The sequence below is a fragment of the Falco peregrinus genome, chromosome 2, assembly GCF_023634155.1.
Source record: "Falco peregrinus isolate bFalPer1 chromosome 2, bFalPer1.pri, whole genome shotgun sequence".
Lineage (NCBI taxonomy): Eukaryota > Metazoa > Chordata > Aves > Falconiformes > Falconidae > Falco > Falco peregrinus.
Genome location: NC_073722.1, coordinates 48371171 through 48493154, shown reverse-complemented (window position 1 = coordinate 48493154; position 121984 = coordinate 48371171). Strand labels below are relative to the sequence as shown.

Genomic DNA, 121984 nt, shown 5'->3' with positions numbered 1-121984 from the left:
AGGAAAGTTACATCTTGTGGCACCACAGAGTGGTATAAGCTGATGTCATTGCAATGAATGGCAGCAAAATCTCATACCTCTGTATCTGTCCCTTTCCCACAGAAGCATAGAACAAATGGGCCAGATGCAACAGGAGAACTGGCATTCTCCAGGAGACTGAGGCACTGCAAGACTGATCGAGCATGCACAGCCATCCAGCACCTTCCAACGGGAAGATGAACATCCGCCTGCTTTGCGCCTTCATCCTCTCGCAGGGAGTAAAGTTGCGGTGGGGACTGCTCTCGATTTTCTGATACACACCCATACGTGTTGTACTCAATGCTCAAATGAGCAAGGACGAGATCAAAGATACGTGCCCACCATAACTGATTATCTCCTTGTTGCAAACAAGTTTCAGCTAACTGCTTTGCTTGCATACAGAGAGCTGATGAGATGCTCAGCTGTGCACTGCTTCATCCTGGCCATAGTATTGACTCCAGAAACTTTCAAAGTGTGGAACAGGTTGAAGTTACGTAGATGCTGTTGGAATTTGAGTTCATGTTGTGGGTATACTGGTAAATACTGGCAAACAGTTACTGAAAAGGATGCTTGTGCAAGTCTGTAAATGAGGGAGAATAGTAATTAAAGGGTAGTTTCCCCTTATCACATAGTTTCATCTTTCCAGGAAAGACTCTAAATCATTAAAAAAGACCTTAGTTACCTCTCACAGGAAAAGGGGGAGGCATTAGCTTCATTTTTGTGCCCTGATCTAAGATTATGTCACTCCAAGCTTTAATTAGATAACTTCTAGCTGGCCTTTCCCTTCTTTATCAGCCTGCTCTGGAATTAAGGCTTGAAGCTGCACAGTAATTAAGTTATATATACAATTTTGAGGTTGCAGCAGATCTTTGCAAGCAGAGGATGCAAAGGAGGTACAGGTTGCTGTGTCCTGGCAAAGCAGACACAAGGTACTTCAGAATACACTTTCCAAACTTGGACTTCAGGGCCTTCTCCGGTGAGGCAAGTGAGCCGTCTTTCCAGTACCTGCCCCACCACCTGCTGCAGGCCATGGGGCTTGGAAACACTCGAGTGCCTTTGCAGCTCTCTGCGTACCTGCAGGGGTGGGACTCAGCATCATCACTGGAAACTGGTACAAGATTATCATGGGGAGCAATACAGCCTTGGCATGGACTTGGAAGAAGTTACATTTCACCCCATTCCAACAGTTGCTATTTTCTGCTGTTGATACTCAGACTTCTGTATTCCCCCTTGCTCTGGCACAGAGCATTCAAAGCACAAATGGAGAGGATGGTGAACAAGAAGGGAACCATCTAAAGAAGGTTGTGTCACTAATTCAGGTTAGTGGACACAGACACAACCACTGGGTCCCTCACTTTTCGCCACTCTTGCTCTCTGATAGATAGAGCACTGGTGTATTTTAGCAGTGCCTGCTGCAAGGGTGGAGAAGTTCTGACACATTTGTCCCCTGAGAAACCATAGAGCTAGACATCCCACCAAGACTGTGCAGAAGGGAAGCCAGAGGAGGATTACACTGTACCTGGAAAACATTCCTCTACTGCTTTACCTCAGGTTTGCAATCTCTATTGCTGGAATAGAGCAAGAGGAATTAATTAAAGGCTAAAAACCTAAACCACTATTATAAAATTCCAGAAAAAAGCTTTTTTTAAGGTATATAAATATTTGGCAGAAATTCTTAACAATTCTCTTTTAGAGAAACTTCTATAGGTAACCTAGGTTTAAGAAGACATCTTTGCAGAATCTAATAAAATGCAGGCTAGTTTCACACTGTCTCATACTTCTAATGAAGCTGTGATATCCGAATGGCAGCAGGTCCCAGAATAACTAAAAAAAACTTTTTTCACCTCTTTTCCCTAAACTGAAATTAGGTATCAATGAAATATTATCAGTTCCAGTAGTATAAATAATTTACTTAATACATACACAATTAACATTTTAAACAAGTTTGACACACTGAAGTTTCTATAAACATTACTGTGTGGTACAGGATTTCTCAGTATTTTGGGGAGATACAGCATGAGAAATGTATCCAGTGTGCATTTTCCTATTAAAAAGTCATTATATAGACATTTAAAGACAAAACAACAAATAAAACAAGAATACAAATAAAATTCTTCACAACATTTTAGACTGTACAACAGAACGATCGCTTGGGATGAAAAAATATAAACAATTTTCTTTCCTTCCACGCAAACAATTCGGAAAACATGTTGGTTCACGTGTAACGTACTGGGTTTGCTAACATTTTGAGTAATGCAGGCAAGATCTGCAGGCACCTGATCATCCAGCACTTCTCAGCAGATAAAAGTCTTCTGAACGAAATCAAGAGTAACCCAGCTAAAAGTGACAGTTGGGCTACAGCAGCGAATATTTCAGCAAGATCAACGAAAGCTCTTCCTGTGTTATAACAGGTTCTGGATTTGGGTTCAGAAAATCTCCCGGTCGTTCAGTAGTCTATGCCACTAGGCTTGGGATGCTGCTCCAAGAGCACAGGCAGGGAGAAATACTTGGATGCGCCACTTGTTTTGCTGCAGGGCAAACACCCACACTACCCACAGAGCAACACTGTTGTCACACGGGTTTGCTACAATCCCACCACGCTTGGAAATCTGCCTGTTGATGCAGAAAATATGGTCATTTCTAAATGCAACACAATGAGCTGCGATAGAGAGTTAGGAGGAGTGCCTTGGAGCTGCAGTGGTTTTGGCTTCTCACACCTTTTGGTAAGGACCTGCTGCTGGGCCTTTGAGGCTTTGAAAACTTCTCAAAACCTTTGAGAAATTGTGAAAAGATGCCTCCAGGCATCTCCATCACAGATGCCATGGTGCAGTACCACACACCCACTGGGTCTCCCCGTTACCGAGTACCTTAGGAGAGACCATTTTAAATGACAACATTCACTGCCTATACTGTGTTGGAGAGGTCTGGCATGAGCAGTAGCACCACTACTGAGAAACAACTACTGGCAAGGATTTCAGTTATGTGGCAAAAATCAGGCTACTTCCAAAAAATCAAAATAAGCTCTTAAGGCCTGATTATCTCTGTTATGGGGTAAGGAGGCTACCAGCTGAGCTATGTCTTTTAGCAGTTTTCCAGCGCCAGAGAAGAAGGAGGAATAAAGCAATGCATTCTACAGCGAAGCTAAGAAAAGAGGCCCAAACTTTCAGGCAAAGTAGGGCACAAAGGACCTGGAATCCTTGAATGACGTTATATAGCCCCCAGAAGACCTTCAGGGGCACAAGAAAGGACATGGCACAGACAGGTATTGGCTCCTTCTCACTGAGCAGTGAATCTCTTCAAAGTCTCTTTGCAAAGCCTATTCATGTACCTTCAAAAAACATCAGTTATTGGTCGTGCAGTCCCCCAGACCTAAATTGCACAGCGGTTTATTTTGCATGTGTGTTACATCACAAATTTGTTGGCAAGGCATACTGCTATAGTAAACCTAAAGGGGCAAGTCCCTTTGCAAGTTTGCCTATACATGTATTTTTGCTTCTTCACAGAGCCTTTAGAACAAAAAAACAACAAAACTGTGGCTGTTGTGGAGCCTATGAGGCCGAAACCACTACCATCTAATCAGATACCATGACAACAAGTGAAATACAAGACAACTGTTATATTAAATAAGATTCAGAATGCCGCAGGATCTTCTAAGCATTGGGATTGGGTTTTTTATATCACTGGTTGGTACAGTCTCACGTTTGAGTACTGATAAATGTCAGTGGATCTCCCTCTTCCACTTGAGAGGGTGGGGAGATCAAATCCCCCTTTAATTTATCATCATGAGAATAAGGAGTCATAAGAGTAACTCTGTACAAGCAAAGTTTCAACAGGGGAAAACTGGGAAAAGTAAAAGAGAAATAAAGCTACAAAAAATCTGATTATCTTTAGAAACTAGCTGGCAAAACAAAGGATTAAGCTATCAAGCAGTGCTTCAATTTGGCTGCTTTTTTAATTCCAAGTAGATTTCATTAGTAGTGGAAATCACAGTATAATGAGGCAACTTATATTATAATGCTGAAGTTACACAGTAATTAAAGCTGAACATCCTTAGTATAATCTTGGGAAATATCAGCCAGACACAGGCTGTCCACATTCATTTTTATTAACTCCATGATCTGTGGCAACTGATTCCAGCAGGTTTAATTTTTATATTCTGCCAGATATTGAATAGAAGAGCTAGAATTGTGAATTATTTCTAAGTCTAAGGAATTAATTTCCCTGAGTCCTAGTTAAGAAGTCATTCTTCTAACAACGTGCCAATAACTGGCATGACAGTGCAGCGTGGGGAGGAATGGTTTTTCCATGCCCCTTTGTTGACAGGATTTCCAGGCATTGTGCCAAGATTTTTCCCTACGCTAAAGAAAACTCTATTCTTTCACATCCTTCATTTTCCAGCACACAGCTTGACTCTCCCATGCTTTCAAATTCCCTTTAAATTGCTGATACACTCAAATCCAGGTTGCTGCACTCAGAATTTAAAAACAGCGCGTTTGTTTTTCCTTTTCCCTTTTCCTTTTCCCTGAGCGCAGCAGATTGTGGAAAGAAAACAGAAGATGAAGAACCAGCTCCTTGATTTGAACCTTCTACTTATAGCTTCATCTGATGGCCCCTAATTCTTGTTGATAGTCCATCCCCATCAACCCTTTCTATGGCATTCAAGGTTTTTCAGACTTTATTATATCTCCTCCCAGATGTCTTTTTCCAACTGAAGAATTCTGTATTGCTCACTATAAGTCACTCATTATAAGTCACTCACACAATAAGATAAGCAACCTTGCTCCATCTCAAATACTGATCCGAGATTAATAAAGACTGTAATGATTGTATTTTAATTTTAATCTTTTACCTTTATGATGTTAGGATTTTATTTTCCAAGACATATGGAAAGTGCCAAGCGTATCACACATCAAAAAGCCCTCTCCTGAGTTTGACTGATGTCATGTTGGTCTCAATCAGAACAAGGCTATTAATTTTCTGGAAGATAGGAAAAAATTGTGGCCATTTATCTGTGCAAAGAAATATCCTCTCATGGGCAATTATTAGCAAAATACTACAAAAAAGAAAGAAAAAAGAAAAAAGAAAAAAAAATAGAAACAGGAAAAATACTTTAAAATAGATATTTGAATATTTTCACATTGTTGGGCTATGACTGTTTTGTTATGTTGTGTCCCACACAGATGCTATATAGTATGATACAAAACAACATATCTTATGGATCAGTATAGAAATTGTCCCCTTTATCCTCTGCATAGGTAAAGTCAGACTGCTTGCAAGGTCAGACTACATTCAGTATGCTATGGTCGTATTTTAACAGCACAGCCCATTCCAGTGTGGTACCCAGTTCCATTTGCCTCCAGGCCTGTTTGCTCACTCCCAGCTCTGCCCACCATGTTTCCCCAAGTATCTGGTATCAGTAAACCATTAAGATTTTAGCATGACTCTTGAATTAGTTTTACTCTTGAAAAATTTTAAAAGAACGGCTGTTTTCATAGTATATATCCTCATTCAGTCACACGCAGAGCTGAGCCTAATGTTAGCAAGGGTTTTCCTCAACATTAAGAGCAAAATCATTAATCAGTAGAAAAGAATTAAAGTAATGGCTGTTGTGTCCACTTATATCACTGTAGTATTTTATGTATAATGCTTAAGCTTTAGGAATCTTACTTTACTGTTATAAAATCCCACGTATCTCTTCCTCATCTTACAGATTTGAGTTTAAGAAAATAAGTGACTGCCTCCAGTATTGCTGGCTATTCAGAAAATTCATGAGTCTTGGTATGCTTTAGGAGCAAAGAAAGAGAAGTTAATGAAATATTTATTGCGATGCTTTAGACTTACTGCCTGTGTGGATCTGCATTCTTGGAGCTGTGCAACAGGGCTTAAGTCTCACAATAACTTCAAAGCAGTGAACCACCAGCAGGTCTCAATACACACACTCATCATTGTCTCACACTGATGAACAGAGATCCAGCGCTTTCACTTCTTTGCATTTCCTTCTGCATGTCCAGACTCACAACCTCTTCTGTAGAAACGGGAAAGGAGGAAAAGGAGTGGGTGGCAAAAGCAACATGTTCAGTAGTCTTTCTCAAAACTCCAGGAAAGCCAGAAGATTAACTGAAACTAGAATTAACAACAAGAAGAACAGGGGGCACTTAACCACTTCCTGAAAGAGCAGTAACAAAATCCACCTTCCCCTGAAGCTGAAAGAGTGGTGATGAGGAGGGACCCAAATGACCCTCCTGCCACTATGTGATTAGTACATACATTTCTGGTATGAAAACGTCACCAGTTTTGCCTATGAGAGCAGCTATTATTCCCAGCACGGGAAATTCACAGCTTGTTTTTTTGCTTCTTACTGCTTGTGTAACAATGGTCCTATTGCCTATATCCATCCAGACAACACATTGAACAAGACTGAGTTCCACCTGGATTTCTTCCCAAACATTACAAGTCAGATAGAAAGATATTAAGAAAATAATCCTCATCTTTTTACACCAGTAACTGATTCTACTTCCACTTCAAAAGTCTACCAGCACTCAAGGAATCCTGCAGACCAGGAAGAAACATTATAAGATTCAAGTGAAATTATCTGAAATAAAAAGTTTGGATAGGGTATTTAAAGTGAATTTGTCTTCAATAAAGACAAGAAAGGTAGGGGTGGAAATAATAATTTTAATTGCACTGTGCAATGGAATCATCCCAGGGAAAATGATACAGAAATGGTAAGAGAACAAAACCAAATAGCTCGATACTTCCATTGAATTTCTATTTATTTTTTTTCATTCTACAAGTTCTAACTCATATCAGAAAAGACAGTCTGGCAGGCTCGTTGAAGGCAACTGAGTACTGAAAACAACTTATAACTTGCAGAAACATGTCTCTAAGGCATATCTCCATTGCTGCTGATGCCAAGCAAAAATACCAGAACTCTTAATTACAAACAGAGATTTAAACAAAAGTAGCTTTATACTGATTCTCAGTGCCCTTATTCTTCTCACTCTTGACAGTAATCAGAAATGGAAGGTCTGATGTCCCATAAACCCCAGTTCTCATCCTCCCTTGGCAAGATCTCAGTTCAGAGATGTAACCTTCAAAGCTGAGGTTCCCTTCAGAATCATCACAGGAGCGTGTGCCTGTGTCTTCCAGTTTGACTCCATCCACGTCGATTATCCTGTTCACAGGGAGCTCCGTTCCAGGGTTCTCTCTCACACCAGGAAGATTAAAGCTTCTGCTGGTCTTCATTTTGTGAGAGCTCTGCTCACAAGAGTTGCCTGAAGTCCCTTGTGAATCTCTTTTCTTTCTGTGGTTTGCACCTAACAGAACAATTAAAAACAAAAAAAACCATAAGCAGAGTTACGTATCTTCCGGCTTCAGCAGTTTGCAACATTGCAACCTTCTCTGAGGTCCTAACCGTAGATACTCAGCTGGGATATTCCTCTGCCTCCATCAGGGAGACTTATCAATCTACCAAGGAGGCAACTACACAGTAGATCTCAAAGATGAATATAAAATGTTATTAATTTAGCATTTTTTAGAATTTTTAGAAAGACTGCATTAAAAATCACTACTTAGTATGAATTTGTACACCTCTAGAACAAAAACTCTCATACCAGCCAACTCGAAGGTGAAGGAGGAGTAACACGGAGCTTCCACTGGGGCAGAACAGATGCTCCTTGACTTGAACTAGCCTCCAATACCAGATCCCTGCTGAGATATTATTTTCACTTGACTAGAGATTAATTCTCTAGCAAACTAAGAAAGGATGACTTGAAGTTGCAGTTCACTGTCCGGAACTGCAATGAGCAATCACAGCCCACGGTTTACAGGACAAGAAGAAAAGAAATAACTGAATCCACTGAAGGGCTTTAAAAATTCAAGAAACACTCGAGTTATGTCTGATTTTTTTAACCTCAAAGTTTCTTTCTGGTACAGCGCTTCTAAAATCACAAAGGTTAGGTTCTAGGCCTGTTCTCTAGCACTGCTCATACAAAGTCACTACAATCCCAGGCTAACCCTGGATTAAAATTCAGGCCCCAAAAAGCTCATTTTGCATTAGGTGTGACACGGCAAGCTGCTAGGCACTTGTTACAGCAAACGCAGATGAAGCTGGTCTGCCCCTTTCAACAAGCAACAAGAAAGGAAGGATGAAGAATTGGCTGATGTCCTGATTTGCACCACCAGTTACCAACATGATTTCTGCAGCTGAGGTGTGCTGCTGCCCAAGCCCCCCCCCCCCCCCCACCCCAATGTTTAAAGGTACAAAGGCAGACCTGAGTAAAGGCTTCCACTTCATATTTATTTCCTTTTTTCCATGTATACCAGCCGGCTTTTTGAAAGAAACAGTCTTATCCAACATGCCTTACCTAAAACATTTCTAAATTTTTTGCCACTGTACACACAAGTGCCTGACGAGCACATTTAGCCACACAATCCCAGGAGACTTAGTGGTTAAATCCCACAGCTGCCTTTGAAACCTTTTATTTGTGTTTGTTCCACAAAGTGGTATGTACAGTTCTGTGCAAGAAAATTAAGTATCAACGTATAATCGCAATCCGGAACTTTTTGATATGGAAAAGGGGGCAAACGCTAACAAAAGGACAAAAAAACCCCCAATTTCATACTGTTTCCATCAAATTGCTCCAGGGTCTTCTCAAGGGTTAACGTCTTTTCATTAAATAGAAAGCTTTAAATTCTAAGTAATGCAATGTTATTTTAGTGCTTTAGCTACAGTGCAGCCTCACATTAATAATGCAGATATTCCACATCAGTAATACTTGCCTTTTTTTTTTCCCACATCCAGAGGAATTAGATCAAACTCCAAACAAATCAGCTGAGCAATAGCTGAGAAAGGGCAGAAAGCTTCCTCAGCCCTGCTAGCCCAGCACGACTCCAGCCTACTAAATTACAGCTAACATTTAATGGGATTATATTATGCTTCATGTTTACATCTTCCTACTGCAGCCGAACATTGGCTTAATTTTAACTGCTGTTTGCATGGCTGTGGTGTAAAATGCTATTCTTCTTCTCCAAAATGTTTATTTTAACATTAATTGACTTAATTGTACTCTTGATCTCTTTAATCTATTATTCTATGCCCTTTGAGGAAGATCTCCGATTCTTCTTTCAAGCTGGTTTAAGAGATACTAATTTCTAAATATATCGTACTAATTATCATACTAATGACAAATTACAACAAGTCGTTTGCATTGACAGAACATGAGTCATCCAGTTGTCCTAATATTGAGAATACATCCTTCTACTAGATGCAGTGTAAAGAAATAACTTTGATCATGGTGTAAGGTCTCGTAGCTCTGCTGACTTGAACTGTGCCCAAACACTTTCCACGTTTAAAAGACGCAGCCTGCACTAACAGGATACAACAGATGAAAAGAGCTGGCAACAGCTACTGAGGAACACTATGGAAGGTGTAAGTATTGCTGGATTTATTTGGTTGCTAAGTCCTTCAACAGCTAAATGTAAGAAATGCCATTAAGTTTTGGAATTATGGTGTTACTGAGTCACTACACAAAGCAACTGGGCTTGCAAGCTGTGTAATAGGAACAAAGCAAAAATAAGGTCAATGTTAGCTTTTGGGCTTCACAAGACATAAGCCCATCTGAGGAGGAATAAATTTGTATTATGGACATTTTTTTCTATTATGCTTCTATTTTCAGAAGCAATCCCTCTGAAGCATCTAACAAATTACTACTACTAGAGGCAGGACAGTAACAGAGGTCTTATCTAAAATACTGGTTCAAAAGAATATGGAATTACTAAGGGATGATACTGTGAAGATGATTTCTCTTTTCCTGGCAGGGCAGAAAAGATCTTGGCTCATCTACACCAAAGCAAGATGATGATTTCAGGAGTAGCACTGCACTGAAAAGATATCTTAATATGGTTTTTTTTCCCCCCTCATTTTTAAAAACAAAGCATTTATGTAGCAAGGCTATTTCGCACAAATAATAGGAGAGATTCCCAAAACCAGCTTGAGTATAAACGCATTCCACATGTTTTAAAATAGACTTCAAAATCTGCACGTACTCACTGGAACTTTATAATGAGGTTTAAATGACACCTACACCACTTCTGCACTGGTCTCCTTCTCATATTCCCTTTCTGAGTAACAAATACCCGAGCCATGCAGGGTACCAGCTAAGGTGCAGAGAGCTCACAGATAACATTTCTCTTCACATATTCTTGCGCTGAAGCGATGAAAACCTCCATGGCTATCTCTGCGGATCACTTCGCCTTGCATAAAGCATGTCAGGAATGATACTACATCTTCCCAAACCTAATCTGTCAAATGTCCCACCTAACTTCAGAAGGGAAAGGAAGCCAGTGCTTACAGCGGTAGCTGCACAGATTAATTTCCAGACTGGAATAGCACGATCAGGCCTATTGGTAATCTTCACCTCCCCTGCTAGGCATTCCACGCGGCTCTAAGGGAATTTTCTTGTGCATCTGATGCCATTAATATGTTCCAGCTGGTTTAAAGATGGGATGATGCATGTCATCTTCTGGCTTTAAACTGGACATCTGCTTTTTTACAGACTCACAGCTAAATGACTGCTTAGAAGACTAAGTGCACCAGCCTGCATTTTTCATGGAGCTGACAATCAGGCACTGTTTTGGCTGATCTTCTGACTCCCTTTACCAATATTTCTCTTTTTCTGATATTTTCATTTTGTGTATTCTCAAGCTCTCTGAATTTGACAGTATGATTACAGAAAAGCATCTTCACAGAGGAAGAAAAAGAGGATTTTTCTTCTTCTGGATAAAATATTCCTCAAGCACCCATTAAGATCTAAGCAAGATATGAGAAGACATTGTCTTCCAAATAGTTTAGGACCATGGGAACATTGGGCCAAATTCCAAAGACAAGGTCACAAAACCCCTGGAAATTTCAGGAACAACATTAACTGTCAAATGTAGATGGATAGGATCAAATAACCATACATCTAATGCAGATGCTTGGGATTTAAAGGTCCACCCGTAACATTTTGCAATGATACTGTTTCTATACCGTAATTACTTGACCCATTTATTTTCAATGTGCCAAATTTTATTTACTTCTTAAAGCATAATTTAGATCTAATCTGAAATTCAGCACCTACAGTTTTAAGTGATCAATACTTAATATAGTTCCATTCACACCATAATTATCTTTTTTTATAAAAGATGAGCTCTGTATTTGAAAGTCCATACTTAATAGATTTCATATATGACAATGTTAAAATCTGTTCCACAATTTTCCCAACACCATATCCATATAGACTGAAACCTCTCCCTGCTGGTTTAACGTTTCACTTAGCATTCTGCCTTGGCTAAAATCCCGCTGTTCTTGTCACGACCATTTGACTATTCAGATGGGTCTCAGTTCTACTGAAAGATAACAAGAACACTCTGCTGACTTCTGTACCATCGATCCCAGGCATTCAGCTTCGAACGTCACAGGGAGAATGAGCTCCGGTTTGATTTTGTGCTGACTTCAAGCAGATAAGGTTCTGTTTGAAGTATTTCATAATACTTCAACGCAGCTCTCGTGAAAAGAAACCACCAAAGTTTTCAGGAACAGTCCTGGATTGGTTATTTACTGGCATATATGACCCCCAAACGTAATCTGGCATTTTCAGTCTCTAAATTAATAAGACTCCAGTGTGTTCTGTAATGTGGGAGATTGGGCAAATACTGTTCTCATCTCTAATCCTGTAAAACAACCTGTCCTAAGGTAATAACACGCTGCCTGAGAGAGAATTTTTTTACATGAGACTTAAAAACTTTACATGAGACTTTGTGATAGCCACTTCTGCAGTGGGTTTCACTTCACCTCAATGTCCTGGAAAAATTTCACTACAAGTAATTATTTTCCTTAAGATACATGTAATCCAGCAGTTTCCCTTTGGGAAAGACACTTCCCCCTTCCTGTCCTAAATTGTTGGGAAATGGTACTCCAAAATTTTAGCCTTCCCAGATGTGGATTCTTTTAAGCTGTGGATAAATTACTTCCACACTGGCTGCCTTACTGTTAGTAAGCTTTTTTTTTTTTTTTTTTTTTTTTTTAAGTTTCCTGAAGTGATTTATGCTTCTGGAGGGAAAAGGATACTTTACATAGAAGATTTCAAATTCTGCAGGTTAAATTTCCTTTAACAGTTGCCTTCGTTTTATCTCTTAACTGATACAACACCGAGGAGAAAGAGGATTTAATAATAGATTCCTACCTACAGTTTATGCCAAATCTTTTCAAAGGAAATTTGATTTTATATGATGTATTTCACTTGCATGACAAAACACCAACTGCAGCATATGCTCCGTGCCTTGAAATCTGACTCAATAGCAACGAAGGCATCAAGCTAGGAAACTGATTATTCTACAAAGCAGCAATATTCTGCATTACCAGTGCATTTACTTTCATCCTGGAAATTTCCGGAATACATTTGCAGTATTAAGTTTAGAAAGACAGGGTGGCTAGAAATTCTTTTTCACTGCACTCATCTCAAAAGCAATCGCAAGCAGAACAAAGCACAGAAAGACAAATTCTGAATATTCTATAGAAGAGGGAGCTGGTATGACTCCTAGTGCTCACCTGTGGCATATATAATCAAAAAAGCACTGTAAACTGGGTTTGCTGAGGGCAGTGACTTCTTACATACACGGCCACCCCAGCTGCTGAAGGGAACTGCACACAACGTCATTCTAAAGCCAGGAACGGTCCAGGAACAAATAAAATGAAAACTTCTGAATTTTGATCCAGACTGACATACATGCCTTCCATAACACTAGCCAATTTGCTTAAACTTTATTTCTCCACTGCTAAAGCTGAAATCATTTTTTAAAACTTTCAAGCAGTAGCCATGACAAAACATATCTGCAACGGTCTACCAGTATTCAGCCCTCAGTCTGACCTTCCAGCATTTATTGCTAACATTAATTTTGCTTTTCTGTTAGTAGTCGGTAACAGCAGGTTTAATTCTTGCGGAGAGTAGTATGTTGGGAAATTGTCGATTGAATTACTTGAATCAGTTTTAACTCAATTTGCCATTCATTATGTCATTCTGCTATTAAGAAATTCTAAACCATGGTTTAGTAGGGCCACCAGTTATATTTCAACTAATAATCCAACTAAATTTATTTCATCATCCAAATCTAAGTCATGCGTTTGAGCAGATCTGGTTTTAGCTTGTGCACGTTTGGTTCAAAAAGCAGTTGTAGTTTTTCTAACATTTTATCTAGTCAGTGATAAAATGTGAAATTCTTTCTAAAATGCGTATCTTGCTGTTTGACTGAAATAAGCTTACATTTCAACCATCCCTCAAGGCCTTCCTTGCTTCCCAGTTGTCTACTCTCACCATAACTCTCCTTCTCAGTTGTTTACTGTTGATCTCAGTCATGTACTACATGTAATTCTCCCATTTAATCATGCTCTGATTAGAAGAGGATTAACAGATTCTGGCCTTAGTATTACTGAATCCCCATGAGTACTTCTTTATATTGATCCAGAATCCAATTATCTTCTATAAAATTACACAGAGAGCCAGTAAGGACATAATTAACTGCAGGACAACAACCTTTGTTAAAATTAATGATTTACATTACTTTTACATCTTTTAAGTCATAATCCCTTCCTTTCCCTAAATTTTTATTTGTTTTCATTTATGGGGTTATCTTCATTTACAAAGGAAACACCACTGGATTGTCTCTAAAATGTGTCACATGAATTAAGGGATTATGTAAAAATATTAATTACGTAAAATATTATAGATTTTATTACCAAAAAAGGGTTGTTTTTTTATTTTTGAAGATATATGCATTATCATTTCTGAACTCTGTAACTATCACAAAGTTTATTGTACTTGGAACTCATTACCCTTTTAACTGAAAAGTTTAGTAGCCAAAAAGCAAAAAGTGAAAGTCACAGAAATCCTGCTGATACTATCTGATCTCTATTCCTTGGTTGTAGCATACTGCATCCTCTCTGTGAATAATAAAAAAGAGCAATTGGGAAACTTTTTTTTGTCTTTGGTAACAATAGCCAACGCCAGGCTCTGAGAATCCACCCTGCATTTTATTTCTGCACAATTTATCTTTCAAAGCAAAACCATCCTGGCACTGGTACCAACTATCCAATTTCTGAAATAATTCTTTCCAATAAGAAAGGAAGCAAGTTTATTTTGAGAATGTGATTGCACATCTGTTTCAGAAACAAAGCAGTGTCTTCAGAAAAAGTTAAGCAATTTTACATAGTCAAAATTCACCCTTTATCTTCCATAGTCATATTATCAAAGTATAATTCCAGAGAGTTCACCATGCTTTTAATTTTCTCTAGCTGGCGCTCTCTGTTAACCAATTGCGCTGTACACCTATTAAAAGGGAGTTCTGAATAAACTCTTTATTCGACTGAATTGCTGGATCCAGTCTATACATCTACTGGGAAAAATAACTTCTCACTTGGTAGGCAATAATTCCATTGACTGTAATTGTAATTTTTTTTTTTTTTTTTTGCTTTTAGGATAAGAAATATTTTTAAAATTGAATTTTTTTTAATAACAGAAGGAAGAACAATTTGCTGGAATCAAGCCTCCAGTCTGTGTACCTCCAGTCTCAACTGCTGCAAATTGCCCTGAGGATGAGATGCTACTCCCTGAAGAAGCACAACTGCTGCCAAGACTAAATCCCCACCTACTTTGTAACAGCAGCAGCAATCACAGCGAACAACTCACAGGCCCCAGTGGAATATCACTGAATAAATGATCTAGTGCAACGTCTCCAGCTTCATAGTTACAGCTCTTGAGGGGACTAAAGGTTTGAAAGACTGCCTCTCCCCATGGCATCTGTTTCTCACTTGGGTAATCAACATGTCTAAGCCCCTGGGGAAAAAATGGACAACATTCAAAGTACCAAGACAATACCATACAATAAAACCCGAACCAAACCAAAAGAGAAAAGAAACCCAAAAAACAACCCCAAAGAGATTAAATCAGTACTTTAACACTCGCAAAAATTAATGCATCACTTCCAGACAACTACACCACACAGTAATTAAGGTATTTCTTCCACAGATGGGTACCACCACCATTATAGGTAGAGACAAGAAGCACATTTCAGAATTAGACTTCAGATTCCGGAACCACCCGATTTTTAAAGTGGGAAATTTGCCAGAATTAGCAGGCTTATTCAAAAATAAAGACACTTTCTCTTCATGAGTAACGCAGCTAGAATCAGTAATGATTCCTGTGTGGCAAACCCATTTGATATTTACTTCATAGCTGAATATTACTACAGCATACACACATTTCACTTAAGAAAGCTAAGATCAGTGCTTGAAAAATTGTTCTCAAAAGCTCCGAGCGATGCAGACCTCATTTTGCTGCTTATCACTATTCATATTTGCTTTCTAGACCTTCAGATTAAAAAAAGTTACCCGTGACAGGGATGGATATTGGCCTGGCTTTGTTACACCAGCTGCCATTAGCAAACTGCCCCCTGTAGAACACGAGTGACTACTTCTCCCCTGTCCAGCCCTTTTCCCAACATACATAAACCCAATGTATAAAAGCCCAAGGCACAGTGTAAGCATACATGTCATTTGCCTTTATGAAACCAAGATGCTAGATCTTTAAATTATGCAGTCACCATTTTTCCTTTTATCCCAACATTTTAATTCAATAAACCAATCAGAAATACGTTTTCCATTGATAGGGGATTATGAATGGAGAACCATTAAAGCACTTAAAAAAGCAACCATAATTAGTCCTTTGAAATATCGATTCTTGACTGGATATATTTTCCAGAAGTCTTCATCATAATTACTGCACATCACTGAATAGCCTTTCCATGCAAACTCCATGAAATCATGAAAATAGAAACGCTGTGTTTCAAGCCCACACTTTTTCCATAAAATCACCGTTCTTTTGTAGAATACAGTTCCCATAAAATAGTAGTGTACTGTGAGAAATGCATAGAATAGAGTTAGTGTATGCAATAAGGTTGTAGCAAAAAAGGTAGTTTACATCTTTCTTTTAGATTTTTGTTATTCCTAGAAAAAAAAAACCCCAAACATCAACAAACTAGCTTTGTGACAAACCAAATTCTAATAGAAACAAAGAATTTCAGTTTTGCAAAACTATTTTGATTACTTAAAGGTGTCTCAAAGGTGATTATGGCAGAAAAATAAAACATAATCACCACTGAAAGTACAACAGACCAGTTGAAATACATGAAAATGGAAGTCTGTAAAAAAAAAATCCACTTTGTAGGATCTTAATTATTTCTTGTGGAAAAGTCTGAATAATTTTAAAAGGCGAACTGCTACAGGACTTTGAACTGCCTCATTGTCTTTCATGGAGGCTCCTGACTACATGGGAACACAGTGACTTTTGGAAAAACTACATTTTCAGCCCCCAGAATACAATGAGACCTAGGTAACAGCACGACAAGCCTCTCTGCAGTTTGTTTTTGTTTTTGTTTTTTTTCAATTAGGCTACAGCGTACTGTTATGTAGGACCCATCTTTAAGAATGAAAAGCATAGCGCAGTCTCCAACACCCATCCAACCCTTAATTTCCTACCCAAGACTACCAAATAAAGAGCTTGTTATATTGGTTACTCCACATCAAATGAACTGAGATCGCCAGCTCATTTCTTCAAGACCAGGGAAGAATGTCTTTAGATTAAAACAAGAAGGAAAGTAATGAATATAAAGTTTAGCCCAACAACCCAAAGACAGAAGAGACTCTCCTTTCAGGAGTTCCCGTTATGACCAATTTAAAAGAAATCTCCGGTCTTATCTGCCTTCTGGTACACATGTCAATGCTATGGATTTCACATGTGACCCATCAGCATCTCAAGACAGCATCTGCCCTTTGATATCTAATTATTAACAAATAAGTTTGTCACCTTTGTCTCAAGACAATTCCGAGTTCGTATCTATTAATCTGTTTGTTATCAGAAGAAAATTTCAATCAGAATTCTTAGTCCAGGACTGAAAGAACTGTTTTTAAATAATGAAGAAAATCAAAGCTTAAAACCAGTTTGCGTAACTATGTCTAGAATTTATTACTCCTGAGAGAACAAAGATACAAAATACACATGAAAACTACACAAAGATTTCTACAAAGTAAAAAGTAGAAAGTGGGAAAAGGGAAAGCTACAGTTCAGTGGTTACACAGAAATGTATGGCATGCATTAAAATACTGTAAATTCATGAAGTTTTTTTAAGTGCAAATGGTTTTTTTTAACAGTTCTCACTGAAAAATATGCAAATTGATACCCATGTTGTACACTTGTCATATCAGAAAGACACCAACACAAATCTATGCATATACACATCAACACATCTGAAGTACATTTTGTGGTTGTGTTATTCGTAGGCACTGGTTACAAGTCTGTTCAATACTCAGTTTCAGAAATTAAGTGGTAGCGCTTATAGAACATTTCTCAAATACTACGAATAAAGGAATTTGTTTTTAAAATACCAAGAGGATGAAATAACTTGCATTGCCATTTATAAGCATCCAACAACCAAAGAAGTATTTACAAATCATCAACCATACAGATAAAGAACAGTATCAAATACTCTGTGTAAAAAGATAAATAATTAAAATGTATATTCCCACATCACAAAGAAATGTGATCATACAAATTATGGCACCATATGTTTGTGAAACATCAAAAATAAATGTAGCACATAGATACCTCTTCTTATATTTTACATTAAAATGTACAGTACAATGACTGTAAAATGTCAATGTTGCAACACCCATTGTCTTCAAACTCTTGTTTCTGGTAATAGCAATTATTATTAGAGTCCGTGTTTATAAAGAAATTCCATACTTCAGCCTTGGGCTAATATTGCTCTGTGATATTGCTAGACCATGAAACTTACAGCCTAAAAAAAGATTACATATTTTCTTTAAAATTATCTAATAGAAAGAGCTATTTCACATGTGAATACTCTGGGAGATGCAATCTATTTCTCTGTGTAGCAAAGTATGGGTTAAAAAAACACTGTAACATGTTTTAATCACAAATATCTAATTTATTAGAGAAATACTTTTTAAATTAAGGTCTATCCATTTCAAATTTTAAACCTAAATGGTACTGCAATTTTCAATACATAATTAGGGTTCCTGCTAAAGCACTGAAAACTTCCAAACCCTAATCGCATATCTCATTATGACAAATGGATCAGAAAATCTGGAACGCAACAGTGCTATGGAGCTCAAAATGCTGATACCCTGTTTTGTACCCTACTTTGTAGGGTAAAGAATGAGATAATTACAGCACATGGATGTATTTTAAAGGTTTGTCTGCATGTGTCCATTTCTGGCCACATGCCAAATCCAAACAAAAGTACATTGCTAAAGGCAACCAGAATTATTACAGTTAGCACAGACTAAGGCAATGAAAATATTTTATTTCTTTTTTTGGTAAAAAAATTAAGGTGCAGAGCGAATTTTCTTTCTTGTTTTAATGGGTGCCAAACACTGATTAACAGTGTCAAGGAAAAGTAGTTTTACATAAAAGGAAAGACTATTAAAATCTAGAAATACCTGAATTGGATCTTTGATATCCAGATTTTTCCTGATTACCTGCAAAAGGAGTTGGGGGTGGATAGTTGGCTTCTGTGAGTTTACTGATGTCTGATGGTGGTGTTGGCGGCGGCGGCGGCAGCAAAGTGCTGTTAGGGCTACTAATATCTCCTTCAGCCACAAGAGTCAAGTCTCCCACATTCTCGTCGTCTACCATCTGTATGCCTTCAGCTTGTAACTCTCTTGACTGCCTTTTCCATATTGTTGCATTGTTGTCCTGTGCATGCGGAATTGGAGACAATGCAGTATTAAAAGGAACACTGAAAGTCTTCTGACTGTGGAGTGCTGTCAAAGCAGATTTATGTTTACTTTCTGAGTAACCCACTTTCTTCACCAAATTTTCATTAAAGTTTTGTATGGACTCCTGTTTTCCACTTGGGGACGTACATCCATCCTTGCCATCATTTTTTGAAACTTGCTTGTTGAAGCCTTTAGGGCCTGCAGAAGTAGATGAAGATGGTTCTGGTCCAGAGGGCGGTAAACGAAGGAAGTCAGGAAGAATAAGGTCTTCTTTCCTTAGCAGTCCACGCTGGTCATCTGCTCTGTTACTTTGAGCTTTGGATATGAGTTCAAAAAATTCTATTGGGAAAAAACCCAAAATTGACAAGTTTTTGTCAGAAAGTGTAATGCCATTAAAACGTAAATTTTCAGCACATTTATTTTCCATGAAGATCTTCAATTCTTTCAATGCTGCCTTGAAATAAGATCCCACGTTAATTAGGAACTTTTTCAATTGCAGCAATGTTCACTAGCATCACTATAATTAAGACCATCAGGATTGCTATTGTAAGAGTTTTGCAGTTTAGAACAGCTGCAATTCACTGAGCCTTGAACACAACTTCTATTTTATGCAGTTAATAAATCCGTACACACATACACAGGATTTAATTCTTTATACAAAACAAGGCTCTGGTCTTACTGACAATGGGTGAACTTTTTTATATTCTGGTTGGGTTTTACCCGTCTTAACTCAAAAGTACTCATGCCATTTGAAAGTTCAAAATGTTGCAAACTTTCTTGTTATACTGAATTTCTCTCACTTTAATATTTTATCAACAGTTTAAATTCAATTAATGGTGTAGTTTTAATCCCAGGTTTTATCATCACAGGGCATGATCAGATAATGATTTAAGGAACCCCATTTTATTTTGCGCTGCAATGAATCACTAGCATATAGGTAGTCAATAACCATCAAAAGAGCCATTACTAAAAGCGATGGGGCAGCTTTCTTACAGTTTTCAACACAATTAGAATTGATTTTCTAATCACATCCTTAATCACGTCAAACAGTTTAATATCTTTCTATATAAAAATAATACTCATAGTAAATCACCACTGTTCTAGAAAGTCTCAAAACTTGGCAACAAGAAACTGATCAATTATAAGCCAAGAATTATACCACTCCTCAAAAAAGAAGCATCACAACAATAAACAAACTCTTTAGTACAAAACATATAGATATAAAAATATGTAATTTTTAATACAGGGTCTCTGCATGTCCTAATTTTTCAAGAAGAGAGCATTAAAACTATGGAATATTAAAGATGCTTAAAAAGGCTATCTCCAACAGATCAGTTAAAAACAACAGTTCCAACCCAGCTTATAAATACTGTTTGAAGCAAAAGCCATTACAAAATAAAGCATAGAATGTTAGTATCAGTTTTAACTTAGCATAAAACGAAGTCATACACTTGTACTTGTACGACCTTATTTCTAATCCTCATTCATATTTGGCAGGCTTTGCAATGCAGTTGTAAAAATTACTTTTTAACATGCTTTGTCAAATGCCATAAAATTTGAATGTAGCCAAGATGGAAGCTTCAAAATGCTTCTTATTGCCAAAGTTTTGCAAAATAGCAATATGTATATTAAAACATGCAACATTTCTAATATACGTCATACAAAAATGTTCCTTTCTGAAAATTCAAACTTCATAGAACAGTTGTTTTTTCATTAAAAAACAGTCTACAACATTTGGTACGTATTTTCCAAACTTGGACAAATTTCACAAAATTCAATATAAAATGTGAAAGCCTCGAATTCTGAAGTTTTCAAATTATGTTAATGTTTTACTCAGCCCTAGGAAGAAAAATGAAAATATTAAAATATGGAAAACAACAAAATAGTAAGCAACAGAAAATAATTTAAAATGCACTAATATGTTGTAATAACACTTATATTAACAAACATATATTTTGCAATAAAAGTTTTAGCCACAGCATTTTTTTCAATTCCAGGCAGTGGACATTTATTCACAGATAAACATTCATTTGCTGTATAACTGCGCATAACCAGGTTTGGATACGCATATTAAATAACATCAGCAGTAAATTTTCATCTGTGGGTAAAATATGTCCTCTGATTTTTTTTCTGCTTGGGAAAATAGGGAGGAGTGTGTAGGGCTGACAAGACAGGTCATTGCTGCCATTAATGCCACAGGGCAGAGGGTGGTATGTCAATACTTCTACTGCTATGTTGTTCTTATCCCTCTTTCTCCCATGGACATCTTTCTGCAAGAATGCAAATTCTCTTAAGAGTTCTTTTCCAATGGTATCACCAAAACTATTAAAATGTAACTGAAGGTGAAAATAGGACTCAATAGACAAGATGATCAATAACTTCTTTGCTTATTTTGATTTCTATCCACCTTTTCAGAGCAGCTACTGAATGTAAACGAAGCTTTTACTCTTGCCCATCACAGCTCCTCTAGAGTCATCAGACTGTACTACCTTGACTGTTACAGACTTTAGGAAAAAATTTTCAAAAGTTCTTACCTGAGTAAGTTCGGGTCTACATCATTGTACAGAATGCCTTTCATGAGTTGAAGACTCTTACATAAAGGTGAATAGAAAGGCAAGCTTCTACATGGCTCGCAAAGGGTATCGAATGGGATATTCAACTGCAACTGAGTAACTAATTCCTTGCTATTTTACCAGAATTAGGTACATTTCAGTTTTGAAAATCCCACTAGGCACCTACCATCTATCTATAGGCAATGTTAAAAATTTTACCTTCAGCTTCAAAAACTTCACAATTCAAACACAGTATCAAACAAACATGTAAGGATTATGACTATGATTTTCACAATACAGTATTAAACACACAGTAACTTTTCCTACACAGACACAAAATTCTCATTTTTCTAAGACTACTTATGTTAATACGTCAACTATAAAGTTCACATACCCTCTGCTTCATCCAAATTTATTTTCTGACATTTTTTTTTCCCAATCTTTGCAATAGAGTCTTCTCTCTTTGACAGCCGGACTTCCCTAGCATTTTTTCCATTTTCGCCTTTCATTTTGATAGAATTAGACTTTCCTAGAGTTCTTCCCTCTCCCTGCATTAGAAGGAAAGTTAAGGTACTACTTACATTTAGGCTATATCATTGTGTACATTATACCATCTAAGTGAATCAAAAAGTTATTTTGAAAATACATTTCTCTAACACCACCACAACAAATGTTTTAGTTTAATCTTGATTATTGGCAAAGAACATTTGCCATAGTAGTTCCCAAAAGTGTATAAACAAATATAATACTGTTTACTCTGAAGAACTCACTTAACAGAAAGGGCCGTTGAGTAATCTAATAATTTTCAAATACAGATAAGCCAATGAGACATGAAACAAATACAACACAGCGAAAGAGCTATTTGATTCATCATGATGACAAACTTGTCACAAAAAAATGCTGTTGGCAGTGGAAATATATCAGATTAATTATAGCTATACCCATTCTAGTTACACCATTTGGCTGATTCAAAACCATGGATGAATGCAGCTTTTAGTACAGAATTCCAGAAGGAAACAAAAGATGATCTAAAGGACAAAAATCATTACAGAAGACTTACAGTAGATACTTGATTTCTTGAAGTAGTTACAGTTGCACTCTGTTTTACTGATGCACCTTTTTGTTTATCTGTAAACACTGAACATAAACATACACCTTCTATAACTACAGATGCATAATTTCCCAAAGGAGTAATACTTAAGTGACAGTGATGCACAAAGCAGATTTTTTTTACTTTAAAATTTCTCAAAGATATACTCAGAAAATAAGAAGGGTTCACAGTTGACATCCCTGACACTTTTCAGTCAGGACCTACTAGAACCCCCCTCTTATCCCCAAGTTTTCCTGATACTGGCAATACTTTCAAAGTTTAAAGATGCTGAAGTTTCACCTAATTCTAAATTTTCAGTTAATTTATATCCAATAGCTTTTAAAATCTCAGCTAATAATTCAGTTCGTAATTCTCAAATTTAGAATTTAAACAAGAAAAAAAATTCAGCAGAAAAGACCATTGAAAGGTCATGTTGAATCTTTTCCAACCTGTTCCATGCATCAATTGTTTTCTAAATATTGCCATACCCTCCTTGTCTACTTCGAAGTAACTAAATGGCTCATTCAAACTACATCTGGCTATAGTAAATAGACTAATCAAAGATGGAGCTGCAAACATGGAATCATGGCCCTCTTTCACTGGTATATTGCCACCAAACCAGCCTACTGCTAGAATGATCCTCTATGATTTAGGCTTTTGTAGCAGCTGGCAGCACATAGGATTAGTTGTACTTGTAGTCTTTCATCTGACTATCTGTGACAATATTTAGATCTATATCCTTTTCAAAATGACTACTGGTTGTTTCCTAGAAAAAAATGGCAAATCTGATTCTCCTCAATAAATCCCTCCACCTTTATTCTCCTAGTTCTTTCTCAAAGATGATCTCTGCTCTACTTTATTTTATACACACACACACATATATATAAAAATATATAATTTAACCACATCTACTTTCAATTTTAAAACAAAGTGTTCTGTATCTATAAAAAGGTCTCCTAGTTATACCAGATATGTACTCTCAAGGCTGCTCACATTAATCTAGCATGTTAATTGTGCCAAAAGATTGTCAGCTGTTCAGTTGATCAATTTCTATTTTTCAAATTATTTTGTCTAGGGAAATCACAAATTACATCCTTTTTAGTATTATTTCCAGAAATCACCACTTAAAACTGGAGATGTAGGCTCTGCTGATTTCTCATGTTAAAAGGGGGTTATCATAGCAGTATATATAGCTGCTGCACAAACTGCATCTGTTTTACTTATACAGAATGTCTCCTATGAATTAATTGCCAAATTCACAGAGGTTATTTGGCATTTTATTCTCATTATTGTTACTAGGCACTATGTCCCTATATGTGCATGGGTATTTACAGCTGACTGCAAGTAAAATATTCAGATATTACTAGTGCAAAATTTCTTACAGCTACAGAAAAGTACTTGCTATCAACAGATCAAATTAATCTCCAATCTTGAGAAATGGCATGCCTTTTTAGGTAAAAAGAATATATGCTACGTATGACATATCTAAATTTAATCACATTTACCTCACCTTTTCATCAACAGAAGAAACCAATCGAAGTCAGGGTTTATGAAACTGACTTGACATCATAAATAAAAGCTTTTATGCCAACTCACCTCTACCCTTCGTTGGCTCTTTTTCATCTAGAACAACCCGCTGACCGTCCAGATTAGATATGGGGACACCAAGATCAAGTGGTTCTTGCTCACCACTCTAAAGTCGGACCACAGTTTGTATATAATAGAGAAAAAGCTGTTTTCAGAACAAATTTAAGCAGTCTGACATTTTTAGAAAGAAAATGAGCAAAGCATTTTTGTTTCAGTGTAGTCTCAATATATCTTCCCTCTAAAAAAAAATGTTTATTCCATTTGTGTAAAACTACCTTGACTACAATGAGTGTAACCCATTTATGTGATAAGAACAGTATTTGGGGGAAAGATGATATAAGGAGATAAAATAATCCAATTTGCAAGCATTCACAAATATTCCAGGACCATTAGAGTGTATGTTCAGCAAATCATATTTTTCAGACAAAACCTGAAATTATTTTGCATCCTAAACTGGTTGTAATTTGTTAATTTTGTAATTTCATTAAATGAAGTTATCTTTATACCAATAGTTATTCTAAAAACATGGACTGGTTCAGCCAAGATGGTATACATTCTAGAAATACCACAAAAGTAACCTTCCATTCCTTGATATTCCATTGCAATAGAATACAGAAAATGCTAGCCAAGTGTTTAGTAGTAGAGAAGTTAAATCAGTCTGCTTCCACATAAATTTTCTGTAAGGGGATTTGAAGTAACTTTAATGATTCCCAGGGTACTGGAACAATAATAGCTTTACCTAATCCAAATCAACTTTCCGTGGGTAATAATGGGAAAAGTTGAGCTCTGGAAGAAGCTAAGTTCAGGCTCTATTATTTAGGATGTTGGATTTATTCTGAAGGAGAATATGAAACAGATGTCAACTAAAGCTTTCAAGTACTTACAATTAAGTGTAATGGTTATGAATACTATGCATTTCAATCTCGACACATAGTCTATAAATACAGATTTTAATGCCTAATTATAATAATAAGAATAATTTCATGGACTATCACATGATCTTCTCCAGACAAAAAATATTGCAGTTTGAATTACATCAAAAGATACTTACTAGTCTTGCCACAAGTTCGTTAAGATTTAAACCATATTTTGCAACCACAGGCCTTAAGACCTCTGTTACTGGTTTGGTGGGTTTAGCCTTCAAACCAACTGATCGATTGATTGGAACAAGATCCAGCCTGAAATATATCAATTGTAACATTAAGTATGAAATATTCCAATAAAAAAAATGTACAAAATATATAACATCGAATCTAGAGCAAAGTTATACTAGATTACTAGTATTGTAGTTATACTAGCTAGTGACCTTGAAACTTCACTAGCACCAATGCATCCTAACCTGAATATATACAGCACTTCTAATACAAATATAACTTCCACTGTTTCACATGCAACGTAATTGCATGGTGATCCTCAGACCAGTTAGATATGTTCCATAGCACTTTCACCTTTGCAGTGAGATTGCTCTGACCATTTTGGTCCAGGGGTGCTTCCAAAGTGACTTCATGTCTGTACTATAGCCTTGGATGCAGGAAAAGTATTTCTTCCCACATCCACAGGAGAGACTTACAATGTCCTATTCAATTACTTGAGATGGGCTTGGACAGGAATTTTTATTTTTAAGCATAGGAACAAAGACAATGGAATTCCAGATGAGGGTAACTTCTAGCTAGATGCCACCATATCACAAAAAATTGCTGTAAGAGAAGCTTATATGCAAAAGCTGTTAAAGTAATTCAGCTGGAATTTAAAGACAGCTCTCTTCACAGTATATTATGCAATTTTATATAATTTCATCACAGCAAAAAAATAATGAAATAAGAAAAAAAAATATAAACCCCAAAGAACTATTGTATGTATGCCTACTTCCCTGCACAGAACTGTGCCTAGTTTTGGGGTTTTTTTTAAATGCTCTTCATCTATGCATGGATTCCTCCGTAACAGCCACGTTTGACTATAATGGCACTATAGTATGATAACAACAGCAGGCTTATTACTAACAAAGCTATAGAAGAAATGCACAATATAAAAAAAATAAATTAAAATTATTAGTGATTTTGCCAGTCACAATCAAATGTCAACACCACCTTCTCTCTCACACAAAAGTCATAGAATCATAGAATGATTTGGGTTGCAAAGGACCTTAAATACGATCTAGTTCCAACCCCCCTGCCATGGGGTATTACTCGCATTGCTTAAAAGATGTTTAGTCTTACTGACTTTTCCCTTTCTCAAGAAACCTGAATAACTGAAACTTTGCCTTCCTATTTTCTTTGAACACAACAGCTACTAAATAGAAATGATCAGTTTTACTCATTAACCAGTATTTGACACAAAGTGGCAGACATTCAGGTAACCAAGTATATCAACATAGTATTTGCCTTATGTCTAAAAATATTACAAATATTTCAGTGATTTTGCTTACACAGGGTCTACCCACAGCAGGAAATAGTGTAGAACATTTCTACATTTTAATTAACACACAACTAACATATGGTACTGCCTGCTTAAAGTTCCTTCTTGATTTGGAAACTCTACAAACTCACACCTAATAAAAGACTGCTGAACCTCAATTTAAAAATTGAATATGCTATACCATATTCATTAAAGTACCCCTTAAATAGAAACTAGCCCTGCTTCCTAAAGAAAAGTAATATAAAGCCAAAACGAAGCATGCCTGACAAAAGTTTTATTCACTTCAAAAGCGCAACTCAATAATGTAACGCAAGCATTCTAATTCATGACTTTTCCCTGAAATAACTATTTCAGGAGTTTTCATAGCACTAGTTTGGATTTTTAGAATCCAACATTTTTACATTAAACATTAAAACATTTTCTGGCATTTTGGAAAAAATAGAAGCAGGCTATTCTGAAAAAAACTGTATACTATACAATAATATTATGTAATACTGAATATATAATATACCGATTTATATTGTACCCATATTAATAATAATATAACATTGACTCATTTAAGATTCAGAGTTATAAATCTATACTCACATGAATTTATATTTATACTATTAGTCTTACTGTAATCTGCCAGTTAGGCACACAATTACAGATGTAACTGAATGGGAACATTTAATCAATAAATACATCATTTAATCTTTAATTTAAGTAACAACGAATAGGAACCTTAGATCCCCTTATGTTGGATTCTGGATTACATACTATGATGTTGCATTGCATGGCTAACTGGATTTTTTACTGGATTCAGACAAGTTCGTTTCTGCATTAACTACTGTTTTGCTGCACAGGTAACTGACAATATACTTTAGTGCACTTACAAAAAGTAAAATAGAAAATGGGGTGCAGAATGCCAGAGGAAGATAGTATTTTTGACTCTTACCGAAATAAAGTGCGTTTTTCTAAACGTAGGTCCCGAGACTCCAGGATGCTACTGTCTTGGTGCAATACAAGTGGCTGCAGAACATGTCAGGAACAAAAGAACAGAGAGCAAATTAATTTAAAATATGTAAAAAAGAATGGCTTCATGGTTAAAAAAGATTCTCAGATACTTCAGAAAATTATTCATTAGGTTTTATGCATCCTACTGGATATCCATTTGCATTATTCAACATTATTAAAGTATATTTTATTTTGGCTAGTTGTGAGACAATGACCGAACTTCAGCTTCCACTGGAGTCAGCAGGTATTCAGAAACTCAGTGTTTTAAAACAAGTCTAGGTCCTTCAACTTAAAATAAATTATTACATACAATGATGCATTAGAAAATACGGCAAGTTAACAATCTTTAAAATATGTAAAAAAACAGGCACATAACTATGCAAATGTGTTAATTTTTGTCACTGTATTTATCTAGATTGATAATAAGCACAAGTTTATGACAATAAATGTTTCACATCCACAGTATCTCCTTGAATAAGTTGAGTTCCAACTCCTGCTGGAATAAGAGCCATCAGCACCACCACCACCCGCCTACACAGACTGCTGTCTTGGGAATTTTCCTCAATATTAAAACATGTACCTCCATTCTAACATGAATCAATCTCATTCATCTTTGAAGAACTGAATGTCATTATGTTTGTTTACTTTAATGAAGTACCACCTGCTACAACACATTTGTTTTCATTGTGGATACTTACCATTAAGCACAAGCTAACCATTGCCCTGGAAAAACTACATGGACTAGACACCTAAATTAACTTATTTTATAAGAAAATCCTTGTCATAAGCTCTCTTCTACTTTCTGTAATGTAGATACCACAACCACCCACAGTAGTGTACCAGTTCTAGTTTCACTAAAATACTCCTTCAATTAACTATACTGCCAATGTGAAACTACAGATAGAACTAGGAGATATGTACTACTATTGAGAGAACGCAACTTCTTATTAGTAAAATAAGTAAGAAAAGGCTTTAAAAAAGGCACAGGAATATGCAATACCTTATCACCTCCAACTAAAAAAAGGTCCACTGCAGCTATGTTAATGCCATGTTTCTCGCAGAGCCCTGATAGCACCTCTTTGATAGAGAATCCAGATTTAACAGCCATTTTGCTGGATGAACCATCCGGAAGGTTTATACAGCAATATTTGGAGGATTTCTCTTTATCTGGTACAAATGCAGGTAATCTTGAGGCTTCCGACTTGACAGGAAAAAGAAAGAAAAGTCAGTATCCAACGGGGGAATCAGGAATACGCATAAAATTTCAGACTCTGTACAAATCAAACCAAGCCAAGAAGCATACTTTCTACCATCTTTACATTTTAGAAATACTTCCAAATATAAAAATATCAGATACATTTAAATCCTGGAAAAAAATAAAGATAACAGCACTGCACAAATCTAAATTTACTTCAATAACAGATGAAGTTTTAGACAAGTGAGTGTGTAAAACAAGTTACAAGATTCTCACTGTAGAACAGAACTCCTAATCAAAAAGTGTAAAGTAGTAAATCTTACTAAATTTCCAAATAGTTGTCTATACTCAATAATGACCTGCTGATGTAAAAATTACCATTGACACATTATGAATCAACACTTATGTGATAAGGAACACCTTTAACCATCAAGTCCCTCAACAAAATTCCCTCTTTTAACATATTCTGAATGCTACATATACAAATACACCACAGCATTAACTTTTATCCTAAAGTAACAACAGAATAGTAACACTACTACGAAATATCAAAAATTTAACAAAAAGCTCACTTATAACTTTGAAGGACCCTACAAAAATACTGTTTGCAACAGCCTTTCAGGGTATTTGTTGTGCTTTTTCTCTTTTAACTTGTTGGTTCTCACAGCAACTTTCTGACTTAATCATTTGGAATGGGAGAGAAACAGAAATAAACACCACTTTGCCAAGCTTGTTTCCCTACCCAATATTTGTAGTGTAGGCAAAATTCCATAGTTGCTAGAAATCTAGCCCACTCAAGGGATATCAAGACTACAAAAAACTTTTAAAAATTTCTTTTTTTATAATATACCTCCATATCAACATAGTTAAAATAAATTTAAAGAATTGCATTTATATTCAATTATTAATACTGTTTTAGTTTTGCATTTCATTAATTTTACACTGAAGGTAGAACTTGATGGTTAGAAATCAGTGTCTTCACTGACTATTTTCCTACACACTATGACAAAATCACAGTGTTCACAATGAAATTCTCTACCTCTCTTTTCTCAGTTTTTTAGGAGCAGAGTTAAATCATAATGACAAGAAGAAAAACTCACAACTTTAAAAAGAAACGAAGAGGAAAGCATGACAAGACAGTAGTACCACAGAAATCAGCCTAACGCAACATGCATACAGGTCAAGCAGAGGGAAAGCTTTAACATGTCATTGTTCAGAACAGAATCTCCAAGCACTGGTAAGTGGAAAAGGCTGTTTATGAAGAGCTACAGTAGCTCCCTTTGAAAGGCAAACTTTTATTCTGGAAGTTTACTGGTGCCTGAAATTAAGACAGACAAGATGCAAAGGATATCCTTCTGTTACAAGGACAAAATAAGGAGCAACATATGAACACAACCACTACTATATTTCTAGTATTCTAAAATTGCTTAACATTACATCTTGCCTGCTAACCGTATCACCTAAAGATCCTTTCTTAAACTGTTACTTTGAACAGGTTACTTCACACTACTTCAAAAATTAGTAACTCAGTTTTCACTCCTTCCCCACTTCTTCGTTATGAAGAGCTGGCCATTACCAAGTCAAGACTAGCGGTTGATGACATGGAGCCTTGTGATTCCCGTCTGTATGATAATCCATTGGACTGAATAGAATCTGTTTGTGCAAAGAATCAGCAATCAGTAAAAAGGCTTATTTTGATTATTTATTATGATACAGAAAGCTTTCAAGTATTAGCTCCTCTAGTCAGAAAAATAATTTCTTTCATTAAAGGAAAAAACACCAAATTTTCATCTGTGCACTGAAGCATGGAAATCAAAACAATATTTGTCAAGTTATTCTTGGTTATGTAACCACTGAATAACCCCACTTGCTTGTATATTTAAAAAAAATGAACCTAACCCCCTTTTTTTAACATTAAAATGTTTTTAAAAATTTAAAAATATTCTACATCTTTTGATATTTTGAAGGGAGTTAAGTATTTTTAAAAGTGCAAGTATGGTGTTAACTAAAATCTAGAGTCATTACTAGTCACTTTTCAGAAGTCTAAGTCTATAATCTTAGCAAATGCCTCTGATGTCTTTTCACATATGACTATAATGAGAACACGTAAACTATTCATATGATCAAAGATACTGTGTGGGTCTGGGCCTTTACTAGAAAATAGAGAAGAGGAAACCACAGTAAGAATAAGGTCCAAATTTCGCACTTCAGTGGAATTTCTCTATTATTTTTAACTCAATGGAATGAGTTAATACAAAACTTTCATCTCCTCCTTTACAGACCATGTACAGCTGCTTTCATAGGGGAACTCGGAACTCTCAAAACTAGTTAACAAAACAGCAGATTACAAGGGTTTTCACAGCTCTGACTTTTTTTAACTTTAGTTAGGAAAGGTGGAAACAGGTAGTGAGTGTGTTCAAAAGTGAACATACCTGTATGGTACTAATAAAAGAAAGAAAGCTAGGATAATGCAGATGAAGGAATCTTTAAATAACTGTAACCATAGCACTACTTGCATGTACAGCTCCTGAACTTTTCGTAAAGAGTTGAAAGTATCTTACTGTAAAAATAGTAGTGCTCTGCTTGAGAAAGCAATTGCCAGCACAAAGAAATGCATAGTCTACTGAAAAGCAGCAAAAAAACCTCTTGGAAGTCAATAAAACCAAATTTAATTTTTTTCATACTTTTATCTATCTATTTGTACATCTTCTTCCACAAAACTTCCAGTAACACTAGCCATGCTATGGCCTTCTGACTTGACAGTTTCATCTCCCTCTGTCACACCTAAGGATGCACTTAGATACAAACTAAACATAATGAGATTAGTCACATCTATTGCTGAAACAACTTGGAAACAAAGTGGAATGTGATTACTCACCGTTTGGATAATCACCATTTTCTCTTCTCTTCTGTGATTTTCCCAAACTCTTACTTCTTGACCATGAGAAAAATGTTCCCCTTTTCTTTTTCTCAGTGTCCTCCTCTCCTGACTCTTCATTTAAAGATCTTCCTGACTTTGATTTACCACTTAACTATCACCAAAACACAATTAAATCTTTGGTTGGATCACAGTTGTAAATATATTACCTAAAATAACCCCACACACATTTCTTCCCACCACCCCACCACCCCCTCCCTCCCTCCCCCCCCCCCCCCCCCCCCCAAAAAAAAAAGTGTGACGGCCAGGTTAGCTCTCTTCCTTACCCAACTCATAAGTGTATATGACAGCATCCCCCTCAGTAACAGTCAAAACCAAAAAAAAACCCGCCCCAACCCAGTTGAAACCAAAACAATATACATGGATGGAAATGTGCTGCTTGGTAGGGCATACAAAACAGTAGCTGGAAACAAGCCACGCAGAGCTCCTGCAAATATGAACGAACTCTCGACAGCTCGCCAGTAATGCATAAGTTAATGTGGAAAGGTCATTTGCCTTGCTTTTAAAACACAGAATTTCATTTCGGTATTTCAGGTATTTTTCCTAGGCTAGTCTTGAACATAAACTGCATTTAAAAGACAATGACAAAGTATTGCTTAACATTTACAAGTATAATCAATTTATTAGTGCTGAAGAATACAAACATCGGGAATGTTTGGCATTAAACTAAACTTGCTTTTAACAAGCTAGTATTCACGTTAGATTATTAGAATATTCCTTAAAATAGTTCCTAGTCATAAAAATACATAATAGCATATAGGCTAATGTGTAGTGATTGACAAGAAAAATGCAAAGTTATAATTTACCCATACAGTTACATAATACTATGGTGGTATTATCTACATGAAGAAAAAAATAAACTCTAAATAATGTTAGAAGATCAGTAAGACTACTGGTCTAATATTTAAGCAATTGTTATCTGTTTTACAAAGAATTATCTTAGCTCAGAAGCAGATAAGAAATTTAAAAAAACATCCTCTGCAAAGATGAGTTAAATTAGATTAAGCCTTCTCCAATAACTTTTGATAAAATTTCTGTTCTCAACAGTCATTAGAAGTATCACAACTTAATTCCAATATTAAATCAAAACAAATTTCTGAGCTGATGCATTGAAATTATCCTCATTTTTTATTTTTACACATATATTGAATAACAAATATTTAAAATTATATTCAGGAAGTCAATAGCTAGAAATCTGACTCAAAGGTATGGATTAAAAAAATTATTATTTTCCTAAGTACAGAAAGATTTGGTAATTATATTTGTCAGCATCACAAAATATACATTCTAACTGGTTTTTATGTATTATCTTTGATCTTCTAAAGAACTTGAAAAACACTGTTTAAGAACACAGTTTTAAGATAACTTTAGTTTAGTTAGTTTTAAAACTAACCTTTTTCGGTGTTGAGATATTGGACTTCTCTGAACTGATACTGTGTTTAGAAGTGGGGCTGCTGGGAACACGCTGAGGATCAGGAAGAGGACGACCTTCTACTTCAGCTAAGATGCATTCTTGGTAAAGGGGGGACTTGAGAAAGCGAGTATAGCTATCAAACTTCATCAAGTTAAATATCTGAAATTAAAATGCAACAGATAATGGTTACGTAAGCTTAAATAACACATTAAGAGAATGAAGCTATTTTGCAACAGCCAACTCCCACAGCATTTAGGATATTAACCTGTAAACAGCAGTATGTGTGAGTTCATTTAGACCTGGTTAAATATACTGCACCAATTTAAAGTGAAACCTAATTTGATTTATTCCCTTTGTACAGGTATAGAAAAATGCTATGATTTGTGCAAAGCACATGAGAAGCCGAGATGCTGTGGGGTCTTACACCACCATCCTCATAGCCATCTTTTATTGCATTTATGCCTTTGTACATTCTATGCAAAGAGCATAGCAAGCTAGACATTTTAAACATTTTTTTTAAAGATTAGTACATCAGCACTGTATGTGACAGGATTAAGTTACACAAGGGGGTTGTGAGGTAGCCATGTACAAGAGATGTTTGTCATCTAAAGCTCAGGAATATGATATAATCACAATATGCAAGAGTATATAATGATACAAGATACACAAGGTTAATTACTGATGCATGCAGGAGCAGAGTCCTTTACAATATTATGCAATGTTCACAAGCCCAATCATACAGAAAAAGCAGAGCAGTATCTTTGGAAGACTCAATAACTAAGGTGCTGTAAAATCAAGACCTCGAAAAAGAACAGTTTACGTAAAATGGTTGCTCTAGGCAAGACCAACATTTATCTTCAGCTACATAGGAAGGAACCACCTCTATACCAGTCCTGAAGCAAATGTCTGCAGCTAAGTTAGCCAAAGCAAAATTTATGAAAGGAAGAGAAGTTCTTTCTTAAATGCTAAAAAACGTTTGAATTTCTTATTCCATTTTTGCAAACCTGTAGTTTTAAGTGAATCCATACTTCTACCTTTTTATCTTCTCCAGTGATTCACTTGACCTGAAAAAACAGTGAGTTCCTTCTTCTTTGGACATGACAAACTCCCTACGAGTGAAGGAAGATATGCACTACCCAACCCGTTATGGCATTCCCAATAGTCTTCAGGGAAGTGTGTTACTAAGCCACAGTGGCCCAGCTGCAGGTGGAAATAATCTTTCAGATTGTGCAGAGACACCCTCTCAACAAGTATTAGTCCAAAACTTTTCTGACAGCAAGATAATACAGAGAGAACTTGATCCTGCAGTGTCACACAGAAACCTAATTCAAACTGAGAGCTGCCTTCACATTCTTGCCTTCCCCCCATATATTTCCATTCTCGCTCAGATGCTACCTGGCGTGTTTGCTGGGCCTTCTAATGCACTGTTTTCTGCATAGTAAAATATGGGGAAAAAAAACACGTTGTAGGGTTAGTTTTGCCAGACTAATGTGCTGAAACAGCTCAGCACAAAATCTGAGGTGCCCTTAAAGCAGTGTCAAAGAGACAATCAAGTGTCAAAGATTTCCCACTTGAAAAACTGCTCACAAAGGGAAATATCTCAGGCTATGCAAAATAAATCCTTCTCTGACTACAGGTACGCTGTCAAAATTCAAAAAGGCAACTAGTTTCAGAACACACTTAAGTCTTCAGGTCAAGGTTTAACAAATTGAGTACATACAACGCACATAGCTGTGAAACATTTTTTGAGTTCTGTTGAGCCCAAAGAATAATACTGTGGTGTATGGCCAAGACAGCATAAAATATGGAGAAGCAATTGCAAGAAATCAAAGTGCCTCAATCTCAAGGACTCACAGATGCACTGCTGATACAAGGTTATTGGGGGAAAATGGTTAAGCACAGTCTGCAAACACCAACACAGATGCAAAACTCAAGCTAACTGAAAACCACAAAATACTTCACCAGTCCTTGAAGTTTTTAAGAAAAAGAAACTTACAGAGGTTACACACCTCAAATAATCACGGTATTTTAAACTAAATGCAATTTGTGCCCTCAAAATACAAAACACAATTCTACACCACAGCTAACACTAATACCTTAAATTTACTACAGTTTCAGGATGAAAAACAAAGCTTTCAGAGTTGTCTCCTCTCACAGAATCTAAGACCAAAAGAAGCTAAAATTGTTATTCTATGCTAGGTAGGAAGAATAAAGGAAAATATTGCAGAGAACTAAAAGACATAAGAAGAGTTACTGCAGACATGAAGCCTGTAGATTAAATGTACTTAATATAGCAAAAACATTCCAAACTCTTAACTTTGCTGGACAGAGTGATGATAGCTTAACTAATTTACCTTGAGCTGATCATCATCTGCCCTACTATGCTGCTAGCCCACACAACATCCCCGATTTCCTATATTTAGCATTATTATCATATTAATTTACAAATGTTAATGCCTTCTGCTTATTTGGAAAAAAACTAGCCGATGCTATTTCTCATTCTTAAAAATGAGAAAGAAACACCTCTTATAAAAACATAATTTGAACTTTACACATAAACAAGGGTAGAAAACCTTTCATCTATTTACACAACTCTACATGAAGTAGATGCTATTTTGTTCTTGTTTTAGTATCTTCAAGTGACCTACACTGCCTTGCATCCAGAAACACTCAAAATGCTTGTTCCTATTCTACTGTAAGAAACAGTGAAATCCTAACTAGGTATTTTGGCTGCATCCACACTGTCACATTACAACACCTCTAACACCAGGCTCAAGGACAAATTTTTGAGCCCACGGACAGAAAGCAACTTCCAGCAGCATTCCCAACAGGCAGTGCTTGAGAGATAACAGCCTCAGCAATGCTTTCCAAGATACTTGACCTTGGGTACACACACTTCTGCAACTCCACTGCAGCCTTACAGCAACACTCCCTATTCCCCAGCAACATATAACACTTATCTGATGACCACCAGAGATCAGCACCCATGCACTCTTATGTTCAGCACTGAAATCTAAAAGACCTTGTGAAAGACCACAAATGCAGAGCCTTCACAATATTAACATGGTGTCACCAGCATGAGCTGAAGTTTGAAAGTCTATGGGTGTGCTGCAGTAACTATACACACCTACAGCTCTCTGTTCTCAAGGTCATGCCACCCATCAGGGCCACAAACGCACCTACTGCAGAACCACCACTCGGTGAAACCAAGATATTAAGGGCCATCATGACAGCTGATAACCCGGCAGTGACTTCAGCCAGGCAATACACCACTGGCACCTCAGCTGGCACACCCAGCTCCAAGGCCTCTTACTTTGGCAGAAGTAACTCTCATGCAGCTTCACCTAACTTTTCAGTGGGAGGAACGGGCCTGTGGATCTGACAGGAGAACTACAGAGGCACTAACAATTTGAGACTGGTCAGGTCCAGACAGGGTCCAGTCTCAGATTAGACCCACAGCAGCACTTCACATCAGCATTTTCACTCACCTTATCAGCCCTCCAACTGAAGCACACAGCATTTTCAAAGGAGGAAGAAACCTGCATAAGCCCAGACACCAGACTCATAAGAACATCATTTACTCCACCAAACAACTGGGGGAGGATGAAGAGGAATTCAGGCATGGTCTCCACAAAGCCCAGATGAGGAATGCATGAAAAAATGTCTGGGAAGGTCGTGGCTGCTAATTCCCACAGAGACTCAGGCTTCTGTGCATGGGGGATAGCTGTAATGCTAGGAGCTACCAGACCAGAGAGTTAGACCTAACTTTCTGTCTCCACTTTGCAGATGGAGGAAGATGCTACGTCCACCTGCTCAGACTGTGCCAAAAGCACGCAATCTGATGTTGCACAAAGATTATGATGGTGAACTGCTTCATTTATGCAGTTAAAGCTATATTCCTAAATAACACGATCTCAAAATTAATTCTACTAATAAATTGTTAGGGTGGGAGAGCTACCAGAGAGATTACTTAGAAGTAAAAAAGAGGAAACTCAAATTCTACAGAAAATATGAAGTGTATTCTGTTGTTACATAACTATGCTGTTCTGAACATCAGTAATTATTTATAATATATCCACTTCAGGTCTTCAGACACCAACAGTTTTAACAAGCTTTCTCTGACAGCTCTATTAAAGGATAAGGGAAGGACTCCTTTAAGACAACAGGCATATTTTACAAACCACTTTAACCAAAATTAGACACTATTTCTGTACAGAATTGTCCACTACAGAAAAGAATAAGCAACCATATGCAAGCACCATATGCAATGGTGTTGCAACACATGGAATTATTTACTGGCACTAAACCTTCTTTTCAGTAATAGTATTTTTCAGGTTATTTTGCAGGTAATGGCAATTTTCTACATACATGCAAATGTACAGAAAAACAGCCAAGCAGCCTTCCGTTATATAACTTTTGCTGTTCTGCTAACAGAATATATATGATCTTGACTTCAATGTCTTTTTATACATATTGAAATATACAGCATGTGAAACTTGAAAATTTTCTAGATTTTAAAGTACTTCAAAGGAAAAGATAATACACATAAATGTACAGCAGTCATGTTTTCTACGGTTACCTGAAGTTGCTGTTCCTTGAACATATCTGGATGTGGAGAATTGAGAATATCATCTGCCAGCTGTGCCTGACTATCAATATTAACTGGGGTTGTAGCTTTGCTGCACAAGAACTTAGTGAAGATCTCCCGAGCTCTGTAAGAAAGCTACAGAAAAGAAATGCTAAATGTATGTTTGCTTTAGATGGGCTTTTCTTACATCGATATATTCTACCAAAAAATACACAGTCATTCCAGTTTCCTATTAAGGGAAATATAAGCATTTTTCAAATGACAACTTTTGTTAGTTTAGGCATATAAATAGGGTTTTTCCTTTAAAATTGCAAATATTCATCAAATATTTCTTAAGCAGTAAAAGTCATCATCAAAATAAAACCTAAATATTCAGACTATGAAAGTAACAGAAAGGAAGCACATCATGTTGTCTTACAAAGCAGAACAGATTTTTTAGCTTTTGCACCTTCTATATAACAGTTACTATTTAAAGAAAACCTCTAAGCTTCAATTTCTAGAAGTTAGAGAAAGGTAAGCATATACATGAATATTTACCGACAAAGCCATTCATGCTCTATTTTTAACTTATTCACTTTGAACCACCCACACTCTTGAAATAATGAAAATAACACCAAACTGAGCTCAAGAGTCCTTAGGGGTAGTGTTCAGAAAATACACTGTTCGAAGACAGAAGTAAGTGGCGGGAAAAAACCTGAGTGGTCCACAAGAGAGCAAGGAGAGACTTTCAAGATTAAATAATTTCCACATCTTAAACCTGACTATATTTGGCTGTGGCGTAGGCAGAATTGCTGCCAACCTGCACAAAATTCAAAATTCACCAAAACTGCCTGAACAACGTAGGACTATCTTAAAATGATGAAAAGGAGATTCTCATAATTTGTGAACAAACATGACTACGCTTCTGGCAGAAGATAGAACTAAATTAGTTACAAACACATTACCTTGGTTAGTGAAGGCAGTCTACCTGAAATAGCTTGAGGCTTATGCTCGCATCTCCTTGACATGTTAAAATTAACTTGCTCTGCACTCTCTTGTGCTGGGCTACTGCAGTCAGCTGTTTTCCAATATCCAGTATACTTTAGCTCATTTTTACAGAGCTACCTCTGCACTTCACTGCAGCCTAAATATATCAAATGTATTCAACTTAGGACAGTACTCTCAGGAGACTGAGAAGATTAGACTGAGGCTCCAACCCTATACTAGTGAAGTCATACTACAAAGACCAAGTGCAGCTCCAATAATTACAACCATCTTGAAAAGTAACAATTTTTGAAGAAGCAACACCATGTATTGAAATACAACATCGACTTACCTCTTTTTTATCATGTGCAGGTACATGGTTAAAATATTCACAGGCCTGCCAAAATAAAATATTTTCTTCACTGAATTCTTTACGTAGAAATTCCTAGGGGAAAAATAAACAAATAAATGTCTCCAAGAAAAGAAGTTACTTGCCATTCAAGTAACATATTTATAATGTTGGTAAGTTTGAAAAATGGTAACATTTCGATCAGCCTCACAGTCCAGTTTTCATCTCAAGTAAAAATCAACTCATGTCCAAGATATACCTAGTGCTTCTCCTCTTTCTCATCTTTTTAAATGTATACAATTGAGAACAATCTATCAAGTTACAATCAAATAATTTGCACATACAAAGATGAGATTTGAAACTTCATGTTAAGTAGTGTATAAACTAGTGAATAAACTTTTAATAAAAATTTAAATAATTTAAAACTAAATTTAAAAATTACATTGTAAACCAGCTGTCTTTAATTGCAGTCCTACTAGTACAATAGCTGTTATCAAGCAGTGCCCATAATCAGTTCTGTATTCATTACAGCATCTTTCTGCATCACATTGCAACTACCAAAAATCTTTTGTCACTGCTTGCTGATGTGGTCACATGGGTTCTCCTTGGAAAATACATTTTTAGAGGGGGAAAAAAAAAATCTCCCACTACAACACACAATAATCAGGATATTTATATTACAGCATCCAAAAGTCCAAATAAAGACTGGGACCCCATTCAAACCCGTGGTTTGTACAACGACAAATTGTCCCAGATTGAAATCTATAATTCAATATTCTCTCAGCATATGTTTCTTGAACGCATTTTAACCATTAGAAGCGGGAAGCGGGAAAAAATAGGTATTAAAAAAATTAACTTGGTCCTCTAAAAAAATTATCTAGACACTCATGTAATTGGAACAATGCCTGTTTATACTTTAGAGCTTTAGGTAGCACTGTTTAATTGGAAATTTTATTTTAAGTCAGATGACAAGCCACAACATTCACTCAAGTGTCACACTGGTATCGCTCAAGCTTCCTTAACACACAAGGCAGTCTCAAAAAGCAGTATAAGAGGAATCTTCACAGAGATCCTTAAAAATTTAATTCTAGTTGTGCTCTTAAGATGTACGTAGAGTTTAGGGAGTCCAACTGTAAGAAAGCAACTGAGAAACTACAATACAGGGAGTCTAAATCCACTAGCAAGCTCTCAATTTAAATCAAAAAATTTTCAGAACTTTTCAGACACACTTCAGAACCTGAGATACTTAATGTATAAAAGACAATCCAGAGGGTAGTCAGGGGGCATTTCTGCATTTTACATGTAATTACAGATTAAAAAAGAATCAAATTAGTCAGCAGGAACTGGAACCCAACTGCCTACTTCCCCACTCAGTGCCTTCACCGCGAATCCACAGGCAATCTCCTTCTGGCCACATGATTTGGGCACAGCTGGCTGTACAACAATTCAGCTTCATCAGGAAGACTGAGTGATGCCCCAGTTGGAACACTATGTAGCCTAGCAATTGTCACACATGGCTGGGAAGCTGGAGATGTTGGTTTGAACCACTTGAGGAGGGAACTTGCAATCAGGTCTGTCACTTCCTGGATGACTGCTCTAATCAGCAGACTATTATGCAAAATTGAGTATTTGCAAAACATGCAAAACCTCCTCTTCTTAGAAAGAAATTCCTGCTCTGTGACAAAGCTGTCCTCAGGAAAGGCCTACGCATGCTGAATCCCAAATGTACCAAGATGCTTACTATGTAGTCCTGAACTAAATGCTCATGCTTCAATGTTCTTGAATACTGGGCAGAAATCTTTAACTGCACAGTGTTACGATAGCCAGGTTGCAAGTAAATCTAAGCAACAGCTCTGGATCTCCCCTGGGCTTCATGAAAATGGTGGTGCACACAAATTTAAATATTCCCTATTTGTTCTTTATATTGGGTATTTCTTTAACACAAGCAATTCTGAGGTGTTTATAAAAATAATTTCCAATTAGAATAAAATGAGGGGGAAAAGTAAAACTTCCTGAATACCTGAGGTTGCCTTCTGCTGAAATGAAATGTCACTTTAACATTTTAATCTGAAAATTAAATAAAATTACATTAGCAACTTCCTAAGTTTTTTATGTAAGTTTTGAACTTTCACAGTAGTGAAAAATTACTAGAGCAATTTCCTAAGTGTACATTACTGATGGCTTACAAGTAATTAGAAAAGACGACTAAACTTTCTGTAGCACCCCCACAAACCACATCATTTTTCAGGTGGACTCAAACATCTGATCAGAATTGTAATTTCTCTTTCAGTCTGACAAGAAGTCTCAGTATCTAAGCAGAAATGCTGATAACTCTTAGACTATTCTGCTAAGAAAAATACAAAGACAGAGAACACAATACCCAGGATATACTATTTTGCTTTCATCTTCTCTGTTTCCTCAAACAGGTGTTCACTGTTAACGTATTTTTGGGTCCCTACACCAGTTAAGATGGAAGTCTGCTTATTAATCCTTCTGATACTTCAGTATTTTTGTATCGAGGAAAGGAGTCTGCACGAGTTCCTGCAAATTCCAATAATCTACTTCTCTTATGCCACAGGTTTCTTTATTCTCCTTGTGAAAATTATTTGGGCAGCACAAACCATCCTTGTGCAACATATTCAGAAGTGCAACAATGCAAAAGCATATACACCTCAATTTCCTTACATGTACATCTCTGTTTACATGTAAGGAAATTGAGATGTATACGCTTTTGCATTGTTGCACTTCTGAATATGTTGCACAAGGATGGTTTGTGCTGCCCAAATAATTTCATAAACGTGCTATAAAGAAGCTTAATTTATGCTTTGCAAATACTCAACACTATTCCTGCAGGCTATTGCTTTAAACAGTGCTCTTAGCTACCTTAATTACTTCCAAAAAAAAAATTGCTAAAAACCTTTTGCAGGAAGATAAACCACTACAGCATTGAAAAAGTCCTCTACATGGCTTCCAACATTTCAGCAGGTAAACATGAATAGATTACCAATTCTTAGGAAACTACTGAAGCTAGTGCCTTTTCTTGTAAAAAGGCTACAGATGCAAATATAACAACATATAATTATTTCACAAAATGATAAAGCTTTCCAAAAGTTCAGATACAAAGCAAAAGATAGCTTCCGTTTTTATGTGAACCTTTTGCTATCCAGAAGTGCACAACAATGTGTACTACTATGAACCTTACTCAACTGTGAACCAGTTTAGACTTAGAAAGATGCTCAGATTAACTGTGTAAGAAGGAACTCCTGTCTCTTGTCCTATGTAAGAATACTGTCAAGAAAGAAAAATACAGGAAAATCATTGCAGCATTATCAGGTATTTGGAAAGGTCTCTCACCATCCCTCAAAACTTACTGAAAAATATTTAACACCAACAGGATCCTGAAGAAGACGCTCAAATGAAACAGCCCAGCTTGCAACTCTTCTTTCTCTAAGTCGTCGACAGCTCTGTACACTGGGAAGACTAGCATTGCTACTGAGGCTGTTTTCACTGATGCAGTCTTTTAAATCAGTACTATTCAGCTCTGTTAAAATAAAAATAACACATCTGTCAATAAAGTATTATTCACTTTCACCCTTCAGCATTGTTTACTTGATTTATCACACCTCCTGCTCAAGCTCACAGTAGTGCAGGCTTCAAAAACATCCCTTCCCATTTTTATTAGAAGCATCTGCATAGAAAAAGCAGCCCCAAACATCTCTCAGTTTTTTCTGTTCCACTGCAAAGAAAATTAAATGTGTTTCTTAAAAGCAATCCCCTGCCAGAAGTAAAAGTGCAGGTACAAAAGGAAATCTTTTTTCTTGCTTCACAAAATAAAACATTTTGGACAAAATTTTCTGCTTACGTTCCTCACCCTATGGACTGCACTCCTTCATAAGATTATCCAAGGAAGGTAGACCTTCAAGAACCCACAGTTGACCAGAAAGTGGACAAAAACCTATTTGGTGATAGGAAATAGCAAAATTTCATATGTGTTTAAAACAGTTGAGACAGGCTCTGAAGTTTTTCATGGAAATGAAAGATTCCTGTTAAATACTGAAAATTTAGGAAAGAAGTCAACTGAGGAAGAGACTACTAATGAAAATGAGCTAGTAATAAATGCCTTCATCATCCATAGCAAGTAGAGGTATCAAACCATATATCCTCAAGGTTTCTGATAAAAACAGGGAATCCTGACTCCCTTCCAGACTCGAGATGACTTATTGCAATACTCTGGGGACCCCAAGCTGAGGAATGACCAGGTTCTTTAGATCTTTAAAAAACAAGTGCATTTTGTATTCTGAAAAACAAATGAACAAGAACCCATACAGAATTTAAGAAAACATAACCTTGTGTAGCAGCCTCATAATTTCAAGTATCAACCCCACATTATCTTTGTCAGGTATCAGTAAACAGAGTAAGCACAAAGAAATCCTTAAAGTGACAACTTATCCATAGAAGTGGAAACGTGAAAGAAATGGCTGCTCTAAGTAAAAGAGGGAACTGTATACAACGGGCTCCTGTTCACAAATTTGTCATTTCTTTGTTGCATGCCCTTTTACAAACCACTGCTCTCTTCATCTCTTAGTTTACACAAACGTAAAACTGGCATAGTTATACTCACAGCTACACACTCCACAGAGGTGACCTAAGGTATAATTAATTGTGAAGACATAACTGAATAAAGCCTTGAGATTCGTAACAGACCCTGCTTTGAGCAAGAGAGGTTGCACTAGAGAGATGCCAAACTGAGTAAGATTCTGTGAGGAAGGGACTAAAAAAAAGCAGACATTTCAATTCTTTGAAAAATTAGCAGTTACAGATGTGAGAAAATAATGTCTTCAAATAAAATAGATGAAATCTTCAATGCCAAATGGAAAAGCAAATATATAGCTCTTTATGAATGTTAACTGATTGAGAAAGCTGAACCCACCACCAGTAAGAAATGGCCTGTTCTTCACAGGGACATTTTTACTGTTGTTAATTTTCCTCAGTTAATCACCTGGACTAACTAAAGCAAGGAGTAATTTCACCAAAGCGCTTCCAAGTTCAATGTTACAAAACATTACTGTTCCTCCCTGGAAGTAGGAACTTTGAAAGAAAAGGACTATTCAAAGATAGTTATAAGTATTTCAAAAACTTATTAAGATAGTGGTAAAGATAGCAGAAAAAATAGTTTTGAAACTTCATTTTTAAGTGTATTCCATATCTCAGAAGTATTTACTAAGATGTAGCTGTTAACTGGTGCAAATTTCTGTAAGCAAAGCTATTGTTTAAGACAAAAATAAGACAAAATAAGACAAAGATACAGAATTAGATTAGGGAAGAATAAATATATATATATATTCAGCAAGGATAATATTTAAGAACCATTGCAACATACTAGGTATATAAATATTTTTCTTTACCTTATCATCAGATTAATCAAAGCTAATTAAAAACACTCTGCAAATAATGCCAAATTTTCTTAAAATATTTATTCACTTTTTCCTTTCAGATATACGAAAGAGCATAACAAAGTCAACTGTTAGATTTGTTAGAGAATACCTGTCACCAAAGTGAAACTATTGTGAAAGAAGGTGATGTGAATCTGAAGAGAATTATATCTAAATTTATTATCTGAAGTATTTTGCTTTAACTCTGCAGGTGGATACGTTTTCTTTTACAGTCCAGGATATAAATAGACACCCACTTCTTGATAGATCTGGAACAGTTTCAGATACTGCCTTACTCCTAGAGGGTTCAATCCCCAGCTTTCCCCTGTGATGAATGATAAAAATTTCCTAGTTCCTTTCGGGCAAAATTAGAAAGGTAAACTCATCCCACATACCAAACCCTTTAAACCTACTTGGCTGACACAGGGAAATTAGGCAGTAACCACACAAAGTGCACAACTCTCAATCCACTAGTTGCAGTGCCTTAGGACTCAAGGGATTGCAAAACGCTTGGCACAGCAATCATTAATACAGGTCAGCTTCGCCTTCCTCCCCCCAAGTGGTGGCTCTTCAGTCTCCCTATGGCAGGCAGGAAGACCAAACTGCAATTACAGTCCCTGAGTGTTTACACCAGTGGGTGACTGCTAACTACCTTTAATTGCTAGCAGCTGCTCAGTCTCTTCAGCTTGTCAGAGTTACACTTGCTCTAAACTACACTGGGTTCTTGTTCCTCTGACATGCTCCCGACTCTGGAGGTCCCATGAAAACAAATGAACCAAAATACGACTGCATTTTCAACAGCTTTGAGAGCTACTGGCATAGGTCCTCCAATGTGTTAAAAGCAGCATTAAGGGATTACTCATTCACAGTAAACTGTCTCTGTTCTGGTGGATTTTATTTAGCTAAATCAGATTTTTTTTTTAGAAAGAACTATTTGAATTCATACTTAACTGACACTGCTTTGCTCTCCCTTAAAGCAAAAGTGCAGTCAGTTTGCTTTTAAAAATCTGTACAGATTTCTGCGGGGGTACTTGGCAACCTGAAAACAATACAGAACAACATTGTTTCCCAGAAAAGGCTTGGTTATTCCAGTTTCTCTTACCACATACATCAACGTTGCAATTAAAACAGTTACAACCTAGTGCAGGTACACAGAATCAGAGAAAGGTCAGATGGGAAGAAAAAAACTCACCTATAACACTAGTACACAACTTATCCAAATCACGCTTAAATGAAGACAATATAAGACGTAACTCCTGCTCCCCCTACTCCTCTTGCAGAGGAATGTTTCCAAGGTAAGACTTCAGTGTCAGATTTCCTCATTCTCACACCTTGCGCATTCCTACGTACACGCAGCCCACCTTGGAAAGCAGGAATAGAGGAACTTTCCAACCAAGTCACGCATTTTGTCTAATGAGTACTCTGTGATGATCACTAGAGGAAATGTAGAGCCCCAGTTCCCACTCTCAAATGTTCTAACCACAAGGCTGTTATGCAAAGTGGCCTCCTCCTCGTGTTTAAAAAAAAAGCACAAGAGAAGTAGCTATTGGGAAGCTCAGGATGCCAGAGTTCACTGTGAAAAACCCAACTCAGGTGTACAGACAACTTAGCAGTGTCGTGAAGTTTCCTAATGCCTGGCCTTCCTTTCTCCTTACTCTGTGGAAGCACTGACTCATCTTGCATTACCTGTAAAAGGAGGCTCGCTACTCAGGCATCCTGAATCCCAGGAAATCAAATTTATTTCTGTTCTGTTCAAGAGCCACCATACCTAGCAAGGAAGTACTACTTTCTATGCAAACTCATTCAGTTTCATTTATTACATTCTTCAAATACAGAATTGACACAGAATGCTTTCTAAAACTCCTCAAAATTCAGTATTTTAGATCTTTTGTGTTTACGCATTCTGTGGAGGGTCTTAGTTTTATTTATCTTACCAAAAATAGCATTATGTAAGAAAATCCAGGCATTTAATCAACTAAAATCTTGAAAGTGTTCAGGATAAGATGGCTCTGGAAGTCTTGATTTAAATCATATAAAGCAGTTCTGAATACAATTAATTAAGGATATTTAATTGTATGCATTTGTTTATAAAATCCATATACATTTTTCAACCTACAAATACTTTTTATTATTGTGAAAAGCCATATGTACTCCTTGTAATCATCAGAATGCATACACTCATATAATTAAGATACTCCAGATAATCACTAAATACATTACCTGGATAAAGCTGATAAGAACCACTGTGGTGCCACTTAATCAAATACTTCAAGCCATTCACTGAAAGCCATCCTTCTGAATCCATACCAAGTTCAGTTGTAACATCCCAGAACCCATTGGGTGCAGATTAATCTTACTGTACGGCACATTGCTCCTCTGCAACTTTGGGCTAAGGGAAGCTAACGCATTTCCCCCCAGCAATTCCTGGCAGCTTCTAACACCATTCTAAACAAATTGATTCTTTACCCTCATGGCTTCAAGCAGAGGAAAGCAATAGTATACTTACCACAAAGCATTATAAAATGCTACATAAATTATTTAAAGAAAAGACCTTTTGCCACTGCTGCTAAAGGAACTTGAATTATTTATATTACAGTGGAACACAGCTACAGCAAGCATGCACTGCCAATGTAGCTGACAAATAAGTCATATACCCGTTAGAAGGTAATAATGCATCTTTCTTACAGTGCAAAAAGTGTAAACAGTGTTTTGTTTTATTTTAGGCTTCACTGAAGTTTTTTTGCTCTACCTTCTTTAGTTACTTTTCAAAATACAGTTTTACATTATTTATTATTGTAAACACCAGGTTCCTTTCAAGAAAAAGTCTTTTAAAATGCCTTTCCTTATGAAGATTCTTTCCAGGTCATGAACACTAAAAAGAAAAAACAGCAGAAACTACAGCCAAGTAGTATCTGAAAAGAAAAAAAGACATGTATAGTATCTGCTATGCTTAAGTATTTGGAAATAACAGACTTCAGCTTTGTGGAACTGATCTGTGTAGGGAATAAGTACCAGGTAAGAACTAACATACCTTCTCAATAGTCCAGATACCTCACCACCTGTCTGTTGGAAGATGAATGATGATGTACTTCTATTATATGTTCTTTGACCTTAAGGTCTGCCCTTTGTAAAGTGCCGTCTAGGTGTCAACAGCCAAAATCAGACAGTAGCTGGGGACTACTGATATCTCTGTGATGATTTAGATGGCACAGCGCTCAAAACATCAGCTACAGCCTGCATGCTGTGTACACATTCTCACTATCCTACAGTCAGCAGAAATGGACAGGTTTTGAGATTTCTGTTAGTTACAGGTTGCTGCAGTAACATAAAATCATTTCTGCTACTCCTAGAGCATAGGTGCTGCAGATTAATTGATCTATAGCAGTGATCTTGCATCTAAACATTATTACAGTTTGCATTCTGATTGTCTGCAATTCATTCACCAGCATTTCTGGAAACAACACTAATTCAGGTACCTGTATCTTCTACATGTTACCTATCTTGCAAAGCCCAAGCGCACAGTTTTGGCTGATGAGAACAAGCTGAGTTACCATGTTTAATAAACACAACAAGGGGTAGATGATTTGCAGTGCCTGGCTCTAACCTAATAAAAGCTGTATTACATGAGGCTTCATTGATCTTGGAAAGAAAATGTACAGAGAGCTGTCGTGCCTCCTATTATACTGAAGGGATGTATATAAACACATAATGATTAGTATTTACACATAAATTTCCCTTCCCAGACTAAAGCTTAACAACAGTATTTATAATATCTAGTTGTATGTACCAGTACTAATATTAAGATTTAGTCTAGGAAGGAAAGTATGCACCGCTATGCTAATAGTTACGCTAGTGAAAACTTCTCTAGACATGCCCTAAAATGTGTAAATCTGTGGATCTATTAATGAATTAGTGAGGTTAGAGAAGATTAGAAAAATTTCAGTGCTGTGACATATTCAATAAAAGTGAAAGCCTGAAAATGTAATTCAGACGTGAATCGGAGCTTTTTACTCAATGCAGCTCTAAAGGAAATGAATTAGGATTTTATTTCATTTCACTTTTTCTGGTTAAAGTCTCTCTGGTTCTCACTTTTCGAAGCCATTTTCTAGGTATTTAAGCATTGATTCAATATTACTCAGTATAATTCGACTACCACTTTTAACCACTTTTAAATTACCCCTCCCTTAAGCAGCATTTAACAATTAAGAGAGTCCATGTTAAATCTTCAGCACTATCTGAAAAAACAGGTCATAGAACTCTGCAGAAAAATACATGCAACTTATGCCCCTTAGATTCACGACTTCACAAAAATGTATAGAATTAATTGTGAAAACACAATTATTATCTATGGAATTGGAATGAAATATAAAAGTCACATTGGAAAGCCAAAACTAAGTCAGATCTTTAAAATAAATTTTCAGCTGAAAGCATAAAAAGCTTGAAATGACTATCTTATTAGTACTATCACAGAGATCTCCAAGTCTGGATAGGCAATAGAAAAAAAATAATTTTCATTAACATGGAACAAGAACATTCACGGAGACAAAACACAAGTAGATTCCATTTTAGCTTAAAAAGATCAAATTTTTTGCCTATCAGCACCTGGAATATAATTAAACTACATATACATACCAAAAAAAAAAAAAAAAAAGTGTGCTTTGTCTTGATTTTTATATCAAACAGGTAACATATTTGGGAGGAAAAACCCCACAATTTTCCCCACAAAAACACAGGCTACATTTTAGAACTAGAAAGTAGAACAGACATATTTTCTGTTCCTGTCTTTTGACACTTTGCAGACAAGACATACAATATAGAGTCTTTCTCTCCTAGACAGAAGTACTGTTGCAGTAGTAAAGAAATACCTGGCGAAGTCAGCCAGCCATTGGAAAATGGCTCTGTCAAAAGGACCAAAACATTAATGTTTCTCTCAGCTGTAGTTTTTGTTTTCCAAGGCATCAGAACATTAGGACATGATGGAGTTCTGTGAACAGCACTGCTAATTTTGCATTTATATTTGCATGTAATATAAAAAATTACCCTTACCATTCAAAATATTTCTTCAGTTTCACTGAGCTAATCATGGCAACACAGTTTGCCCCCTTTTTATTTAATAAAATTGTCTTGTACTGTCGTCAAAGAATAGCAAACATAGTAATAAGTACGTAAGTGAACTTCTCTACAGGATCAAGTGAGCCAACTCCTGCCCAGCAAGACAAATGACAAAAGCCATCTCTTGTATACCCTAAACTATATAAATCCCTTTATTCCATTAAAGATGTATACTTAAACTGTTTCAATTAATTTCAAGGGTTCAGAGAAATCATCTTCTAATGTTTAACAAAGAGTGCATGTCCTTTAAAACATTAAAGCCATGGTAAAATCAAAACAAATAAACTTAGATGACATAAAGAGGAGTTTACTTAAAAGTACTCCAGAACTGCAAAAGCTCCACAGTGGGATTTTGCAAATATCAAATTACTTATCGTCTTCTCAAAATGCATCACACTGTAAAGAAATTTCAACCTCAAACAACGCACCAACACAGCTTACAACTCACGAGCTAGAGTATGGCTCTTCAAAAGCAAACAGTGTATGTAAAGGACAATAAAACAGAAAACAAGATTTTACCTACCGTCCAATTATACAAAAGTCTACCAGCTCTGCTTCTTTATTATGAATGAAGAAGCCTAGTTACAATAACGTGCATAGAGAGAGATGTGGCACACAAAAAAAATTTGCAAATAAATCAGTGAAAGTATGTGAACATAATCCTGCAGTATTTTCATTGGCACAGTTCCCAAAGAAGTCACAGAGTTCTGCTCCACTTTGGACTCACGTCTTGTAATATATCACCTTATTTACCACATATTATGTTGCTTAATGTGGAAAATTGATTCTTTTTCATCATAAAAGTAAAAACAAGCTTCAGCTTACCTCCATCAGAAACAGTTGCTGACTGCAATAAGAAAGAGAAAAATAAGTGTTACTTAAGTTTCATGGTAAGTATTAGAAATCTCTGAGCTTCATATAATATTTTAAGTGTTAGCTACTTTATCACCTTATTAGGAATAGATAACATGAGAGAAGAAAATGTAAAGAAACCAGCTGTTCTTGTAGGTGTTTCCTCCCCACCATGAAGTTCAGCCCAGGCCTTTTAACCACTGTCCTGGAACTCGATCCCACTAGTATTTACTGGACGAAGTACTTCTTGCTGTGTACTTGGAGTAGCTACACTGCTTCCAACACTCCTTTTTAGATTAATAAAGTCAATTGGTTGGTATATGTGAGAAAGCAGATACCTTAAAACTGACCTGCAAAGACTGAAAACTTAAACAACACCTTGCGTACTTCATTTTGCTGCAATATGTGGAGATATGTGGCATTAAAATTTGGTATTTTGTCAGTCAGATGACTCCGAAAACTTCCCCTGCCAACCACTTCTGACTTCCACAGAGCCAAAAGGGTGTGAGAAGTGTTTCCAAGAAGCTAGGTAAAAACTCCTCACCATCTCTACTAGTATTTCACATGGAATTTTCAAGGACAGTCAGTCTTCTAGCGAAATGTTGATGTTTCTGTGCTTATCTACACTAAACTTTTCACCTCTGATCACAAACTACCTCAAGGCAGCTAACATTTCTGTAAAACCAAGTAACTGACCATTTCCCAGACATACTCCAGGGCTTGGTCCTTGGCACTCGGTTTAGGTAAGACTGGAAGGACAGCTGATATTTAGATCCAAGTTTGCACTGATTTTTAATGGCTATTAAGAATTAGTATTATTTTAGCTTGGGGAATCTTTTCTTTGTCATTTAAAGTGTCCTTGAATCCTTGAACCTTTAAGTAATTATCTGAACAGTTAAAAAGAAACTCTCTTATTTTATACTGCTCTTTTAAAAGGTAGGAAAGAATGCCCTATACTATCTACAATTTCTTCAAGACAGAAAACACACTCAAGAAAAAAATCAATCCATACATACACAGATCAAGAAAAAAGCTCTCTCTCCATAGTTCGTCTGTATTTTCCAGCCTTGGCAACAAACATTTCCTCTGCCCTTCAAAATCCACAAAAACTTTCAGTAACTCTTAACAAAATAATATCTTTTCCCCTCCTTCTCTTTTCTATTTCACTGCATGATCTCATGCTGCTGTTAACACTATCTAAAGAACATAACCTGTTAAAAATTGTTGCGGCCTCACCACTCACATCATCATCAGAGGATCTGATTTGTTTTTTCATACAAGTATTCTGAACTTTCAAAGTCTAAAGTAGCCTCTATTGACATCATTCCTCTGGTGCTAGTTCAGATAAACACCTTTCATGGAAAAGATAAAAAAAAATAATAATAAAAAAAAAGATATGGCACTTGTTTAATTACACAAAAATAAATGCTTCTGAATCTGTGAAGCATAATAATATAATCAAAAATGTATCCAGACCTCTCACTTTTTTTTAATAGCACTGTTTCAGGTATCAAAAAAGTACTCCTGTTTTGGGTACAGTTCTCCAGTGAGGCTTGGGACACTTTTTCTACTTCTATTTTGCACTTAAGTCTAGCAAGCATATTAAGCATTCAGAAGCCGTAACTTAATTCATGTTTGTAATTTAGAAAATCTAATTTCTATTACTGAAACCTGTTTTATAAATATATTGCTTCTCATTCCTTATTCACATACTGTACAGAACAGCTGATGAATTAACGATTCCAATTCATTTATCAAAGAATGAAGAAAACATGACTCAAAATAAAATTATAGTATCTGTTTACACATTAGACAGAGGAAAAATAAAAATACCTTCAAAATATATGTATATATATATACATTTTAGGAATGGTAATTTACTTTGGCAGCTTGCATGAATCCAGATTCAAACACCAAGTACAATTCTCCTTCATGTTTTTGAAAGGTATCCAGTAAAAATAAATAGGGTGCTCATAATAATAAAAAGTATATTTACACTACTTTTTTCAAAAACTGGGAAGTTAACAATTGTAAAATATCATTTTAAAGTAAAAATTGTGTGCATTCACAGAAAAGCTCAAACATTATGGTAATAGTACCACTTAATTAAGTTCTGTGGACAATGAGATAATTTTACCTCAATCCTTCCAGCCTAAGTTAATGCAGTGAGCTTTCTATACACCATGGGTGGGTTTTATATGTTTATTTTAAATACTTCGGCTAATGCATGTTATATTACATGTATCAACATCTTAAAATCTCTCAAGCAAGGCCTTAGTAATTACTATGTTTAAGCATTAAAAAAAAAAAAAAAAAAAGTACCCATAGGAAGAATGGAATTTCTTATCTAAATATCAACCTCCTACTTCTGTGCTATTAAGATATTTCAAATTTCTCTTTGGTTTTGATATATTCCAACTATATGGTATTTTTTCTACATTACAGTGTGCCACTAAAACTACCCAGCATGTTCCAAACATTACCAGGTTAATTCGGTAGAACACAGAATAAAATTTATTTTAAAAATATTTCTTTAAATTCATGTATGTAACTGAACTAAATCCACTTAATTCAACAAAACCAGCTGGAAACTAAAGGTTGAAATTATTGTGTAAGAATTCACAGTTCAAAATATGTTTGTGAGTACTTAGAATCTTAATATAAACCTGTCAGAAACCACATGCAGTCCACATTTCGACAAAGCAGTTTCTTGTCTAAACTGTTCAGTTGAAACTTGTCTAGATTTGTCCAAAGGTATAAGTTGCGAGACCAGATTTTTTTAAACACTATGATGATCTCATTTTAAAAACTCACTATATGTTGGGGGTTGTTTTTCATCCTTCAGCGCCCATGCTTACCACCACTGGAGTCTCTTCAGGACAAAAATCTGATCTACTACACACATAAAGTTTGATTATTTGACGGAATTTAACACTTCACACATGTGTATTAAGAATGACCTATTAAAAAACATATGTATTAAAGAGCTATAAAATTGAACAGCTTCTGTATGTAGCCATTTCTGAAAGATGAGGAAGAAGGATAGGGTATAACCCCGTGACAGCTAGAGCTAATGCGGGGGAAAAAAAAAAAAAGTATTTAGGTATTTTATTCCAAATGACAGGACATAAATGTATTAATTTTGTGAATGTCCATATGAACTATCACCCAGAGATAAAATCTAATTGCATTCAACCCTCAAACCTTTCACAACCAGATAAGAACCAAATTCAGTTCTTTGAATTACCCTGACTTCCAAATTCATTTAGGAAAAAGCCCACAGTATATGGCAGGAGTCTGATTACCAAAAATTAAAAAATAAATCTAGCTTAGGAAAACTAAAATGTCTTCCAGTATATCTCCTTCATAGGAACTCTGCTTGCTCATCTAGCTGGATTATCAGCTGAGGTATACAGACACACACTCCACAAAGGTGGAGGATGCAACTCTCTTCCTCTAGACTTCAGGGCAAGCTCTTGATCCCTGTGATCCAAGTGAGGAGCTCAATGCCAGAGCTAGCAAGCTGAACAGTGGCTTCCCCATTATCATACACCATAAAAGGTGTTCTAGGTCTCTGTAAACTGGAAAATACTCCATCATATACTAAATAGCATAAAGTTCTGATTAAGAGAAAACATGTAAAATGTCTCTTTGTATCACCTGTCTTTGCTAGGCGGAAAAACCAGAAGGGCCCATGAGTTTTTTGATGTTGTGTTCAGGATCTACTTGCAAGAAATCTAAAAGAGTATTAGCTTACAATAATTATCAGGGAGAAAACTATTTTGTGAGTACTTCTCCCCCCTAAATAGAAATAAGACAACCTAGTATCTTGCACCAACAACAGGGTACACGGGGAGAGAGGGCATAAAGGAGTATAATTCATAAGCCTGAAACAGCCTGTATCTTCTAGCTTTCATGGTCCATAACCTGCTAGACGTGTGCTCCACTGCATGAAACTAGTCTCGTGGCATCTTTCAGTTAACAGAAACTCTTATCCAGAAAATCCACTTAGTTCCATTTTACATGTTCCATTTTAGATGGACCAGGTCCCAGCAACCAAAGTAAGTATTGCCAAAGTCTCCCAAACACCACCATGCAGAAAACCCCAAAATACCCCACCCATATCCCAAACATTACATTGTGCAAATAAATCCATGTGTACAGACTACCCAGACAACACAATAGAAAAATGTCCTTTTTCTCCACCTCAAGATTTGTCATTCAAGTCGAAGTCATGCTCAAGTACTTCAGTAGAACAAAGGGAAAGAAGGGGATACCAGGAGCCGTGACACACACTAGGAAATGCCAGGCCTTAGCAACAAAATAGAGCAACGTGAAATCATCTATGCTAAAAGAATGTGGGTGAGTGCCTTCCTGAGTCAAAAAAGCCTTGTCCATTTCCAGCTCCTTCTGAGATGCAGAGGGATAAAATCTATAATGAGAGTGAAGACTTATTCCTCTCTCCTACCCTAACAATGACAAAACCCCAGACTAAACAGAAACATTTTCTTCCTGGGCATCCAGAAAGGTTCAGAGAAAAAGGGATTAAAAATGACCTCTCTATGAGTCCTTTCTAAAGCACACTTTCTTCCAATACCAGCATCGACTTTTGCATCCAAGGAACTCTCTGACCACCATCTTCAGAATCTTACCGAAGTTAGACTTACCAAGCACAGTATCATACCACACACTATTGTACAAAAGCCCCTCTAATTAAGCCTTTCAGCTTGGAATAGCATACCTACTAGCTCCACCAACCTTCTAAACTGATTTTCTCATATGATTTCAATATACAAAATAAGTTTGGGAGACTTCTTGTGTTCTTTAAGAGATGAAGCACTGCAGATTTATAGACTGGATACAAATTGCCAACTTTCAAACATTCTGTCACTTAGCTCAGGGAAAGCCTATCACTCATTCGACTGTCTCCTTGCATCTAGCTTTGTTCAAACACCTTATTAAATCACCTGAAGCAACTTCTCCTTTTGCCAAGGTATGAATTACGAGCAGGTCCCTAGATCTTCAGTCACATTACTCCAGGACTTACATTACATACACATATTTTTATCCTTTTAAATTCATTACAGCATTAACATTGTACAAATGCCTTGAACTCCAGTGATCTCTGGGAGGAAGATCATATCTCAAAACATAGTATACACTGGTCTAACAATTTAAATAAAAAAAATAAAGCCATATTACTCAAATTATTGCTAGATTTTCCTTCTAATAAATAATCTCAAATGTACTTCCCACCTAAACACTAGAGTAGTATTAGAGTGTTTTTATCTTCATTTCAAAATATTATTGCAATTAATTTCATGATTTAGGATTTTATTGAGAAGCATGCACCTTCAGGATGCCACTTAAAGGAAAACTATTACATAATTTGTCTTTTCAGTTCTTTACCACCAAGGAAGTTCGTTTATAATAGCTATTACAAAAGTATTATAGATGTAAGCATTCCCAAGGAAAAGAAATACAGGACAAACACTGTACAATAATTTTACCAAACATATTCTTCTCTGAAGGTTAAATATTTTTGACAAAAATTTGAATCTATAAAAACAACACATGAACAGTAAATGATGTGACATTTGGAATTCCTTTAAGAAATAAATGTTCAACTTTTTACCCCAAACAAAACCAATCTTATCACACATAAACACGGTGCCTTAAATGCCAAATCCATGCCTAATATTTTTTTGATAAAGATATACACAAAATACATACAGTTTTACCTAAAGATGTAATATTGATATAGTGGTACAGAAAGCATATACAAAACACATTGCACAGAATTAAAAAATAGGCACATATTATAAGCATACTGATTTTTTTAGCTTTATGCATATTGGGCACTGCTCATAAATACATCTCAAAATCTGAATGTTAGTTGGTACAATAAGATTCCCCTTTCTCTGATAATAAAACCCAATTTTGCATTTACAAAGGAATTTTAACTCAAATACTTTAAAAGTAAAAAAGCTTAAAGGCTAAGCAAAAAGCATTCTGAAAATCTTAACATTCTTCTCTAATTTCTTGCCAATAACAATAGCCTCTTTAATTTCCCACTGCAACGATGCCTTGCCTTAGCTAAATATAATTCTTATCACTTACCCGCTCTTCGTAAGAAACAGCAGTTATTTTTCCTAACAGTACTCTTCCTAAATTCATCTTCACTTAATATGGAAAAAGCATTTCCTTAACACATCAGCTCCTCAAAGATTAAACTAAAAAAATCAACCCTGCTCCATGCCTGTACATGCCAGTAAAGTTTAAAGGCATTTCGTATGAAGTTCTATTTTACTCCCTTTATGTTACCCATAGCAACAGGCCAATGCAGGAAGCAGTGGCTCGTCAGGGATTCAGATTAGATCTCAATTATCTCTCACCAGAAAAGCTAGATCATTTTATATAAATCATGCTGATTGTATTTTAAAATGTTTCCTATAACAAATCAGGAAAATAAAATAACACTGAACTGTGTGACAGTCCTGTATTCAATAAAATAATTTCCAAGACAGTTTTCAGAAAAACACTAGTTAATCACCTAACATTAGTTATAGAAACATTCACATAGTAAACCACTATTTTCAGAGGTTTACATAATGCAAGCCAGAATACAGTAGGACCTCTAACGGTCTATTCTGCTTAACTTTTCAGTGGTTAATACTATAAATTGTATGTAAATATCTTCAGTATAAGGAAACCTGGCATATTTGGTTAAACCTAGAAGCAGCCCTTTGTCACTAAAGACAAAATTCTCCTTTCAGAAACCAGCTGGTATTCTGCCCTTCCTTCCTCACTACCCGAGCCTGTACTCAACTGATGTCAAGACAGTTCTGTGCACAGCACCTTAGGAACAGAGAGCAAAATAGGCTACTTGTAATGTAAGAGGGAAGTGCTATTAACTTGCCTGTGACAGCACTGTCTTCAAGAGACTGTATATGGCAAGTATAGGATTTCATGAAGTTTGCTGCTATTCACAAGTAAACAGCGATAGTACCTAAACCATTCACTGCTGTTATTTTTTAAGCAATCAGAATACAATTTTCTGCTAAAAATAAACACCATAAATGCAAACTGGGAATTATTAGTGGGCATTTTTATGCTAGTGAGATGTCTTTAAAGCCAAGGTGGACTTACTAGTAGTAGTAGTTTAGGAAAAAGTAATCTTCTCCCTTGTTCAGTGCAGCATGTATTCCGCACCTCCATACAGTTCCTACATTGAGCCCCTAATACAAAAACAACCCTATGAAGAAGGCAAATATTACTCTGAAGTTATATAGAGAGAAAATGAGGCAAAAAGAAGTTAAGAGCCTTTACTCAAGATCTCATGGTCAGACTGCCTTGCAAAAGACAGTCCAAGTCTGCACATCTTACCATTTTTGGATTTAGGATGAAGAGACTTGGTTAACAGAAAAATTCAATCTTCAATTTAGAGTGATCAGAGAAGAAATTTTAAGCTAATTACAGGTGAAAATGGAGGAGGTATACTTTAACAAGCATTCCAGAGACATAAGAAAATTGGTGCAATGGACAAAGTTCCTTTTATGGTTGGTTATCTGTTTGAATAGGCACACCACTGCACTTTTGAACGCTGTCTTCTATAAGTACTTAACACCATAAAGAAATGCAATGGAAACAAACGGGTGCGTAGACAGGAAGGAATGTGTTTTAGAAATTACACCCTCTATTATTTTAGGACTTAAGAAGCAAATGCCCTACAATACTTGCACAGAAGAACAGTTTTACTATCTGTGGGTAAGCATTAAAAACTTACAATTTAATAAAGCAAAAATACCAGAGGTGTTTAAATACAGCGTTTTGCTTGATGCTAAACCAAGTGGGATGCAGAATGTATTTTCACTGTCAATAGTTTAACCTAACAGCAACACCATTACAAATATGCAGGTGACCAGGTACATAATAATCCTTACATTGTATAAGTAAAAGCGCAAATGGATCAGAAATGCCTGGAGAACTTTCCTGTGTTACCTCTTAGGGGTAACACAAAAAAGGACTTTTATCAATAGTATTTACTTAACCCTTAACCCAAGTCCTTCAGGAATCACCTAGAAAGACCCAATGTACTAGCAGAGTTTTAGCACATAAGCATGTTACTTGCAAGAACACACGAATGATCAAGAGAAAAATAACCCCACATGCAATGGGATGTAGCTGCAAGACTAGCAGCTCAACAGAGCAACTGTAGTGAACGTTGTTAGGAACACTGTGTGTGGGCAATGTTTTATACATTCTAGGCACTCGTATTTGGCATTATAAACCCAATAATCCCTTAGTTTAAACAGACCTTTAGAGTTGTTGATTTTATTTCATTGAACTAAGCACTGCACGTTCACATTTTTTCCATACAGTGACTCTACCAGCACTGCAAATGAGCTCTACCAATTAGACAGTACCAGTTAATAATAATAATGGCTACGAAATATCACGTGACTCTGCAAGCCCTTTAAAAAATTCATATCCCTCCACATTTTCACAGGTTATTTCTAGCAGCTGCCAGATTCAAAATCTTGTGATTTTGTATACCATATTTGTAAACCAGGCAGGCAACTCAAAGTTCAAAGGTCAAAAACAGAAGGAATGTTAATTTGCAAAGCTATTAATGGAAAGTGTTAAAATACGGCACAACAGCTTTAAAAACCTTTTTCAGATATACCAAAGACAACATTTGTAAACCCACATCCATCTGCTCAGAAGCCAAACTGTGGGAAGGGGTAGAGACCCCAGATATGGTTGATCTGTTTTTCTCTTCTACCCTTCCTCCACTTCCTGCTCATATTTTCTTTTGTACGTTTGCAGAGCAGAAAAAGCTGAAGAGAAAGACAGAATGACAGGAAGTCTGGGTAAGTTTTAACTTGTCAAAAGATGAATAGGATTTAATATATCCTTGATTCCTAAAAGAAGGAGACACACACAAAAAACGCCAGGCAACTAGAAAGAGACAATCCCCTGGACCAGCTCCGTCACACAAATTCCTTAAGTAAATTTGACATTGGCAGAATACACCATTAAAAATCTTACATATCAAGTACTTATTTATCTCATATTAAAGAAATTAAAAACTACTTGCATGAAAGCCAGGGAAAAAATATCTGTAAGAATACGATTTAGCTCACTGACCCTAGTTACTGAAATAAAAAGACAGAGTATCAAAAAGCCTACACACAAATTAAGGGAACTTTGCTAGAAAATATGAGGGGTTTTCCTAATTCTCCAAATTTTCTATAACCGGTCTAGATATATCTTTTGTCAATGATCTGTCAGCTAGTCAACAATAAACAGCCCCCATATTTGCTACTGACTAAAAGAGGGAAGAGTCTCTAAAATTTACAACATTGTGGTTTACCGATTTTAAAGATAAAAGTCCTTCCTATTCCAAGGCAATATTAACAAAAAAATATTTTCAAGCCAAACTATTTGGAATTTTTTCGTGTATAAATAACTGAAATACAAGCTGCCTTGTCAAATACGAAGAGTTCCCATACAGTAAATTCAGGGAAGGGAAGGGAAGGGAAAGGACGCAAACTGCTGTTCTGAGTGCCCCCTGCTGTCTGCTGACACTTCTCAGACTCGTGTACAAGTTTCAAAGTGTTAAGTTCAGGAAGATCTGCCATCCAGAAAGCTACTCTAAAAACAAATATTTGGTTTTGAAAGCTGTATTGTAAACTTCGAAAAATACTTCTTTAGAGCCCGACTCCAAACTGCTAACAAAACCCACACTTTTTCAAAAATGTTTTTCAATAGTTACTATTTTTTCCCTTCTGTTCATAGGCATTTTAAGACAACTGAATTCTCTCCACTAATCAAAACAAGCAGAAACAGCATAACTTGCACATCCAGATGGAAGGTGACTTGCAACCCAATTGTAAATTAAAATTAAATTACATATTAAGGAGGATATGATTAAGTGACAGATCACTGAAACACATTAAGTCGCTTCTGAATTTCCTATACTGCAAATGGAGCCTCTAAGAACCAATAGATTTTGATGAAATCAGTATAAATCTGAGCATGAAAGCTACTAATTTTTAAGGAAACAATGCATACACATCTTCCTAAGCCTTACAATTGTTTCTTTCCTCTTTCATATTAAAAACTGATACTTTTGCTGCGATACTTTTAGCATTTAAGACAATTAAACTCTGGAACATATAAAGAATAAGACTATAATGTCAAAATTGGATAATACAGCTAGGACGACCTTTACTTATAAAATATGTGTTTTCTGAGCAACAAGAAACTAGAACTGATCTGAAGTCTCTACACCTCAAAAATTCTGTATTCTAGAAATACTTCTCATTTATTTTCAGTTATTTTAATAACTCATACCATCTGGATTCTGCTTTATTGGATAAAAATCCAGCTGGAAGAAAAAAAAACAATTTAGCTGCACAACTTAAACACTGTAACAATTACAAGATAACTTGTAACTATAACATGATATTCTTACTTTACGGAAATACACGTGCAAGTTTAGAGAAAATTAAGTGAAAGAAAACTTAATTAGAGAAGTATCTGTATATCTACTATACTCACTCCACATTTTAAAAACAATGCAATGCTAAAGAGAGATTTGAAACATGTCTTTAAAAAGGTGTATTCTTAATTTCATTACAGAGCTTATACAGAAAGTCAACTGAAATACTTATACTTACAAACTTTGTCTCTTTAAAAACCTCATTGAATCCTTAGAAGCATTATTTACCATATTTCACTGCAAGGTTTCTTAGCTCGGATGACTACTCATTAAACTATATTCCTGTTTTCTGTTCACTTTAGACAAATAAAACTTCATACTTACAGACACTTGACTATCAGTAAAAGTTTTCTCCATGTATAAATAGTTTAATAGCTCATTGTTAAGAAACAGTGCCTTCAACTTTATGATTATGCTCTTTCTGAACACATATTTACTTCTTCCAGAGTCCAGTAAAAAAATGAGGCTTCTCTGCCTGTTGCCCTATCAACACCTCTCCCATTCTCCTCCCTCCCCAGCACATTCTCCGCCCTCAATACTGGTTCTGTATCTTCTCATCAAAAGGAACAGGCAGCTTTTAAAATGGTGTTTAGGCAGGTCCTGTGTAACAATAAAGCTTCTGTAAAGACAACAGCATGCTGCTGAGGAATCTGCTAATGTAAAATGCATTTGGTAAGGGCCTACAGGACTCAGTCTTAAACATTTGTCCAAACTTGTTTAAGCATTGAGTCAACATTGTTTTCTCCTCCAAAGTATTGTATTTTTTAGTACATTCCCCTTTGATGAGTACACTATCTGAATGAAGCAGGTCACCAATCCCTATTAAAAATACTTAAAATATAATCTATAAATACTTTAAAAAAATATTGTTAAAACTTGTAAGACTCACGGCAAATTTCTTTTGGTTCCTGGCATGTAGGTACGTGTCTCAGTATGACTACAATCACATGTATGCATATTATGCAATGTATCTCATCCTACCAAAATGCTCTGTGTTCTTTTGAGTAAGCAGGGCATTGGCATTTACAAGGATTGTGTTCCAAGTGAAACATGATTCTCATAATTTTCAATACCACACCTACTCTCCAGATAAACCAGCAATATTTGTGTATTTTCAGAAAGAAATGCACACTTTCTGCCCAACAAATAATGCTTAAATACCATCCTTCTGCAGTTTCTCAGTCCAAAGAGAAGCAGAGGATGGGATCTTTACTGTCTTTTTTAAGTATTAGAAGAACAGATTAAATGTTTTGATGATTTAATACTGAATAAAAAGCAGTAGCTCAACTAATAGAAGCTCCACAGGTGATTTTTTTTTTTTTTTTTAACTTCACTAGCCTGAAGAAGCCATGAGGACAGTGAAAATTAAATGGTGCCAATTCCTAGCCAAAATCCCAGCAGTTTAAACATGAAGACAGGGTCAGAAACCATTCACAAACAGCTACAGTGCTATATTTGTATCATATGTATTCCGTGATTATACTCTAGAAATAGCAATTCAGTTCATTCAATAAGGCCTTAGTACATTTCCTAACATTGACCAAGTCTCACTCACAGAGGAAAAAATCCCTCCTTACCCCCATTAGCTAGCATGTCACATGACAAAAAGACATACCAGGTAACAAGAAGAGCAGCCAAGGGAGAGCAGGAACAGGGAGGCATGAAACCAGTTACCCTGTTCCTCGTTCCCACCCAGGAATTGCATGGGCAATAGGTTTTGCAGCAGAACCACTAACCAGGCAACCTGCAGGTACCCTCTCCCTCAGACAGCTGCAGGACAGACAGTAAAAACTCCCAGAGCCACAGCAGTTACACCACGCTAGGAGACACTATGGTCAGCCAGCCCTTTACTGCACAAATAAACAAGCTTACACCAAGTGAATGGTAACACCGTTTCCTGTACTGAGAGCACAATCCATAACCCCACAGTTAAGGAGAAGCAATGACCATCACTATGTCTAAGGACATAGGTTTATCAAACCCAGTATTGTGTTTTCAGTAGTGGCCATACATGGATGTCTACCAACGAGTAGCACTGGGCAACACTTAGGATATTTCCCTGATTACATTCTCCCAGACCCCAGATAGTTTTAGTTCAGGACATTTCCTGAACCTGGTGTGGCTTGTGTCCTTAATAATCCCCAGTGGCTCTCTTTTCCCAATACTTGTCCACTTTCCCCCTAGGACATGCAAATTTTTTGCATCTACAACACTCAGTGGTGAGGCATCCCACAGACAGACTCACCTCCTGCATGAACAATTGTGTTCCTCTGTTTGTTTTGCTCCTGGCTTCAGCTGCCTTTAATTAATGGTGCTGTCTTCTTGTCCCGAAGGAGAAGGTGAGCAGTCAATCCCAACTACTTTTCTATGCCACCCATGATTTTGTACTCTTTCTTATGCCTTTCTGAACTTCTACTTTTCTTTTTCCTTTTCTACTTCTAATATAACATATTTGAAATAAAGAGAGCAGGCGCAGGCAAATCACAGATATGTGTAATGGAATCCTTAGGGGGTTTTTTCCTCTATTCCTTCCCCAGTAATTCACAATGCAGGATTTGTTTCATTGCTACTGTACTGTGCTGACATTTTCATGGACTCTCCCTTATAACTCAAAGACCTCACTTCTGAGAAGAAACAGCTCAGAGATACATATATATATATATATATCATTTGATGTATGAAGCCAGGGCTGTTTTGCTTCATTTGCATTGCTTTACATTTATCTGCATACATTTTCATCTGCCATTTTGTTTGTCCAGTCATTTAGTCTTATAAAAGCAGGCTGCTCTCATTTTCAGAGACTGCTCTTGTCCTTATTACCTTGAGTAACTTCGCCTCACTGCTCACCTTCTTGGGAGGAGCCAAGATGCTCTTAAATCAGGCATAAGGTAAGAAACCGAAGCAAGGGCCAGGCTTACACAGCAAATAACTCTGCATTTCAGCAACAGACCCCAGTGCAGTAAGGTATTATTCTGACTTAATGTCATGTACCTCATGAATTAGAGCCGGAAGAGCAAACAGTTTCAGTTCAAAGAGAGTAAGCCCAATTTTAAACAAATGCTAGGTACCAAAGGTTATAGAGAAAGGCACCTGAGAGGTTGCCCGTCTACCAAGAGTCCCAGTTCTGTGATCATTGACTGTTTCTTCACTACTGAAGGAAACCAGAACCAAAATAATAGAGCCAAAACCAAGGTCTGATACCTTCATATTGCTGAACTAAGGGATATGACCCCTCTGTAGCTTCAGGTTGTTACTTTAACTTGGCTACCTTGGCTGATCCTTGTAGTTTCATAAATGTGACTCCATCAGGTACGTTGACAGCTTATGAATTCACCTGCATCTGGCAGTACTGGCTACTGACAAGAAGTAAGGCGTACTGCCTGAGGATTTAGGAAGAATACACATTCCTAACTAGTCCCTGAAAGCATATGCTGTGCTCTGGTTCTGTGACAGAAATTGGCTTGATTTGGACAGCCAAGCCCAGAGGCAGTAAGGCTTGGACACCACTTGAGTGGCAGGGTCAGACAACGTGCTGACTGCTTCCTCTGGGAGAAATTTCTCCATACAGTGGCAAATGTCTGCACATATGGGGACTGAATTCCCTATGGAATCCATCCTAGGCAACACAGGCCTTCTTCTCAGGCACCAAAGTATGGGATGAGCACTACCATGATAAGCATTGCCACATGCACCTAACAAAGGAAGTAGAGATGTAATCCAGCTCTCGGCACATTCTCTGACTACTCCACTTTTTATATGCAAATTTACATGGCAAATTTCTCCATAATACGAAATAAACAAAATAACCCAAAAGCAGGAGAAAACAGTAAACAGTAAAATTACTTAAGTATGGTCATCTTACCAATTGCAATAACAGAAAATAAATCCCATTATTCTCACTGTCTGCAAAAATACCACACAGTCTAACATTCTGGATTGTATCTAGAGGTAAGTGTCTCCAATTCACAATAAAGACGTTACACACAACTGTACTCATCTGTTGACCAATCCACCTCTGTCAGATACTCTACGAAACAGTGTGAAGAGCATAAGAACTTTCAATGATAAAGTCTATAATTGTAAGAAAAACTTAAAAGCATATATCCGTAACTTTTAAAAATTATGGTTCAGTATAAAGTACCAGCTTAACATTAATCCTAGTGCACAATCTGTGAAAATAATAAATATATACCACTGGCATGATCTTTTCCTTATTTAGGGAGTAACAATGGATATAACTAAAGTACCTGATAAGATCACACATGCCAAAGTAAAAGCCTGAAGATGATCTTCTAGACTATGCTGAAAAGAGTTTTAAATTCTTAATAGAGCAGTCTAGAGAACAAAATCTGAAAAAATTATGTTCTTGGAAGACATACTAAGAATGATGACAGAAAAAAAAAGAAAAGACTGAGGGATAACAGGGATAACATAGGCATCATCCAGAACCAGATGATGGCAACCTAGACACACACTGGCTATATCTGTACTAGGCAAATAAAGAGTGCCATAAGCTATTTTCAAAGACAGCTGGTGCTTTCTGGCCACTCTCCCAACCTCCTACCAATCAAGTTGGTTGCATCTGAACTGCCCGCTGGGCACAGTGATGCCAGTTATTAGGGCTAACTACTAAACCATGTCTGAAATCACTTGAGAAAATATGCTAGTTAGCCCAGGATGAAGCCACATAAATGACAACTCTAACAACGTGACAATGGGAACATTGCAAACCCCTGCCTACCAGGACTGTAACAGTCAAAGGTCTGAATAGAGCAGAAGAATGCCTGGCAGAAAGCACTGGATGCTTTCAAAGCCTTACTGGTCCGCTCCATGACTACGTACACTACAGTAACTGAAGGTAAAGAAATCAACATTTAATGTCATGACCAACTTACACTATTTAAAGCTATGTATTATAGTTCAGCAAGCAGGTTTGAGCTATTATATATTATAGCGAGTGACTGCAAAAATCACTAACTGCTCATCTTACACTGTCCTGTTTTAAAAGCTGACCCCAGGTGGCACACTCCAAGAAACGGATCTGTCCTTCACTGCTACTCCACCAAGCAACATCAGACAGGTCTAGCTAAAGGAAAAAAGAAACAAAGAACCTAAGCTGTGGTCACAGATCCAAAACAGCAGTGTTAGGCACTGGACTATCCATATCTACATATATCTATATCAGAATATCCATATATGAGACAACAGTAGCCCCATAAGAACTCTATTAGTAGCATGCTAAAATTCCAGATCTACCTTTTACATACAAAAATGGAGATTTTATTCTGGCATGCAGGTTTTATTTCACAACTCGCCTTTTCACCACCTTCATGAAAGCAGACAGCAAACCTATCAATTGGTCAGTTACATCTTAGACAAAAATTAGGACAAAATACATGCAAAAGACACAATACGTAGTACATGGTGAAACCTGTGTACACTGGCAGCCCATGGCAAGTTAGCATAGCTTAAAACAAACCTAGTAAAACCTAAGACAAAAATACACATTTTTTTCAAATTTAAATTCACAATTATAAGCTGAGAATGAAGAGGCTTCTTGATTTAAATAATGAAATTATCCTAGCCATAGTGGTGGTGGTGTGGCCATCGTGATGATCTAAGAACATCAGTAAGACAAACTCTGCAGGGAGAGTTAATACTTTTTATTAGATCAACTGACAGGGTGAGAAAAGTTTGGGGCATGTTTAGCTCTTCTTGTCTGATTTTCCTAGTATACTAGTTGCTCTAATACAAGCTATAATCTCCCAGTGTAAGCTTTGTCTGATTATTTAAATCAGTCAAAGACAGGTACCCACTTAAAAACTCATTATTAAGTCAAATGAGCATTTAGGGGTTTTTGCCACCCACAGATGCCAAAGCTAACATCCAGCAGAGACATGTCATTCATTAGTATAAAAACCTCATACCAGAGAGATCTGTTGTATGCTTTCAATTAGCAGATGAAATACAAAAAAGTTGCTTCAGTGGAATTAACAAAATAGAAAAAAAAATCAAGCATTATTATCGATAATAACAGCTAATAATACTGCATTATTAATGGTTACAATTAAGATAGAACATTCTAACAAAGTCCTCACACTGATTTTTAAAAGGAATATATGATACATTCCAACTTTGAAAACACTACTGAACTCTAGAAATTTGATCCAACAAATGTTCTTTTTCATAAAGGATACCGCTTTAAGGTTTCCAAATCAGAATGAAGACAAGAAAATCAGCAACAGCCATCTTTTTTGTCCTGATATTTAGTTAAAAGAATTGAAGTCTTTATTTTTTAAACAATTTCTACATTAAAAGATTACTTACCAATACTCAAAGAGCTTGGCACTTTTTTGCCATCACGGTCACTCATGATGCTATTCTGCCCCACTTTTAAATACAGACAAATACCAGAAGTACAAGTGCCACAATGATTTTCAAGAACAGTTTTGAATGTTCTCCTTGGCAAGGAGGAACATAAACTTACTGACTTCAAGGGAATACTGCAAGGGTCCCCCATATTTACAGACCTCAAGAAAAATTAAAATTTTAATGGAATGAGCTACAGTTGAAAATATTACGGAATCTGATTCCAAAACGGCTGATGAGTAAAAGGATTACTCTGTTTCACGTAAATTTTTACAAAAGCAGTGTTCTAGTCTCTGCAGTCTCATAGAATCACTTTTAATGTGTTTACCAATCTATAACCAGCCTCTTTGCTAGGACAGAATTGTGCAAGAGGACGAGAGTAATGGCACTTACCTACAGAGGAAAAAAGTAGGAAGAAAGATAGGATCATATGCTCTCATTAGTCCAAATATTAAATAATCCTAAATCATGGCAAGTTCCATTTAGCTTAAGCTACACCTTGCAAATATGAACCAGAAAAAAAGCTATAAAGTAAAACTCGTGGAAATCACAGAATTTTAACATAGTTGTTAATGGACACTATTTCATAACAACAAATTATTTTTTATTAATACAAATTAATATTTTTTATTACTGCATACAAAAAAGGAATCTGTTCTTAATAAAAACAGTTTTCTTGTAATTTAATAAAGAAAAATTTCTAAATACATTTCTTGTGAAAACAACATAATTAAGGCATATCCTAGACATGCTAATTTTCTGGATTCAGTTCCAATTTACAAGATAATTGTATTCAGCCCTGGTGTGAACAAGCACAGTTTCCACAGTTCAGGCAGAACTGTGTCTTTTTTATTTTGTGAGACAATTTCCATAGCATAACTGCATCCATTAATTTTGCACTGTCATCCTACTTTAATCCCTGCAGATTTAAAATAATCCTGTATACAGGTTCTATTAGTAAAAGCAGCACCTAGAGGTTAATTCTACGAACTTGTCTGTTTTCTTCTGTGTGTCATACAGCTTCTGCAGGTAAGAGGAAAATGCTTGAGGAGGGGCCAGCTATAACATTACAGCTAATTCTAACCTTATAATAATATTGTCTGTGTATGTAGAGGCAGCCATAATCTAACAATTTAAAAGAAAAAGTGAAATATTCTCTTGCAATATTTTTATTAAAATTAAAATATATTTTTAGATATATTTACTTCGATAGATTAAAAAAAAAATAATCACCAAACCGCAAAGAAATCACGCCACCTTATGGCAGAAGACAGCAAAACTGACACTTGGTATTTCACACACTACAGCTCCACAGACGAGAGGAGCAAGTTCATACTTTCACAAAAAATCCAAATACAGCCTTGTTTAGACCCATAAGCAAATGAAGAGTGTTCAGCATATGCCCATAAAAGAAAGTGCAAGGAACCTGCTTACACTGCTCAATTTAGAACACCAAGTTGGATGCTAACAGGTATCAAACCCACAAGATCAGAGAAGCATATTCATTTTCAAACTTCACGTTTTGGGTTACGTTATCCATTCTGCTAAGGTAACTGGAAAGAACAAAAAAGCAACCAAGCAGCCTATGTAATATGTTCAGAATCATTATTCCAAAGGTGGAGTCTCTTAAGAATTTCCTGGTATTGTTATCTCCTCTTCCAGCAACTTTAAATAGATGGCCTGAAATAATCTTAACATGTACTGACACCATGGTGTTCCACTATACTTAGTGTAATAGTACTTGGGAGAAGTGCTGCAGTAGCAATGTTAAAGTTAGAACCAAAATCAAAACACCTCAACACTATTTTACTTTGACTTAAGAAGTTTTTGAAATTCTTCTCTGGGTTGGTATTTCTCCCGGTGGCTAGGATATCATTCTCTTATGGCATGCAAAGGGGAGGGGGGGTGGGGGAGTGGGAAAGAGCTTTCCAAGTGAAAAGAAGCAATCAACAGAGAGCGGTCCACACCCAAATAGCCACATGTAGTTAGTAAGGGCATTCATCCAAACACAGATTTCAATACAGATTGTTTCTTTGTCCAATTCATATGGTGACCTAGAATGTAAATTTCCCTATCCAAAGTAACAGCTTTAACAACTACTACACTGTGTAACCCAGAGAGCCTCTCAATCCCTCCTGCTGGTGCTACTCAAATTGTATACGCTACCATACCAACTAAGACATGAGAGAAAAATTGACTTTTTAGGCCAGTAACCATGCCATTGTTCTGAAATTAACAAAGTACCAAGTCCCTATTTTAATGAATCTTTATGCAATGTAAAACACCTCCAACAACAGAAATAAAATTATATCCTTGGTGTTTAAAATTCTCAAAATATGAGATGTGCATATAAATCTGTATGAAATTTCAATCCAGAAGAACATGGTGTGAACCGTGTTTTTTCTATTGCACATGCCTAGTGCTAGTAATTCTAGGCTCCTAGATATTGACAAGATTCTCTCTTACTGTGACCAGAAATTCTGTCATAATTGGTAATATATACTAGCAAGCTTTTTTAATTTAGAAGAAATCATAGTTTCCCAGTTAAGAAAGATTTAGCGAGATAGTTCCCAAACAGCTTTATCCAGAAGATCTTGCTCTGTTTCTTAAAGTTATGCACTTACTGTATTAAAGTTATGAATGCAAAGAAATGAAAAAGTATTTTCCATTATTAGAAAAAAAAATAAAGAGACACTTAAAAGCTTCAGGTAACAAAATAGAAATAGACCACAATTAAAAAACATCCTTTAAGACATCTGAGAAGCAATCACAGTTCCTACCTGCATTCCCTAAGCACACCAGAAGCTCCTTCCATATATTGTTCCCTAAAAATCCAGTGCACTAAGCTCCGCTTTCCTTTAATTCCAAGTCAGTAAAATGCCATTCTTCCTACATTTTCCCACGAAAGGAAACTCAGAATATCTCCTTTCCTCCTCCCATCTCAAATGCTTTTTAAACACCTCCTTCCCATTTAGAGGAATCAGTGTGCCACATTCCCTCCCATGCTGAAGAGCAGTGTAATATGTATTACACGGTTCTTGTGCCAAAAGCTCTGCACATATTTTTATTTCTCCCCAACCACAAACCTTCTTTCAGATAAGCATCATAAAAGGACAAGGGAAAAACCCTCCATTCACCTTCACATTACTATGGGTCAGGTTTTCCCAAGGAAGCACACTAGAACAGAAGATATAATGAAGCCATAATCCTACAGCTGGTTGAGGAAGGCTCTTAGCAAAGCAGGCAGAACAGCTTTTAAAATTCAGATGACTTTTTATTCCTTGTTTCCACCAAAATCAATAAGGTTTGGCCACTGAGAACCAGGCATCAGCTGATGTTTTATACCAGATGTGAAATAGCATTATTACATTACACTCAGAAAGACTCAAAATCAACATAACCAATGACCAACACCAAGTTCATTAGGCATTCCCTTTTCTCAGCTGTTGACATATAAGGAGGAAATTTAAGTATTTTAAAAAAATTTTCCATACGCAGTAAGCTACATTCCTTAGGAAGTTATGTAAAGAACCTGGTCTAGCAACAAATTTCACCTCTTGAAACATTCTCAATGCAATGATCATCAGCTGAATGAAAAGAAGAACATCATGAGAACTTGATTTTTTGTACAATATCATGATACAATGGTTTCGAAGATATGATGAACATTTTGTTCAGTCAAACTGTATTGTTTTACTTTACGTGACCAGCTGTGATGGGTAAGTCAAGATTCTCCACAGAAAGAATGGCCACTGCTGGCAGCAATATCAACTATTAAAGAAACACTGAAAGAGTCAGGTGATGCCCAAAATTTGTATTCCCCTCACATAAATGTCATATGATGATTAGTAACTTTATTACATTACAGATACCGCTTGCTTTCTTTCACTAATGATCAGCATTAACTACTGTAAATTCCTAAGACTCAATTCTAAGTTTTAAGTGAAAGTTATTTACCTCAAGGTCATCCAGAGAACGAGTAATACTAAATCGCTTAGATCTTCCAAATGATCTTCGAACCAAAGAACGCGGGGGAGGAGCCTGACTTAATCCCATTGGATGTCCAAATTTTGCACCCTAAACAAAACATAAAATACATATTATTGTTTTACTTCTTTAATTTAATACATGGCTGATCACAGCAACAGCACCTGAATTTTAAGCATTGGTAGGTACAGAATTCCAAGGAGATGGATTTGCAAACCTGTAACAGGACCACAACTTCAACACAAGTTTGTCACTTGCCATGCTCCTGTAAAATCATTTATTAAAATCATTAATATTTACTTTTCCGGTCTCAAGTGAAATATCATAAATATTCAGCATTAAGTTACTGTATAAACATGAGTCATCAGTTAGGCTGCTAAAATGTACACATGCAACATGTCAGTATTAGTAGACAGAGCTTAATTAAAAGCAAAACATACTAGCTCTTTAATGTCTTAACTGGAAAACATTTACAATGACAAAATATTTGTTCCTTCTATAGGAAATCATCATCCTAGAAATCATCTTGCCCAGCTTCTGTTGGAATCTTTCTTCACACTTTTAAATTTATTTTATTTTTTAATTAAAAGGCTTCCTACTGGGAAGTCCAACTTTTTAAATCACACAGTACAAAATGTAGGCCCTTTTGTTCTGGGGAAAGAAACCACCTGGATGTTCCATGACTAGAACCGGTGCTGTAATAATTAAATCTAATGGCTTTCTCTCTTCCCCATAATAAGTCTCTCCCTCCTTACAAAGTCACCAGATGTCAGTTAAGCTACAACAGCTCAGCACGTACATATCTAGTTTATGCCAAACGGCAGAGTGTAAGCTTAAACCTAAGAGTAGGCACACAGTCAGTGACTGGTGCTAAGCAGATGTACATAAACCAACCACATTATGAAAACTTGTGATTATGTGCCTAGAATTTTGGATTCCTTTCACTGTAACAGTCCATGTTGGGAAAATTCCTCCCTGTCTGATGCTTTTTCACTTTGGAAAACAGCAGAGTTTAATTCAGAATAAGTTTTCCTCTATTTCATTTCAGCATCCTTCTTCATCACAGTAAGCTTAAAAATATATTTTTTAGTACTTTTATAATTGCTTATTGGCAGCTTTGTAGTATTTATTATATTTTATATTTGTATTTGTTTCTTCCTTTCGGCAAGTTGCTGTGCTCTCAATTCTGAACTGTTTTAGTATCCCTTTGATCACTTGTTTGAAAGTCTATACACATCACATTAACCAAAATAAAATCATAAATTTCAATTTTTATAACCTTATACTAACAACCACTCACCCAAAGTAGAGAACATCAACAACATTATACAGCTTCCTTACTGCAATAAAATGAAAGGTATCCAACAGATGTCTGCCTGTTTGCTTATTCCCATGGATTTAGCACTATTCTTTACCAATAGGGCTCTGTCACCAGTATTCACAACTGACTGTTTACAAGCTCATAGAAATCTCAAGATGTAAGACAGCATACAGGAATCTGGATCTAAAGTATGTTGCAGGGTTCATCACTGCAACAAGCTGAGACTCCAACTTCTTCATTTAGTATTAGAAGTGATTCATTTTTACATGCAGTCTCCTTCCCCCCAGTTTTCAATTTAGTAAGGGGTTTTTTATTGGCAGAAAAGAAAACTGAGTGGATTCTACCAAGGTAAACTGGAAATCTGGCAAATGGACAATAGCTTCTAAGGTTTTTGAAAGAGCATTTAAAAGTGCAGTATAAACAAGCTAAGAAGGCTTTTGCTAAAATGATCGACTAAATGTGAAGACAGGCAGGTTGTTCTCTGTGAATGTTCACAGATAGCACCCACTGGAATGATAGTTCCTGTCTTTTTGAGCAACTTCTAAAATCATCTGTTCATCCAGGCAGGTACCACTGAGGTGGTTCACACTCAGCTCATACCTTACAGTCACTGCAGTCTTTCCTGTCTAAACTGAAGGCTTACACCTAATGCAGTAATCCGTGTCAAACTATGAACTCCACATTATCCAGTATATGTTTAAATAGTGGAGATCGCCATACACAATTCTGGGAAACTAAGATACACAACTATAAAATATACACTCAAAAAAGTTTTGAAATGGTAACATTACAAATTGAAGAAAAAGGAACAAACTGCCTGAAGACAAATCTAGTTAGACTGCACTGAGAAGCAGACTCTAGATAGGATTAATTATCACCAGATGCCCCATTTTAGAATTAAATACTGCTTACCTATTTGTGGTCAGAAACATAAGAAAGAGAAAGGAGGGTGGACAAAAAACAGTTGTAAATTGTGTGGTAGTGGAAAAGAGAACAGTAGATTAGTATCCAATCAAAATTTTTATCTACAGTTTTTGACATTCTTATACAAAACTCACCACTGAGCCCTGGACAGAATGATAAAGATAAGTGCAGGAGAAAAAAAAAAAAATATGTGAGAATAAAACAGTGCTTAAAGAAACCATTACAAAATGTAAAAATTCACATTTCCCCAACTTATCTGGTTAACAATTGCAATTAGGAAAAGGTTTTCAACTGACAAAAATCTCTTCCTTGCTCTGAAGAATCAAATTAATAATCTAGGAAATTAAAGAAGACATTCACAAACTATTCCATTTCCTGGTAACAATGCTAATTTCATCTTTTCTTGACTCTATTCCAGATATTCAGACTATGAAGGCAGATCTTCTGTAGATCAATTTTAAAAAATTGCCTTGCATACACATACAAATACAGAATCATGTAGCTTAGGCAAATAGCAGCAGCATTTTGGCAAGTGTTCTTCATAGGACTCTGAAGAGCTGGAAATAAAAGCATCCATGACCTGAAGAGAGAGCAGCCATTGAAGCTAGAACGTACTAATCAGTATGGGTAAAGCAATCCACGGTATTTGAGCAAGAGAGATTGCTAGTGCAATGACTGATATAAATGTAAATTTTGTGGTCTGTTAAAGAAATTCTCTTACTTCTGAAAGTCTTTATTACACTATTGAAGACATATTAAAAAACATTAAATGAACCTAAAAAAATTCAAAATGGTACACTGTATGACAAAAAAACCCGCTGTTTCATTCACTGTTAGCTGCCAAATTAAATCACTGAAATTTGCTACATGAACACTGGTCTATGTTTTTTTTTAAATACAGATTGCCTATAAACCCTAGAACTATTTACTATCCTATCTTCAAGATTCTCTTCCAGAAACACTGTCTTGCTGAATCTGTAACAGAAAACTCTAAAAATATCTAGATATTCAAGAAAATCAATGAAATCCTATCACAGGACAGTATTAGAAATTAAAACATCCATCCGATAGTTCACCAAGTATCTTCATTTTAGGAATCCAGAAACAAACAGAAAGGCACAGAAATTTGTGAAACAAGTTGATTAGTGAAAAGCATGTCCTACAGCAATACATCCTCTGTGTCTTGCAATGCAGACACTTATAACCCTGCTACTACTATTATGGTCAAAGTACAAAAGAACTTATCTCTAAAAGCCTTTACCCTGTCATAGTTTGGCAGATGGAGAGGAAAACCAACAAAGATTAAAGGAATTAAGACACTGATGCTCTAAAAAAAATCCATTCCTTTTTCTATTCGTGTAACAAAGTAAAAATTATGAACTAGCATGGACTGAAATACCAGTTAAATGTTTAATCATAAGAGGAAAAGCAGGACAATGAATGGGTCTGCATAATTATTTTTTTTAGTATATGACTAGATCACCCCTTTTCCTTAGGCTAACAGGAAATGGCAAGTGCAAATACACTCCCCTGAAATAAGCAACAATCACTGACCAAACTATAGTCTTTCTTTCCTTTCAAATACAGGGGTTTTAATTTAATTTTGAACCTGCTTATTTGGTCTTGTGGATGAGCTACCTCCTAATCCACTTTGACAGGAAAAGCATTAAAAACAAAAGTCACCAGAGAAGGATTGATACAGCAGCAGTTTGTGAATGTGTCCAAGTAAGAACAGTTTCTGTCTGATAACAAGAAATGTGTACAAGGAAAGTACAAATGAGAAAGTGGGAAATGTATTTTGTATGTTAACAAGACAGAGGGAGTGAAGAAGCACGACTCGTGTCAGACTGCCGACAGAAGGAACAAAAATTATCCAGTTAAAGGTGACCTGCACAAATTTAGCTCTTCAAAGACAGATAGAAAAAGGATGGAATCTTAGAAGTAATTTTAACTGATAAACAGGTTAGGCAGCAGTTCTATATAACATTATTTTCAGCAGCTATGCTAGCTTAAGGACTTTGCATGTACCTCTGACCATTCACACCAGCTCCCAAGTTGCAGCAGGCTGCCCCCCTCCTCTCCACTAACAATAAACTATGGTTTACAACATGAAATAATCCTGTTTCTAACACAGATCCACAGTCATGCCAACACAACCGATGACTCTCCTTGCCAGCTTTGGCCTGAGAGTGACAGGAACTCTTAGTACTACCAAAGAAATGCAATGTGAAACTATGATAGTCAATACGATACTCTAAGCCTGGAGCTTGAGTGCACAGAAGCAAGTTCATGAAACTATCAATTATTCAGAACCCAAAGCAACCAAACACCTTTAGAAAACATCTTCAATTAGCTTAAAGGAATTACCAGCTATAGCATGAGCTGTATCATGCCCTTTCGTATTCTTGCAAATGCACTTACCAAGCACTGTAACTTTTTAACAAACTGTCACACATAACAACCCGAAATTTCCCATTTTGTATTACACAGTCTTTGTGTCTTCCTACAGTTAGATGTGGTATTGTCCTCTCATCCAAATATGTGGATATAACTAATAAAACAATAAGATTCCTCTCCTCTGGTACAACAGTTTAAAAGCTGGAGGAGCAGAAAGGAGGTAGCAAGGAAAGGGCACTGGCAGCTTTTGGTGTACAAGAGGGTAAGGAAGTGGGAGATTTTTACTAGGTGTTCAAGCCTCCCGGACAGTGACAAAATACAGGCAGCTGGCAACAATTAATCCAAAAAAAGGAGGAAAAAAGGAGAAAGAAAAACAGTGAGGCTTAGGCCAGCTTTACAACATCTAGCAATTTTAATCTTTTCATGGAGAAAACAGTTTGTGACCTTGAGGGGAAACTAAAAGGGCTAAATCTTACAGGACAGAGATTTTGGCTGCGGTGTGGAAGACCAGGAAGAGGGAAAGGTAAACTATAAGAAGAGGAGCTAATCTAAAAGGTTAAAAACACCACTAACAAGCCTGATCATCTACATTTACAGAAGGATGCTTTCAAAACTGTTTCACAATGAAAGCCAATCTCACACAATTCAGAGGCATCTGAGTGATTTTTTTTTTTAAATATTTGAGGAAAAAAGCATAAGTAATTGAACGCCATGAACAAAGTTATAAGAGCTCTACAACAAAAATATAGTTACTGGTATGTAGTAATTTTGATAGAAATTGTTTCTGTCAAGCAGGTTCTATATAAGAGCAGGTGGAACATACACAGGAACTATATAAAACCAGAAGTCAATTTCCCAGGTAAGCATCTCCCTACACTAGAAAGTCCTAATAAATTAGATTCTTTTAACAAAAGCTCTGACTATGAGCACCTGTACGAAAAGTGTCAATTTGAGTACTCATTTCTGATTAATTGCCTCTAAAAAGCACATAACAGAAGGAGGGTGCTTATATTCACAGATTTTATCTCAAAGGAGAAAAAAAATAACAGCACCAATTTAAAAGGCCTCAGTTTAAGAAGCTCAACTAGATACAGAATTTGCTATGTTCTATGTGTCACAGAGCTTAATCATACTAACTATAAAATCTCAAATTTTAATGTGTTCTACTCCTATTACCAGCTATTGAAGCTGGAGCAGCAGTTCATCTTTACAAAAACGCCAGCTTAAGACTTCAGAAAGAAAGCTCCTAATTTAGACCTTTCTGAAAAGGGATGGGAAACAGGGATGCTACAGTAATACCAACATGGTGCACAAAATCTCAAAAAACAGTGAAAGCCTTGGAGGATTGTAGAACAAAGCAGCTGATACAAATATTTTCATCAACATTAGTCTCAAATCCTCCTCTGGACCACTTGGCTTAATCTTCCTCTGTTGTCCACTACCATCCCCAAGTGCCCATTCTTCGGATTATGGGTCCTGTTAGCAGAGCGACCACCCTGAAGCTGAAGCAATGCAGTCAGACTGTAGGCCACCACCTCCCTTTGCCCCTCATCCTATCAGCCAGTGTCACACGCTCCTCCACCCAAAAACTGACAGCACAGACTTGCAGGACTTGTAAAGTGAGGGTCTGTGGGGCCTGAGAATGGGATGGATTGAAATACCGGGTACGCTGGGTTAGGGCCTCTCGTACCTGAAAGAGATAAAAGAATCTGGGAAGGAAATGGGAAAGAGTTTGCTGTGGTCCAGTCCCCTGGACCATAGCAGGAACAGAAGCAGTAAGTCCTGAGGTACAGAAGGCATGCTGATAAGAGAGGGCTCCATATGCTATAGAACAAAAAAGAATTAAGTAACACCCTCCAGGCTGCCCCACACTGCTGCCATCATCATGGATTGGTATCACCTCAGAAAACTGGACTAGGTGGGGGAGGTCTAGCATCATTCAAACTTTACTGACAGCTTTTCCACAGCCTTTAATTCCTGTAATGATTTATATTTTTTTTTTTTGGCACCAGTATGACAATGGATTCAAATGGTATCACTCACCATTACTGGTCAATGGATCTGGTCACTTTTAAGAATACCTCTTTATTAATCATTTCACTGCCTTCCAACCGTTACAGGGGCATTTTTAATGGCAGTTCGGCCCATAATATAATAAAGAATGATGTAAAATTTCATGTAAGATCTCTGTGCACTCTGGGAAGACACAGAAAATAGGCTGTCCTGTCACACTGGACATCCAAGTAAATGAAATTTATTGCTTGTCTCCTGTACTAAGGATAATAAGCACAAAACACTGACCGCCTACATTTCAGTACTAGCCTAATCCCTTTTCAAACAAAAAAGCACACATGCTGATGGCATTAATGCAGATGGAATAGTAAAATCATTTTCTCAGTATAACAAGATAACAGTATCCTTTATGAGTTGGAAGCCTATTAATTGGAAATTGCAGAGGAACAGAAAGATCCGAGTACACTAGAGGAAAACGTGGAGAAAATTACAAGTACACACATAACAAGTGGCTCGAAATCATCTTGAACATTAGGTAAGCATTAGCTGGGAACATTAAGTCAGTATGGCCCAATAATCAGTAACAATCAAAAAGGCAAATGAAGATTCATGAGAAAAGTGAAAGAAATCAAGAAATAAGTTTTATGACTACATTGCCTGCCCACTGCTTATAATACTGGTCAACCCATACCAAAAGTAATATAGCATAACTAAGGGAGAAAGACTAAAATTACAAAAAACTTTTGCATGGGAGGAGACTAAGCTGACTTCTGTTTGGAAAGTAGGTGACTGGTGGTTGAGGTTTAAAACAAAATAAAATGCCTAAGAGAAAATAGACAGTAAGATTGTTCAGTATTTCTTATGGCAAATATTAGCAGGTATGAAATGAAACTATATAGAAGTAACAATTATGTACTGTTTTCTTTCCATGCTATTAAACTGCAGAATATACGTCAAGTGATACCAGGAATGCCAGAAGTACAACTGAGTTTAAGAAAAAACAAATTCAAGAACAAAGGTTATTACACACAATGATATGGATGGATAGTGCCTCTACCAGAGGAAAGTCTCTAAACCACATGCTGCTGCAAATTAGGAGATTTTTTTCACTGTTCTTCTAGGATTCCTCTAAGCAGCTGCTCCTGGATGGTATCCAAAACAGAATATTGACCTCAATATTGGATATCTCATTTGATATATATATATGGATGTTTTTACTGATTGATTACAAAAGAAGTATTAACCATCAGTGCTATGTGCTATGCAAAAAGTAATATGTTAAGAGGTATTTTGGGAAGTTACTGGCAATAGAGACAGGAAAATATATTTTTGTATATTTTTGTATTATTTTTGTATCTGTAATTGTATATTACAATTACACAAAAGCTTGACCAGGAAATCAGCATAAAATTTTGGCCACTCAGCTCCAAGAAAGAATTTAAACTAGAATACTTACTGAAAGAGCTACTAAAGTTATCCAGAGAATGAAAACCTTACTTCCCAGAAGACTGAAAGACTAACTGCTTTACATCAAACAAAATTAAAGCCAAAAGAGAACAAAAAGGTAAACACTGAAAAAAAGACTCAAATTCACTAAAGGAGTCACTAGCAGCAGAGGAAATGAGTATAAGGTGCCCATGACTAGATTTCATACTGGAAAAATCAAAACAAGTGTCTAACATTGTAATAGAAATGTAATACATTTCTGTAGAAGGCTGGGTGCAAACACATTTTTTTTCAAGGTACAGCTGCTAAATGTATGGGAGGCATGACAATACATGACTGCCTAAAAGACCTAAAATTTGGTTGGATGATGCAGAAAATCCTCCTCTAGTACTATCTTTGCAACTTTCTGATGTCTTAATGGCAATTTTATTGATGGGATTTATTTTCAAGTCTTTCTCTTGAGGCTTCATTTTTCCATGTTTATGTTTAGATACTTCAGGCAAGTTTTAGCAATTCCATATTTATCTTTGTTAATCAAAGACCTTTGATTCCATACTGATGTATTTCTTCTAGAGTGAAGAACTGCTCTTTTACACTCCTTTTTTTCTCTACATCTTCTCAACTGCAAGGAATTGGGGTCTATCTTTGTATAACTGAAAGCTCAGACAATAATGTTATAATCTTCTATCTCAAAGCTTCTACATTTAAAACTTAAAATAGAGCCATTTTTATTATTTCAACTCATTCTGTGCTAATTATTTTTCTCGACACTACTTTATTATGACTTTTGTTTCTCAAGGTGCTACATTCTTCTATGATTTTGCAACTCAAAACTAGCTCAGAAATACTTACGATGCCAGCATCTCCTCTTAATTTTCATGATGTTAATTGCAGTCCAAACCTACACTTGATCTAGAAAACATTTAAATTCAGGTATAATGAAAAAATCTAAATCCCTAGCACGTAAATTTGAAATGAGAAAATTTCACAAAGTCAGCATTGCTCTACAATCATTTACTTTCCAGATTTTACGTAATTTCTTTTTCAGAGAAAAACACCCACCATTATTTTGGCTTTTTATACATTTTTAAAGATCCTAGAACTGACCACCTTTTAAAATTTTAGAAGATTACAATCATATGAAAAGGCTGAATTAAATTACTGAACGCTTAATTGCTTTTCATTTTCTCATAGGAAATGTATCAGAGGACCGGTTTCATATAAATGCCTCTTTCCAGATTAATTCACATTAGCACATTCTCAAGATCTAGCTTGATGTTTCAGATTTCAGTTGAGTTCTCTTGAAGGTATATACGTACATCTCAAATCAGATCAAAGCCTGTAATTCCAAAGGTTCACATTAAATTGCACAGTGTAAGAATAGCAATCCAGCTGCCATTAATTCTGCTTTATAAACAGCTGGGGTGGAACAATTTAAGCTAGTGATCAAACAGAATTGCAGAGGAAAGGGAAAAAAACATGTAATTATACAACAAAAAACAAATATGGGAACCACACAGCTTTGCCAACATTGTCTTTGCATCTAAAATATCTGCCTTTCAGTTACCAACATTAAAAAATGCAATTCTTGGATTTGAAGCAAATTACAAATTTTCACAAAAAAACTATTCCATTTTTAACTTGAACAGTGTATATTTTTCAGTAGTACTTGCTTTGGAAACAAGGACAACTCTGAACTAGTTACAGTTAAACTTCTGATGAAAACAGAGTAACAATTACAGTAAACCAGAAAATATATCACCAAGGAAACATGCGTTAATGAACCCCTCAGTATTGCTTACCTGTCTTCTCTCTTCTACATTTTTACAATATTTTCAATAGCTTAAGTCATGAAGGTTACAAAGCAGCTGACTTTTGGTTTAAAAACAAAAACGTATTTGCAATACTATTGTCCAGTGAGTCTAAGACAATGAGATGATATATTTTTTTCTTCCTCTAAGGTCTACAAATAGGATCCGTTTACAAATTCACACTTCATGAGCGCAAGCAATAGTATGGTCAAGATAGAAGTCCTAAAACAAATGTGAAACAGAAAAGGGTTTCTAAAAATCAATACTCAAAATTTTAAAAGGCTTTTTAATTACCTTGTAATTTACTGTTGTCATATTCTTTTGGAATAAACCTAGTACCCAAATACTAGTTATTAAGGTCAGGTTGTAAAACCTCTCTCTTGTGATCTTAAATGTTGTACTTGCCTCCACAATACAAAAACAGACTTTCTTTCTACAAAAAGAATGACGAGACATCAGTGCCTAGGATTCTACCCTCATGGAGAGTAAACTCAAAGACTAAACAGACTGTTACAAAGCTTTCCAGTGGAAAAAGGAGTATTTTCCCAGTAAGACAATTTAAAACAGTAATGGGTAGACATATTTTTGGCCAGGCACTAGCCCAAAAACAGAGAGTGAGGGCTGAGCAAAATCAAATGTATTATATTCATTTAGTCTAGAGGGAAAGAAATGCTTCCCTGTGCAGCAATTTCTCAAGTTCCTTGCCAATCCTAACATCCCCTGATGTTTTCATATTGTTTATGGTGCTTTTCTTTTGCGTAACCCAAAATCATGCAAAAGGCAGAGTAGGTAAGTGACTGGAACTTGGAGTGCTGAAGAAGATGGAAATAATGCAACAGCTAAGTCAGTAGAGCACAAAAGGAGTAACAAACAAAAAAGCAGGAATTATTCCATTCCCACTGAAAACATAACTCTTGATCTGCTCCTTGACCTCATTAGCCTACCCACTATGAGTCTTACAGCAATTTAGAAGCTTCTCGACACCAGAAATCTCCTTAGTCATTCTGAGGTTGAAAGCCACCTTAGTTTCCACGATCTGCCTTTTCAGTGAATTTCAGCAATATCACCAGGCCTCCCACTATTTGTTTTGGTCTAAGGCTTACAGAATTCAAGGATCTAAAAGACAAAGACCCAAAATGTCTCCTAAGATGCTTCAAAAGAAATCTGTTCACATGAAACTTCTAAGAAATATGGGAAATGTGAAGTTCAGTACAGGAAGTAATTTTAGAGGGTGCACAGGGCCAGAGGTACGTACCTTCCAGTAAATCTCAGAAGAGATAGAAGAGAACTAAAATTTCCCTGGTTTAGTTCTCCTCTTCCCATGTACAACAACCATTTTAAAACCCAAAGAATAAAACCCAGAAAAATAGAGCAATTTTATGAGTTCAGTGATTTAGGGATAAATTCCTTACAACATTCTAAAGCAAAACAAAAAAACCTCATGCTATCCAGTAACATTTAATCAAATTAGGCATTTCTAAATTTTTCAACTATTCACACTTTATACAGACCTTTAAAATGCTTTGTAGCGGTGAAAAGAATATTTTTAAAGGGTTTTTGCCAATTATTACAAAATTAACCACAATTCTAATTTGTAAGCTGAAAACTTTATCATTAAAGGGAAAACAAAACTCAGAAAACATGTTTACTTCCTTGTAACCTAAGTCTGAAAGGCCATACCTATTCCTACCAACAAGAAACATTTCCCATGTCCAGCTCTGAAAGTGCAATTTTAAATAGGTATGTTCACTAGTGCTTTCTCACATCTGATCATGTTCTGTACCATTCACAAAGGTTTTATCAGTGCACCTATAAAATCAGTTTATGACCCTCTTACCCACCACTAACACTGTATAGTAACAGTGTATTTTGCTCAGTTACATTTGTTGTGATCATCTGTTTAACTGCACAGCAGTTCTGCTAGATCAGAATTGCATTCAGGAACTCACATCCTTTCCCCAGCATGTACTTAAAACTCCAAGGAAGACGATGCATAATATGGATGTGCAGAGTCCATCAAAAAACTCTACTTTGGTAACCTTTTCTCCCTCTGGTGTCTTCTACACACTCCCACTTGTAGGATGTATTACCATTCAGTATCAACATAAAAGACAAAACCCCCCACCTTAATTAAAAAGCAATTTAAGGACTGCTCTGCTAAATGAAGCATTACGTTCAGCCACTAGGTTGTAAAAGTATTAATGTAATCCCACGTGGCCATTTTATATACTTATTCCATGACTGGAATGTGTCTGAGCATGCTGTGTGAAATCAGTCCTTACCACTTAAAAAGGTCACAGGAAGCTGAGGACACATAGTTTTCCAGAACCCAGCATCTAATCCATCTGAATAATGTTTTAGAATTAACAGTCTTACCTCTTCTCTTCACACAAAGCAAAAAGAGGGTCTGAATTTCTAATTATCATTATTTATGAAAGCAAATTAGTGCTCTAATATGCAAAAACATAGATTTTCTCTATTTCTGCAGTACTTAAAGAAGTACAGAGGTACATTCATCAATAATGACATCCCCTGACTATTTTTCATTAAAGATTTAAGGTAAGAACATAGTACTACTTCATCTTTATGAATTGCTCTGAATAATGCTAAGTGCTTGCAACTCATGCTTGCAAATGATTTCAAGACTTCCATGAGCTTTTCTCAGCAGTTTCAGTAGCCTTCAATAATACTGAAAAACAAAATAAAAATGCAAAAGAGGTTCTATAGCCTTAATGAGGAGACTAAATGCTAAAGCCACGTAGGAACATTTTAAATGAGACTTGCAAACAGATTTGTTATTAATCGAAGAAGAGAATGCCTATTTTATTAGTAAATACACTTAAAAGGGAAGACTGAGACATTTAGTGTTGGAACATATATACTGGTGTATACTGATCTGAATGATACAGTAGGTGAAATATTATTATTGTTTACCCACACATAGAACATCTTCCATCTTAAAATGTAAAATTGTCTATGAGATTTTCATTGGCATATTCTTGACTTCCATGAAATAAAAGTTTCAAACATTTCAGGAATATTTTCAGTTTTAAATCTCCCAGGGGAAAAAAAAAATCGAATTCATATTACTACCATGAATAACACTGCAGACATAAATTTGTTGCAGAGACTCTGAAGGAATTTCAACAGCATCCCATGCAGCTGGTCCAGTTCCCAAGGAGCACTTGGGACCAACATTCAAAATGCATCTGCACCAGGTGCTGCATATAAAAAGGCCTTTTCCCTGGTCCACCAGCAAAGAGACAAGGAGCACATAGTCTTCAGAGTAGCAGATAGAATTAATGGATAGGTAGTTTGGGTGGGCAATGTTTACACATGAAACGTTTCCATTTGGATAATTTCTATTTGGTTTTTGAAAAGTGTGAATCACCACCTATTTAAGATGACTTGAAATTTATTACATTATTGTGGGTCTGGAAAACATTGCTGCCTGCAGCAGTCACTTCACCTTAAAAATATACTATTATATATACTAGTTCATTTTTTCATTTTCAGCACAAAAAGCACACAAAAGAATGTATGAGAAAGTTGTTGGCTTCACAGTGCAAGAAAAGCAATAAAAATTAATTTCTCTTTCCACACCAAAATTTTCTGAAGTTCTTGATTCTAATCCCCAAAAACTCTATGCATCTATGCCTGAGTGTCACACCAATGCAAAGATATTGTTTATAACAGTATGAAACAACTAATGAATCTCTACTGTAATCCACTTCAGCAGCAGTTGGATATTTTTAACCAGGTGAAAAAAACATTTTTTTCAAAAGCAGACTTGGATAGCATGATGGACAGTTGAATCAATCATATAAGCAATACTTCCTCATGAAAGGACAATGCTTCTTCAATACTGTTCTGGAGTTTAAGGTTGTTTGTCGACTCCAGGGAAAGACACGTTTTAGATACAACTGTGCTAGTAACTCGTTTAGTTTAGCACAAATGGCCTCCGCTTTACTAGAATCCCAGCTATAAACAACATGAAATTAGTTCCCTCAACAGCAAAACCTGTATGTGACAAAGCAAACGGTACATAATTATGTTGGATACCCCTCCCACACTTTTTACATCTTCTCACTGTGGTTTATAGAAGCCTAATAGTAGACAAAACAAGTAAATGAAGCAGGAATTTGGAATAAAATCTGAATTACAGTTTACTGGCAGAATGTCAGATTTGTGACTTAACAGTGGACACTATATTCACCACTAACAATTATCCTTTGACGTAGGTTTAAATCTACTTGGATTGAAACGTTTGACAGAGCAAATTTTTATAAAAATATTGTCTCAGTTAAAGTTAAATGTGTATAACACAAGTTTTTTACTAACGATTAGACTACATCTCTATAAAAATAGATATCACTAAAATAATACCATTTGCAAGCCAGCCTTCTATAAAAAAGGAACCAGACTGAAGATGCAGACTGTTTCCATTCTTTTGCTGCTGGAGGTCAGAAGGAACTGAAGTTGCTAGAATGTCATGTCTCCTTTTATTGCAATGCCACTGCAACATTTGGAAACAATGAAGAGACCAGAAGAAATGTGAGAAAGCTCTAACAGACAACACTTCCCACAAACTTACAATTCCAGAGCTGCAGTCAATTAAAACAGGAATATGCAAAGCCTCAGTGAAGGAGAAAGAACTATATTATTTTCTTCATCTGAAATTTTGTAAATGATAAAATACATGTTTAAATTTTAGTGTGCAAATATTATGGTGTAAAAATACCATAGGCTGTTGGGCATGCATTTTTGTTTTTTAGGAGCCAGCATCATTACATTCTTACCTTTTTATCTTCTTTAGGCTTCCTGATACTGTGTGGAGGGGCAAATTTGTTCTGCATGCAAAACATCTTCTTAGACCATTCATTTTTATGAGATTTTAACTGAGGCTGACCAAAGCTGCCATCAACTCTGTACCTGTCAGCTGGAATCTTACTCATTGGCGGGGGAAGAGTTCCACAGTTAACACTTGACCAGCCATCCGTAGAATCAGTGTAGGACTCCTGGTCACTAGCATTTCCATGCTGCCATTCTTGTAAAACATGCACAGGCAACCACCTTTGATTGCCTATGCCTGCAGCATTTTTCTTTGATGGGGGTACTGAATTTCGGGAGGAAACCAGGGGAACTTCAATACGAGCAGAAGGACTTAGGTGTTTGCTTACATTTTGGGACTTATCATTCTGAATTACTTCTAAAGGAACGTTTCCTTCTTGTTCATGACAGAAGCCATTCCAATGGGAAGCAGGCTGATTTTGTCCCCTTCCTACTGGATTTTCCCACATGCTGTTAGGAATGTGTTTACTTGGATTGCTCCCTAAATCAACCACCAAAACCCTATTATTCTTTTCTTCTTGGTTAAAATTTCCAATTCCACTATCACTGTTACTGCTTGTACTATTATTCTGATGAGCATCTGCATCACCATCAAGAAAAGCTCTTGCACGCATTCCCTCAATCAATTCTCCCATATCCCTATACAGGACAGAAATAAACTGAAGAACAGGTAGAGATGACGTTGGGAACTCTAGACAGCCATTTGTGTCTGGATCTGCTGTACATTCCAGTCCAAAACGTCTTGCTATGCCCTGGTGAATTTTATGGTGAAATAGTTCAGGATCCACCATAAAAACATGGCAAGATGTCCTCAGAACACCTTCATCTTCCAGAGCAAAGCTTGCATCATCATTTGTCTGCATTGTAACTAGTCCAAAGAATCTTCTATCATCTGGGCAAACAGCACTGAATGCCAGTTTCTCTGCAGGATATTCTGCCACTACACCGGATTTGTCACTGCAGAGTTGAATACAGTCATGCATTATCTTCATCATCACTAGTGAATGGATTTTTTGTTCTGCTCGCAGACGTCTCATGCATCCACGAATAGCCTGCAAGCTCTCATTTTCCAAATTTGAGGTTGTTGAAGGAAGTTCAATCGAGCCTAGGTAACCTACAATCATGGCAACATTTAAAATGCTTGCATCTAATCCAAAGTCTTCCACACTCTCTAGTCCAACTCTAAAAACGGAATCATCATTCAGGACTTTGGATATTTCTTCCCTTGACAGCAGGTTTGGATTGCTTACACTTTCATTGCCAGTTTCAAATTTAGTACCAGCAGAAATTGAAAACGACCTTTGTTTTGGTGCAGAATTATCTGCATGACCAGCACAAAGAGTAGGGTTCTCAAAGATCATGTTGAAAATGCCACCGGACTGCATTTCTTCAACAACTTTCTCTGCTCTGTTTATACCCAGAGCTTTAGAGTCAGGTTTGGGTTTCAGCCACCCCTTCCCATCATAAAAACCAACTTCTTCATCACTTGAACATGAATCCATATGACTAATCCCTTCAGCAATGACCATATGCAGGACTCCAGAACATTTTCCTATAAGTTTCACTACATCTTCATGAGAGGCTTTTTTCACATTGATTTCATTAACTGCAAATATCTGATCTCCTGCTTTAAGTCCAACATAATCTGCAGGGCTTCCTTTCATAACACAACTAAGAACACAAGGAGCTTGTCCAGAAAGGGTAAACCCATAACCTGCTCTTCCTCTAGCAACTTCCACGCTTCGTATCCGAGAAGCGGCATGCATGTTGAGTCGACGTTTGACCGTTTCCCCTGGTCTATACATTTTGGGGTTTTTTCCTGAAATAGGAAAACTTTTATTTAGTCTCTTTTCCTGTCATGTTTCAAGAGTATCACTTCTTCATCTGATGAAGCTCTAAAGAAAGAAAGAAAAAAAAAAGGACACTTTAATTCTCAGTCATATTTCACGTTTTATAGCACCCAGTATTCCCTTTAGCGTTCAGAAACATTGCTAGTGAACTCTACCAAAAACTACTGCTAGAGAGTCAACACAACACTCAAAACAATTTGAAAAGGACAGGTACCACAGTCTTAATTTTACTGATGAAAAAGCAGTAGCAAATGCAAATAAAGTGGCTGTCCAAAATAAGAAAGTAACTGAATGGCAAAGCAAAGAACAGAATCTAAGTCTTCCGATGTACAGCCAGTGTTTTTATACTACAGCATGTAACATCTTCCCAAACTCTACGACACTACCTACTATTCAATTAACTTCTGGATTACTGCCAGAATACCACCAAATTTTACAGCACAGTGAAAATCCTGGATGAAGCTCATCTGTCCTTTCCCAGCAACATAAAAATTAGAGCTCAAGTGTGTCTATTTGGCTACAGCCCACCCCACATTATACTCCATGTATAGAAACAGGTACCAAATGTATCCATGTAAAACAGGTTAGAGAAGTTACCCCTAGAATTGCCTGTATCTCTCCACTGAGTGACTATAAAGGCAGAATAAAATAAGTGTCTCAAACTTCAACTTTTGCACATACATTTCAGTTACATACACAACAAATGGCCATTCAATCATGTATTAGACCAAAGGTATCCAAAATCAGATTTACTTTGCTACACCAATCAATCTACTCAAAAATAATGTCAGAAAGCAAACAGTATAAAAAAAATGCATTTCAGTCAGTCATTCCAACTTCAACGTGTTTCAGTTTAGCCTAAAATTTCAAAAAAAAAGAGGAAGAAAAAAGGAACTCCACATGCTGCCAGTATTAATCTCAGCATGACTTTACAATTAAGATAAAGCAGCTTTATATGAACAGCAAGAAATAGCAGATTTCATTACATTTTGGTGTTGACACTGAAGTCTGGATGTGTTGTTCCAATTATATACTCAGGTAAATTCCATTGGTTTAGACAGGGTTCCTCCACTAAGCAGGTTAAAATGAGTAATGTCTTAACACAAAGAATAGAAATGACAACTTGTTCAACTTTTGAAACTATACCCTTGTTGCATCATATGAACTTTTACTTCCACAGGTCTGGAGGATGACTGACTGAAGTAGCAGGAGGACTACAGCTACATACAATTGCAATAAACTCAGTCTGATTAAGTGAGAACTAATCTGAAAATAATTACTGCTCTGAGCTGGTCCACAGGCTTATTCATAACTCAGTCACACTGTAACATACTTAAAGTGTGTAAGGTACTCAAAGCAGGTATCTTGTATATGTGGGCAACTTTTTAGATAAATACACATAAATATATATACACACATGGAGAGACACACATTCATCATATCTAAAGTGTTAAATTAGTGGTGTCCAATCTCCTACTTGCATGGAAGAAAAATGACCAAGAAATCCTTCTGATAACTGCTCTCAGCTACAGAAATAACAAAAAACCCCAACCACACTCAAAACATGATGCAATCCACAGCACACTACTTTCACAGTATTTTTGCCTGGGATAGACCAAACAGAAAGACCGTAACTTCAAACATTCTACACACACACAAAAATCAAACACAATTTAGGATCAAAGTCTTAACTACCTAACTATATATGAGCTGTCCGATTACCAAATTTAAAAACATCACTGTTGTTTCTTGAATATTCTGCTAAATACTCAACTACAGGATGTGATTCCCTTAGGACCCTTCCAAATCCTAAACAGGACATCCTTCAAGATACCAGAAGACATCCACTTGGCTGTACTTTGAGTTTTTTAGTTTGCATTTTTTTTTGAACAGAGGGACATCAGGTTTTTATGTCTCCATGCTGCAGCTGTGACTGTTCAATGTAGTATGGTTTTTGCAAATTGTTTTAATATAGCAATTATCTAGCTTAAATAACAACAGTTCCCCTATAATTTGAGGAAAAAAACCCAAAAAACTTAGCTTTAAGAAGTAATGAAATGTCACACTTAACCTTTAAATGGAAATCATAACATAAGAAGTGCTCTGCAAACATTTCACCAAACTCACACATTGCTGTAAAAGACCCCTGTCAACTTGCATCCAGTCTTGTGCCTTAAACATAGTGACCTTTTCCTGATGAGGCTAAACTTGTGAACCAAGAGATCACTGTGCATTCAGCTATCCCCAACTAGGTCTGGTACTTTCTGAAAATAATAACTTCAAGACATAGTTCTCCAACCAAAAAAAACCGAACCAACAAATGCCCAACAGTAGATAAAAACCTGCTATCTAGGAGCATGAATACATACACGTTTTAATTTGTCTTACAGTGAATAATTTTGTTCTCAATTGTCTGGAGAATAGCCTAATGTGTCCCTTGGGTACCCTCCAAAACCATGCTGCTAACCAGGTCAACACAAAGCACTGTAGCAACTGGCACCTAAAATTGTGCTACTAGCTTGCAAAAGGAAAGGAAACAATTGAAAGAGTATTAGATTATAAATACTCTGATGAAAAAATATAATAAAAAGCAGTCATTACCAAAAAAACTTAAGACTCAATATTGTAATGTTGAAGAGCCTGATAAAAAAAAAAAACAAACAGATTTTTCCAGTTATCTTTCTAATCTATAAAAAATACCCTAAATGCAACTATAAAAGTCACACAATGAAAATACACTTAGTCTGCTCTTGGGAAGCACTGTCTTACCTCATGATTCCACATTTGCTATGACAGGCCTTCTAACTCTACTTGCAAGTCAATTTATCTATTTGCCTTCATAATCTATGCCCCTTACACATCAAGCATTTATTCCAGATGATAACTACTGATAAGGGAACATGATTCCCAAACCTGACCACTATAAAAACAAAACAGCAGGCTGCTAATACATTACTTTTATCTAATGATGCAGTCCCAGAGGTGTGAAGACTTTTAGCTATTAATATATTTGTGTAGTTTTGTGAGTGTAAAGTTAGGAAGTAATTCAACATTAAAGGGTGTTTTGCTATCAATGTGTATATATATTTAAAAAAAAACACCAACAAACAAACAAACAAAATCCCCACAAAACTGCATTACATCCACTGTAAAAGCCATCTCTCCCCTCCCTCAGTAGCTGAATATTATTGTGCACTTTTTGTGCTAATCATACCCATGACAAATAACAGCTTATTATATTTATAAAGGAAACTGCATGACAAAGGACAAATGCAGCTCTTCTGTAAGAACCCTCAACATTAAAATATGTTTTACTGCAAAAATGGCATGATAGGCAAATGGAAAAATTACTGAAATAGTGTTTCTCAGAACCAGAGAGATTCCAACAAAGAACAACTCACAAATTGTTAACAAACTAGTTCAGAACTAAATTATCAAATTACCTAATTGTCTAAGTTTTTTTTTTAATTTCTTTGCAGATTTAACACCTGAAGCTAAAGAGATGTTGTACAAAAATGGCACAAACTTCCACAGTTTCAAAGTAATCATACGTCTGAATATCCACTTCCTGTAATAAATTACAAAATGTATAGTGCTTCCAGTGAAACAAAGACATTATTCATCATTTTAGCTGCTTTGTGGGCGTCTGCATGTTTACCAAAACATGCAATTGTTAGTGACCTATATAACCTGTGATAACAGTCACAACTAACCAAAGATAAAATTATTTGAGCTGTTGATTTTCAGGTCAAATTAAATACCAAATCTTAACGAGCCTACCAATCATATACTAGTATAATTACAGCACTGAATTTTACTAATTTGATAGCAAAACTACATTCAGTCATACACAACAGGTCAGAAAAACAGTTACACCACAATACTACCCATGGCCAAGCTTACTTTGACTTTCTGCTATCATTAAGCATGATTAAGTAAGTCTTAAAGAAAAAAGTCTGTACAATACCAGAATACATCAGTGACTATTAGTCAGGAGTATATGTGCATTTTATAGCAGAAAGCAGGCCTATGAAAGCAGAGTAATTTGCAATGCACAGTAACTAAATCTCAATAAGAGTTTTGCAACATTTCAATATACTTAATAAAAACACTGAAAATACAGAATTTCTAGTATCATTTGGAGAACATCAAAAATATAAAATACTATCATTTCAGAAAATTCATCAAAATTTGTTCCAACACAGCTTAGTAATATGACACAAAACAAATACAGTTTAATAAGTACGAAATATTTCACAGGACATTTCAGACAGAAACACTAACATACACATTAAAAGTTGTTCAAGTATGTGAAATAACATAATTTGTCCAAGTACATCAGCTTTGTCACAGAACTGCAAAACAAAAAGAAACACTCCAGCGTTCTGCCAGCACACATTCTGGTCTACCATTTCAATCAATTATTTTGGGGGTATAAAACACCCAGAAATACCAGTTACAGTTGAACTGTAGTTTATCCCAGAAATACTGCATTTCTTCATGTAATGTTTTTACACATCCTAGCGTAAGTGCTATCTTTTCATGTCATTTTCAAACGCTCAAGAGAAAATAATGCTTATTTGCTTACTTTCAAGGTAGAGGTGGTTTGTTTCCTGCTTCTGCTCTTGTTAACTCATAGCAACAAAAAGAACAGAAACAGAAGGCATACTCCTGCTATAGTCTATGTTAAGACTATAACCTTGTTACACAGAGCAGTGAGGGTGCATGAAGTTTAAGACTATATTACTGATCACCAGTTCATTTTGAAAAAGCCTGACACTCAGCATAACAGGATGCATGGTAATGCACTGCTTATTATTTTAAAAGCAGATAACTGGTTGGCTTCGCTGTGTTTTTTTAATAGTGAGAGTGTAAGAGGATAAAGCGTGCACAGAGAAGAGAGCCTGTTCCCTCATCCCGCACACACACACACCTTGAAGTGCCGCAAAACTTTTCAGCATGGATGCCACTCGTTAAGGCAGAACTGTCTTTCACAAGTGATGTCACTACAAAGCACAACTGAAGTTAATGAAATTTGAATTCCACTCACTATTCAAATGTGGTACATGTTTACAGACAAGTTACACAAGAAATATAACAGCACAACCTGTCTAAGACAGCTACCAGTTGTTTGAGAACTTGGGCTGAAACAATATTTTAATTAAAAAAAATCTTATCAGCAATTCACAATTGGCAAGACATACCATTATGTTTCCTGAATAAGCAGCAACCACTTTGCCAGAAAACAAACAGGCATACCTAGCTTGATCGTTCAAAAAATACTGACTTTAATTAGTAACAGCAGGCTGGAAAATAGTTGTTAATAAAAACTCTTCTCACACCGAAGCCAGCGTACAAAGTGCAAGGAACACAAATGGCGCATTGGCTGTTCTGTCTTGACAAGACCCATGCGACTAAGGACAAAGTTTTCTAAAGCCACTACATAAACAGTCATGTGTTTACAACGCAGATTAATTTATCTGCTGTATTTAAGAAGGTGAAAAGGTGCTTTGTTGGTAGTTTGGCATTTTGTTCCCCCCCCCCCCCCTTTTCTTGCAAATACGTTCCAAACTGCCGGGACGCCGCGGAAAAGGGCAGCATTTCCAGCTGAAGGCAGCGACACGCGGGGTCTGCTGAGGGATAACAGCGGTCGGGAACAGGCTGGACACGGTTCGCAGTCAAAGGCAAGAGCTTGGCGGGGCACGGCCAGCTCCCGCCGCGGCACAGGGGGGCGGCACAGGGGACCCGGCTGCAGCGGCCCGCCGCCCCAGTGGGGAGGGGGGGGGTCCCGCACCCGGCGCTGCCCCGGGGGCGCGGAGGCAGCCCGCGGGGCACGGCGACCCGCAGGCCGCGGGGCGGGGGTCAGCGCCGCCGCTACCCGCCCGCAGCAGCGGTGCGCGGGGCAGCCGCTCGCCGGGAGGGTGGAGCTGCGGGAGGAGAGACGCGGCACCTGAGCCCGCAGGGGCGGTTTGAAAACTCAAGCGGTAAAAACAGAGGGGAGGGCACGGGGCACCCCCGGGACCCCGCACCCCGCAGCGCTGCCCGCCAGGGGTCGCGGCCAGCGCCGCAGCCCAAGGGGCGCGCAGAGGGGGCGGCGCGGGCGCTGCCCTCCCCCTCGGCTCCCTCCGCCGCGCTCCCCTCCCCCCTCAGCTCCCCTCACACCGCCCATCTGCTGCCCCGCCGCCGCCGCACCCCGAGCGGCGTCCCGGGCCAGGCGCTCGGCTGCGAGGGGGATGGGAGAGCCCCCCCCTTAGACCCACTCACCTCCGTCCCCCAGGACTCCGGCTACTCTACTGAGGCACCAGCTCCCCGGTCACCGAGGAGACGGGCGCCGGGGCTCCGCCACACAGCGCCACGGCCACTGGCTGCGCGGAGCTGTCAGTCACTGCACTCACCCGGCAGGGGTGGCGGTCGGGTTCCCGGACAGAGAAAGGGGAGAGACAATACCCAGCGCCAGAGAACTACAGCTCCCGGCGTGCCGTGCAGCCGGGCCGCTCGCCGCGGCCGTGGGGCGCGGGCCGCGCGGGGCATGCCGGGACGGGTAGTTCCTCCGTCTCGCCCAGCCGCCGCGCCAGGGCGCGGCGGGCAGCGGGCGCTCCGCCCCCTCGCCTCCCGCGGGCGGGGAGCGCGCACGCGCGGGCTGACGGCGCCCTTTCGAACGGCCGGCGGCCGCTGAGGGGGCGCGGGGCGAGAGGTGTCATGGTCGGTATCGCACGGCAGCGACAACTTGTCAGTGCGAGGACAGAAAGTGGAGGCAGTCCTCATATAAACAGCGCGATGGTGTTAGGCGGTGGGGAAGAAACTCGTTGTAATAACCTGTGGCATTGAGAAGAAGGGGCAGGTTGGTCAGGGCAGACAGGCTGGCACTAGCTTCAACCGTTAAGCTATCCAATGAGAGTAAGGAGGCAGGTGAGGCATTTCATAGTAATTAAGCATCCAGAGGGCAAAAGTATGTGTAAAGGAGAAGTTTTGCCACTCAGATGTAGCAGGACACAGGCAAGAAGTTCTCAAAATACATTGGGAACAGCTCTTTATTTCAAAAGGATGATACTAGAAAACCTTGTTTAAAATAGGAGAAATAGGAAGAGTGGAATATGGTACACGTAAAAGTGAACATCAGTTGAGAGGTTCCTGGGGAACATAAGGTCCAGAAAAAGGGAAGAATTAACCAAATCTGTTTGACTTAACAGAACCTGAAAGGGTATTGTGATCTTTGCAGAAGATTGTTATCTTTAGTTGTTAACAAGGACTTGTAGAAATCCTTTGTATGTGGGGGGTTTCTTCATTTCAGTGTGTTTCTCTATGCACCAGAAACCCGAAACGGAACTGAACCTACCAGTCACAAGGTAAAGGAGAATGCTTACCTTTTCTTTCTGTGGGTTTTTGGGGGGTTTTGTTGCAGAGCTTTTGTCAGTCTCCAGGGCAGGATAGCTATCCCACAACTCACTGTTGCTGTTACGTCTGTAAGTTAACTTTTAAATTTTAAATCTGTGGCTTGATGATTTAACTTCAGTAATCTGTCTAATTTTTATCTAGTCTGGGATGTTGTTTCTTGATATCTCCTTCCCTTTCTTAAATGCTTACAGTATGCTGGCATCTTCAGGAAAAATAAAAACATGGGCCAAAAGAAAAAGCTCTTTGGAAAAATGGAGATCCTGCTCCCATACTCCAACCTCCGCCTTCTCATTCTGCTGGCTTTTTCTTTGTCAGTCTTTCCCAAAGAGATTTCTACCAATGTGAAACATTTCAGATCAACTGAGATCCCAGTTTTTTTATCTCTTTCACCAGGTTTTATAGGAAAAGGTTCTGAAGAGGAAAATAACCAAATAAAATAAGCATTATTTCTTTTCCTTATCTTCACAGAAGACATCTTGGCAGATCAGTGTAAAATTACAAGATGATAGACCTAAGTTCTTCAGACATAGTGTCCTATAAAAGTAATTATTGATCTTTTAGGGAAGCTAAACATTCAAAATGTAAAGAAGAAAAATGACTGATTGGTTTTAAACCTCACATGATTGATTCTTTCAGGTGGGGTACAATAGTTAAAAAAAAATATTCTAGAGATCTAAATATGCCCAAAGTAGCAATAATTCTTCATCCCTTTGACTGTGGAGATGTCACAGGGGAAAGAATTGCATTCCATAAACAAAAAGTGGTTGCCATCCCTTAATGGCCCAATTATTTCCAGCTTCCATATGAAGCTGTCAAGGCTGTATGTCTTTTGCCACTATTTCTGTTGCCCATGCTACCCCAACCAATCTAGCAGTGACTTGTGCTGCCTCCTTGCTTACTGAAGGGAAGGCTGGTCAACCATGTGTTTCAAATGGTCCGACCTTTTAAACAGCTGTAACAGAAGAAAATCTCTGTGAAAGTGGCAAGTAGTAAAGTGGAATTGTAACTATTCCACAGAGGATTTGCAGTTCTCCCATTGAGTCTTTACGGACTTAAGACAAACAAATTACGCTTTATTTTGTTTCGAAGAGGAGGGATGCTAAGAAGTGGCATCAGCATCTACTAACTATAATTACTCCGTGGCAGCATCCGATTACCTTTTCCACAGATATTGAACCTGTTCTATTTGTGATAGCCAACAGAATCGATTGGACTTTTGTAATAGCACAGGAGTGTGTAAACAGTCTGATTTCACAGAAGGCTTTTCTGCAGTAGGGCAACATTTTCTACATGAGTATTGCTCAGCAAGGAAGAAGTGAACACTGAAGACTGACATGGAAACAGCTGTACTCACACAGCCTATTTGCAGTCAGAAATACCCAACACACCATGAATGAATTTAGTGCTTTTCTTTATTTAAGACTTCATGTTAGAATTTGGAACAAGGTGATTAATGGCCTCTCAGAAATCCACACAAGGTCTCAGCTGTAACTTTTCTCACTGTTTTCACCACTGTTGGAGACAATAAAGGAAGAAAGGGTGTGAAACAGTGGTAAGGATTTGTGGCTTTTGGGCTGTAAAAGCTTTGGCTTATAAGCCTAAGTAACTTAATGTTGCGTGTACAGACATCTCAATCACACCAAGCGTGGCTGTCACGAAACAGCTTGTCAGATTTGATCTGGAGAGGTTTACAATGCATCCTGTAATGAAGTGTGATTATTGCTGTCACAAACATCAGATGAGAAGCCAGAAAATAAACTTGGTCCAGCATCTGATGTGAAGGCTATGGTTTTAATTACCATTGTTTAATTACCTTGCTTAAAGGAATGAAGGTGTTGGTTTTATTTTAGACACAGAAATATCTTCATGTAAATGTCAACTTTCCCTTTTAACATTTTCAACATGTTCAAAATAGTAAAATTGTATATAATTGTCAGCATTAGATGCTTCTTCAGTATACAAACTCCATTCTAATTTCACTAGCTTAACTTTGTTCTGAACATCAGAGAAGACATTATAGTTAGCTCATGTTGGCCAGTTAATATGTAGTTGGGAGCGAAATCCTCATTAGAGAACATTCTAAAATTCCAAAAGGTCGTCCTCCTTTAGTTAACCATCATTGTCCAATCCAAAGGATCAGTGAAGATCATGTTTTCTCACTGAGGACTGCAGATGAAGACATAGCCACCAATACCTACCTTGGTTCACTGGTTAATCTAATCTGTAGAAATACCTTTACCTTTAGTTTAAACATAGTCTTCTCCCTAGTGGGAGACACTCTTGGCAGTGGGAAAAGGAAGAAGATGTTTTTATATAAATGCATTTGTTTTGGATGATGATGTTTCCTACCCTAGCATACCAATGTAAAAAAAATATATCTTTACAAGGAGCTGTGAAGTAGTGGAACTAAGCAGGGATACTTATCTTGTTAAATCTTGACAGGCCAATAGAGGACATATCCTCTCAAATCCTATTTAGACATAAAAGGATTGATTTATATACCTTGTGCATCTGCTTGGCTTTGTAATTGTGTCCTTACCTACCATGTTACTTAATTAAACATCGAAATATAGTTAAATGGGGTTTGTGTTGAAAGATTCTTGTGTGCACTTACTCTTAAATATGTGGATGCATATCTGCAAAGTTGAAGGTTTACAAGATAAAGAGTCTGGAACATCTTTCTCTGTGCGAAAACGAGCACATCTAGGCCATGGTCCTGACTGCTCCTTTGGATAGCGCTGCAATATAAATAAAACTATTTAGCATTTTAAGATTTTTCCCAGATTCACTAACATAAATCAAATTAAGCATTTAGTTGCATACAAAAATTGAAAACACAAATCATTGTTCATTGATATCTGTTTTTCTTCCCTTACCTATTACTACAAGTGATTAAAGTCAGTATCAAGTTAAACCTCCAATGCTGAAGAGCAGCCCTAATGTATACAGCCAAAAAACTCATTTCAGGTACACAAACATACCTAATATGCTTCTGCCGAGAATTGGAGACCCAAGACTGGGTGTCAGTGGAAGCATAGAAACCTCTACCCCACCATTTCTTATGGGCAAAGAGTGTATACCCTAAATTCCTCAGTTCCTGAGGAATACCTTGCTGAGCCAGAATGTTTTTAAACTTTTAATTTCATATTATGTCATGGACAACTTCTAATACTGCTAAAACACATACATAAAAAATAATTAAAAAAAAATCTAGTGTGGCTTTTGGTTGGTTTTTTTTTGCTCTGAAGGGTTATCTCTGAGACATTACTGAAAGGTTTGTTGGTTTTGGTTTTCTTTCTTTAAGCCTTGGTGTTTTAATCTTATAATTCAATATTGCCTGACTAATTAATCTCCCATGACCTTTCCGCTCCATGTAAGCTGTGTCTTCTGTCCCACTGAGCTCATTTAAGCAGAATGTCTTCAGTCCCATTGGGCTTGAAGATGTGTTTCATCTAGCAGTTGAATTTACATGTTCTGAAGAAGCACTGTATATTTTTGGTGCTGTAGGAAAGGGGATATCTCAGGGAGGTATTCCTATGGCTCTAAGTACTATGCCAAAAATGTCATTAAATTCATCGTATGCAGCAATAGCTTCTCACAGGGTGAGCAAGCTCTACTCTTGCATCTAAACAGCAAGCTGAATTAGGATCATGAGTGACATCTCCCAGTGCACGGAGTAGCACTGTCTCTTTTTTTCCTCTTTGAAACCATTTTCAGCATGGCTCTCAGGTTCACACACCATGCAAGGCTGACGTTATCGGGACTCTGCTGGCTAAGTTTATTGCTAAGCATGTTTCCTGAAGTGCTGAGATACAAATGTTAGTGTAAAAGTGCCACTCATATCCCTAAACCTCAGGAAAAACAAACTAGGAGTTCTCCAAGTTTACACATTATTGCATGAAGAGAAAATGAGAGCCTGAGGCACTGAAGAGGTGACGTCATAAGAAATAGAGAAAGTAACTTTGCATATTCTCATTTAACATAATTCCCCTGATAATAGACCCTGGCTCTGGGACAAACTATGCAGCATTAACGTGAGGAGAAGGGATCCTCTACACCCAGTAGTTAACTCTGGAATCAGAGAACACACTTTATCTCTCTGCACTCGGGATGTGACAAAGTCAAGTCCAAGCATTTTCCCATTTCCTCATCCAAGCTTTTTATCTCCAAACTCTCAAGAAAACAGAAGGTCCTTTTGGGCGGAGTTCAGTCTGTCTTTAGGATCCCTGCCAGAGGCACTGCCCTGCTTGTCATCTCTGCTCCTTAAGTTCAGCTAAAAGGGCATGACATAATCACAGCGATGCTTAAGTCCACTTTGGCAGAGGTGGTTTTGGTGTTAATGGCTTCCATGCCTAATAATGCAGAATGACAGGATTCTGCCCTGGCCCTCACATCTGATTTAACTCAGGCTGACTTCATCTTCCTTCACCTCATAAGTAGATTCTGAATGGCTTTTAAGATTAGAAGATAACTGCTCATTCTGGGTAAAAATAATCATGATTATTAGTATAAAAACTCATTAAGATATACCTACATCAAGTAGAATAATTTCTTTGTTATCCATCAAACCTTTGGTTTCATTAAAACTAGACTTGCAATTATTCTAAATGACCTTTTAGAATGAAAACAAATTGATTTCTCCATTAAGTGCATTTGTTAAGAGTCACTTTGGCCTTGACAGCATGTGTGGAAGTCTTCTCAGTGCCCTCACCATCGCTTCTTAAGGTTCCTCTCATTCTGTTCCATGGTGAAAGTTCAATGTTGATGGATTATTTCTTTGAACCTGTGGCAGCCAACCTCCTCTCTCACCTTTTTAAAGATACACTTGCAGTGGCTGTTTCATGAGTCAGGTGATCCACGCAGTTCCTGATGAAATCCTGGTGATTATGGTGGATCCTCCATAAACATCCTTTCCTTGGTAATTGGCTTGCTCCAGGTTATTGCTACCATAACATCCTAATTTCATCTGAAACAGAAAATTAGCCTATGCTTATTTCCGTAGACGTATTCTTAAGACTGAACCTGAACTGCATACCTTACACATCAAGTATACTTTCTTATTTGGAATGAGCAAGACAAGATCATGGAGCTTAGCTGTGTCTCCAGCTAAAAGATTCAGAGACATCACTATATCTGGAGACAGATGACTGAATATAAGGACTACCAGAGACTAATATTCCTGTAGTGCTGAGGAATGCTGCAGCGGTGTTCAGGCAATTTAAACTTTCATTAGGCACCATGTCATTCCTGATGCTTCAGCACATAGGCTAACTGTCTTCAATGAAAGATGCTGGTGCCCTTCTGTAAGCAAACTACAGTGTGCACGGGATGTTGCGTGGAGGTGTTCATTGCACAAGTGAACGCATACAGTCAGTCGCACAGAAGGAAAGTCTACTTGAGAATAACGTTCTTCAATGTATATTGTACCTTCTTTAACCACCTTTCTAAAATGAGATCATGGCTTATTCGCTTGAGAATGCATAAACCAAATCACAAGAAATTCTTGCCAGCAAGGAGACATGAAACAAGTGCATTATTTCTGGTGTAAACCATTTCAGCTGTAGTCATAGTTTTTACTGAATGTTAACCAATGTGAACCAGCTCTAAACAGGCTTAAATCCTTGAATACAGATGAGGTGTAGATTTAAACCCTAGGTGGACAGTTTTCTTTTTGTGAAAGATTTAACAGTGGGGTATTTCATCTTCATCTAGTGATGTTCCAAGTTAAGCTAACTGAAAAAGAAGTATATAAAATATTCATATAAGCTTAAAGAAAGTGTAGCATTAGAATTAACACCTCACAACTTCATTGCATTTGATCTAATTATATTGAATTAAAGGTAAATTATAGTTAAACCTGTAGGGGGAAGAATGAGGATCATGGAGAGTTTTTAAAGTAGTTTTGATTAATTTTCTAAATATGTTTACTGCAGTTCATAGAAAATTGATATTCCTATAGCTTCCTTCAGTGAAACAAACCTTCCTCAAGCTGTGATAAGTACTTCTCAACATTCAAGCACGTAGCAAATTTTATACCTTTAATGGTATGCACCAATTCATTTTTTTCTTGCAATGCATAGCAGTCCAGAACTTACTCCTAAGACAGCAACATATAGTCAGGAAGTTAGACTTTTACTGAAAATATTACCAATACATTTACAAATACAAATTCAGATGTAAATGCTTTAACATCTTAAACATTTTAAGAGTTATTTGCCAAATTCTTAGAAACTGATGAAAGAAGCACAATAGCACAATTTAAGAAAGCAGAAAGAAAGGATTTATATTCAGATAACTGAAAGCAGCTACTTTGAAAGATTCTTTCATATGAGGTACTTTCTTTAAAAAAATATGGTAGCACTGAACAAGAGATTTGGAATACAAGCAACAACACCCTTCACTACATTGCAACTGTTTTACAAAGATACAGTTCTAATGGGTGTCTTCAACTACCCATACATTTGTTGGAAGAACAATGCAATGGCTCACTTATTATCCATCAAGTTTCTGGAATGCACAGAGGGCTGCCTTCTCATACAAATGTTAGATATGCCAACCAGGAATGAGGCACTGCTGGACTTGCTACTCACAAACCAAGAAAACCTGATTTTGTAATATCTCAAGTTAGTGATAGCCTTGGCTGCAATGATCACAATATCGTAGAGTCTGGGATCTTGCTGAGCATGCTGAAGGTTAGTACTAAGACAAAGGGTTTAGATTTTAGAAGAGCAAACTTCAGCGAGAGCTCAGCTGGGAGTGTTTCTGTGGGAAACTTCCATGGAGGATAAAGGAGCTAATGAGTGCTGGGTTTTTTTCAAGAATGCTTTCCTGGAAGCACAGAAACAATTAATCCCCTTTAAAGGTAAGGGAAGTAGGCAGAGCAAGAGACCTCCTTGGCTTAACTGCAAGCTTCCGAATCTGCTCAAAACCAAAAGAGAAGCATACCAGCAATGGAAAAGCAGACGAATACCCATTGAGAACTACAAGGGCATTTCCAGGGTGTGCAGAGATGCAGTTAGAAAAGCAAAAGCTCAGCTCAAATTGAAATTGGCCAGAGATGACAAAAACTACAAGAAAGGGTTCTTCAGATATGCGAACAACAAGCAGAAAGAGAAGGAAAATATTGGCTCGCTGTGAAACAGGAGGGGTGAATTAGTCACCAACAATACTGAAAAGGCAGAGAGGTTCTCAACACTTTATTCACCTCTGCCTTTACCAGTACTGTTGGACCCCAGGCCTTGGGAACATAAATTGGTTTGACACAAACACAGACCCACGGTCAGTGAAGGAAGAGATGGTATGTAAACTATTATAGGAGCCTGACCCCTACAAATTGATGGGCCTTGACATTATCCACTTGAGGGTGTTAGAGCTGGCTGATGTTATTGTGAGGCCACTCCCCATAATCTTTGAGAAGTTTTGGAGATCAGGGTACATCCCAGAAGACTGGAAGAAGGCTAATGTCACCCCCATCTACAAGAAGGGCTTAAAGGAGGATCCAGGAAATTATAGGCCCATCAGTCTTATTCCAGTCGATGGGAAAGCTATGGAATGAATCTTCCTGGGAACTATCATGAGTTAAATGAAGCATGTGATTGGGAAACACCAGCACAGATTCATAAAGGGCAAATCATGCTTGACAAACCTGATCGCCTTCTATGGCAAGGTAACCTGCTCAGTTCATGTGGGGCAAGTGGTGGACATTGTCTACCTGGTTTCCCACAAAAATACAGTTTCCCACAGCTGCCTCCTAGAGAAACTGGCATGTTACAGTCTAGACTGTGTGGTGGGTGGGGAACTGGCTGATAGGCTGCATCCAGAGACTGGTAGTAGATAGCTCCTTTTCAACCTGGCAACCTGTCACAAGTGGGGTCCCCCAGGGATCAGTATTGGGCCCAATGCTTCTTATTATTTTCATAAGTGGTCTGGATGATGGGATCAAGTGTACCCTGATGTAGTTTGCTGATGATACCAAACTGAGCAGGGAAGCAGACACTTTGGAAGGGAGAGTCACCCTGCGAGAAGACCTGGCTAGCCTGGAAGGGTGCAACAAGGACAACTGTAAGGTCTTGCACCTGGGAAAACGTAATCCAGGAGTGCAGCATAGGCTGGGATCTACCTGGCTGGGAGAAGCTCTGTGGAAATGGACCTGGGGGTTCTGGTGGACGAGCTCAATATGACTGAACAGTGTGCTACTGAGGCAAAGAAAGCCAACAGGATGTGGAGTTGCATCAACAAGGGCATCACTGGTTAATAATAAGTCATTATCCCACTGTACTCAGTGCTTGTCAGGCCACACCTGGAATAGCGTGCTTGGGTTTGGTGCCTGCTGTGCAAGAAAGATGTGGACAGGCCAGAGAGGGCCCAGAGAAGGGCCACAAAGATGCTGGGAGGACTGGGAAGCCTGCCGTGTGAGGAAAGGCTGAGAGCTGTGTTTGTTCAGCCTTGAGAAAAGAAGGCTTAGGGGACACCTTATCACCCTGTTCCAGTATTTAAAGCGTGGCTGGAAAGAAGGTGGAGATGCCCTTTTTACAAGCAGTCACATGGAAAAGATGAGGGGTAATGGGTACCATTTACTCCTGGAGAGATTCCAATTGGACACGAGGAAAATTTGGGGACAATCAGCTGTTGGAATAATCTCCCCAGGGAAGTGGTGGATTGCCCAGCATTGGACACTTCCAAGATTCAGCTGGACAGGGTGCTGGGCCATCTTGTCTAGACCATACTTTTGTCGAGAAAGGTTGGTTCATAGGCTCATGGTTCTATGATTCGATGACATAACTTTCAACCAGGATCAAACTGAGATCTTACCTGTAGTAATTAGTCAGCTCTAGACAACTGGATGTCATTCACTGCAGATGACCGGTCTGTTTTCCAGAGAACATACCTGAAAATATTCATCCTTATTAAAATGTGTGTCAATAAGACACCTTAAAATAAGGTGCAGGAGAATGAAAAAATTCCAACTAGAAAAATTATGCATAGGGACAAAATTTCACCCCCAAAATGGCAAAGTAATTTAAACGTTTCTGTTAAAACACTAAAAAAAATCAACACAGAAGTTTAATAATGTAGTCTCAAGCTTGCACACACAGGAAGTATGCTACCCATAAAATCAGGGGAAATAGACTAGCAATCTAGAGACCAGATGGTTAGTATTTACTTGCTGACATAACACCACCAAATGTTCCTAAATTCCTTTTTCAAATTTGCCTTTCACATTATATTATCAGCATAGGAACTAATCTGCGAACATATACATACAGAGTTCAATAAATTTGTTCATTTGAGCAGTCCCTTTGACTTTAAAACAAGAGACTATTCACAGAACCAGCCTGTCAACTTAGGGTGAGTCTGCAGAGTTGTAAACTCTTTTTCGCTACACTGAATTGGGCAGATTAAGTCTGGAAAAATAACTAAAAAAATCTATATGTGGTTTTCTGCTGGTTTTGTACTTTACAAAAGAGAGAGCCATTTATGGAGAAAATCATAAAAGACATTCCATGTCCATAAGTATATTGCCTGTTTTTCTGGATATCTGTTAGATTTGGCAAGACATGAAATAAACTGAAATCTTAAAATGCTTCTCCAATTTGAAGTCAAGGAATAAAATTTTAAAAAGTTACAAAATATTTTAACCAGCAAACTGTTAATACCAATGTGAGAAAATGCTGTTTAATTATAATGGGATCATCCTGCAAATTACTTAACCTCTCTAGTTTCTGAAAAATATTTTTGCTTCCAGATGTTTGTCCAGAGACTTATTTTTCTCTGGTGGGATAAAAATGTTAGTACTTGCTGTACGCTGTTTCTAACTTGTCTAAGTTATCCGTAGGAGCTGTCTGTTCAAAATATACAGAATTCCACTAGTGTTAGCTCTTCATATTCATACTGTAACTTTTCTCCTTCAGCATTGTTTTTTCTTCCATTTTCACTTTCCTGTCTTCCTTCTCATCCCTGTCATTACTACCGTTGTTCGGAGGCATTTACTTAGCCCCTTTGCCCAACATTTTTTGCCATCTTTCCTTTCATCACAATCCACTTCTCCTTGATTGCTTGCATGTTTTGCAATGTCCCGTTTTCTCACCTGCCTCCTCAGGTTCCTTTTCATTCTATTTTCACATCACTTAAAAAGTCACCTGCCTCCAGGCAGTGAATTTCCTCCCCTATTTATTTTTTCCATTTGCACCATCTGTGTGTATGTGTGTAATACAGGTGCTTCATTTAGTGAAAGCGGTATCATACTGTGTTGACCCTGTTACTGCCCTGAAAATAAGAAATTTGTCTTCCTGTGCCACAGTTTACTTGTTGATCACAGTTCTAGAAGCCACAAGGGAGTTCCTTTAATGTCATAGTTACAATGGTAAAGTTGAGCAACCCCTGATGTGCGCTCCTTGAATACTTACTACACCGTATACCCCCTACTCATACAGACACAGAAGCAGTGTCCCAGCTTTGCAAAACTAGGAATTCTACCAATCATTTTAATTCTAGGCAGGTCTTTCAAGTTACAATTAGTCTGAATATCTCAAACTTTCAAGTTATCTTTACATGCAGCTAACTGTCCCATATAGATGAGAAATCTGTGCCTACCTTACAAACAAATGCAGAAAAATCCCTCAGCCTGGTTTTTTTCAAGTAAATGTTCAGTCTTTAAAACAAATGAAACAGCAGCAAAAAGAAACTATGGGTAGGTAGGGAATTTTCAACCTGTTTTCAAAAAGAGCTTTAGAAAACTTCTGTCATACATAAAACTAGTTATACTTGTCTACATCAGTGCTCTGTTCACTCCCTGCACAAAACCAGGGCTAGAATATAGATAATCTGGAAGCATGGGGATAAAGCCTTTTGTTAAAGAGATAAGGTTTTAAAATTTAACTTCTAATTTTAACTACTAAAAAAATGATGGTTTATGTAGAAATAAAATCTCACAACTTCCAGAAAACACCACTTCCTTGAATGCAGTTATGTAAGACAATGTTCAGAGTCTCATCTAGAACATGGTATACCATTCTGGTCATTCATCTTTAAAAGAATGAACTCAAAGAGCAAAATCAGCAAAACAGTTATCAGAATAATCCCTACGTCATAAAAGAGTTTTATTCTCCTGAAAAAGGGCTGCATGGGACGCAACCTTTGGCGCTCAAGAGTAAACACTACAGAAAGCGGCAAAATCAGTGTTGGTACATAAAGAAATTGGTATAAATTGACCAGGAATAATCCTAGAAGCAATCTTCTAAATTGCATTTTATCCATCTGTAATGCAGCTCTTGTAATTCTGGGGACCAAACACTTAATTCATTATAAGATACAGGCCCACACATTTACAAAAGGGATTACATGACATGATTGCTTGTGGTTAAAAGCAAGGAATCAGTGGATTTCCTCCATTCCTGTGTTTCTACAGCTCTGGAATTATAATTCTCATAGCATGCAAGGAGAGGGACTACCTACTCTACAGCACAAAGTTCAAATATGCTGCCATTGTTATTGCTCATTAATTGGATTTAATTGCTTTAATGGTCAAGTAGATAATATCAGTAAATATTAATAGTTCCCACGGAGTCAGGGGAGACTTACTGTAACACAAGTTAAATTGTCAGGAAGCACTACAACATGGATATATCTGCCTACCCAAATCTGTAACACATCTACATTTGTAATGTGCAAAGCCATGACAAAGCACACAACATATATTCCCCTCTCTCTTATAGGTCTGTATGGCAATGCTCTTGCAGGTATTCTGATCACCTATATGACATTAGGAACAGTCCTGCTTTTAACAGTAGTCCTGCAGGCAGAGATATAGTACGGTTTCATGATTCTCTTTCAGATATGACTAATTCAGTTTTACAACACAAAAGTATTGGGAATTTCACTTTTGCTAAATGTCAGCTATCACCCTATCGTTGCAGAATCAGACCAGACACTTGCCCTTTTTCCAATCATCTAATCACTGTAGCAAATGTGAAATAAAGTTACTTCATTTATACCTCAGCAGCCACCATTTTCTGCAGGTTGAATCTTATACTACATTTGCATTATCCTGTTATCATCAATTAAACTCTATAGGAATGAGCCACATTTACATACTTAATCATTCTTAATTTTCATACCTGCAGGATCTTCTAAGAAATGTTTCCACGTATTACTAATTTTCTTGGTGAATATAAACTTTATCCTGTTTACTAAGTATAATTACAGAGTAATTGGTTGTGTCGGGGTTTTAAAATAGTTTAACTAACATTAGCTTAAGCAACAATACATTAAATTACATAGGAAAATGCAAACACCTTCAAAAATAAAGTTTCAAGAGGGGATATGGTTTAATAGCAAGAATGGAGAATGGCCTGAATTCCTAATACTAACATTAATTCTGTACTTTCTGTACCTGAATGTAACCTTCAGTCTTGCAAATACAGTGAAAGCAGCAGAAATATGTTTTTCAAGGAGAACGCAAAAAGAAATGGTATGTAGGAAATTCAGCCGACGAACTTTTGATATTAAAGGTTATTTCAATGTCTTACTTCACTGAAGAACCAAGCACTTGCTGGTACTTACTTTACCGACTTAAATACAATCCTTTATGCCTCCGGCTCCCTCTTGTGGTGTATCGATGTTGATCGGCCTTACAGACCACGCCTTAAAGCATTAATTGCACACCGAAGCTGTGCCACCAGCAGATAAGAAAGTTTGCCAACGACACCAAGCTGAGTGGTGCAGTCAACCCGCTGGAGGGAAGGGATGCCATCCAGAGGGACTTCGACAGGCTTGAGAGGTGAGCACGTGTGAACCTCGTGAAGTTCAGCAAAGATGGGTTGAGGCAATCCCAAGCACAAATATGAGCAGGGTGGAGAATGGGTTGAGAGAAATCCTGAAGAGAAGGACTTGGGTGTGTTGGTGGACAAAAAGCTCAACATGACCTGGCAATGTGTGCCTGCAGCCCAGAAAACCAACTGTATCCCGGGCCACATCAAAGCAAGTGTGGCCAGCGGGTCAAGGGAGGTGATTCTGCCCCTCTGCTTTGCTCTGGTGAGACCCCACCTGGAGTGCTGCATCCAGCTCTGGAGCCCTCAGCACAGGAAAGACATGGACCTCCTCGAGTGAGTCCCAAGGAGGGCCACCAAGATGATCAGAGGGCTGGAGCACCTCTCCTGTGAGGAAAGGCTGAGAGAGTTGGGGTTGTTCAGCCTGGCTCCAAGGAGCCTTTATTGTGGCCTTCCAGTACCTGAAGGATGCCTACAAGAAAGCTGGAGAGAGACTGTTTACAAGTGCATGTAGTGATAGGACAAGGGGGAATGGCTTTAAACTGAAAGAGGGTAGATTTATATTAGATATAAGGAAGAAATTATTTACCATGAGGGTGGTGAGGCACTGGAACAGATTGCCCGGAGAAGCTGTGGATGCCCCATCCCCGGAAGTGTTCAAGGCCAGGCTGGATGGGGCTTGGAGCAACCTGGTCTAGTGGAAGGTGTCCCTGCCCGTGGCAGGGGGGTTGGAACTAGATGATCTTGAAGGTCCCTTCCAACCCCAACCGTTCTATGAATCTATGAAATACTACCATAGAGGTTTTGAATGTTCTTCATTACTTCCATCTCTATATTTCACACATCAGTACAGGATATCTTTACACTGCAATTAAGAATTAAAAAACTTTGACCATGTTTACCTCTCCCAGAATTTTTCACTGTCCAAAGCATACTATCTGCTCAGCAATAATAAATTTCTTCTTTTTCTTTATTTCATTTGATAGATTATATATATATATGTATATACACACAGTACAATATTTTTCTTTTGTGATAGAGAATAAATGGGAGTTTTCATTGCTGGTTGTTCTTTAAGTCAACAGATTCCAGTTAATAATGAAAAAAATTAAACATTTAATATCAAAAGCAACTTCAAGTATCTTCTATACATTTTAGTATTCAGTATATAGTGAGGTGGTTGGGGGGGGGTGTGTCTTTTTATATCAAAAGTGTATTTGAATAGGCTATTTTTACCCTAATACTTTTAGAGTACTATTCATATCAGGCATGGAGTTAAAAATTATGTATCTCCACAAGAACCATAGGTCACTTGTACAATCATGGCGTATGTTTCAAAACAGGGTTTAATCATCAGCAAAGTCAAGATGCAATTACCATGCTTAGAAATGCACTATTTTGTTCCCCTACAACAGGTCAAGCTATAGTCCTTGATGCGAAGCGATACACAACACCACTGTTTGTAAAACAATACCTGACCTAGGCATTAATAGTACTGAAGTTCCCAGAGCTATTCATCCCTTAACCTTTCCGTATAAAAATAATTCAACTTAGGCATATATTGCACTAATTTTATCATACTGGATAGCTCTCACCCTCCATTATCTGTTCTCTTTGCTTAACTAAGATTACACTAGGGTTTTAATTTCCATGGAAAACCTGGGAATAGGGCAACAGACACACATGTGGTGTGCAATAAAGGGATATCTATATTATCAATAGTCATCTCAGAGGCATTCACAAAGGAAACTACACATTAGATTTGGAGATCATTTTCTCCAGTAGATTCATCATTCTCTCCTGTAACTGTAAGCTTTGAACTTGAATGATGTTCTGCTGATCCAAAATCCTGCGTACTTCTCTACAGGTTTCTTCCATAGCTCTGCTCAACTTCTTTTGTTCTTCCAACATGGCCTCCATTAATTTTAGCTTCTTCTTTTGGAAGCTGCAGTTTTGCATTTTTCTTTTCTTAACTGGTCTTTCTTCAGCTCTGAAATGTGAATATTTGATACCAATTAAACTCATATTTATTTTAAAAGCTATGTTAGAAACTAAAACTCTATACTACATTCTTAGCCAAGTTACAACATAGTCCTATTTTTAAACCCCTCTGTGTTCTCCAATAAATTCCCTCTCAAGTTCATGTCAAAACATAAGTATTTACTGTATTTGTGCGTAGTGTTACAGAATGTTAAAAAAAAGTTTTTAAATCACATTCCTTTTAGAAAGAATTTTCCCTGCACAATACCAGGCATCTTGGGATTTTTTTGTTTTGTTTTTTTTTTTTTTAATCTTGACTTTTCTTACATATTGAATTTGTAAACTGTATTGGAAGAGACATTTTGCTTATCTGGTCCTTTAAACTCCAGTTTTAAAGCTGCACTAACCATTCCATCTAGAGAAAGTGCTGCACTGTTCTGTGCGGTGGTAAGCCACAGTTTGTTTTCTAAAGCTTCACATCAGTAAGGCTGGTCCCACTACAGAATACTAGTCTCAGAATTTGCCCTTGCACTGAGACACAGCAGTTGCACTGACCACTTATTTATATATTCCATCACAAAACATTATAAACAACATAAAAGTTTAGCAGGATACAGTTTACAAGATGCCCCCTTCTCTTAGTGGATGAGGGAAAGGCTGCGGATGTTGTGTACCTGGACCTTAGTAAAGCCTTTGACACCATCTCCCAGAGCATCTCCTGGAGAAACTAGCTTCTCGTGCTTTGGATGGGTTTGCTCTGCACTGGGTAAAAACCTGTCCAGATGGCTGGGCCCAAAGCACGGTGGTGAATGGGATTTACCTCCCACTGGTGGCCGGTCACAGGGGGTGTTCCCCAGGGCCCAGCGCTGGGGCCAGTCCTGTCTAATGTCATTATCAATGATCTGGACAAGGGGATTGAGTGCACCCTCAGTCAGTTTGCAGATGGCACCAAGTTGTGGGGTAGTGTTGATCTGCTGGAAAGCACGAGGCTCTGCAGAGGGAGCTGGACAGGCTGGATTGATGGGCCAAGGCCAGTTGTATGAGGTTCAACAAGGCCCAATGCTGGGTCCTGCCCTTGGGTCACACCAGCCCCACACAGCGCTGCAGGCTGGGGGCAGAGCAGCTGGGAAGCTGCCTGGGGGGAAAGGGCCCGGGGTGCTGGCTGACAGCCGGCTGAACATGAGCTGGCAGCATGCCCAGGTTGCCAAGAAGGCCGACAGCGTCCTGGCTGGTATCAGAAACAGCGTGGCCAGCAGGCTGTCAAAATTGGAACAACTGCCCGGGGAGGTGGTGTAGTCACCATCCCTGGAGGTACTTAAAAGGTCATAGATGTGGCACTTAGGGACATGGTATAGTGGTAGACTTGGCAGTGCTGGGTTAACACTTGGACTCAATGATCTTAAAGGTCTTTTCCAACCTAAATGATTCTATGATTCATATCTGCTTTTAGAGGCATTTTCCAGTTGCACTTTAATTTTTTTAAATTAAATGTATTTGTCACAAACACAAGATACTATAGGTACCTTCTTCTCATATTTAGTCTAATGACAAATTTTATCAAGTAGGATACCTAACCAAAAAAAAAACCACCATTCTTTGCTTCAAACTCCTAACTTTTTAACAGACATTTCAAGCACACTATAACCCTCTGCCTATAGTTTTGTTTTCACCATAATGTTAAGGCAAGACTCTGTATTAAATATAGTAATTAATTGTTACTTGGATTAAAAAAAAAAGTTATTCTGAAATTCAAAAAGAGTATTTGTGGTCCTTGCAGAACACCAGATTGCCAAATCCAAGTCTGTCTATGTATCCAGTCATGTTGATGTTCCTCTAGCAGAATGTATCTCAGATTTCTCAGGGTATAAATGATAGACAAGCACGTATCAAATTGCACATCCTCATCTGAAATGAATGTAGAACTGCCATATGCGATTTGGGTAATATTTTAAGACTTTCCTCTATGCTGCATCATTCTGAGTTTCTGTTTTGGAAGAGAGAGATAAACTTAGCAATAGACAGTGTTCTCAAGGTGAATGGTTCACACCGCTGACCTAACTTGGGCTGACAGTGCAACACATTAATTCAAAACCAGCCTACACCGCATACAAGTCAGAACAGGTACACACAGATCTGTTTCTTTTAACCTGCAATCTAAGCAGCATGCTGAATTGTGAAGCAGGAAGAAAGGCAAGTAGAAGGCAAACATGTAAGTGTACTACACACCTTAAAAGCCTCCAGTTACAGGTGGATAACTACTTTTCTGACTTAAAGTGATAGTCCACGTGTTCGTTCACACTTTTTATAACTCCAGACTGGAGATCCCCACATCAAAGTTAACTGATGATGGGTCTTGAAGTCCCTTTACACAAACAGCAATCTCTGTCGTGTTCTGCCAAACACAGTATCCTTTCTAAGTGAAATGCAATAATGACATAGCAGAGTTGTGAGTGGTATGCCAAGTCAACATCCTTGAATAAGGATAACTTGAACTCTAGTGGAATGTGTTTTTATTAAGGTGAAGAAGGGGAGGGGGGGGGGAGGTCACTCAGCTGTGGCAGATTTGTATCAAAATTTCATTCATGTTCTTATCCTACTTGACACAGTCTTTGTGCAACTGCGACTGTGACATTCACATCTCTCAGCAAAAGAAATAAACAATCCTAAGCACCTGAAAGCACCTGAAAGGCTTAATGCAAATACCACAAAAAGACACAAGCCCCTTGACATTTAAGAGTGCAATGACCCCAAAAGGGTGAGGTCTATGAAAAGAAACAAGTGGGTTAGATTAAATGCTGTTAAAACCTAAGAGAAAAAAAAAATAGAATTGGTCTTGAGGGAAACTGTTTGAGTACTGTTTAGCCACTTGAATGTGCTGTCCCCCCTGTATACAGGTAAGAAAGAACAAGAGTCTTCCTTTATAAACGTAGACTAACATGGTGAACAAGAACTACTGGCTTTCAGACTATCCAAGAATTTAAAGTTACTTGTACAATTCAAAGGGCTTTATTACCATTACACTGCTATGATGATGCTAAGGGAAAGAAGTCATCATCTTTATGCTAAACAAAACTTTGGGAGATATACAAAATAACCTCATTTTTGCAGATTCTATATATCATATTTGATTTTGGCCATCAAATAAATGTGTGTAAAATAAATACATGCTGCTCTGCTCAAACTGTGCGTCAAGCTTGCAGATGATCACTGAGATTATCACAGCCAGACAATTCTCCAAGAATGGATCTTGGCTGACAGCAAAGTCTGTTTTCCCCCATTGATCTAAGGGCCAGAATGATTTCAAATGTGGTTCTCAAAGGGGTCAAGCAAGTGGGAAAAGCCTACAGCAATCTAAGGACAACACTGAATCTGTTATTCCAAGGTACCCATCAGTGCACTCACATTGACGAAGAATGCATCCTTTCTGGTAGACAAAGCAAGAAACTTTCAGAAACGATGGTATTATTTTAGCCAAAGTGACCTTTTGGATTTAAACTTGTCTTCACAGAGGATTTAAATATTGAAAACTAATGGATCTCTATCCTCATCCCTATACAGAACTAGAAAGTAGCTATGTAAGAGCTCTTGTCTGAAACAAGTAAGAATTGGTTCCTAGAGCCACAAGAGGGCTTGCGTCTTGTCAAAGTAAACACTAGTGAGAATGGTCCTTAATAAGGAATGAGAGAAAATCTGAAGCATGTCAATGGTACTGAGCTGCCCTGAGTATTGCATGACTTTCTTGGCAATTGTGGCTACTATTTATTTTAACCACGAAAAAAAAAAAAAAAAAAGCCATGAAAAAAGGAGATGGAGTGGCTTGGATTGAAAGATTTAAAATAAGCCTTATTTTTAAGAGAAGAAAAAAAGTCTTTGAAGTGTTTTCCTAGAGTCTGTACAGGCTTTTATCCGTTTTTTAGATAAACAACGGTGGCCTATCAGAAACCTGTAAGACATAATCATATGTCCAAGATAATAACAGTCTTTGCAGCTCCAGAGAAGAAAGAGAGGCAAAATGTCTGGTGGTGATGGCAGCTAGTTGGGGAACTGTATCAGCAGTATCTGCGATCTGCTAATAACTGAGAAAGTGCTCACTGACAAGTGCTTGCTCAAAACCAGGTTTCAGCACAGAGAAATCCCCCAAAAGCCAGGGCACAAGGATTCTTCAAGGTCTCCTAAGTACTCTCTATGTTTGTTTACAATTAAACATGACTTGGTAATTAGACAGCCTTCATTGAAAACAAATACCCATTTCAGACACCCCTACCTTTGGTGGTGTTCCCAATTTCCTTTTTCCTCCACCCATAGTGACTATCAATGAAAGGGTTTTAAGATCACTCACCAGTTCATAGTGAGGACCTGGAACTGACCATCCTCTCTTCTTGCAGAATAGCTCTTGAAGGAGAGCTCTTGAGAAGGGGTCTACAAAGGAAGGATCTAAAGAATCTAATTTACAAGTAAAGAACCCTCAGCAACATGAAATGATGTAAAATGTCCAGTGATGCCTGAAGGAGTTATTTGAATACTGAAGTGTTTCCTCAGATATTAAGCCATCTTTCTTAAGAAGTTCTAAGTCTCCTAGGTAGTACACCTGAGAGACCTCTCCATTGTCAATAACTTTTTATAACAGAAAGTCAAGAGGGAAGCAATGGGTTTCAGCACTGAGTAACCAACCAGCACGAGTATCCTCAAATAGTTCCAGCTAGGAGTATATCTAGTTTGGCAATCTATAGGCACAAGAATAAGAAATGATCACATTTGCTGTAGTGAACACCAAACACCCATTGGTTCCTGTTGCTGATTCTACATGTTGCATTCCTGTGAGGCCAACACCTCTGTGACATTAGGGGTGCAACAGATCCTAACAGCATCCACAGCCTTTGCCAAAAAAGCATCTCCACTCTTTTCCAAGCTTAGTCTCTGAAGGTAGATTTTGAGATCTGGAGGAAAGAGGAGTCTAAGAAATCCAGGACCTCAAATACAACCTGCTGATACTTTTGGACCTCTGTCGTCTATGGCAGGGAGCCTCTAAAAAGCATTAGCACTCGTATTCCACTGATCACACAAAGTATGAAGAGCTCTGGCATTGGGACCATCTTCCAAGCAGAACCTTGCAAAGCTGTTTCCACACTATGCTCTAAAACAGACAGGCAGGATTCAAAGGAAGCAAACCAAGGGAAAGAAAATGTTCTATCTCATCTAGGACGAGTAGAAAAGACAGTGTGTATTGGGGACCAAGGGGAACAAAGCAAATTCTCCAGATACAATTAGGGAAGATATTAGGCAAGTCTCAAATGCATTTGTTGTCTCCCTATCTAAGACCAATTTAATTCACTGTTCAATTAAAAGTATTTTGATTGATTGCCTACACTCACCCAATAAGGCTCATTTCAGGGATGTGCATGAATAATTAATGAAGCAGGAGTTTAATACAAGAGTAATCCGTCCACCAAAATGTATTACCTCCTCAAAACCATGAAAACAATTCTTCCTTTCTGACTACTTCATGGAGAATGGGTCTCCAGTACCATCAGTTTCTGGAATTTATGACTTCCAACAGCTAACAGATGTTTCTGGCTTGTGTGTGTTTTTTAGCTATGTACAGATCTGAGTAGACCTCCATAACCCACATCTTTATGGAAAGTAATTGACAACGATCTGGAAATAAGTAATATTAATATTAGAGACGGCACAAAGATCTTCAGAGTTTGAGGACTGAGGATCAGGCAACCTGGATCTTCTGGTAAACTAGGCTCATTCAAATGCATTCAGGAATTAATGAGGCTCATCCTTGAAGTAAAGTGTAGAAAAAAACCACATAAATGGCTTGAAGCCTAGGCAAAGTATCTTGCTATGATGACAAGTCTGCATAAAGAGTTAAGATGCACTACATAATGCGCATAGCCTGAAGCTGAAACTTCTTTGTAGATGCTGCCCATTCAGATTTTAAATAGTCATGGCATAATTTTAGAAAGATTAAAAGCTTTGCCAAAACTCTTATTCCTGAATTAGCATCCTCACCAAGTTTTAATGCACTTCTATTAAATGATTCATATCTTGGTTAATTCATGTTACCAATTCTTATTCTTTGTCCATGTGTAAACCGTCTGTACCAAATTATTTGACCTACATTTAAACATTTAAGAATACCAAAGATAGTATGATCATGGTATACAACTACCTTGAGGCAAAAAGTGAAAAAAAAACCTGAAAAGGTCTCCAATATAGCAAAAAGAAAGATAAATAGAAGTAACATCTGAAAGCTTAATTCACTATAATGACATTAAAAACAAGCACTGGTTTAAGCAAGGCATTAATCACTGGAACAGATCCCTGTAGGGAAGAATGAATTCTCCATCTTCAAAATATACCAGATCTAGACTGGATATCTAGTAAGAAATTATCAAAAGTCAAATGAATCATAGAAACAAAGAAGTGGATATTAACAGAGGCATGGGGCTCCTGAGTGAGCAGTAGCCCACTGCTGAGAGGAGGCATGTCTCACAGAACCCCCGCTCCATAACGTATCTGGGCTCCACACCAGAATAACTGAATTCAAATACATGGATGGTATTTAACAAGAAGTCAGACTAGATGACATGGTGGTTTTATTACGGTGTATTAATCTATGGAAGTAACTCTTTCACCCCCATTTTCAGTATGATAAAAATGGCAGAACAGGTGAAGTCTGAACCACATTCACAGTCTGTATCATTATGATATATCAATACTTATAAATGAAAATAAAGACTATAAATTAGTCCACAGGATGAAAAACCAATGTTTCCTATTAGATAAAAAATCATTTATAGTGGTGTCAAGAATTTTGATTTTAAAAGTTTAAGCTGCAGTACAAGACTCCACCACACTGCATTATATTATCTGAACATAATAGAGTAATTCTATTATTGTCAGATGTTTTATGGATGTTGCAGTACAATACAAGCTTTGTTCAAGTCCAAGAGCAGTGTTAGAACAATACTAAATAAATAGTAGGTGCCTTATTAAAGGGAAGTAGGGATTCCAAATGTTTTCCTCATCTGCAAATTGCAACAAAAAATTAATTTTATCCCATGTTAATTGTACCATCACTAACTAGCAAAATTTGGTTTTTCTAAGAAGGTCCCCAATTCCAATGAATTTCAAATAAAATGCAAAGAAACACAGTTTTGACTATTTTTAACTTGAGTACATATTTATTGATTAAAGTATAAATCTTGACATTTTTCTCTATTGTGAAAGCTAAACACTAAATTCAATAATCTTTCCTTAAATTGTAATTTATATAGCCAGATAGCCTCCTGCTATGTTCAAGTACACTGTGGAAAATACAAAGCTGACACTCAAAAGCTGTGTCTGAGAATTTAAGGGAGTAACAGTAAAGTTTTCAGAAGTTTAAAAGCTGACATACAAAAGTACTGTTTGAGGATTTTTCACTATCCATTGGTGCCTTAACATTATGATTTTTATTACTGAAGAAAAAAATGCCATAGCATAAGCTTACTTTGCCTGTGTATAGTCCTCTTCATAGAAAAATAATTGTAAAATATACAGTTGTAAAATGCATCTATATTTTACATATAGATGTGTGTATATTTTTCAAAATATGTTTCAAAATAATTGTTTTGCATAGCCATGAAGTACAAAAATTGAGAGAGAACTGAGGACTTCAAACATTCTTTTAACTTCTAATCCCAAGATTGTCTTCAGTTACTTTTTTGAATCTGTTAGATCAACTGTGTACCATTTAGAAGCAAGGGCATTTACAAAAAAGACAGGATGGACCCAGATTTTGTATGCTAATTCTTTTCTTTCTTGTTGGCTATTTCAAAGTGTTTATCAAATACAGGATGACACACTAATTGCTTAAGCTGAAAATTGCTTCTCAGCTCATGATTTTCCATTAGTAACCTTAACAGAATTAGCTTCCTCGTCTTACTGTGGCAGCTCTAAGTGATTTTAACCCATCTGATATCATTAGCAAGTGCTGTATTTCCTTCTGGCCAAGAAAGGGTTCCCTACTCTTGCCCTCATTCATCACGCTAAACTAAGCATGTCAAAGCTGTACAAGCTTTTCAAAACCCCCTACATGACCATTTGGATACCAGTTTTCCTCCTTCCAGATATGTGCCCCATTGCCTTCTAACTTTTATTCTGATCATGATGCTCACCTGAAATTTTATACTACTCTTGAAAGTGGTATCTACTCCTCAATTTTTCCTTTTTTTAAATACATCAGAACTGTATTTAAACTTATGAATATGTACATATTTTGCTGTTAAATTATATGAACAGTATTATATTGTACAAAATTAATTTATAGTAGAGACTGTGAAGGAAGGAAGCAACAAATTATGGAGGTCCTACCACACAGACAGCTGACCTACCCTTCCCTCCAGCTCCCAAACCCTGTTGCACAGCCATCCTTCGCAGGCATCAGCAGCACAGCAACCTGACCTACTGCAAGGACAAAGCATCATCACCTGCCACACAAACTTGCAGCCGGTTGAAAGCCAACGTATGCCACTAAAGGCTAGATTTAAATGATCTTCAGTTTCTAAATTGGCCAAGTAAAGTTATTTTTTACTAAAACAGGTTAGGTAATTACCTTGGACAAAGTAAAAAAAAACAAAAACAAAAAACACTGAACCTGAAGCTGGCTAAAATGCATTATAGCCTAACTTTTCGAGATCTTACCACTGTGGAAATAATTCAGTTGGAGTGGCTGAAGTCCACTTTCATTTCACAATTTCCATTTCACAAATGAAAGCATCTACATGAAAGTGGCAGTCCACACGCAAACTGTAAGCACAACAGATAAGCATTTATGGTTGATTAGCTTGACTTCTGTGATGGCTTGTCTACACTCTGTAATGAAACCTGGTGTGGTGACCTCTGTTCTCCTGTACCAGTCACCTACGGTACAAAAAAATCTATGTTTTCCTAGAGTTGTCCCTAAGCTGAAGAAACTTAACATCTGGCATTTGTAAAAAGCTTGATGCTACCAAATAGTCTAGTGCATAAACTATAACCCCAGGTTTATGGAAAAGTGACCTTCTAATTAAATACTAAATAATAACATTGGAAATCAAATTGGGAATTGAGAAAAAAGTTATCACATGAGAAACATGATCTTGGAGTTTGCAAATACTAAAATCAAGCAAGATTGTGTGTCAGGGATATCAGCTACTTACAACGAACTAGGATGAAAAATTTGTTGCTTGCAAACAAAAAGGTTGCTACAGTTCAAGAATTATACACGCTAATATATATATATTCAGTTGCCAGGAAAAAAAAAAAAGTTTTAAAAAATAATCAGCTATTCAAGGGCTATTTGTTTGAACGACTGAATGAATTTACTCTAGTTTTATTCATCCAGGAGAAGGCCTGGAAACAATAATCCAAACTTGTTAGGTTCGTTCTTCTTCCAGCTCAACACCTTCTCAGTTGCATGACTGACAGATAATTTTACTGTTATAGTTAAAGCCTGACAGACTCATGATAAGGATCTCTAGGATCAACTTTTTTCCTGCCAGAAAACTGTAACCAACTCTTATTTCATACCACTCTGGATGAAAAATGAGACCAGTAAAGTCTGAAATTTGTATCAAGTGTACAACCCTGCCTTTTGTTAAAACGCTGCTTTCTGGAGAACTCCAATCTTATCAAAAAAGGAAACACGTGTTTGCATTCTTAAACTAGCTTTTACTTTGAAAAATTCTCAATGGTATTTAAAATGTTGCAATCTACTTTTAAACTGCACGAGTAGCATTTCAGCATTCACAGAAACATTCAGTTTGCATCTTTTCACCATTTTAATAACAGCTGAATCTAGAGAACTTTCATAATCATACCAAAAGCAAAACCAGAGCGAGCCAAAAACCATCTAAGCAGTATGTTATATCTCTGATTGCACTGCAGGACTCTCTTGAACATGCCTGTACTCTTGTTATAAACACTCAACCTCATGTGAGTTGTGATATGCATGCTGAGTCTTGGCAATATTCTATAACTTTTTGCCCTGTCCTCCTACTCTTCTTCCAGTCTCTCATAAAGGAATAAAGAAAATGCCCTAATTCAGCGAAATGGCTGAGACTGGAGAACAGATCTTCTGTGTGATTTACAGAAAAGGTACAACAGCTGTTAGACAAAAATGTGCTAGGATGTCCCCTTTACGTAGCAGATCTGGCTCATTCTGTGAAATACAAGAAAGGGGGGGAAACAGATGTTACCTGAGCTTGTAAGAAAGTAAGCTTGAAGAGCTCTCTGAATGTTCATCTTCAAAGCACTCTTCCCTTCCTTCGTATGTAAACTGGTTATATGGCAAATACAGAGGTGTAGACTTAGCTGATGGAGACTGCGAGGCCTCCGTCTGTGATGTAGAAGGACCTGGTTGCTGATTTTCATGCATTTTCACATCGCTGTGGTCTGTCACTTTGGATAAGATCCTATCAATGGTTTTGTAGTAAGGCCAGTCAGGTGCAACAGTTTCACTGTCAGTCATACATTTTAATTTCCTGTAAGAAAAGGCATACAACATTAAAGCTTGTTTTCCTATCAAAGTATTTTTCGTACAGACATTCTGTCTCAAAACATTTGTTCTGGTCTCATTTAGGAGTCAAACCAAATGCTTTTAATGAGAATAAAGTTAGATACCTTTTTCTTTTAATCTCCAACGAAACCCATCAGTTTCTTTTCCCAGTTTTGACCTGTGACTGAAAGTTGCATGTAAACCCCAAATGAAATTTAATACAAATGAAGAACATTACAGTTTCTAATGGAAACAGTACTATGTTGGTTGTAGAATAATTTTTCTTCCCCTTACATTGTGCCAGACTAACCAACCCAACAGCAGTCTCTAACAACCAGAGCAGGCAACACACCACAGCCTTTACTAAACTATGGGCAGCACTGTCCTTCCATGATTTGAAGAATGAATATTTATTTTCCATGATGAATACAAGTGGCTATAACTGTAATTCATATCTTTTTCTTAATATTGCCTAAAAGCTCTGAATTGCTTAGGTAAACACCCTAGTAGCAGCCATGAGATGTAGATGTCTGTTCATCTGTTACAGAACAAAGATCAGTGTAGGGAGAAGTATAGAATTTCATTAATTTAGAAAAACCCCAATGAAAACAGTTAATAATGCATTATAAACAGCATGCACAAAAACATTACAGTGAAAAGACTATCAACCATGACCTTGTCTTTCACATGCATCTTATTATGAGATCTGTCAGTCCCAACACAAAGCTCACAGCTGTCCCACTTGATACCTGTTGTTATTTTATTTACTTTTACTGAGAAATATAAAACTGAGGTGTGTAGATGAATTATACATCTCAGAGAAACTCCAGAGCCCAGCTAGAGCCCCAAATTTTCTTTTAATTTGCCCTTCCCAGCTGGGATCTTGTTACTCTAAATAAAAATGCAGCAAAGGAACACAAAAGGAAAGGCAAGACCAGTGACAAATGCTCCATTTTCATAAACTAGATTTCATTCAAGCTAGCAAAAAGCTGAGCTAAATCTGATTCTCACAGCTAGCAAGAGGTTTCCTTTTGCAGAAAGAAAAGATAAAAAATATTCCTGGACACCTGGCCCACCCCCTTTTCTTGAAGCCTTTCAAGTTTTTCCTCCTCAGACTCCATCCTGCCCACACCGGTCCTGCAAAGGATAGAATTAAATAACATGTAAACATGATAAAAATGTTCCCAAACTTAAAAGTGAGAACTTGAAGTTCTTCCTTTTAAACAGCTCACAGCCTAGGGTAAGGGGAAATCCACCAGTGAGCAAAGGCGGCAGAAAGATTTGCTTAGGTTTTAAAGCCATTTAAGGATTCTTCTCTTTTTTTCTCATCCTTGCAAGGTCTGATGAGCTTTTCCAGCTATTTAGAAATGCACACTATAGTCCCGCATAGAAGAACCTCCACAGCCACCCATATTTTTATGCCCTCTATGCATTCAAAATTTTAATTTCATACATGGTTCACAACCTACTGCTGTGATTTCATAGTCAGAAATATCTAGCCCAAC

The 121984-nt window shown here is 37.2% G+C and overlaps 2 protein-coding genes across 6 annotated transcripts in view; both read right to left on the bottom strand.

Annotated features, from left to right (window-relative positions):
* Positions 1-6783: 6783 nt before the first annotated feature.
* On the bottom strand, positions 6784-94213 carry RGS12 (regulator of G protein signaling 12). Of its 5 annotated transcripts, none has more exons than XM_005229811.4 (18): positions 94074-94212; positions 85908-87854; positions 71167-71286; positions 50307-50328; positions 42309-42478; positions 38941-39033; positions 37617-37760; positions 33017-33196; positions 31564-31717; positions 30262-30338; positions 28491-28691; positions 27432-27505; positions 25131-25257; positions 24089-24185; positions 22463-22539; positions 21797-21950; positions 18572-19189; positions 6784-7334 (listed from the first exon to the last, which is right to left on the bottom strand). In XM_005229811.4, exons 2-18 carry the CDS (start codon positions 87762-87764, stop codon positions 6970-6972), a joined length of 4530 nt encoding a protein of 1509 aa, XP_005229868.1. In that variant the 5' UTR covers positions 87765-87854; positions 94074-94212; the 3' UTR covers positions 6784-6969. The 5 variants fall into 5 exon arrangements, with proteins under 5 accessions (XP_005229868.1, XP_027646639.1, XP_055652466.1 ...); XM_027790838.2 differs by having other exon boundaries at positions 18611-19189; XM_027790843.2 differs by lacking the exon at positions 6784-7334 and having other exon boundaries at positions 17051-20689.
* Positions 94214-108927: 14714 nt separating this feature from the next.
* MSANTD1 (Myb/SANT DNA binding domain containing 1) overlaps positions 108928-121984 on the bottom strand; it is a 22075-nt gene continuing 9018 nt past the window's right edge. Inside the window, exons 3-4 of the mRNA XM_055798066.1 lie at positions 120181-120465; positions 108928-109961 (exon numbers count right to left, since the gene is read on the bottom strand). Coding sequence (XP_055654041.1) covers positions 109721-109961; positions 120181-120465 — 526 coding nt within the window. The 3' untranslated portion in view covers positions 108928-109720. The remainder of the gene's footprint in view (positions 109962-120180; positions 120466-121984) is intronic.

Bases quoted from the DNA above. Each gene is read 5' to 3' on its own strand.
- RGS12 (XM_005229811.4), bottom strand. From the start codon at position 87,764: ATGTATAGACCAGGGGAAACGGTCAAACGTCGACTCAACATGCATGCC. The intron at 39,034-42,308 runs GTAAGTTTTGAG...TTTTTCCCCTAG, and splicing joins TTGGTGTTAAATATTTTTCA to GAATTTCTACGTAAAGAATT. The intron at 19,190-21,796 runs GTATGTGAACTT...TTTTCCCAATAG, and splicing joins AAATTTGGATGAAGCAGAGG to AATTTTTTGAACTCATATCC.